This window comes from Lagenorhynchus albirostris, chromosome 2 (genome assembly GCF_949774975.1).
Source record: "Lagenorhynchus albirostris chromosome 2, mLagAlb1.1, whole genome shotgun sequence".
NCBI lineage: Eukaryota > Metazoa > Chordata > Mammalia > Artiodactyla > Delphinidae > Lagenorhynchus > Lagenorhynchus albirostris.
Genome location: NC_083096.1, coordinates 176,952,720 through 177,057,177, shown reverse-complemented (window position 1 = coordinate 177,057,177; position 104,458 = coordinate 176,952,720). Strand labels below are relative to the sequence as shown.

The following is a 104,458-nucleotide window of genomic DNA, read 5'->3' as shown; positions in this document are numbered from 1 at the left end:
GTGGGATCTGAGAAGCAGGTTGGCTCGTGTGGGTGGGGTGGAGGAGGTCAGATTGCAAAACCCATCTTCCCCGGCTAAGGAGAGTTGGACTTAATTTAATTGGAGTCATTCAGGGGGTTTGCATATATATACTAAAGATAAGTTTTTAAAAAAAAATGTTTTAAATTGAAGTATAATTGATTTACAATGTTTCAGGTATATAGCAAAGTGATTCAGTTATATGTATATTCTTTTCCATTATAGGTTACTACAAGATATGGAATATAGTTCCCTGTGCTATACATTAGGTCTTTGTTGCTTATCTATTTTATTTACAGTAGTTGTGTACGTGTTAATCCCAAATCCCTAATTTATCCCTCCCCTCTAAAGATAAGTTTTTGTGTTTAAAAAACCCATGGTGACGGGCTTCCCTGGTGGCACAGTGGTTGAGAGTCCGCCTGCCGATGCAGGGGACATGGGTTTGTGCCCCGGTCTGGGAAGATCCCATATGCCGCGGAGCAGCTAGGCCCGTGAGCCATGGCCGTTGAGCCTGTGCGTCCGGAGCCTGTGCTCCGCAACGGGAGAGGCCACAACAGTGAGAGGCCCGTGTACCGGTAAAAAACAACAACAAAAAAAAAACAAAAAAAACCCATGGTGGGGCCTCCCTGGTGGCGCAGTGGTTGAGAGTCCGCCTGCCGATGCAGGGGACGCAGGTTCGTGTCCCGGTCTGGGAGGATCCCGCATGCCGCGGAGCGGCTGGGCCCGTGAGCCATGACTGCTGGGCCTGCGTGTCCAGAGTCTGTGCTCCGCAACGGGAGAGCCCACAACAGTGAGAGGCCCGCGTACCGCAAAAAAAACCAACATGGTGAATTCAAACAGTGCAAATCTTAATCTCTTTCCCATCTCTCACCCCTGGCTTCCCAGTTCTCCCCAGAAGTGACCATGCCTAATCAGTTTCTTGGGTGTCCTTTCTGAGATGGTCTGTGCTATACGTGTGTGTGTGTGTGTGTGTGTGTCTTAGGGTTGTTTTTCATTGTTAACCTTTTTCTGGTTATAAATGCAATTCATGTCCACCGTGGAAAAGTTCATCAAAATAGAAACAGGTAATGTGGAAAAGATGTCCTGTGAATGCACCGCACCCCTGCCCTGCAGCCCCACGATCACACGACCAGCCAAGCTAGGGGAGCCTTGTTATTGGAGGCCTCACAGCTTGAGGCAGCGCTTCGGAGAGAAAGCAGGGTGCTGGGTGGACGGTCATACTAGAGGCTGGGGATGGATTCCAAGGCTCCTGCAGCAGCCCAGGCAAGTGGCCAACGCCTAGGCCAGAGCTCGCAGGAGGGAACGGACAGGACAGATGTTTGAGGGGGAGAACCTCCAGGCAGAATCTTGCCCTAACTTGGGCAAGATTCTGCGGAAGAAGGGAAATGGAATTCACTTCGTGCCCTTGGAGTATTGACAGCCCCCTTAGGGAGGCCAGGGAGCTTGGAGGAGGAAAACAGACAGCTGCTCTACAAGGCTGCAAGTACAGGCCCCCGTGTGTGCCACATCCAGAGGCCTGGCCACACCCTGAGGCAAGGTCTGAGTGTGGCCTCACAGTCTGGGGTCTGCCTCTTAGGATGCGAGGCTACTAACTCACTTAGCACAGAAAGGGCGGGACAGCTACCTCTGACCAACCTCACTGGGAACTGATAAGCTGGTTGGTCCAGAGGCTAACGATTTGCTTCTTAAGGTGTCCGCAGGCAAGATTCTACCATGGTTATAAAGCAGTGCAGTCCAGTAGGAATAAAGTTGGCCTTCCTTATCCAAATACGTATTTGGACGTGGAGGAGCTGTTCTATGCCATTTTATATAAGGCACCTGAGCACTGAAGGATTTTGGTGTTCCAGGAGGGTCCTGGAACCAATCCCCTGCGGATACCAAGGTACAACTGAATAATGTGAACCATAAATCCTAGTGTAGAGGAAAAACTCTATTGTTTTTCCTTATACTCCACACAATACTCCACTTAATGACACTTCTGGTCACCAAATGTGTCTGGGTTTTTCCCACACCAAGCAGTCCTCCAATTCTGAGTGAAAACAGAAAGGCTGTCTTGGGGATAGCATCAGATCCCATAGGTTAAGGGCTCAGTCCCACAAGACCGTCCCCACTTCAAATGCCAATTGCAATTCCAGGTTGTCACCTGTGCTTCTGATGAACCATTTATAAATTTCAGATTCCCATGAGCCCCTCCTGAACCATTTATAAATTTCAGATTCCCATGAGCCCCTTAATTTAATTTAATTAATCAAATTAAAGTTTGATTAATTTACTAGAGTGGCTCAGAGAACTCAGGGAAACAGTTTACTTAACTAGATTACTAGTTTATTATAAAGGGATACCACTTAGGAACAGCTAGATGGAAGAGATGCAGAGGACAAGGCATGTGGGAAGGAGTGAGGAGTTTCCATGCTCTTTCTTTTCTTTTTTTATAAACTTATTTATTTATTTTTGGCTGCATTGGGTCTTTGTTGCTGCGCGTGGGCTTTCTCCAGTTGCAGCGAGCAGGGGCTACTCTTTGTTGCGGTGCTCAGGCTTCTCATTGCAGTGGCTTCTCTTGTTGCGGAGCACGGGCTCTAGGCGCGCGGGCTTCAGCAGTTGTGGCTCGTGGGCTCTGGAGCGCAGGCTCAGTAGTTGTGGCGCACGGGCTTAGCTGCTCCGCGGCATGTGGGATCTTCCCGGACCAGGGCTCAAACCCATGTCGCTTGCACTGGCAGGCAGATTCTTAACCACTGCGCCACCAGGGAGGCCCGCCATGCTCTTTCTGGGCACGCCACCCTCCCAGCACCTCCACTTGTTTACCAGCCTGGAAGCTCTCTGGACCATAGTTCAGGGCTTTTTATGAGGACTTCATTACATAGGTGTTAAAACAGGCAGGTAGGGCTTCCCTGGTGGTGCAGTGGTTAAGAATCTGCCTGCCAATGCAGTGGACATGGGCTTGAGCCCTGGTCTGGGAAGATCCCACATGCCACGGAGCAACTGAGCCCAAGCACCACAACTACTGAAGCCCATGCCCCTAGAGCCCGTGCTCCACAACAAGAGAAGCCACCGCAATAGAAGCCCACGCACCGCAATGAAGAGTAGCTCCTGCTGGCCACAACTAGTGAAAGCCCACACGCAGCAACGAAGACCCAACGCAGCCAAAAATAAAATTAATTATTTTTTAAAAAATACACCAAAAAACCAGGCAGGTAGCTAGATGTGAGCAGAGAAAGGGGAGCACAGGCCAGATGGCAGGAAACCATGCATCTTGGGGTCCACAGGCAGACAGAGAAAAGCAGGAACCTCCAGACTGACAGGAAAGCACATATCCTGGGGTGGCAGACAAAGAAAGGCGGGAAAAGGTGGGAATCTCCGGTGTCCAGATGTAACCTTTTGCTCATTATGCTCTCATTACAATAAAAATTAGCCTTGCAGATAAGAAATACCCATCATACACTGGCGCCACGACACTTCCAATCAAGGGTTAAATAAAGACAAAAATCCCTCTTCCCCGCGGGAAGGTAGAGCTGGAATGAAAATCAGGGAACACGACCCCCAAGCCTTCCTTCTGCAATGAATATTCCGCCCCACATAACCGACTTGCCAAGAAAACTCGGGGCAGCCACTCACCTGTCTGCCCGCTCTCCCTTTGAGAGAGTACTTTTGCTTAAATAAATACTCAATTTACTTTCTTGACCTCCCTGTCTCATCTCTGAATTCTTTCTGCCATGGACAAGAACCTTTCTTTCACTGAGAATATAGGCATGGTTGATTAAATCATCGGCCATTAGTGATCAAGTCAACCTCCAACTCCTCTCTCAGGAGGTTGAGGGGGTGGTGAGGCTGAAAGTTGCAACCCTCTAATCACGTGGTTGGGTTCCCCTGGCAACCAGCCCCCATCTTTAGGAGTTTTCCAAAAGTTGTCTCATTAACACAAACTCAGGTGTGGTTGAAAGGTGTGAATAACAAAAAGACACTCATTTCGCCTTTATTTGAATAGCTCTGAAGCTGTTTCAGAAACTGAGGACAAAACTAAATATTATGACAAAAGATGCTCCTATGGCTCTTATATAGGTAATTACCAGGGCTTTGGGAGCTCTGCCAGGCACAGTAGACAAAGACCAAATATATAGTTCTTATTATAAACCACAATATCACAGCGAGCCACTTATGTAATTTCAGATTTTTTAGTAGCCACATTTTAAACAGTAAAATGGACAGGTGAAATTCATTTTAGTAATATATATTTTTTAACCCAATTTATCCAAAATACTATCATTTTACAATACAAAAATATCAATGAGATTGTTTACATTCCTTTTCTTACCGAGTCTTACACATCTCAGTTTGCACTGGCCACATTTCAGGAGCTCGTAGCACACATGGCTGGGGGGGTACCATACCTGAGAGCGCAGGCTTGGAGCCTTCCCTGCTGTTGTTGAGGCCATCAGGAGTCTGTTTATTGCGGTGTCCCAATGCCTGGCACATAAGGAGGCCTAGTAAGCTGCTATATGTGAGCTGGGGTAATCTCCCCTCTGAGCCAACTGGGACCGCTGTGAAAGTCAAAACGATGTATGTTAGGTAGCCTGCTCAGGGACTGTTGCTGTTCTTACTTCCTCAAAGTCAATTGAAGGGCGGCAGGCCCAGGCTTGCTTCCTGTCTTACTCTTGAGAGCTCTTGTCTAAAATACCAAACGCAAGCTTGGATTCCAGAGCAGACAGGGTCCTTGGGGTCAGGCTCTGGGGCAACAAACGAAAGAGCGGGAAACTCTAATCTACGCCCTTGGTTTCTTTTCCCCTTGACAGCTCGTGGCCCCGCCCACCCCAGCCCTTACCGGCGCCTGGCGGAACTACAGCCCCCATGATGCAGCGGGAGACCCGAAATTTACGTCATCGGCTTGGGACGCCTGGGCGGTGAAAAAGATCGCTGAGGCGCCTCTCCAGGCGCTGAGCCAGCTGACCCCTGACCCATAAGCGTTAGTAGGGTGGAAGCTGCTGAGCTCGGAGTCCAGCGACTCACTGGGACCAGAACGGCGAACCTGCGGCGGCTGGTGACGCGTGCGTCCTGCCTCCTCCTCCCGCCTGTTCCCGGGGGGCGCGTGTTGGTGACGTCGGGGTTATGATGGCCACCGGGAGGCCGGGAAGGTGAAGGTGAGAGAGCGAGCGCGTCGGGTGGTGGGGCCCGGCCCGGGCCAGCACGGCGAGTCCTGAGTCCCCCGGCGTGGGCCTGTGGGACGCCGGGTTCCCGGGGGCTCAGGATCCGGGCCGGCGGGCGTCCCCACGTTCCGGCCTCGCCGCCGGGCCCTCAGCGGCCCTGACAGGAGGGGGCGGGACGCGGGACTCGGGAGTGGGGTCCCCTAAGGCTTCTTGTCACCCCCGCTTTCTCACCCTTCACCACCACATCCCACCCCTGCCCTTTCCCCATTTTTTCATCCACTTCTCTGTATTTGCCTGCACTTATTCAGCGCGAGAGGTGCCTACGTTCATCACCGTAGGCGCCCTGCTCTGACTTCCCCAAATTTGGGCATTTCTTGCTCTCGCACAGTTGTCTCTTGTTTGGCTTCTCAGTGGATGGTAAGCCTCCTTGAGGGCAGGGACTGTTTTTTATCCATCTCTACCTCTAGCGCCTAGCACACACACACACAGAGGGCAGACAGAAAATGTCGAATAATTAGCTGCTTGGATGCTTGAAGACAGAGCTGCCCATTCCCGTCTGTTTTAATCCTTGATTGCCCTGTTTCTTTAATTTCTCTATTTACTCTCTTTCTCTCCTCCCAGACTGTCACCCTTCCCATCCCCAAGGGTCGGGTGAGGCAGCTTCCCATAATTGAAAATAAGTGAGCTTTACAGTCAACGGGAGGTGATATCTCAGTTCCCAGCTTGGCCGCTTAACTAGCAGCCCATAAATCTCTTAAGTGTTCCAAGCGTCTCTCTGCACCATGGAATTGAGAATTAAGTAAGATATTTTACAACATCTGGTAGATAGAGGCTTTCAGTAAGTTCCACTTCTCTCTCTCAACTCCACCTTCCCGTCTCTAATCCTCAGTGCCACAGCCCTCAAGCCCAGTCCTTGACCTGGTTCTGCCCCCTCCTGTCACCCCTCTGGATGTGCCTTTACCAGGGTCCCTGCTTCTCACCAGCACACGTCTGAACACGTGTTTGTGCACACCCGGGCTTGGCCTCGCACCTGTGTGTTGTGTTTTTCCCCAGGGCACTTCCTCACATACCACCCCCATACCTCAGTGAGTAAGCTTCCCTCGGGGATGAGTTTGTTTGGCTTTTAAACCTGATTAGACTTCTTTGGCATCGTTTTTTTTTCCTGCCCTGTTGACATGTCCCTTTTCCTTTCCAATAACTCAGAATTGGTGGAGTCAACACAATCAGTAGCCAACCTCAACCTGAGACAGGACAGAGGAGAACTCAGATTCTTTTCATCTTTTTGCCTCCAGCCATGTCCATGATGCCCACCCTGTGAAGGTCTCTCACCATCCATAAAGTAAGTGGGGTGGCTGTGACACCTGGCACCCTGGATCTGGGTGGAGTGGAAAGGGGTGTACTCTGCTGGCCATCCAGCAGCAAGTCTCTTGGATGGGGTCATCTCTGCGCAGAGCTGGAGCGTTCCAACCCACGTTGGAAAGAACTGTAGTTCCTTTTACCTTCCATGGAGGAGTTCACTGGTTGCCGAGAGAGCCCGTTTAAAGATTGACTGTTCAGAAAGTGACTGGGATCTCTGGGCTCCCGGAGGAATGAGTCTCTATCTCCCTCGTTTGTTCTCTGCTGTGCTGGCTCCTCCCTCCCCGTCTCTGCCCAGCAGAAGTTGGCCCGTTGGCTCCTTATCACCGCTCTTCTAAGAGTCTGCTCTGCCCCTTTACCCTGCATACTCTTTTGTTTCAGTTTCTCAGCTTTTCCTCTGTTCCAGTTGTGCCAGCAGACAGTCCATGGATCCATTTTATTTTCCCTGCTAGGAGCTGCTCTGCATGAAACTGGGTAAAGAGGTGGTGTGGACTCAGGGACTGTGCCTGGGATCCAGACACACCTTGTGGTGAATTTTGCTGTTGCTATCCCTATACCCAAGGTACTTAATCCTCCTTAACTAACAGCCTAGGTTGAGGCAGAGCTTTTCAGTACCTGGGAGTGCTAATAGCTGTTTAATTTTTTATTTTTTTTGGCTGCATTATGTGAGATCTTAGTTCCCTGACCAGGGATTGAACCCATGCCCCCTGCATTGGGAGCATGGAGTCTTAACCACTGGACCGCCAGGGAAGTCCCTAACAGCAGTTTAGAATTGGGTTTGGTTCTGGTCTTAGGTTAATATCTGTTAATATTGTGCCCCCAGCACTTTTTTGGGGTGGGAGTGGGAAACTACTAGGATGAATGAAGCTTTTCCCAAAGTATGACCCACAGGGTTTTAAAAACTGTGACACAGAAGAAGGGTTTCTGCAGATAAATTTGTGAAATGCTGCGTTAAATACAGTTAAACAGGCCTTCCTTCCCAAAGTCTTTGCTGTGCTCGTGTACTCCAGTGGAGGGGGACTGTAGCATATAGTGTTTTACAGATTGATTCTGCTGTGGGATCATTTTTGTCCACTGCAGTTCTGTGGACCACGCTTTGGGAAATGCTGCTGTAAACTCTCTGAAACCACGACCTCAAGAGCGCTTTGAGGCGGTCACAACAGCTTGAAGCGTGCCACGTAGTGTATAGCTGGTACCGGAGCTCAACTCTGGCCCAGCTGTGCTTGGGGGACTGGCTGTGCCTGCCTGCTGGGAGCGCTGCGGTGAAGTAGGGGCTGTCAGGGCTTTCCAGAGGAGGAACAGGAACCAGCTGTTTCCCCCAGCTCTAGAAGCATAGGAAGCCAGCAGGTGGAACCCCAAGATAGCTGGGCCCTATCTTGGCTTGTGTGTGTGTACTTGCAGCTGTGGTCCGTTTGTGCACGTACGTATGCCCAGCTTGCTCTTTGGAAGGATTACATTCTGGAATCTGAAAGATTTGTTTAACTCTCTTGACTCACTGAACTCCAAATAGTAGGAAACATACTTAGCCAAAGGCTGCTTTTTAAGAAAAAAGTAAATATATGTATTCCAGGATTGGAAGGGTAGGAAGGTAATCCCCTTTAGGGCATTCACTATCTCAAACGCTGTCTCTTACAGTTGTAGAGGAGGAAAGTAGAAATGGAAATAGGTCACTGCTGTGTATTAGAGACTGGCTTTCTAGAAGCTCACAGATTAGACAGGGAGAAAGTATGACGGAAAAAAAAAGCCAAAAGTCTGGTAAGGTTGCACGGCCTCCACAGAGATGTCAAGGAAGGCTTCATGGAGGGGGTGACACGAGCGTTGGGTCTAGAAGGACAGGAGGAGTAGGCCAAATGGGTGAATAAGGAAAGAGGATTCCAGGCTGAAAGCAACATGTGTAACACGAACATGGAATCTCAGCTCAGGCACGAACAGAGGCAGAGAAAGCAGTTTGGAGGGGTTGGCGGTTCGGGACATGCCGCTGCAGGCTGGGTAATGTGAGAGCAGGGCAGCACCTGGATGGGCTGCACTCTGAGCAGACCAGGTAACCTGGAAGCACTAAGCTTTAACTAGTGTGTATGCTTTTAAATCTTGCATTTACTGAACGCTAACGCCTTTGGTGTCATACCCTTTGGACTTGCAAACAATGACCAGAATTTGAAAGCACTTGCTTCTAAAAGCCCAGCTGATCTGAGAACTTGCTGCCTGCAAGCAAGTCACTTCTGGGGTGGGGCACTGCGGAGCCTCACCCCTGAGCTGACCTGTGTCCTTGGTCCCCATGGCAGCCGTCAGGCAGCTGTGGGTGTGCTGGTGGAGGAGTTGCCTCTGCCCTCCCCTGAAGGCTGGCTATTCCAGGGGGAAGTCTTGTGATCTTGCTGGTGGAGTTTATTACTCTTGTTGTTTCATAACATGTAAAACTACCTTTGAGTTTGTGCCATGTCATCTTTAATCTTCTCATGGTCTACGTGATATCATGCTTGTACATGTGACGAATCCAAGCTTCTGAGGTTTAAACAGCCGAGATATTTACAGTCACGATTTGAACCCAGCTCTGTCTGATTCCAGAATCTATCTATAATGCTAGCTACATCATGCCATCCCAGACCCAGTTCTCCTTTCGGTGACTTTCCCCTTCTGCTTACACATATCCCCTGTTTCTCTAAGAGTCTTTCCTGCTGGGCCACAGTAAGCCTGATTTCAATGTACTCTCCTTTTCTGCTTTGGAGGAGCCAGTGGTATTTTCTTCCTAGTTCCCCTTCTCAGAGCTCTGCTGTCTTTCTTATTTCAGCCTTTGACACGTGGGCTCCATGCTTAGAAAATCTCCCAGCTGTGGTGTATTCCTGGGGAGGGGGACACACACTCACTTTCCTCTCTCATCTCCCCAGAAATCAGGAACAGCGCAAAATAATTGGTAGGTTTAGGCAAAACCTGTGGGTCCCCATTTCCCTGTGTGTCTCTCTTTCTGCCCACCCTTTGGGATGGTTAGTTCCTAAGGGCCACTTTTCAGTTATTATGCATTTGTTCCAGATGTTCTTTCTGCTTCTCAGGAACTGGTTCAAATGCTTTGGCAGTTTCTCGTGTATGTTCGCTTGTGGGCAATGCGCTGTCATTTCCCAGCTAGAGCGAGTGCCGGGTCTGGTGGAGAGCGGCGTGATTAGGGTGGCTGGGGGAGAGGGGCCAACAAGAAATTGCTGGGTGTTGAGGAGGGCAGAACCGGGCACACACAGCTGTGCACACTCCCCTCATCCTCAGAAAGGCCTTTTCCCTGTGACTTCCCAGTGTCTGAGGGCTCTACTGAAGAAATGGCACTGTGCGAGCTGGGAACTCTGAGGAACGATCCAGGGATGCCCAGCCACATCTGGGGACCACCTTCTCTGGTCTGTCTCCCTCTTTTGACTTTGAGCAAAGATCTCTAGGGCTTTGGAGTTAAGCCTCATGGCCCCTCGCATGTTATTGCCATGTGAAGAAAAAGAGCCTGCAAAGATGTGCGTGTGATTGAATAAGAGCAGGAGAGCTACCCAGACAAAAACAGACTGATGATAGGCAAATGTTAACAGTGCCTGTCACAGAATGGTGGGGTTGTGGATTTTTTTTTTCCTTTAGTTTCCACATTTTCTACAGTGTACACATTTAAAATGAAAGAGAACAGTAAACGTTTTTAAGTAAATTGTAGAAGTAGACCTCTCTCATTTGAAGATCACCCTTCCTTGCCATCCACTCCTCCACCCCTCCCCAGCAACCAAAAATAAAACCAAACACCAAAAACCTGTTAGGAATTAGGGCCATCAGGACTGGGCAGCAGAGTAGCCAGGGCAGGGTGGTGGGAGGGCCTGACCTTGAGTGTCACTATGCTGTCACTGCTTTCAATATTCAGCGCTTTTTCTCAGGGGGGTGATGTATAGGAAATAAGTGAAATTTCTGTCACTCTTTTCTGCATAACGCTAGGAAGAGGGCTTCTCTGTGTGTTACCTTGTGGTTCCCCTCTGTCTCTCTCTGAAATGGGGAGGGCAGGCCTGTCCCTGTTCACCAGGCAGGGAACAGCCAGCGCTAGACCTGAGCTCAGGGCCCTGGGTGCCCACACTGTGTGACATGGAGACAGGCCCAAGTGGTCCCTTCCTACTCTTGAGGTGCTGGTTCTGATCTTGCTGTCCCTGATCTAGTCCTGGAGGGCCCATGTTCAGGATGGACCCTCGAGCTGGTGCCTGTCCCCCTGCTGCACCCCGCTGCATGCCAGCAGAACGTCCTGAGCTGGGTGTCCCTGGGTTCGCTCACGTGTCTTCTTTCTCTTGCAGCGCAATGTCCCTGCTCTTCTCTCGATGCAACTCCATCATCACAGTCAAGAAGGATAAGAGACACATGGCTGAAGTGAATGCTTCCCCGCTCAAGCACTTTGTCACCGCCAAGAAGAAGATCAATGGCATTTTTGAGCAGCTGGGGGCCTACATCCAGGAGAGCGCCACTTTCCTTGAAGGTGAGACAGGCAACCCACTCAGCCAGGCCCACGCCTGTCAGCCTCAATATTTAGGTGGCAGGATTTGGGGATGGGGAAGTACAGCACTGCTCTTGAGGAGCTCATGACCAGATGGGTTGTCACCTTCAGTGGTGCTCTGCTCTTGGAATCATGGAATTGGACTCCGGGGAGATTGGGCCAGGAAAACAAGGGACCTGTCATTGAAGAATTCTATAAACTCTGTTCCATTTAGTCACGAGGGGTAGGTGAATCGTCTCCTCATCTAAGAGACAAGCAGATTGAGGTTTTGAGAGTTGTTTGATACCTTGGAAGTGACACAGCGGCCTTTACCCGGGTGTCTCTGACTCCAAATCCCAGGTGTTTTCCTTGGCCCGGTCTGGCTGCCAGCAGTCCGGGCACTGTCCGGGTGTTGGTTGTTCCTGACCAGGGTGTTCTCTCACTGATATTTTTAGACAACAGGACTATGAATAAGAAACTTGTGTCACCAGTACCTTTTCCTCTAGTTACTAATCTGAGCCCAACCTCTAATCCCTGCTCTGTCAGCAGAGAAGGACTGGTTCCCAGGGCCCCACTAGTTCTGAGCACCAAGTCCAGCCACGGGCTTCCCAGACTCCCTCTCTAGAAGGCACACCTTGGCTCTAGGTCCTGGGATTGTCAGTGAAGACCCAGTGGCTGAATCTTATCTGTCCTTGGTTTCCTCATTTGTGAAAGAGGGGCTCAGGTGAGACCAGGGGGTTCCAAATTCTAGTCTGCAGAACCCTAAAAGTTCAATGGGAACGCCCCTGGGACACACTGCTCTCCACTGTCTGCTTTCCACTGGAGCACCTTGGCTTCTGGCTGGGTTACATGTCAGGCTGCTACTTTAGCTCCCTTTAAAGAAGGGAAATAGTTCCAGTACTGTGGTGTACATGTTTGTCCCTCCATGTTCACATGTTGGAATCCTGAGGCCCAAAGTGTTGGTGTGAGGATGTAGGGCCTTTGGGAGGGGATTATGTCACGAGGGTGGAGCCCTCATGACTGAGATTAGGGCTCTTATAAAGGAGACCCCACAAAGCTCCCTCGCCCCCTTCCGCCACGTGAGGATACAACAAGAAATCTGCCACCTGGAAGAGGACCCTCACTGACCAAGCTGGCGCCCTGATCCGAGACTTCCAGCCACCAGCACTGTGAGCAATACGTTTCTGTTGTGTCTAAGCCCCCAGTCATGGTGTTCTGTTCGAGCAGCCCGAATGGACTAAGCATGGACTCTATGCCCTGCCCTCAGCGTGGTGCTTGAAGCAGGAGAGGCGTTCCCGAAGTATTTGTTCCATTTAAAAATTCGAATTTCAGGGTTATAAGATCGGTGGTTGCAATTATTCCAGTTTATTATCGTTTGTTTAGCAATAGTTCTGGTGTGCCTGGCCCTGTGCCTGCAGAGATGGGACAGACCAGGCCCCTGTCCCGCCGGAGCCCAGACTAACCCTCTGTGATGCTCGGACTCACTCAGATGGTTCTGTGGACGAACACGTGCTTAATAATGAAGGTGTGTGTGTGATGGCATCAGGAGTGGGTGTTTTGGTTTCTCTTTTTGTGAAAATATGGAGCCTCTCGTATTGGCGGACTAGAAGGGCAAGCACTGGAGCGATCCTGAGATGTATTTGGGATTGTCCTGGCTAGCGAAGGGGATGGCTACTGCCTTGGGACTGTTCTCTAAAGGGCAGGTAACAAGAGCTTGTTGGCCTACTGCCTGTTTCTTTTAAATGTAGCCACAGGCTTAAGAGCCAGCTTCCTCTGGGGCGCAGTCCAAAGGCCACACCCCGGTGCCCACATAAGGGAAGAATGTTGATGGGTCTGAGTAGCGGGTGACCAGTGGATGTGGGGAGGTCTCGTTGGTTTGCTCACTTCCTTTCGTGGCACCAGCTGCGGGGGAAACTCACTGGGCATCTCTGAAACGCGCTCGCCGTGCTCTGGATGCTGTGGCAGTGCTCTGCGTGCTGGGGCCTGTCAGCCCAGTGGTTCACAAGTGCCTTAGTCTGTTTGGGAGGCTGTGACAGAAATACCATAGACTCGGTGGCTTGTAAACAACAAACATTAATTTCTCACAGCTCGGGAGGCTGGGAAGCCCAAGATCAAGGTAGCGGCAGATTTGGTGTCTGGCGAGGACCAGCTTCCTAGACTGCTGTCTTTTCTCTGTATCATCACATGTAACCGCACGGCAGGAGGGGCTGGCTAGCCCTTTGGGTCTCTTTTGTAAGGGCACTAATCCCAGGCATGGGGTCTCCATCTCTATATACAGTTGACTCTCGAATAACATGAGTGTGAACTGCGCGGATCCACTTATATGTGGATTGTTTTCAATAGCAAATACTGTATAGTAGTACAGAATCCATGGGTGAAGCTGTGGATGCAGAACCGTGGATGCGGAGGGCTGACCAAATTACATGCTGAGTTTTGACTGAGTGGAGAGTCGGCGCCCTAACCCCCGTGTTGTTCAGGGGTCAGCTGTACCTTCATACCGTCATCACATGGGGGCACATAAACATTTAGTCCATTGCAGCAAGAGTGTGCTGAGGGGCAAACACCCGTCTGCTGTCCAGCCAGCTCGTGACCTTCCTCGCGCAAGTACTAGATGGGATGGGGTCAGGATCTTGCTCAGTTGCTCCTATCTGTCATCGTACGTTATCCACCTGCCTGTCAAGGGCCCTGGGAAGAAGCAGTGCAGTGATCCTAGTATCTGTTTGCTTAGTGAACATTGTGCACCTGCTGAGCGCTGGGTGCTGGGCAGACAGCTTGGCCTTCACGTGGTAGGTGGTGCAGATAGGTGAGCTAGGCGGCTACCCTGTGGTGAGATAAGGGCTAAGATAGGAGAAGTACAGGGTACTGTGGGAGCATAAACAAGGGGACCAGACTCAGGGGCGGTCAGGGCAGGCTAAGTGGGAAAGAGCCAGGCACCGTGAGGCGGTGCATTAGTTCTTCAGAGTGGGAGAGGGGCGTGGGGAAGCACTGAGCAAAGCCCAGAGCAGTGGCAGGTGTGGGGATGTGGTGAGGCAGCATGCGAGGCAGCGGGTGCCCAAGACCTGGCTGGAGCAGTGAGCGGGTCCAGAGCAGGCAGGGCCTCGTGAAGGTGCACAGGGACCCGGTCCCAATCGCAGCTCTGCCATCTGCTAACTCTGATGGGTACACGCCGTGGATTAAATGAGACCGTATTTGAAAAGTGATCAGGGGCTTCCCTGGTGGCGCAGTGGTTAAGAACCCACCTGCCAATACAGAGGACACAGGTTTGAGCCCTGATGTAGGAAGACCCCGCATACCGCGGAGCAACTAAGCCCCTGAGCCATAACTACTGAGCCCGCGCTCTAGAGCCCACGAGCCACAACTACTGAAGCCTACACGCCTAGAGTTCATGCTCCGCAACAAGAGAAGCCACCGCAATGAGAAGCCCATGCACCACAACAGAGTAGCCCCCACTCGCTGCAACTAGAGAAAGCCCACGTGCAGCAACGAAGACCCGACACAGCCAAAAATAAATAAATAAAAATTAAAAAAAAAAAAAGAAAAGTAGTCAGAACAGTGTCTGGCATATAGTGAGAACTTGGTAAGTATTTGTTAAGTAAAAAACATATAACTTAATTAGGTACCTGCCCCCATTCTTAGCGATTTTGTGTTTTAATCCATTTAATCCTTTCAGTAGTCACATGAAGTAGGTACTGTTGTCATCTGTGTTTTAAGGGTGAGGAAACTAAGACCAGGAAGGTTCATTTGCTTGGGGTCACAAAGAGCCAGGAAGAGGTGAGAACCAGCACTTCTTGCATTGGGATTCAGGCAGACTTGCTCCCAAGCTGTGTTCTTTGTTTTCTGGCTGCACGGCCTGCGGGATCTTAGACCTCCCACCAAGGATCGAACCCACACCCCCTGCAGTGGAAGCTTGGAGTCTTAACCACTGGACCGCCAGGGAAGTCCCCCAAGCCGTGTTCTTCACTGCACTGCGGCCCACAGTAGGGAGTAGCAGGGAGCCATGGTGGTGGACCCTGCCTTCCAGACTTGTGACTGTGGGACTCTGACCGTGGGGTGAGCCATTTTCAATCTCCGCCTCCAGACACCTACAGGAATGCGGAACTGGACCCTGTTACGACAGAAGAACAGGTTCTGGACGTCAGAGGTTACCTGTCCAAAGTGAGGGGCATCAGCGAGGTGCTGGCCCGGCGGCACATGAAAGTGGCTTTTTTTGGCCGGTGAGTCTCAAAGCCCTCATACCTTCTTTCTTCCCAGCGGGGGGCAGGCAGGGAGGCAGGCACTTTGTGTGGGATCACAGCCTGAGGGCCCCAAGGCAGAGAAGCAGCTGGCGTGCTTCAGTGCTCTCCTTCTTATTTATTTTTAACTGTGATTAAATACACATAACGTAACATTTACCATCGTAACTATTCTTAAGTGTATGGTTCAGTTTCGTTAAATACATTCACGTTGTTGTACAACCATCACCACCGTCCATCTCCAGAAATTCTTCCCCTTGGAAAACTGAAACTCTGCCCGTTAAGTAACAACTCCCGTTCCCCTCTCCCCACCCCCCTGGCAACCACCATTCTCCTTCCTGTCTCTATGAGTCTGACTACTCGAGGTGCCTCAGGTAACTGGGATCACACAGTATTTGTCTTTTTGTGACTGGCTTCTTTCACTCAGCATAATGTCCTCTAGAATCATCCATGTTGCAGCAGTTGTCAGAATACCTTCCTTTTTAAGGCTGAGCAATATTCCATTGTGTGTATATACCATATTGTGTTTATCCATTCATCCACGATGGACACTTGTTGCTTCCACTTTTTGGCTATTGTGAATAATGCTGCTATGAACGTGGGCGTACAAATATCTGTTTGAGACCCTGCTTTCAATTCTTTTGGGAATATACCCAGAGGTGGAATTGCTGGACCATATGATCATTCTGTTTAAAATTTTTTTTTCTTTTTGGCCACGCTGCACGGCATGTGGGATCTTAGTTCCCCGATCAGGGATTGAACCCATGCCAACCTGTGCCCCCTGCAGTGGAAGCTCAGAGTCCTAACCACTGGACTGCCAGGGAAATCCCCTGTTTTTAATTTTTTGAGGAACTACCCACCATATTGTTTTCCATAGCGACTGCACCATTTTAATTCCTACCAGCAGTGCACAGGGGTTCCAGTTTTTCCATATCCTCCCAATACTTGTTTTCTGTATTTCTGATAGTAGCCGTCCTAAAGGGTGTGAGGTGGTATCTCTTGTAGTTTCGATTCGCATTTTCCTAGTGATCAGTGATGTTGAGCAGCTTTTCATGTGTTAGTTGACCATTTGTATATCTTCCTTGGAGAAATGTCTATTCAAGTCCTTTGCCCACTTTTAAATTGGGTTGTTTGGGGGTTTTTTTAATGTCGTTTTGGTGTGGTTTTTTTGTTTTTTTGTTTTTAAGTTGTAGGGGTTCTGGATTTAATTCCTTATCAGACATATGATTTGGAAATATTTTCTCTCATTCTATAGGTCGCCTTTTCACTCTGTTAACTGTCCTGTGACGCACAGAAATATTTTATTTTGATATAGTCCAATTTATGTATACTTTTTTGCCTATACTTTTGATGTCATATCTAAGAAATTGCCAAACCCAGTGTCATGAGGCTTTTCCCCTATGTTTTCTTCTAAGTGCTTTATATTTTTAGCCCTCAGATATCCTTCTTGTTATACTTTGTGGTCTGGTAGGCACCTCTGGAACGTCTGCTACAGTACCAAGGACTTCTCCAGTTCTCGGTGGGCACTGACTGGGTGGCCTACACAGTGAACTCAGTTCTGACACGCTGCCTGGAGGTGGCGTCAGATCCCCCAGGTTAAGAGCCCGGTCCCTCAAGATGCCCCCGCTTCAGGTGCCATTCGGAAACCTGGGCGTCTGACCCACTGGCTATAGATCAGAGGTTCCCAGACCTCTTCCTCTTAATTTGCTAGAGCGGCTCACAGAGCTCAGGGAAACATTTACTTACATTTACTAGTTAGTATATAAGTATGGGATACTGTAAGGGATACAGGTGAAGAGGCACACAGGGTGAGGTCTGGGAGGGTCCTGAGCACAGGAGCTTCTGTCCCTGTGGAGCTGAGGTGCACTGCCTTCCACCCTGAAGCTCATCAGTTCTCACTGTTCAAGAGCTTTTGTGGAGCTTAATCCACAGCGCCCTCCTTCCTTTTCCTGGAGGTCAGTGAGTGGGGCTGAAAGTCCCAACCCTCTTATCACTTGGTCTTTCTGGTGACCAGCCCATCCTGAGGCTGCCTGGGGGCCCCACCTGAGTCACCTTACTAGCATAAACAGGTGTGCCCAACAGGGGCTCCTTAAGAGTAACTGCAGACACTCCTGCCACTCAGGAAATTCCAAGGGTTTTAGGAGCTCTGTGCCAGGAACTGGGGACAAAGACCGAACATATTTCGTGTTATACCACAGCACCTTTAAAAAAAGCAAAGCCCAATACAGGAAAAAAAAAAAGACACCCAGACGGTTGGGTGCCGTGCGCACAGTGGTAGCCTGAGGAATTGGCACTCTGCCACCTCTGCCCCTAATCACCTCAGGGGTGGCCCTCAGACCTCTGGGCTGACATTTTGCGTCCTCCCCTCAGAGGTGTGGCCCTGGCTTTGGTGAGCTGAAGAGATGAGTCTGCAGAGTAGAGCTGTTTTCAAGACCCAGAATGTCGGAAAGGGGTGTGATGGGCAAGAATGCTACAGTATCTGCCCTGTAGCAGGCCCTTATCAGCTGGGACTGACAGGTGGGGCTTCATGTTTGGGAGGAGCATGGTGGGAGAAGAGCAGCAAAATTGGCCTTTTGTAGAAAACCAGGGACTTTGGGGTCATTCAGCTGAGGTCACTTAGACTGAGGAAGACACCCTGGGGGTGAGTCAGTGGTTCCAAGTAGAAGAGGAGGCGTGGGTTGTCCCTCGGAGTCAGGTCATCTCCAGAGTGATGCTGAGAGCCTCAAGCTCGATGGTGGGCTCCCTTGAGGGCAGTGAGTGTCTGCGTGCCAGTGCCACACCGGGGGAGCCCCTCGTAGGCTGCTTTGCCGCGATGAACCGGGAGCACATCACAGACACGGGTCACGGCGTTTGTCCAGCATTTTCATAAACACAGAGAGCCCTCCCTCTCTGCCTGTCTGGGCACACGTCTCACTGTGGAGAACAAGACTTTGGACTTCCAGGCTGTAACTTCTTAGTGACAGCCTGAGACGCAGATAGTGGTAGCTTCACTGACAGCCGGGATTTCCTCGTAGGACGAGCAACGGGAAGAGCACTGTGATCAATGCCATGCTCTGGGACAAAGTGCTGCCCTCCGGGATCGGCCACACCACCAACTGCTTCCTGCGGGTGGAGGGCACGGATGGCCACGAGGCCTTCCTCCTCACGGAGGGCTCAGAGGAGAAGAGGAGTGTCAAGGTGAGGGGACAGCGCCGGCCCGACTCTCAGCCCTGGGCGTGCTGGTGGGTTAAATCTGGGCTTAGACCAACCAGCGCATCCACTGTGCCAGGACCGCTGGAAGCTCTAAGGAGAAGGCAGTGCCCTCCACTGCGGTGGAGTCTGGGAGGCCCTGTCCTAGCCTGGCTGCTTGGGAGTTGCGAGAGCTTCAGGGAGGGTCTGAAAGCCGGAGCGCCTGAAGTCGGGATTCACAGTCCTTGTGAATTGCTGGGCAGGCCTTTTCTCTTCGTGATGAAGAGCATATGTGCCTTGTTCTTTGGCGTGTTGCCAGAGAGCGATCCCTGTATTTGCTCTGTGATTCTGACACGTCAGCTCGGGGCTTGCGTGTTTTCATTTTTCTGAGAGCCAGCTGCATTCTTGGTTGGGGCCAGATGCTCATTTTGGTTCATAAAGAATTAATTAATGCAGAAAACCCTCAGTTTTAGGACAACATCCAAGAAAGAAGCTCAAAAGAGGAGTGAAGAATAGTTGGTTCTTATTGACAGCTCCCAGCTCTTGACTTTTTATGTGTGAAATGAAAGAAAAAGGGGTAGCAGATCAGGCAGCAGTCTCAGGCCATCGTGCTGTGGCCACATGGCACTGGAAATCTCCACGCTGGAGGCTCTTCCTCAGCCCTGATCTTTCTTTCCCTTCTCCCCCATCAGACTGTGAACCAGCTGGCCCACGCCCTTCACCAGGACGAGCAGCTGCATGCCGGCAGCCTGGTGAGTGTGATGTGGCCCAACTCCAAGTGTCCGCTTCTCAAAGATGACCTTGTGCTAATGGACAGGTAAGAGGGCAGGTGCCTCCCCAGGAGGTCCAAACTGGGAGGGCACCAGGTTTCCATTTCTGGACCACCCAGGCCAGGATCCCCTAGGTCCTGTTGTTGCTCTGCTTAAGTATTGCTTTTCAAACTGGCTCAACCAAATCTTCCTGCCTCTTGGATTTCCTCCAGGGTCTGGTTACTGTATCCCTGGGCAGATGTCAGGGCCCTGAAGATGTCCCAGTGATGGCCTGTAAAGAGGGATAGGGAGGATGCTCAAAAGTTGGGAAGGTTCTCGGCCTCAGCCCAACATTAGTATGTTTATTGGGGGCGGGGGGGTGGAGCTTGCGGTGGTGAGGTCCATGTTGTATTTTATTTTTCTCAAAGGAACACTTTGCTCCTGCTTTGTGGACAGGCTGTAACTATACCAAGAAGTGGGGTACTAGGGTGCTTGCCAGACTCACATAAATACAGAGCTTCACCTTAATTATATACCCCCAAAGTAAAATTCAGATCATTACGTTTTTATAAAAGTGATAGACGCGTATGGCAAAAACCACATTTTCAGAGTCTGGAAGGATATGAGATGAAAAGTAAAAATCCCTCCAATAAGGGCCAGGCCCAATTTCTCTCCCTTCTATAGCTTTCTCCTCCTTTGCCTGGCTGCCTCAGGTCTGTTCAGAGCAGGAAGAATGGGGCCCATGGTCTGTGTGTCCGATGACAGTTTATCCTTGTCGCCTCTAGCCCTGGCATCGATGTCACCACAGAGCTGGACAGCTGGATTGACAAATTTTGCCTGGACGCCGATGTGTTTGTGCTGGTGGCCAACTCAGAGTCCACCCTGATGCAGACGGTAACCCCTCCTCCGCCTTTTCCCACACTCCGAGGACCCAGCTGAGTGGGCGGGCTGGCAGGGCCTCGGCTGGCACAGCTCCTCCCCCACTGAGGTCTTCCCCCCCATCCAGGAAAAGCAGTTCTTCCACAAGGTGAGCGAGCGCTTGTCCCGCCCTAACATCTTCATCCTGAACAACCGCTGGGACGCGTCCGCCTCGGAGCCTGAGTACATGGAGGAGGTGGGTGCCTCTTTACCCAGCAGTTTGGGGAATGCTACCCCATGTGTCTACCCAGACCCTCTTTATGCTCTCCCAGGCCACATCCCTGAATGAATTTCAGCACCAAAGAAGTCCCGGGTGTTCCTTGGGGTCGCTGATGGCTTTAAAAATACCCCTTCGTGGGAGTTCCCTGGCGGTCCAGTGGTTAGGACTTAGTGCTTTCACTGCTGAGGCCCCAGGTTCAATCCCTGGTCAGGAAACTAAGATCCCACAAGCCGTGCAGTGTGGCAAAAACAAAACCAAACAAAAACAAACTGAAAAAACAAAAACAACTCTTTGGGACTTTCCTGGAGGTCCCGTGGTTAAGAATCTGTGCTTCCAGGGGCTTCCCCAGTGGCGCAGTGGTTGAGAGTCCGCCTGCCGATGCAGGGGACACAGGTTCGTGCCCCGGTCCGGGAAGATCCCACATGCCGCGGAGCGGCTGGGCCCGTGAGCCATGGCCGCTGAGCCTGCGCGTCCGGAGCCTGTGCTCCGCAACGGGAGAGGCCACAACAGTGAGAGGCCCGCATACCGCAAAAAAAAAAAAAAAGAATCCGTGCTTCCACTGCAGGGATCACGGGTTCAATCCCTGGTCCGGGAACTAAGATCCTGCCTGCTGTGTGGTGCGGCAAAAAAAAACAACAGCAACAAAACGCAAACCCTTCACTTCTCCCATTCGCTTTCCCGGACCCCTCTACTCTTCAAAAGGTTTTCTTCCAGGTCTGAGAAGCATCCCTACCACGTTAGCTGCTGCACCCTTGCTTGCTCTCTTTATTTAGTTCATAAAGAATTAATCATTATAGAACAGGCTTAGCTTTAGAAAGACATCCAGGAAAGAAATTTAAAAGAGGAGTGAAGAATAATTGGTTCTTACCAACAGCTCAGAATGCTTTACTTTTTATGCGTGAAATGAAAGAAAAAGGAGTAACAGACAGGTGATATGGGGTGATGATAAAGCATGTAGTCAGCGGGCTGACACTGGGCAGTGTGACTGGTAAATTCCCTAACCCCTCCGGTAAATCCTCACCTGTGAGTTGGATATAATAGAGTTGTTGAGAGGATGAAATCTGTTAACTTTGAGAAAAGGCCTGGCATGTGGCAGGTGTCCACAAGAGGCTGTCATCACTTTTAAGTTCCAGCAGTAGAACCCTAGGGCTTCAGAGCTAGGAGGGATTTTGGGGTGCGGCCACTCATGTAATAAACGAGGCCCAGGGTAGACTCAGCTTGTCAGTACAGAGTCCAGGTGTAGGTTTCTTGACCAATCCCCCCCCCAGGTTCCTTTCCTTCTGGGGCGCCAAAGTGAGACACTCTGTAGGCTCTAACAAGGCAATTTGGGGCACATGTAAGCATTTCATCTTGTTGATGCGCCAGCTGTCTTTGACAGGCTGTACCCGGGGGAACCCCTGTGACGTGGGTTCTGGGGAGCCTGGTGGCTGGAGAACAGATGGTGGGAGATGGTCGCTGCATGTGTGTTTGTACCTTTTGAATCCTGAGCTGTGTTAACAGATTATCTGTGTTTTAGAAAAGAAGCAGTTGGGGACCGCGGGCTCCATCAGGAGGGGCCCACCCGCACCCTGCCTGCTCACGTAACGCCCGTCTGCTTGGGCTCCAGGTACGGCGGCAGCACATGGAGCGCTGTACCAGCTTCCTGGTGGACGAGCTGGGCGTGGTGGATCGAGGCCAGGCTGGAGACCGCATCTTCTTTGTGTCTGCCAAGGAGGTGCTCAACGCCAGGATCCAGAAGGCCCAGGGCATGCCCGAAGGAGGTGACGATGGAACCAGCTTCTTGCTTTTCCCGAACATTTGAGTCTTTGGGTCTCATACTAAGTCAGCCAGTAGAAACAGTTCTGAGAACGAGGTGGTGAGAAGAGCCCTGAGTGAGAAGCTCTCGGCTGCGAGTTATTTCTCGACTAATGTGGTGCAATTCTCCTAGGGGGCGCTCTTGCAGAAGGCTTTCAAGTGAGGATGTTTGAGTTTCAGAATTTTGAGAGGAGATTTGAGGTGAGCACAAGCCTTTGATCCTGGTGTCTGGCGATTCTGTGCCTCCCCGGCTCTTTCCAGCCGTGTCCCTGGCAGTGGATGCCAGAGCCTGGCCCTTGGCCAGTGGCCTCTGCCCCCCTCTGTGCCTCTTGTGTGTTCCAGGAGTGCATCTCCCAGTCGGCTGTGAAGACCAAGTTTGAGCAGCACACGGTCCGGGCCAAGCAGATCGCGGAGGCTGTTCGCCTCATCATGGACTCTCTGCACATTGCGGCGCAGGAGCAGCGGTAAGAGCCCCGGAGGTAACAGGAGGGAGCGTGGCAGTGACCGCCTCACCGCGGCCTGGACCCGGCCCAGGGCCAGAGCCTGGCCGCCAGATCGGAGTCTCAGGGCTCCCTCCAGGCCCCGTTCGAGCCACGAGGAGCAGCCTGGTGAGGAGGCCGTGGGGCGTCTGTCCGTCCCACCTGGCCTGTGCAGCGAGGCTCCCCACGAGCCCACGTTGGCGGCCTGGGGCCAGTGCTGCGCCGAGCACAGCAGCCGTTCTCAGAGTTGAAGCAGGACATACTTCTTAAAAATACCCTTTTTTTGGAGAAATTAAAATATAGGAAAGTACAGAGAATAGCATACCGTGCTTCCATTGCACAGAATTGACAATATTTGCTATATTTTTAAGTTAAAATAAAAGACATACGGCAGAAACTAACACAACATTGTATAGCAATTATACTCCAATAAAGATGTTAAAAAAAAACCACAACAACAACACAGAAAAAAATGTTGAATACCCTTTGATTCTTCAGCCCCTGTCCCAGTGTCCCTCTGCCCACTCCTCAGAGGCAACTGCAATCATGAATTTGGTGTGTAGTCCTGTCATTCATTAAGCAGTACTTTTTATGTAAGTTCTGAAGAATACATAATGTTGCTCTGCAAGTGCTTTAAATGTGCAGGTACGGGATCATGCTGCACCTGGCTTCTCTTTCCACTCAGCATCGTTTTTACCCTTTGTCCTTGTTGATACCTGTAGATGGAGTTTAGGACTGTTAGCTGCTGTAGAGTAGTCCGTTGTGAATGTACCTCATTTTCCCGTAGATTGATTTTTAGATTTCATTATTTTGCTATTGCAAACCCTGCTGCAGTGGATGCCAGTCTGTGTGTCCACTTGTGCACATCTGCAAGAGTCTAGCATTAATTCCTGGAGGTGGAAGGTTTCCTCTTAGGGTATATGCATTTCAGTTTTACTCAGTTTTACTTGTGGCTTTCTGAAACATCTGAACCCGTCCAAGGTCCCACCAGCAGTGTATGCTGGAACTCCCATTTCCCTGACCCCATCAGTAATTCAGACTTGGGGAATTTGGCCAGGCTTCTGGGTAGTGTAGTACCTCTTTTTTCTTTTTCTTGATTATCCTAGTGATTTTTTTCTATATTAATTGGCAGAACTTGTTCTAAAGCCCCTGAAAGCACCCTCCCCTGTCGGTCACCACCACATCTTCCAAATTTGGAAAACTGGAGTGAGTTGTCGGCGCCATCTCTCCCTCATACCTGGGAAGGGGAAGAGCAGGCGTCCGGGGATGTGCGTGGAACTGCCAGGATCACCGCTGGGGCCCACACAGGCTTCCCCGCGTCACCTCTTGCTTCTCTGCTTAGTTGTGTGGGGACCTGCGTCGCGTAACCAGAGCTCTTCCTTTCAGGGTTTACTGCCTGGAAATGCGTGAAGAGCGGCAGGAGCGGCTGCGATTTATTGACAAGCAGCTGGAGCTCTTGGCGCAAGACTACAAACTGCGAATTAAGCAGATTACGGAGGAAGTTGAGAGGCAGGTGAGAGGCGGGAGAGGAAGCACACTGGGGAGATGTGGACTCCGAGTAGAGGCTGGGGAGCTAGAAAAGTGAAAACACAGACGTCCTATTCCTTGGGGGCTCCTCAGCCTTCCAGGAGGAAGTCGTGGCCCTGATTCAAGAACGTGGCGCCTCCCTGGGTTTGCTCTTCCATCGTGTGACCCTGGGCAAGTCCCCCCTCCTCTGGGCCTTCTCCTCCATATCTTACAGGAGTGTTTGGTCAGCCAGTCTCTCTACCTCAAAAACTTTTAATTCCGTAGATCAGCTGAGGACACTGCATGGGTGAGGGGAAAGATATCCAGTGTGTTAGAGTCTGTTAGACTCTCTCCTGGTGCTGCGGAATTGAACCACGTTCCTCCTTGACGCTTACCAGCACGCTGCTTCTGCTGTAGGTGTCCACCGCGATGGCTGAGGAGATCCGGCGCCTCTCTGTGCTGGTGGACGAGTACCAGATGGACTTCCACCCTTCCCCAGTGGTCCTCAAGGTTTATAAGAATGTGAGTCGTTAAGTGGCAGGTGCTCTGGGCAGGGGCTCCCCTTATTCCCTGTTGGTTACTGGAAGGGATCACCAAGCAGACGGCGATTCAGCCCTGCTGCTCTGAGTCAGGGCCCCTCAGCCGGGGACACGAGCCCCGGGCTCCCATGCGGCCTGCCTGCCGCTGTCGCCTGGTGGGCCTGGGCTGACCAGCCTCGGATTTCCCTGTCCCTGGACTCCCCAAAGGGAACCTCTGGCAGAGGGCGCCGCTTCCCTTCACCTCTCTTCTGGCTGCAGGAACTGCACCGCCATATAGAGGAAGGACTGGGCCGAAATATGTCGGACCGCTGCTCCACGGCCATCACCAGCTCCCTGCAGACCATGCAGCAGGAGATGATAGGTCAGTGCTGCGGGGGCCTCGGGACCTGGTCCCTGGGCTGCCCAAAGATCAGTTTCAGGCCAGTCTACAGAAGTAACGGCCTTTCCTTGTCTGTCACCTTTTATGATGAGTCAGCTCCACACCTTGGGGTTCTGGGCATGTGTCATGAGTTCATTCCACACATAGACGTGGGGGGTTGGTCGTGGGGGGAGGGCGTCCTTTTTTTATTTTTTAAATAAATTTATTTATTTATTTTTGGCTGCGTTGGGTCTTTGTTGCTGCACGCGGGCTTTCTCTAGTTGCGGCGAGCGGGGGCCACTCCTTGCTGTGGTACGTGTGCTCCTCATTGCAGTGGCTTCTCCCGCTGTGGAGCACGGGCTCTAGGCATGCAGGCTTCAGTAGTTGTGGCGTGTGGGCTCAGTAGTTGTGGCTCACGGGCTCTAGAATGCAGGCTCAGCAGTTGTGGCGCATGGGCTTAGCTGCTCCACGGCACGTGGGATCTTCCCAGAGCAGGGCTCGAACCCGTGTCCCCTGCACTGGCAGGCAGATTCTTAACCACTGCGCCACCAGGGAGGTCCCCGTGGGGTGTGTTGTGTTACCACCTGGAACTAGCAGAGGCTGAGAGCTCGGCCTGCTCCTTAAATCCGCACGTTAGCTGGTGTGGAGCCTTGGCCTGCATCCCCTCGCCCACTGGCCCGCTCTTCCAGGCCTGGTTTCTGGGCCTCACCGTCAGCGTCCTGGGCCGCAGCGAGTGTTCTGAGGCTCAGCCCTGGCGTGGCACGGGGCTGAGCTGCTGTGCTTTCTCCGCATTTCTGTTCCTGACAGATGGCTTGAAACCCCTCCTTCCTGTGTCTATGCGGAGTCAGATAGACTTGCTGGTCCCTCGGCAGTGCTTCTCCCTCAGCTACGACCTGAACTGCGACAAGCTGTGCGCTGACTTTCAGGAGGACATCGAGTTTCATTTTTCTCTCGGGTGGACCATGCTGGTGAACAGGTTCCTGGGCCCCAAGAACAGCCGCCGGGCCTTGATGGGCTACAACGACCAGGCAAGCGAAGTCCCGCACCCTCGGGCATCAAGGGAGGTCAGTCTGCACCCCAGGCACACAAACTGTTCTGAAAGGGGTGCCCTGAGGTCACAGCCGTGGCATGTGGGCCACCACCACGGTCAGGTTTTTGCCACAAATCAACCTAGCTTTATCCTAAGCACTAATATTTGTGAAATTACAAATGCAAGCTGCATTTTTTTTTCTATTACATGTTAAAGTGAGCATGTAACTATTAAATATAGATGACCTACCTGTCCACATACCACCATTTTCACGTTTGGATGTTGAACCCCCCATCTCTGTACCATTGGAGTTACTGCCCGGGCTGCTCTCGGGCCACGTCCCACACCTGGGGACCTGTGCTGAAGCGTTCCAGGGCAGCCACTGCTCCCGTTCTGTGGTACCCCACGGTGCTCACCTTTGGGCCAGCAGGTCTGTTAGGAGCTTAAATTCTCTGCTACATGTGAAGCTCATTTTCCTTTTTGGGAAATTGAAGAGCCACTCCCCGTGCCCCTGTTCTGGACCCTAGAATGAGAGACTGGCCGGTATCTTCTTAGCCCTGCCTCGTTTCTCTCTGCAGGTGCAGCGGCCCATGCCCCTGACCCCGGCCAACCCCAGCATGCCCCCACTGCCCCAGGGCTCCCTCACCCAGGAGGAGCTCATGGTTTCCATGGTCACCGGCCTGGCCTCCCTGACCTCTAGGACCTCCATGGGCATTCTCGTCGTTGGAGGAGTGGTCAGTGACAAGCCCTGCTCGGGAAGGGGGGTGGCAGGTGTGTGGGGACCGAGAGGCACAGTCTGGTGGGTGTCCCCGCATCGGCCCTGCACTTCACATCCGTGATGACTTTTTGCTGTGATCTCAGGAGCCGTGTAGCCTTAGCCCTTTAACATACATTTATTGACTTATTTAAGTCTCACTCAACTAACGTGACATTTAGGTTCCCGTTTTACAGAAGAACATCTGCAGTTGGCTTGCCAAGTACACACAGCTAGGATTTGAACTCTGGCCCCATCTGACTCCAGGACCATATTCTTTCCCCTGTAGGGCCAGTAGGGTAGGGAAGTGACCTGAGAAATTGACGGACCTGGGTTCTAGAGAGGTGGGTATGACCAGGAGTTTCTCACTGGTATGTGAGTAAACCGAGAGCAAAACTTGCAAGGGCTTGAGACAGAAAGAGGCCAGGCTGGGCCTTGAACCCTTGTCTCTCCAGCTGCAGTTTTATTGCCCTTTCTTTCTGCCCCAAGGCCTGAGATCACAGGCTGCCTTCTTGATTACTGGGGTACTCCTATGTCTTGATCCAAGACACACTGCAGCTAGAGTTATTTATGCCTTGAATTTTCTTGATGATGTGGGAAAGTTCTCTTTGTCATGGTCATTTGAGTTGTGGAGTGGTGGCAGAACGTAACTGTAACAAAACTGCCAGGAATTCCATTCTCAGCCTGTAAGACTAGGGCGGGCTGGAGCTGAGGTCCCCTCCCTCCTGGCCTGTAGATGGTACATGCTCTGGTTTTTTTTTCACAGATGGTGACCTGGCAGAGGGTCATGATCTGAGAAGCTGACACTTGACGGTTATGTAACCCTTTTTACAGTCAGTGTCTCATTTTACCCAAACAACCCTGAGAATTGGGTGGGGGCCGTTATTCCTATTTTGGGAGGAAACAGGTGTAAACAAACTTGCCCAAGGTCACACAGCCAAGGAAGGGCTTCACACTAGAGCCTCGATTTCTGGCTCCAAGTCCAGTGCTTTTTGACTGTAACTACACTGCCTCCAACCAAAGTGTTACAAACCAGACCAAAAGAAGCCATCTACTGAGGACCGATGTGCAGAATTCTGCTTGTCAGTGTCACCAGAATGGAAGGTCCCTTCAGAGTACTCCAACGTTTATCTTTAAGATTTTTCTGTGCCTGGATCTGTGCTTCTGGTGCTCACAACCACAGAGGTGGACTTCGCACAAGTCATGTTGTGTGGCCCACACTAAGTTTCCCTCGTCTCCAAACTAGACAAGGTCCCTGCCCTTCTGGCCTCAGTGAGACCAAGGAAGACATTGAAAGGAGTGTTCTGAGTAGAAGCACAGAGGCTCTTGGGAAAGTCCTGGCTGAGAGGATGGGCGGTGGGATGGCAGAGGGACTGTGCCCGCTGACCACTGTGCCTCTGCAGGTGTGGAAGGCTGTGGGCTGGCGGCTCATCGCCCTCTCCCTTGGCCTCTATGGACTCTTGTACGTCTACGAGCGTCTGACCTGGACCGCCAAGGCCAAGGAGAGGGCCTTCAAGCGCCAGTTTGTAGAGTACGCCAGCGAGAAGCTGCAGCTCATCATCAGCTATACCGGCTCCAATTGCAGCCACCAAGTCCAGCAGTGAGTGGCCCCGTCAGCCCCGAGGGGCCGGTGCCGGCTCCCGTGGTTCAGGACTGCCCTCTAGGTTTCCTCCTAACCTGACCTGGAAACCACTGGGCCCTGAGCGCTGTCTGACTCTGGCCTTCAGCTGTGCAGCCAGCGTGGAGGCTAGGGATCGGGGAGGGGTCTCCAAGGACACCTTACGTCCTGGGCTGGGACCAAGTGCGCCTCTGGTCTCCCAAGGAAGGAAGACATGGGAAGACGAGGGGTGTTACCTGTAGCCATCTTTTAAAGGTTACCTCGAAGGGCTTGGGTTGTGGGCGTAGCTTTGATGTTCTGAGCCACAGCCCATTCTTCATGGCGTATCTTAGGGCAGGTGGGAATGGATGGCTTGATCTGGGTGGTGGTCAGGAAGGTGCTGGCTGCCTGCCTTTTATTGCTATGTGGCAGGCCCTCTGCTAGGCATTTTGCACCTAACTCTTCAATTTCTCCCCGAGCCCTTTGAGGTAGACGTTTTTATTGGCACCTTGTTTTTCAAAATGAGGAAGTTGAGATGAGAAGAGGAGTCATGTGTCTCCTGCACTCGGCTGATTAGCAGCGGGGCCGCGATCTGCATCCTGGTCTCTCGTGCCCAAGCCGGGGCGCCTTGCTCTGTGCTCCGGGTTCTTGCTCTGTGCTGACGCTAGTGCGTGTGGTGGCTGTGATGTCCGCGGCCTCAGCAGCGGGCAGGGACGATTCTGACAGACCAGGACAGGCGCAGGGGACAGATGGGCTGGCTGCTTCACCACCGACGTGGCCTGCTTGATCCTGACTCTCCCCCTCAGGGAACTGTCTGGGACCTTTGCTCATCTGTGCCAGCAAGTTGATGTCACCCGGGAGAACCTGGAGCAGGAAATTGCCGCCATGAACAAGAAAATTGAGGTTCTTGATTCACTGCAGAGCAAAGCCAAACTGCTCAGGTGAGGTTGGCCATGTGGCAGCAGAGGAGGTCTGGTCCCTGGGGTTACAGCTCACAGGCACGTCCTTAACCGCGGTGTCTCAGGCACTTGACACGTGCTATCCCATCTTCAGTGTCCCTTTAGGGACGTATCATCACCTTCACTTTATAAAATGGAAGATCGAGGCCTAGAGAGGTTAAGTAACTTATCTGGGATCCCACAGTAAGTGGTCAAGCCAGGAGGAGAAGAATCCAGGCATGCTAGGCTCCAGCACTCTCTGACACTCCACACATTGATTGTCCTTTACCGTCGGCGGGAACAGTGGGCTACACCTGGCCCCCGCTTTCCGCCATTTCACGGTGTGGCACAGCAGCATGCGTGTCCACAGGGGAGCCGGCCAGGTAGCCGGTGACCGGCAGAACCCGGAGCAGAACCCAGGTCTGCGTAGGGTCTCTGTTGAAAGTCAGAGCTTCCAGCAGCAGGTTGCTGGGGAGAGGATGGGTCTCAGGAGTCAGGAGTCCTGGCTTCTGGTCCTGGCACCCCCATTTGGGCAAATCGCTGAGCTTTCCTATGTCTCATTGCTTTCATCTCTGAAATGGAGTAAGGTTTCATGACACAGTCACAGAGCTGAGTGTGCGAGTGCTCTGCAGAAGCCCTCGGCCCACTCAGGCCGGGATAACATCAGCACACGGGGACTCTGTTCTTCCTGCCCCCGCCCTGCCGTCAGCACAGAGGGGAGCTGCATCAGAGGGCGTTGGTGGGCCTTGCCCTCCCCGCCCACTGCCCTGGGACAGCTGTGTTCTAGAGACACGCTGCTCATCCCCGGGGAAACCTCACGCGGCGTGTGGCTTCGGGGTGGCGGTGTCTCTGCTGCTTGTCACCTGCAGCGACAGGGTGAACCTGAAAAGGGCTGCGTGTGAGCAGCCCAGCCTCCTGCTGACAGGCAGGAAGACTGTTCCCAACAGTCCAGGGACTTACCCGTGGTCCCGGCATGAAGCAAACACAGAGCTTGAGGGTCAGAAAAACCTGATTTTATTTCCACCGCTGATTGGTCGCGTGACCGTAGGAAGTTATTGAACCTCTCTGGGCCTCATTTTTCTCATCGGTGAAGTGGAGGATATTGGAGGGATAATGAGTAAATGAGTCTGTACAAGTCAAGTGTCCGGTAGAGCAGCACTTGGCCTTGGCACATAGTGCTCTTACTTGTTATCAGCTGTTACTGCTACAAGGTAACCGTTTCTCTGCAGGAATAAAGCTGGTTGGTTGGACAGCGAACTCAACATGTTCACGCACCAGTACCTGCAGCCCAGCAGATAGTGGGCAGCCCGGAGCCGGAGCCTGCGTAGGGAGGGGCAGCGCTGCCAGCCGCGAGGGGCCTCCCACCAGGGCCACGTGCAGCTCCTGTCCGTTGCCGCCACCGTGAGAATGAAAGCACCCACTGTCTCCCACCGTTTTGAGCCCTGAGACGCTAGTTATTTTCCCCCTCCTTTGCCTGCTGTTGCAGGAAGATATTCCGGCTCATACCCCTAAAGGACACTTGTTTTTTTCAATGATGACCAGACAGCATGATACTGAGGAGTTAAGTCGAGTCTATTCTCGGTTTTGTCAGGCTCTGTTGATTGAGAATCATGATTGCTTGATGAGGTCTTGGGATCAGCCAGCATTGCAGAAGGCCTGGTTGGGCCTTTAAGGATATCAGGCAAGACACCCCCTCCTCCAGCCAACGCTAACACTGACCCACGCGCACCTGCCTACCACGCACCCCAGCACACCCACAGAGAAAGGCCACCTTAGGGGGTGGTTGCATTTTCTTCCCGGATTGCGCTGGGAACAGTTCCAGGAAGGCCAAGGCCGTCCCAGGATGGCTGTGGCTTACGTGTCAGTTTGGTCCTTCGGCTTTCATACCTCATCCCATCTGCAGAGGCTTCCAGACCAGCCCTTCAGTCTTGGTGGCGGGGCTGAGAGTGCAGAGGTAGCTGGAACGCTGAGTGGCATGTGTGGAGGGCGTGTCCCAGTGCCCCTGCCGTCACAGGCGGCCAGGGCCATGATGGGGGGAGACTTGCCTCCTTCTCCTCATTCTGTCTCTTGTTCTGGTTTCGGTCCTTAGCCTATCAGTCTGGCTTCTTATTTATGAAAGATAGGTTGGTGCAGATAGTTAAAGGATGTAGTAGAAGGAAAGATGGCGGAAGGAGGGAACCTTGGCGGCAGGCTGAGAGGAGTGGGCCCCTCCCAGGACAGCTAGAGAATCTGGAGTTGATGCAGAACAGGACCTTGCATTTGACCTTGCTCTGTGAGGGGTTCGTGGGGTCTGAGAGCCCACTCTACTAGCTTGATGCTCTATAAGAGACATGTTCCCACCCCTCACCCCACCTCAGCCCAAGCTGCCCTTGGCCACCAGACCTCTGGATGAAGTCTCCTGTGCCAGCGATGCTGCACGTGGCCAAGAGACAGTGCGGGGAACCCAGCACCCAGCCTCCCACCCTCCCTGATCCCAGAGCCTCCAGGTGACACATGGGGCCTCGTGTTGATTTTGAGAAGTGTTTCCTGTTGTTGAGTTTGGGGATTGTTACCGGTCAAAGTGGGGGCAGGTTCCTGTCTCCAAGGTGTTAACTGTCTGGGGCAAACAGCCTTCGGGTGACAGCCTTTGCAGGGCAGGTCAGAGAACTTCCTAGAAGCCAGCAGCACGTCTCTCCCAGAAAGAGGCTCAGGCAGAGAGGTGGGGCTTGTCCTGCTCTCTTGAATCCACCCGCCCTCCGACTTTGGGGAAATGACTTGGTGGCCTCTGCTCACTGGCGGGTGGCATGCAGGTGGCGAGCTCCCCAGGTGCCCGCTTGTCCTTCAAACCCTCAGTCTACCCTGGTGCGTGGAACAAAGCGCTGGACTTGGCCGAGGCCGCCGTGCGGCGGGAGGACGCTCTGAGCTTTTTGCCAGCCTGGATGGTGGTTACCTCCCAGTGTGTCTGGAGAAATCAGTGTCACACAATTCCAATGAATCTTGTGCTTTTGGGGGGGGGTTATTTAGAATAACTAAACATGAATTTTTTTTGAATGTAGCCTCTGGGCAGTGAATGAGATTTTGAGCTTCTTATACAATAAGTAAAATTGAAATTACACCACTGAGGGCGAGACTCTGAAAGAACTGTGGCAAAAAGCACTTTAATTTCATGCTGCTGACTTCGTCCTCTGCTTTTATGTTCATTTGCTGGAGTTCAGGATGTGCTTGATATGGTGGGTTTTTTCTCTGATGTATTTAAGGTGATATATTTGCCTGAATTATTCCTGTATCATTGCTGATAATATTGAACACTAAAATAAAACCTAGTTGGAAACCATTTGTGTTTTGTGTGTCTCCTCAGCTTACTGTTCCTATGCAAACTCTCTTTGACGTGACAAAGTCTGCAGGCTGTATTTTGAAATGACCTTAACTTCGTTTAGGGGAAGTTCCCACTGTAATCTGCCTGTGGGTTCCTCCTGACTCTTGGAAGGAATCTGATACTCTCAGAGGAGCAAAAGGCGTAACTGATCTTTGAGAACCAGGAAATCTAGAGTGATTTCTTTACAGATTTCACCATAACTCTAAACCATTCATTTTTCACTTAAAAAGTAATGACTCAGACTGGTTCACCCTAGTTTGTCTTCTGAGAAATTGGTTGTGACCTTTTCTTTCTTTTTTTTTTTTTTAAAGGGCCCTCAGCAGTGGCTCGGGCGTGACTAGTCAGTTTCGCTGACCCTGCACACCTGTCCCCTGGGCTCTGCACTGCCCACTGCCTGCGCTGCTTATCCATTTCAGAGGCCTCCACACCTCAGCGGATGGCATCCTCGTCCCTCCAGATTCCCAGGTCACAAACTTGGGGCGTGATCTGGACTCCCCTGTCACACATGCTGCGTCCAACCTGTCAGTTTCTGTCTTAAAAATACACCTCGCCCCTGACCATTTCATCCACTCCATTCACAGTCACGGCTCTGACCCGTGTTACTACCTCTAACTCAGCCCCTCCTCCCACCCTGGCCCTCTCACACTTGTTTCAAAGCAGCAGCCAGAGTGACCTTGACGTAGGCTGGAAGTAGAACTCAGCTCGTGTTACTCCTTTGCTCAAAATACAGCTCTGGCTCCCTGTCCCACCCAGAGTCGAGACCCAAGTCCTTGTGGTGGCCTTTCAGGATCCACTGCCCCTGATTGCCCCTCCCTCTTCGGCTCCCTCTGTTTTGACCACACTGGTCCTTGCTCTCCCTTGAAACTGCTGCCCACACTCTACCGTACGGCCTTTGCCTGGCTGACCCTCTGCCCGTGGTCCAGAATGCACCACAGCTGACTAACTCCTTTACCTCCAGGTCTGCTGAGACGTCACCTCATTGAGGTCCATGCACACCCTTCCCTGTTAAGATCCCTCTCTCCCCTCGTCCCTGGCACTTCTGAGTACCCTTCTGAGTACCCTCCTACCTAGTCATCTGAGCAATATTGTCTGTGTCTGCACCCGCTAGAGCATAAGCTCTAAGAACATAAGCAAAACATGAGATTTTTACATGTTTTGTTCATTGGTAAAGCGCCCAGGGTCTAGACCAGTGCCTGGCACAGAATCAGAACTCAGTAAATACTTGCTGAATTAACAGATCCTGCCCTGATAACACAGTCGCACCATTTATCAACCCTCTAGCGCCGGGGGACAGAAGTAACAAATGCTACTGGAAACTTCCGATAGGTAGGCATGGCGCCTAGGGGCTTTCAAGTGTGTTGTATGTTTAGTAATTAACATTTTCCACTCCACTGTGGAAACTGAGGCTCAGAGAGGTTGGGACTAGTTCAGACATCAGCAGCTGGAGGGTGATGGAGGCTGGATTGGAGCCCAAGTCCAAATTCCCCAAAGCCCAGTGGCTTTTGAACATTTTTTTACCCTGACCCATTATTAGAAATGCATCACGATTGAGTACACACATATATGTGCGAGTGAAACCAAAAAAAAGTCAATCATTACCCCTTTTCTGCAATACACAGGTATTTTCTCATGAAGAAGCTGCTGTTTGCAACCCACTAAATTGCTCACCAGCCACTCCTGGGTCGTGACCAGTCGTTTGAAAAACGGTGTTCTACCCTCTTTGCCTCACTCAACACCTCCTAGTTCTTTATTCCCAGTCAAGGCCAGACTCATTCCTGTGGCTCCTCAGACTACCTCATCTGCCCACTGAGAGTTCTGGGGAATCAAGAGCCTGAGATTTTGGGCCCTTCAGTAACAGTGTCGCAATTTAATCACAGAATATGTAGCCGGGAATGTACCTCCCTGTTCCAAGCGCTGGGTCCTGCTCACAGATGTCAGCTAGGTTCACTCTGACCTCCAGGCCAGGGTTTTCTGTCTCTGAGCCAGACTCAGAGATGAGAACAGGCAACTTTTGTAGAGGGCTTGGCTTGTGTCAGACATGTATACGCGTGACTGCCAATCCTCTCAAAAACCTAGTGATCGATTTTCCCCTTTGTACAAACGATGAAGTTTATTCATCAAAATATTTGAGTGCCTGCTGTGTGCCGAGCATGGTTCTGGGCATTGGAGACGCAGCAGTGAATAAGGTGGAAAAAAATCCCTGCCTTTATGGCGCTTACATACTTGTGGGGGAAGGCAGACAGCAGGCAAAACCACTGAGTTAAAGAGTATGTCAGAAGATAAGGGCTATGGGGGAAAATGGGGCAGGGAAGGTCAGGGAGGGGGTAACAAGAGTGTGGCTGGGGTAGGCCTGGCTGAGAAGATGATGTTTGAAGAAAGAGCCGAATGAATTCGGTAGGGAATGAAGCCCTGTGGACGTCTGGGGCGGGGCATTCCAGGCAGAGCCACATGTGTAAAGGCCCTGAGGTACGAGCATGCCAGTATCTTCAAGGAACAAAATGAGACTAGCATGGCTGGAGCAGAGCAAGGGAGGTGGAGAGCAGTTGGACTTCAGTTGCGAAAGGAACCAGGGGAGACTGGGGTCTTGCCGGCCACTGTGAGGACCTTGGCTTCACCGTGAGCGAGGTAGATGCCATGGAGAGTTCCGAGCCAAGGAGTGGCGTGAGCTGACTTACTTACACTCGAGCGGTCCTGGGTCCTGCTATAGGGAGAGTAGACAAGAGAGTAAGGATGGAAGCAGGGGGGACCAGTCAGGAGGCAAGTGCAATATTCCAGGGAGGAGAGGATGGTGCCTTGCACCAGGCGGTTCTGATGGAGGCTGTGAAAAGTGGTCAGTTCTGGAGACCTTTTGAAGACAGAAACAATGCAATGTGCTGATGGACTGGATGAGTCACAGCTGACTCGGGTTTTGTCCTGGGTCGGTGGCAGGATGGGGAGGCTTCCTGGTGGAGCAGGTGTGGGAGAGAAGATCGGGAGTTCTGTTTTGGACGTGTTGAACTTAGGGTCCCTCTTCCATAGTTGGATATGTGAACCCGGAGTTCAGGTGATGTCTGGTGCAGAGACGCACACTGGGGAGTCAGCATGTGACAGTGGCAATCACAGCTTAGGGTTCTCGGAATGCAGAGCCTAAAGCAGAAGGCTTGTGCGCCCTCGTTTTAATCGGCAGAACGACCCCAGAGAAACGCAGTGAGGGCGGGGGGGCGGTCAGAAGGAGGGAGAGCCAGCAGGAGTGTGCGTGGTGGAGTTGGCCGCCACCAAATGTGACCCTGAGGAGGCATGGAATGAGTCTCGGCGCCCTTTCCTGGTGGAGAGGAAGGGGGCAGAATTTATTCACCGTCTCCCTCTTCCAGCTGGTGAAGATTTGCCCCATGGGACATTGACTCTGTGCATTTCTGGGCTACATATTGAAATGCTTGAGCACCAAGTGGGGCCCGCGGTGGGTGGTGGAGGTGAGAGGGCCAGGACTCAGGCAGGGGGTGTGGCCAGGCGAGTTGCGTTTGCATCAGACCGCTCAGCTGAGGCAGAGCCAGAACAAAAGGCGGGTAAGGCCAAGAGGGTCTGAAGCGTTCACCCGTCCTATCACTCAGATCTGCTCTTGCCTCCCCGCCCTTCTTCCCCGAGAGGGGAGGTCTAAGTCGCATTGAACCGAGTCCCCTTCGAGGTGATACGGTCGGTCCCTCGTCCACCCCCATTCCATGGCCAAAGCTGCAGCTAGTCTGATTATTTCCTGGTGGGGTCATCCAGATCTTCATCCCCGAGGGACCTGAGCCCTTGGCTGTTTGCCCTGGGTGGGCTGTGATTGCCGCAATTGCCACTTACTATTTTCAGTGGGTGTGGAAATACCGAGAGACACCAGAGGAGGTTCTGGAAAACCCTCTGCCTCATTTTGTACACGCTGTCCTGACTCCTCATGGGGATGGGAATCTATTACCCCCAGCAGTACAGTAATTCTCTTTGCCTGCTGGTCCACCAGCAGAGAGGCCCGAAGACCAGGTGATGGTCATGTCTTCAAGTTCATTGGGACTGTGGGACCCTATCGTGTCCCCTGGCAGAAGTTTCCCAGCCCCGGGCACTGGCACTTCCAACGGGGCAGAGCCAATGTTTGCAGGGATAGGAAACGCAAGTTCCACAAGTGCTTCACTGCGAGCAGTAGGGAGAGGGTCCACCCTCTGCTTCCCGTCCCCATGTAATCTAGCCTCAGGGGACACAGCTGCATATGTCAACTTCCTGGAGAACACAGCTATAGCGTATGGTCCCTGAGCTATGTCTTTAGCAGGCCATGCCACTCGGGTGTTGGGGTCCCTGGTAAGATCAGTGGATCCTTTAGTCAGATGCCCATTTTCCCACCTGTTCTGCAAAAACATGGGTCCCTTGGTGTGAGACAATGTGGTGTGGCATACCACGTCACTACATCAGGCAGCCTTAAGCCCTCAGGTGGTGGTGCGGGCAATAGTCCTGAAGGCAGGTCAGGCGAACCCTTACATGGAGTAGCATCAATTTCAATAAGTACAAACCGCTCTCTTTAGGGTCAAAGGGGACCTGATGTAATTGATCTGCCACCAGATCAATGGCTGGCTGGTCTCTTGGAGATGTCATATCAAGGACTCAGCTTTGGTCCTGCAGACTAGGGGTTCAGCAGCAGCAGGACTGAGCCTTTAGGAAAGGAGCCCAGGCTACTTCACCCCGTCATCTTGGCTGCTCTGTCCCTGGGCCCCTCGCACCTGCACTGGGGTGGCTGAGCAGAGAGGGGGGCTGATATTTACCAGCTGCATCGTCCGTTCCAGCTGGTCGTGGGCCGTCTCCCAGGCAGCAGATGTCCTCTGGTGGATTTGAAACATGAGACACCAAGATGTGATCCCGTGCGCCCCCATGTACCGGACATCATTGGTTCATCTTCCCCCTTTCCCCAGTTCTTGGCGCTAGTCTTCTGATCTCTTTCTCCTGAGCTCTGACCTCCAGTCACACCATTTGCCACCACCCAGGAGATTGTGTATCATCTCTTCCTTAGACTGTTCATCCCTCCTCATGAATGGATGACCAAGTGTACAGCTCACAGCTCTGACCACCAGGAGGATTAACCTTCATCCCTGAGGCGGCATCATGGCATAAGAGTGGAAATGGTCCATTTCCAGTGAGGGCAAACATACTGCGCCCAGCTAGGCCAAGTTCTTTATTGTTTGCTTACTTGCTTCATACCTTTTAATAGCTTTATTGAGATATAGTTAACATACAATAACTGCCCATGTTTTTTTTGTTTTTTTTTTTTTTTGCGGTATGCGGGCCTCTCACTGCCGCAGCCTCTCCCATTGCGGAGCACAGGCTCCGGACGCGCAGGCTCAGCGGCCAGGGCTCACGGGCCCAGCCGCTCCACGGCATGTGGGATCTTCCCGGACCGGGGCACGAACCTGCGTCCCCTGCATCGGCAGGCGGACTCTCAACCACTGCGCCACCAGGGAAGCCCTGCCCATGTTTAAAGTGTACAATTTGATAAGTTTGGGCAGATGTATGCACCTATGAAAGCATCATCACAATCAGGACAGTGAACAAACCCATCATGCCCCAGTTTCCTCGTGCCCCATCATCATCCCTCCCGCCCACCCCATCTCCAAGCAACCCCTCATCTTTCTGTCACTATAGATGAGTTTACATCTTCTCAAGTTTTATATAGACTGAAGATTCAGTGTGTACTCTTTTCCCACTCAGCAAAACTTTGTTTTTTTACTTTTTTTTTTTTGGCCGCGCAGCTTGCGGGATCCTAGTTCCCTCACCATGGATTCAACCCACACCCTCAGCAGTAAAAGTGCAGAGTCCTAACCGCTGGACCGCCAGGGAATTCCCAGCATAATTATTTTGAGATGCATCCGTATTGTGTGTGGACAAGTAGTTTGTTCATTTTTATTGCTGAGTAGTATCCATTGTATGGATGGATGTACCACAATTTGTTTAGCCATTCCCCCCTTGATGGACATTTGGATTTACAATATAGCTGCTATGAACATTCATATACAAGTCTTCATATAGATTATATTTTTTCCCTTAGATAAATGCTTAGAAGTAGAACAAATGGGTCACGTGTGTTTAACTTTAAAAAAAAAACAGCTTTACTGAGGTACAATATATGTATCATAAAATTCACTCTTTTTGTTTGTGTTTTGTTTTGTTTTGTTTTTGCGGTACGCGGGACTCTCACTGTTGTGGCCTTTCCCGTTGCAGAGCACAGGCTCCAGACGCGCAGGCTCAGCGGGCACGGCTCACGCTCCGCGGCATGTGGGATCCTCCCGGACCAGGGCACAAACCCGTGTCCCCTGCATCGGCAGGCGGACTCTCAACAACTGCGCCACCAGGGAAGCCCCTAAATTCACTGTTTTTAAATGTACAATTCAATCATTTCAGCAAATTTACAAAGTTCTGCAGCCCTCATCACCACAATCCAATTTTAGGATATTTTCATTACCTCACAATGATCCCTCCTGCCCATTTGCAGTAAATCTCTGTTCCCACCCAGACACATGGAACCACTAATCTTATTTTCTGTCTCCATAGATTTGCCTTTTCTGGACATTTCATATAATTGGAGTCATCAATATGTGGTCTTTTTTGTATGGCTTCTTTCACTTAACATTGATGAGGTTCGTCCATGTTGTAGCACGTGTCAGTACTTCATTTCTTTTTATTGCCATTTTCTATTGTATGGATACCACATTTAGTTTGTCCATTTATGAGTTGATGGACATTTGGATTATTTCCCCTTTTTTGTGGCTATAATGAATAATGCTGCCAGGAACATTCTTGTACAAGTCTTTGCGTGGACATGTTTTCATTTCTCTTGGGTAGACACCTAGCCCTGGAATTTCTGGGTCATATGGTAAATTTATATTTAACTTTTTAAGATACTGTCAAACTGTTTTCTGAAGTGATTGTACAATTTTACATTCCCACCAGCAGAGCACATGGGTTCCAGTTTTTCCCTGTCCTCGCCAATACTGGTACAGTGAGTCTTTGATTTTACATGCCATCATTCTAGACATAGAAATAGTTATGCGGTGGTGTCTCATTCTGGCTTTATTTTACATTTGCCTAGCAAATGGAGCCTAGAGCAAGAGAAGACTCTAGAAAGACAGATTGGGATAAAAGCTGCTGCTAGGTGTATTAATGGTGGGTAAGGATGCTGAGCTGAGTCTCTGACCAGCCTCAACAGGAGAGTTCTGTGACGTGGAGCATCTTTTTGTGCTTATTCACCATCTGTATGTATCTCTTCTTTGGTGTTCAATTCTTTTAATCATTTAAAAAATTGGGTTGTTTGTTAGCCAAGACATGGAAGCAACCTAGGTATCCATCAACAGATGAATGGATGCCAATGAGGAAAGCAAGCATCCTGTCTTACCCCTGTTCTAGCCCCAGAGCCTGTAATGGTGAATCCGCTGGAGCTAACTGGGAGAGAGGATGAGAACTTGTTCCATAAGGAACTGTCTAAGATACAGCAAATGTCTGTGGATAGCATTTGCTTGGCTTTTCTTGGCCATTCATAGCGAGAATAGTTTTGGCTATTTTAGATACTTGGCTAATTACATGATGTTCTCATTCTGCAGCAGCTTGTTCCTTGCTCCTGTATCACTCCTGGAAAGCCTCCCGAGTTAAAAGGTACCATTGCCACTTACCTGCTTGTTCACCCAAAGGTCCAGCCCCTTGTCTGGAGCCTGAGAATGATTTCAGGGGAAAGGAGTAAGCCATATTTCTGCTCAACTCCAGTCTGAAGTTAAGAGGTCTGAAGAAAGAACAAAGCACACATAATGGAACCCAATTCTTGGAAGACATCAAAAATGGAACATTCTTGGGAATTCCCTGGTGGTCCAGTGGTTAGGACTCTGTGCTTTCACAGCTGAGGCCTGGGTTCAATCCCTGGTCAGGGAACTAGGATCCCACAAGCCGTGAGGTGCAGCCTGAAAAAAAAAAAAAAAAGGAACTTTCTTATACAACCTAGCTGTTCAAATTAGCATACAATCATTTCAGCCTTTCTAAATAAAAGTTTTGTTTTTTTAACCTTAAAACAAACAAAAAAACAGATGAATGGATAAAGAATATGTGATATATATATATACACAATGGAATATTACTCAGCCATTAAAAGAATGAAATATTGCCATTTGCAGCAACATGGATGGATCTAGAGGATATCATACTAAGTGAAGTAAGGCAGACAGAGAAAGACAAACATTATATGTGGAATCTAAAAAATAATACAAATGGACTTATTCACAAAACAGAAACAGACTCAGAGACATAGAAAACAAACTTATGATTCGGGGGGAGGGATAAATTAGAGTATGGGATTAACAGATATACACTACTACATATAAAATAGATAAACAACAAGGATTTACTGTATAGGGAACTATAGTCAATATCTTGTAATAACCTATAATGGAAAATAATATGAAAAATATTTAACTAAATCACTTTGCTATACACCTGAAAATAACACAATATTATAAATAAACTATACTTCAATAAAAAAAATTGGGTTGTTTTCTTGTGAGTTGGGAGAGTTATTTATATAATCTGGATACAAATTCTTTATTAGACATGTGATCTGCAATTATTTTCTCCAATCTTGTGGCTTATATTTCCACTCTCTTAACAACGTCTTTCAAAGAGCAGAAGTTATTAATTTTGACAAAGTCCAATTTATCCATTCTTCTTTTAGAGATTGTACTTTTGGTGTCGTATCTAAGAAATTTCTGCTTAATGCAAGGTCACAAAGATTTTATTCTCGGTTTTCTTCTAGAAGTTTTATAGTTTTAGGTTTTACAATTAGGTCTATGATACATCTTGAGTTAATTTTTACATACGGTACAGATATGGTACAGATAGAGGGTTTTAAAATTTTTGTTTTGTTTTGTGGTGTGTGTGTCTTTAGCATATGAACATCCAATTGTTCTTGTACCATTTGCTGAAAAGGCTGTCCTTTCTCCACTGAGTTGCCTCTGCATCTTTGTCAAAAATTAATTGATCATGTATGTGAGAGACAATTTCTGGACCTTCTATTTTATTCCATTCATTTATTTGTCTACCTTGATGCCAATACTACACTCTCTTGATTACTGTAGCTTTTTTTAAAAATTTATTTATTTATTTATTTATTTTTGGCTGTGTTGGGTCTTCGTGTCTGTGCGAGGGCTTTCTCTAGTTGCGGCAAGTGGGGGCCACTCTTCATCACGGTGCGCGGGCCTCTCACTATCGCGGCCTCTCTTGTTGCGGAGCACAGGCTTCAGATGCGCAGGCTCAGTAGTTGTGGCTCACAGGCCTAGTTGCTCCGCGGCATGTGGGATCTTCCCAGACCAGGGCTTGAACCCGTGTCCCCTGCATTGGCAGGCAGATTCTCAACCACTGTGCCACCAGGGAAGCCCGATTACTATAGCTTTATAATAAATCTTAAAGCAGGTAGCGTAGGTCATCTGAATTTGTTCTTTGTTTTCAAAATTGTTTTGGCTCTCTAAGTCCTTTGCACTTCCATATGAATTTTAGAAATTGTCAGTTTATACAAAGAAACTTACTGGGATTTTATTTGGGATTGTATTGAGTCTATAGGTCAATTTGGGGAGAATTGATATCTTAAAAATTTGAATTTTTCAAGCCATGAACACAGTATATCTCTCCAATTATTTAATCTCCTTTAATTTCTCTCAACACTGTTTTATAACTTTAATATATAGGTCTCGTATTTTGGGGGTCAGATTTATCCTTAAGTATTTAATTTTTATATTTCTTGATGTATTTTAAATGGTTTTTTTAAAAAATTTCAGTTTCTGATTGTTTATTGCTAATATATAGAAATACGACTGATTTTTGTATATTGATCTTGTATCTTGCAACTGCAAAACCCATTAACGATTCTAGTAGCTTTTTTGTAGAGTCCATGAGATTTTCTGTTATCATGCTGTCTGTGAATAAAGAGTTTTACTTCTTCCTCTCCGTTCCAGATGTCTTTGATTTTTCTTATTGCACTGGCTAGAACTCTAGTGTAATATTGAATTGAACTGGTGATAGCAGACATCCTTAACTTTTCCTAATTGTAGGGAGAAAGCATTCAGTCTTTTATTATGAAATATGCTGTTAAATGTAGGTGTTTCATAGATGCCTTTTATCAAGATGAGAAAGTTCCCTTCCAGTCCTAGTTTGCTGCAAGATTTTTTTTTTAATTTTTATAAATTTATTTATTTTTGGCTGCGTTGGGTCTTCGTTGCTGTGTGCAGGCTTTCTCTAGTTGTGGTGAGCGGACGCCACTCTTCGTTGCGGTGCGCGGGCTTCTCATTGCGGTGACTTCTCTTGTTGCAGAGCACGGGCTCTAGGTGCATGGGCTTCAGTAGTTGTGGCACATGGGCTCAGTAGTTGTGGCTCGTGGGCTCTAGAGTGCAGGCTCAGTAGTTGTGGCACATGGATTCAGTTGCTCCAAGGCATGTGGGATCCTCCCGGACCAGGGCTCGAACCTGTGTCCCCTGCATTGGCTGGTGGACTCTTAACCACTGCGCCACCAGGGAAGCCCCAAGATTTTTATTTTTAAAGATTTTTATTAATTTAGTTAAACTAAAAAAAACCCCATTTCACCCATTTCTCCTACTCCCTGCCTCTTGCAGCCACCAATCTCTTTTCTGTATCTATGAGCTTGCTTTTTGTTTTTTTAGATTCCACATATAAGAGAGAAATATTGTATTTGTCTTTCTCTATCTGACTTATTTCACTTAGCATAATGCCTGCAAGTTCCATCCGTGTTATTGAAAATGGCAAGATCTCCTCTTTTTTTTTTTTTTTTTTGCGGTATGCGGGCCTCTCACAGTTGTGGCCTCTCCTGTTGCGGAGCACAGGCTCTGGACGCGCAGGCTCAGCGGCCATGGCTCACGGGCCCAGCCGCTCCGCGGCAGGTGGGATCTTCCCGGACCGGGGCACGAACCCGTGTCCCCTGCATCGGCAGGCGGACTCTCAACCACTGCACCACCAGGGAAGCCCAGATCTCCCCTTTTTTACGGCTGAATCATAGTCCATTATAGATATATACCACACTTTCTGTATCCACTCATCCATTGCTGGACACTTCGGTTGTTTCCATATATTGGCTATCATAAATAATGCTGCAATGAACATGGGGGTGCATCTAGCTTTTAAAATCAGTGTTTTTGCTTTCTTCAGATAAATACCCAAAAGTGGAATTGCTGGATAATAAGGTAGTTCTATTTTTAAATTCTGAGGAAATCTCAAACCTCCATACTCTTTTCCATAGTGGTTGCACCGATTTACATTCCCACCAACAGTGCACAAATGTTCCCTTTTCTCCACATCCTTGCCAACACTTGTTATTTCTTGCCTTTTTAGTAATAGTCATTCTAACACATGTGAGGTGATAATTCATTGTGGTTTTGATTTGCATTTCCCTGATAGTTATTGATATTGAGCATCTTTTCAGGTACCTATTGGCCATCTGTCTTCTTTGGGAAAATGTCTGTTCAGATCCTCTGCCCATTTTTAAGTTGGATTGTTTGGGGTCTTTTTTGCTATTGAGTTGTATGAAGCTGGAAGATTTTTTTAAAAAATCAGAAATGAGTGTTGGATTTTGTCAAATGCCGGAACATCTCTTTAAAAGATTGTGGCACTCCAACTGCAGCTACTAAGAAAAAGGGACAGTGCTTGGTGGATTTTTCTGTATCTATTGAGATGGCTTTTCTTTCTTTCCTTTCGTCTGTTAATTTGGGAATTATACTGACTGCCTCTAAAAGGTTCTGGTCAAGTCCTTCATCTCTCATGACCTGGTTTTTTGCTTTGTCTGTAAAACGGGACAATAATATTCATCTTAAAGCACATTTATGAGGCCGGCATGCATTGGCATATGGAAAATACATGGCGCAAAGTAGGCACTCCATATAAACTTGCCCATATTTTACAGACTGGATCACAGCTACCTGTGTTCAAATCTTACCCGCTGCCTCTCCCCCTCCTCCAGGAAAGGACCCATCTTAATTCTTTCCTGCCTCCCAACGCTTAGTACAGTGCCTCTTGGCACAAAATAGGCCTAAGTACTCGAATGAAAGTATGAAAGCATGGGTCACTGGCCACCGCCTACCCACAGCTGCATCCTTTGGCTCTGCGGAAGCATCAGGTCCGGACTCTGACACTGCCGTCACCAAACGTGAAATAGCCGCGGCCTTGTCCTGGCCAATCGGAGCCCGCCTTCTGGGGTCCCGCCCCATTCGACTATCAACGGCTAGACCTGGGAAGTTGACCAATCAGATGTTGAGCACCGTCGTTATCCCCGCCTCAGTGTTGAAAAGGCAGCTTCTGAAGGCGAAGTAAAGCGCGCAAGAGCGCCCCGGCTCCGCCCCACATCTGACCAATCAGGGCTCCCGGATCAGGCCCCGCCCCCGGCCGCTGAGGCGTAGGGTGGCTTGGGCGGAACTCCCGGCAGCTGAGGCGGTGGTGGGCTGCGCGGCTCCGGGGCTTCCTAGAGGTGAGTGAGGCAGTGGCGGGGCCGGGTATGGAGAGGAAGGGCTCGACGGGTTGCCTCACGTACGCCCCCACGGAGGGTCCGTGGCCCGCGAAGGGAAAGAAGAGGGAGGCGGAGTCTCCCTTTCCCGGGGGTCCCGCCCTTTTGTTCCGCGGCTGGTACTCTTGCTGCCCCAGTTTCTCTTTTGAACGTCGCCTTCCCGTTACCTTGGTGCAGCTTTAGCTTTCCAGAGCGCCGCGGGAGCCGGAGGTGTTCTCTTTAACACCGTACGAAAACGGAGATCCTCGAACTATAGGTCTGGCCCAGAGTCAGATAAGGACGGGGGCCGGGAGTCCCTGTCCTGCGGATGAGGCTTTTTACCCCGCTTGTCTGCACCACCCCCCGCACAGTCTGTACTCGCATCTCCGCTGCCCCCCTTCCCTGCATGGGTATATGTGGGGACGGCTCCAGGGTAGCCTGGCTTCTCTCTGCTTTAGCCACTGCAACCGGGCCCTGAGGAGGGGGCCCGGGTGTGGGCGGTCCACACGTGAGGAGTGTTGGTGGGACGGCTGGGGTTCTGAGAGTAGGGTGTCTGTCTGGACGCAGTGTTAGAAAGGGATCGTGTGTACTGGGGGAGACTTAGTTTCTGGTTGGAGGCATCTGGGCTTGGGACTCTGAGGGAAGAAGAAGCCTCTTCCCCTAGTCTGCAGAAATCCCTTCCAGCAGCATCAGTGTGTCCCTGAGTCTGGATCCCTTGGGGGCCAAAGGCTGGGAGAAGGAGGAGGCAGCTTCCCAGGCTCCCCTCCACACTGTTTGGGGAAAGGCTGGCATAACCGTGTACCCTGGAGCCCGGTTTGGGTTCAAATCCTGGCTTTGCCACCTACAAGCTGTGTGACTTGGGGCTAGTAGCTTAACTTCTCTGAACTTTGGTTTTTTCATTTGTAAAAGGGAAGAAGGAGGGAGGGCAGGAGAGAGGGAGGAGTCCCTTCACAAATCTGATTTGTGTTGAATTTGAAAGTTATCATGCTTTAAATCTGTGGACTTGCCCTAGTTGTCTTCTACAAATTAATCTAGTAATTTCACAGTTAAGGTTGTTAAAGAGGGATTTTTTTAAGATGTTGGGGGTAGGAGTTTATTAATTTATTCATTTATTTTTGCTGTGTTGGGTCTTCGTTTCTGTGCAAGTGCTTTCTCTAGTTGTGGCAAGTGGGGGCCACTCTTCATCGCGGTGCGCGGGCCTCTCACTATCGTGGCCTCTCTTGTTGCGGAGCACAGACTCCAGACGCGCAGGCTTAGTAGTTGTGGCTCACGGGCCTAGTTGCTCCACGGCATGTGGGATCTTCCCAGACCAGGGCTCGAACCCGTGTCCCCTGCATTAGCAGGCAGACTCCCGACCACTGCGCCACCAGGGAAGCCCATTAAAGAGGGATTGATCTCTTTTGACATGTTAGGAAACACGCTGTGGCCAGTGTAATAATAATAGGCATTTACTGAGTGCTTACTGTGTGTGCCAGGCACTGTACTAATATTTAATATACATGATCTCCTTTAATCCTTACAACAGTCTTATGAGGTCAATGCTGTTATCATCTGTTCGGCAGATGAGGAAACTGAGGCACAGAGAGGTTAAATAACTTGTCTGAGGCTGCACAGTTAGGGAGTATCAAAGTGGGGATTTGAACCCCGGCCTCTGGGTCTGCAGGGCAGCCTCCTCAGCGCTATGTCGTGCTGTCTGTCTTGGCTTCAGATAGGAGAACTTGGCCGTGAGGGCACTCTGTGGCCCGGGAGTCGGTGACACCTGTCGTGGGAAGGCAGTGGGTGCGCCTGGGATGGTGGAGACCAGAGGTCTGGCACAGCTACGGCAGCTCAACCTGGAGCTCCTGAGGCAGCTGTGGGTCGGACAGGATGCCGTGCGGTGGTCCGTGGCCAAGGCAGCCTCAGAGGTGAGCGCCTTGGCCAAGTCCCGGGAGTGAGGGAGGGGCTGCCTAACCCTCAGGCCAGAATCCAGGGCTTCCGGGTCCTCTCGTGCAGCATGCCCATTTTACTGATGATGAGAAAACTGAGTGAGGCCCAGAGTGGGAAGGGACTGGCCTGGGACATGCAGAGGCTGGAGCAAGGGTGAGGACCAGGCCTTCATGCCCAGTGCAGGCCAGCTGGGTAGATGGCTGGGTGAACTGGCCTCTCTGTTCCAGTCAAGCCTGGACTCCAGCAGCAGCTACAACTCAGAGATGCCGTCATCCCAAGAGACGTCCTCAGTGGCCTCAAGAGCCTCCTGCCCACAGGATGCCCACCGAGGTGACCCCTGTGATAGGGACGGGGCCAGCTCCGGGGTGGTCTCTCTCCCACCTGCCAGGTGCCTCCACCAGGAGCCCCCGGGCCCACTGAGGCCCCGCTCGGCTCCCCTGCTGGCCACCTCAGACTCGAGCGACCCAGAGCCTTCAGCAGAGCTGGACAGTCTAGACACCCAGGAGGCACAGGCCCTGAAGTCCCTCCTGGCTCAACGGAGCAAGCTGTCCGAGGTAATGCGGGCGAGTGGAGCATCCACTGACGGGCACGTCCTTGAGCCTCAGTTTCCCCCCGGACAGATGCACTCATGGGCAGCCTCCCTTCCAGGGTGAGGCTCCTGGGAGGTACCGTGAGTCAAGTCCAGCTCAGCCTAAGTGCTGGATAAGTTGTGGCCATTAGTTTCTCAGACAGCACTTTGGGAAGAAGGTGACCAGCCCCATTATGCAGATGGGAAGACGGGCGTTCAGAGGACAGACTTGTTCAAAGTCACACATGGAGGCGGGTGGGGGCCAAACTCTTGTCCTCCAGCCCCCAAGCCCTCGGCTGAGCCCTGGGGCCCCTGTCAGTGTATGAGTTAAGACACAACCCTTTTCCTCCCTGCAAGGTGGGGCCTCCTTTGGGCCAGGCCTGCTGGCCTAGCCCTTGCCCGTCTTTGCCTCCCTCCTCAGCCGCGAGTGACCAACAAGGAGTCTCCAGTGCCTGAGAAGAGCTGGCGCCTCAGACCGTGCCTGGGCTGCGACTGGCTTGCAGGTGTGACTAGCCCCCGTGCCCGGGGCGCGGGTGGAGGCCCCCGCTTGCTTCTGCGCCTGCCTGCGCCCCCAGCGGGCACTGCTGCTCTTTTTCCGACTGTTCCACCCCCCTCGGGGAGCACCTTCAGTACCGCGTCTCCTGTCTCGGCCCTTGGCACAGTGACAGGCACAGAGATGGTGCTCACTGAGTGTTTGTTGAATGAATGAACAAATCAGAGCTGCCGTATTTTCGTGGCATTTATTGTGTGCCAGGCCCCTGTGAAACTCTGTATGCGTGTCATCTCTTTATGTTTTACTGCCCATCCCCCCACTCCCCCAGCACTCAGTGGCTTCCTGGCTGGTCTCCCTCTGGCCTCTTTCACCCCCATTATCACCCATTTTCGGCACAGCAGCCAGAACTAATGTTTAAACACGGGAATCAGATCACGTCACTCAGAGTACTTAGCACTTAGAGTAAAATCTGAAATCCTTATCTGAAGTTTTGAGGTGTGATCTGGCTTCTGCTTGGCCCCGTGACATGGCCTCTTAACCATCTACCTTCTGACTCCTCACGCCGGCCTCCTTGCTGGTCCTTGAACCTGCCATGCTCACGGCCACCTCGGGGCCTTTGCACTTGCTGTGCCCTTTGCTTTGAACGCACCTCCCCAGGTTCACACCTGCTGGTTCCTTTTCGTCACTGAGTGTTCAGCTCAAATGGTAGGCCTTCCACGAGCACAACGTTGTAGGGCCACCACACCTGCATCCTTGCTTGTTGCATCAGCCGTTTGTATGTTCCTTGTATCATTCATTCATTCTCAGAAGTCATCTTGTTTGCTTGTTTCTTGTCTGACGTCTCCGGTGGACTATAAGCTCTGTTGGAGCAGGGGCCTGGCCGTCTTTTTTGTTGCTGTGCTCCCCGAGTCTGAGCCTAGAATGGTGCCTGGCACGTAGTAGGCCCTCAGCCAACGCTGGCTGAGTGAGTGAGTGGGCGGCCCTAGGAGGTTGGTGCTATCGGACCCCCACTTCCACAAAGGAGGAAACTGGTGTACTGAGAAGTTGAGTTGCTGCCCCAAGGCAGGTGCTCTGGGGGACTGCTGAGACCCTGCGGTGGTGGGGACACAGGCCCCATCCCAAGGACTTCCCTGACTGCCAGCTCACTGCTTTGCTTCCTGTCTCTAGGAAAGTAGAGGTGGCTGCCCCCTGCCTGCCCTGTGTGTGTGTGTGTGTGTGTGTGTGCACGTGTGTGTGCGCACGCCTCTCTCCCCCCTTTCCAAGCCCCTTCCTGTCCCTGCATTTGTGTGCTTAGGCCCCATCCCTTCTTGGCTCCCAGAAGTTTTTTTTTTTAATTAATTAATTTATTTTTGGCCGCGTTGGGTCTTCGTTGCTGCACATGCGCTTTCTCTAGTTGCGGCGAGCGGACGCTACTCTTCGTTGCGGTGCGCAGACTTCTCACTGCAGTGGCTTCTCTTGTTGCGGAGCGCGGGCTGTAGGGGCATGGGCTTCAGTAGTTGTGGCACGCGGGCTCAGTAGTTGTGGCGCATGGCTTAGTTGCTCCATGGCATGCGCGATGTTCCCGGACCAGGGCTCAAAACCGTGTCCCCTGCATTGACAGGCGGATTCTTAACCACTGCGCCACCAGGGAAGTCCCTCCCAGAGGGTTTTTTCCCTGTAATTCTCTCCTCTCCTTCCTCCACCATCACTCTGCCCCGTCAGTATATGAACGCCAGGGAATATTAATGACAATTGATTTCAGTGAGTGCTTATTATGTGCCGGGCCCTGTGCCAAGAGCTTTCCTCTGCTTCGCTCCCATTCACTCCTTAACTTCTCACAATGATCTGATTAGGTGGATGCTGTTACTGTCCCCACTGGCAGATGAGAAGGCTGAGGCATCAAGAGACTGAAAACCTTAGCAAAGTCTCACATGTGGTCAGGGGTAAAGCTGCAGTCTGTGATTTCCCGTCCTGAGGAAGCATCGCTCCCTTTATATCCTGCCTTTGCTTCTAGTTACTGCCCGTGTTCTCTGCTTTTCTTTATAACAAAACTCCTCAAAAGGGCCATCTAGACTCGCTGTCTCCAGTTTCTCTCCCTGACTTTTTCTTAAACTGGACTTCAGCCCCTGACACCCTCTGACGCTGTCTTCGGCCGGGTCAGCAGTGACCTCTGCATTGCCAGCTCCCAGCTCAGTGCTCAGTCCAGAGCTTTCTTGGCCCCTGGGTAGCGTGGACACAGCGGCCACTCCCTCCTCCCCGAAGCTCTTTCTTCTTCTGACTTCCAGGCCCGGCCCCCCGCACTGGCTCTTCCCCACTTCCCTGGCTGCTCTGTCCAGTCTCTGCTGGATCCACTTCCTTGTTCCACATTCCAGAGGCTCCCCCTCAGTGCCGAGGCTCTCCATGCTCTCTTCTCCCTGACTTTATCTCTACCCGTGCTGCTCCTCTGAATTCCAGACTTGTATATCTGGCTTTCTTCTCTGCAGAGCTCATTAGGTGTGTTAGACTAATCTCAGGTCCAAAATCAAGGTCCAGATTTCCACCCCACCTGGTCCTCCTGCAGTCTGTTCTATCTCTGTTAGTGGCAACTCCATTTATGGAGCTAATGGCCATAATCTTGAGATCAGCCTTGATATTTTCCTCTCCTTTTCACACACTGTGCATCCTGGTAGTCCTGCCTTCCACGTATTTCTAGAATTTTACTGTTTGTCTCCACCAGGATGCCTGCAGTAGCCTCCTAACTGGTGCCCCTGCTTCCCCTCACCTTGCAGCAGCCAGAAGGGGGGTCCTATAAAAGTACGTGGCTGATCTGATTGCGTCACTCCTTGTCCCCAAACCCACCGCTGGCTTCCCAGCCTCATCTCCTCCACCCTCACCCCTACACCTATTTTTACCTCCTGGGTGTTCCTCAAACATACCAACCACAGCTGCCCCAGGGCCTTTGCATTTGCTCTTCTGTCTGCCTGGGATGTCCCCACGGCTCCCTCCCTCCCTTCGTCAGGTCTCTGCTCAGGTGTCACCTCCTCAGGGAAACTTCCTCTGGCTCCCCTGCCCTACCAAGTTCAGTTTTCTGACTCTCTTTTATTTATTTATTTATTATTTTGGGCTGCGTCGGGTCTTAGTTGTGGCACGTGGGCTCTTCATTGCGGTGCACAGGCTTCTCTCTCTCTAGTTGTGGCGTGCAGGCTCAGTAGTTGCAGCACGTGGGCTTAGTTGCCCCGTGGCTTGTGGGATCTTAGTTCCCTGACCAGGGATCAAACCCGCGTCCCTTGCGTTGGAAGGCAGATTCTCAACCACTCGACCACCAGAGAAGTCCCTCCTGACTCTTTTATTTCCTGGCAGGTGTCACCCCTCAATGTTGTATTACAGGTTTCTTTGGTGACTAGCTCGTCTGTTGCCACATTAGAAAGTAAGCCTCACGAGGGCAGGGGCTTTGTCCAGGTAGCTGTTCTTTCCCCAGCACATAAAACAGTGTCTGGCCCGTAGTAGGGGCTCTATAAATATTTTTTGCATGGACGATTGGATATGCATGAGGGTAGACAGACACGAGACAAAACCAACAGTCACATGAGTGGAGGGTCCCCTCCAGGTCTGTACGAGGTAAGGTGGGGTCAAAGCAGGTGGCCTGGGGCGCCAGTGCCCAGCTTCCCCTGAGTCTTGGCCACATAGCAGCTCCTTTGTGTGTTGCCCGCTCCAGGGTCTCCGGACAACAGCTCTCCTGTCACCAGCAAGCCCGAGGCCTTCTTCTCGAAGCTGCAGAAGTTCCGGGAAGCCAACAAGGAGGAGTGTATTTGCAGTGACCCTGAGTGAGCAGCGGCAGGCGCGGGGCGGGCAGGGCGGCGGGCTCAGGGCCTGTGTCACCCTGGCCTGCTCACCCTCTCGCCCTCACAGATCCCAGTTCCTAGGCCTGCAGGAGAGTAGTGCTGCGGTGGGGGACCACGAATGTGAGTGTAAACGCTCGGCGGCCGCCCCGTAGCCCAGCTAAGGCCTGGGGGCCTGGGGAGGCAGCTGGGGACGGCGGGGAGGGAGGCCTGGGGTCCAGGCAGGGGGGCCACGAGCCTGGGGTGAGCTGAGGCCTGGCCTCAGGGGGAACAGGGCCTGCCCTGTGCTATCCACCTCGCCCCTCGCCCGCGCCTTCCGTTTTCTCCCAGTTGCCTCATTTTCCCATGTGTCCCCACTCCCTCCACCTCCTCTCCACACAGGGGTCGTCTGGGTGGGCAGCGGCGGGGGGGACGTTCCAGCTCAGTCATGTGGGCACCCAAGTCTTTGCTGTGGGTTTGCACGAGCAGCATACAGTGTATACATGTGTGTACATATGTGTGTGAGGCGTGTTCCTATGGATGTACGTGTGTGTGCACCCTGTGTGTGTGATTACAAGTGTAGGCACGTTCATGTGTGTCCACAGATATGACTGTATGAAGCTGTGCTTTGTGTTTGCACGGATGACATTTGCACATGTGAAGTGGCTGGCATGTGCACGTGTGTGTCACGCTTGAGTAGAAGGCGGTGCTCAGTGTTGTTGCATGTGAGCACGTGTGCGTGTGCATGCTCTGTCTGTGTACACGTGGGTGAGCCTGTGTGGTTGGGGTCCAGGGACCTAGGTTCCCTGGCTGAGGGGGGCTTCTGCTTCTCATGGATCTCACAGGTGTGTATTGTTACTGTGTCAACCGGCGCCTGTTTCTGGTGCCTTCGGACCCCGGCACCCCCTGCTGCCTATGCCGGACACCACGGGGCCAGCGGGGTCCAGAGACCCTGGCAGAGCCAGCGCAGGTCAGGTGAGTGGCCAGAGTAGGCAGGACACCGGGGGGAGCTGTAGGGGCAGCCGCAGCTGAGGACGAGAGCAGAGCCTGGGGCCTGTGGTTTTGAGGGAGGGCAGGATGGGCCACAGCGGCCTGGAGGCACCTGCAGCAGTGCCCCCACTATTACCCCCACCAGGGTGAGCATCCCGCTGTCTGTCCTGGACCCCCCGCACCGGTACCGCATCCACCGGCGGAAGAGCTTCGACGCCTCCGACACGCTGGCGCTGCCCCGGGTGAGGATGGCCTTGGGGCGGTCCCCTGTCTGGCTCAGGTCTCTGGACGTGTCCTGAGGCCCAGAGGGCCAGGGACTGCCCCAAGGCCAATAGCAAGGCTGGGCTGAAGGACCGAAGTCTCTGGGGTTAGGGCTGGGCCACCCATGTCATGTGTACCGTGCTTGTTCCCTGAGGGAGGCTGGGGTCCCCACCCAGCCCCTGGCTTCCAGGAGGACTGTCTGCCCGTGCAGTGCATTGGCCTAGTGCACACGGGCCCCATTTCTTGCGCTCTTGTGGCCACATGCACAGTCCTTAGGGCGATGATCTCGTGGAGCCACAGCAACTGAGAGTGCAGGCACTACTGTTATCCCACGTTACAGATGAGGAGACTGAGGCAGAGGGGAGGTGACTTGTCCAAGGTCAGCGGGATGGAAGAGCTGGGATTTCAACCTAGGTCCTTTGTGTCTCCTGGGTAGGACAGGGGTCACTGGGGACCCCACTCATTCCCAGTGGAGTCCGGAGGTGCTGGGGTTGCGGGGAGGAGAAGGGGTACTGAGGAAAGTCAGTTTGCTCATCTGTAAAATGGGTACAACATACTATCCTCAGGCTCATGGGGTGGACAAGGGGCAGGTCAGTGAGTCAATACCTGTCGGGGGCTTGGGGCAGAACTTGGTACACAGGACGTGCTCCATCAGCGTCCGCGGCCTTCCCTCCACCCATCTGTGGTCGGGGCCCAGGGCCTGGGTCAGCAGGGTTAGGAAAGGGAGGCCTGGGGTAACAGTGGTGGATAAGACCCCTGCCCTTGGGGAGCCTCAGTCCGTGGGGGACACTGTGATTGGGAGGCCCCTTCACCCTCATGGGGAACACAGCCCTGTCCTAGAGGATGCTGCCAGTCCAAGGGGAGAGGTACAGCCCCTCCCTGGGGTGTGCCCAGTCAGTGGGGAGCCCCGCTCCAGGCCAGGCACCTTAACCCTTTGCTCTCCACAGCACTGCCTGCTGGGCTGGGACATTCTTCCTCCGAAGTCTGAGAAAAGCTCAGCCCCCAAGAGCCTGGACCTCTGGTCCAGTGTCTCTTCTGAGGCCCAACGTCGGAAGCTGTCAGCCACCAGCCCTTCTCACCGGGTACGGTCCAGGGAGCCCTGGGAGAGACAGACGCCTTGGAGCAGCCTGGGGACCGCAGAGTCCTGGGGGGCAGGATTGGGGTAGGAGTGCAGAGCCTGGAAACGTCCCTCTGTGGGGTTCCCTGGCCCTAGCCCTGGCCCTGACCCACGGCACCTCTCCAGGCACCACTGCTGCCTGCTGGCTACCCCACCCCACCCTGGAAGGTGACCCCAACTCTGAGATCCAGAAGGGGATGAGGCTGCCCCCAAAGAGGCCCCCCTGACACCCTTCCCTTCACTCTCCAGGCCGTGCCAACGCGGGTCCCAGCCCCCACCCCGATCTGGTCAGAACCCTCCGTGCCCCAGCCCCGTGCCGCCCGACCGAAGCCCTGAGGACTGGCCACTGGGAGGTGGACAGTGCCCCTACCGTCATTTCAGCCTCTCTCCTCCGGCAGGGGCGCCCACGAGAGGGGAGCTTTGCCCAGCCTCAGCTGGAGGTGGACTCTGGCCCCACCTTCCTAGGCCGGGCCGGTGGGTGGCCTCAGGCCTGTCTCCTTCCTGGGGACAGAGGAGACCCTGGGGTTGGGAAGAGGGGCTTCCGTGACACGTTCGTAAATAAAGCTCGGCACTCCCGCAGCTCCAGGTTCCCACGTGTGCCGGCTCTGTCCTGCTGAGGCCCCCAGAGCCCTAGAGGTGCCCTGGCCTTGGCCTGCCCCCCTCACTTGCCGGCTCTGTCCTGCTGAGGCTCCCAGAGCCCTAGAGGTGCCCTGGCCTCGGCCTGCCCCCCTCACTTGCCGGCTCTGTCCTGCTGAGGCTCCCAGAGCCCTAGAGGTGCCCTGGCCTCGGCCTGCCCCCCTCACTTGCCGGCTCTGTCCTGCTGAGGCTCCCAGAGCCCTAGAGGTGCCCTGGCCTCGGCCTGCCCCCCTCACTTGCAGAAGGACACCTCTGACAACCTGTGCTGGCAGGGTGGATCCAGCAGCTTCTCACTCCGGGCAGGTGGCCTCCCCACCAGACAGGTGGGGGTGAGGCTCCCCAGAGTAAGGCTGAGGCCAAGGTCAGCGTTAAAAATCCATCTCAGCAAGGGGCTTGGGGTCTCAGGCTGTTCCTTGTGGATGAGGCTGGAGCTGTGACAGTGGGGAATGAGTGAGCTCTCCCCTTATTCTTGGCCCCTGACACTGGGGTCCAGTGATGGAGGGACTCTCTTGAAGTCCCTGGGCCAGGTGGCTCCTTCACTCCCATCTCTAGCCCAGCCCTAGAAGCCACGGGTGATCTAGAACCCCGTCAGGGACACATGGGGAAACAGGGCCAGGAGGGTTGGAGTCAGAGGCAAGGTTGGCCGAGAGCCCAGATCTGCCCTCCTGGATTAGTAAGCAGCGCCTGTCTTTATACTCCCATAGGTTGAACAATATGAAATTCCTGATTTTTAGGTACAAATGGAATAGCTGGGGAACCTAAGCCCAGGGAAAGCATGTACTTTTTCTGAGGTTTCTGGCTTAGAGCCGTGAACTATGGCTGTGGTCCGTGGCTCCCACCTGGAGCTTGTGAAGCTGAGAAAACCTTTCCCCATCCAGCACAGCACATATATTAGTCAGGATAAGCGAGGTTATGCCACGGTAACAAATTAACCCCCAAATCCCAGTGGTTTGACATAAAGGCCTATTTCTTGCTGACTTGCTCATACTACCTGTCTGTCATGGGTCACATGGGGCCTCTGTTTTGACATCGTCTTTTGGGGACCCAGGCCAGTGGAGGCTCCACTGTGGGGGGATATCACCAGTTGCTTGAGCCCAGAAATGACACACAGGTCACTTCTGCTCATGGTTCATTGGCCAGAACTAGTCACAAGGAGTTGGGACATGGAGGGGGCTCATGGGGTATTGGGTGAGTGTTACTGTCCTCCACATCTGGACTTCACCAGCTCTGTTCCCGCAAGGCAGGCCTCCTGCGCGGCAGAGGCCATTCACAAAAAAACCAGACACTACGAGCTCTCGCCTAAACGTCTTCCCTTGCTCCATCTGGGGTTCCAGCCTCCAACGCCTTCAGTAGCCAGGCAAGTAAGGTGACTGGGAGTGGGGGACCCAGGGCCACCTGGCAAGCGTGCATCCCCTCCAGAGGCTTTCAAGTTCAAATGCCTCTGATCCAAAGTACGTGTCTGGGCAGATTTCAGCAGCAGGTCACGGTTTGCCACTTGATTCTAGCACCTGAAGAAACAAAGTCTCTTCCACATGTAATTTTTTAAATTATTTTTTAAAAATTTATTTTCGGTAATGTAAAACATAACAAAATTTACCACTTTTTTATGTGCGGTTCAGTGGCCCTAAGTCCGTTTACATTGTTGTGCAACCATCACCACCAACCATCCCCAGAATTTTTTTCTTCTTGCAAAACTGGAACGCAATACAGATTAAGCACTAACTCCCTATCTTCCCCTCCCAGCTTCTGGCAACCACCATTCTACTTCATGAATGTGACTACTCTAGGGACCTCATACAACTGGAATCATGCACTATGTCTTTTGTTTCTTATTCAGCTTCTTTCATTTAGCATAATGCCCTCAGGGTTTATGTTGTAAAGTGCCAGAATTTCCTTCCTTTTTAAGACTGGAAAGTATTTCAGGGCTTCCCTGGTGGCACAGTGGTTAAGAATCCGCCTGCCAATGCAGGGGACATGGGTTCGAGTCTTGGTCCGGGAAGATCCCACATGCCGCGGAGCAACTAAGCCCGTGCGCCACAACTACTGAGCCTGCGCTCTAGAGCCTGCGTGCCAAAACTACTGAAGCCCGCGCGCCTAGAGCCCATGCTCCCAGCAAGAGAAGCCACCACAGTGAGAAGCCCGCACACCACAATGAAGAGTAGCCCCTGCTCTCCGCAACTAAAGAAAGCCCGGACGCAGCAACAAAGACCCAACGCAGCCAAAAAAATAAATAATTTATTTTAAAAAAATTTCCTTGTATGGATCTACTGCATCTTGTTTATCCATTCATCTGCCGATGGACCTTTGGATCACTTCCACCTTTTGTTATTGTACATAATGTATACATATATCCCCTCCCTCTTGGACCTCCCTCCATTCCCCCCATCCCCGCAGCTAGGTCATCACAGAGCACCGAGCTGAGCTCCCTGTGCTATACAGCAGGTTCCCACTAGCTATCCATTTTACACGTGGTAGTGTATTTATGTCAGTCTAATCTCCCAATTCATCCCACCCTCCCCTAACCCCGCCCTGTGTCCACACGTCCGTTCTCTACATCTGTGTCTCTATTCCTGCCCTGAAAATAGGTTCATCTGTACTATTTTTCTAGATCCCACATATATGTGTTAATGTATGATATTTGTTTTTCTCTTTCTGACTTACTTCACTCTGTATGACAGGCTCTAGGTCCATCCACATCTCTACAGATGACCCAAGTTCATTCCTTTTTATGACTGAGTAATGTTCCATTGCATATATGTACCACATCTTTTTCCATTCATCTGTCGATGGACATTTAGGTTGTTTCTGTGACCTGGCTATTGTAAGTAGTGCTGCAATGAACATTGGGGTACATCTGTCTTTTTGAATTATGCTTTTCTCAGGGTATCTGCCCAATAGTGGGATTGCTTGGTCATATGGTAGTTCTATTTTTTGCTTTTTATGGAACCTCCATACTGTTCTCCACAGTGGCTGTATCAGTTTACATTCCCACCAACAGTGCAAGAGGGTTCCCTTTTTTCCACACCCTCTCCAGCATTTATTGTTTGTAGATTTTTCGATGATGGCCATTCTGACTGTTGTGAGGTGATCCCTCATTGCAGTTTTGATTTGCATTTCTCTAATAATTAGTGATGTTGAGCGTCTTTTCATGTGCCACTTGGCCACCTGTATGTCTTTTTTGGAGAAATGTCTATTTAGGTTTTCCACCCATTTTTTGATTGGGTTTGTTTTTTTGACATTGAGCTGCATGAGCTATTTGTATATTTTGGAGATTAATCCTTTGTCCATTGCTTCCTTTGCAAATACTTTCTCCCATTCTGAGGGTTGTCTTTTCATCTTATGGTTTCCTTTGCTGTGCAAAAGCTTTTAAGTTTCATTAGGTCCCATTTGTTTGTTTTTATTTTCATTACTCTACTTGGTGGGTCAAGAAGATCTTGCTGTGATTTATGTCAAAGTGTGTTCTTCTTATGTTTTCCTCTAAGAGTTTTATAGTGTCCAGTCTTACATTTAGGTCTTTAATCCATTTTGAGTTTATTTTTGTGTATGGTGTTTAGGTAGTGTTCTATTTTCATTCTTTTACGTGTAGCTGTCCACTTTTCCCAGCACCACTTATTGAAGAGGCTGTCTTTCCTCCATTGTATATTCTTGCCTCCTTTGTCATAGATTAGGTGACCCTAGGTGCGTGGGTTTATCTCTGGGCTTTCTGTCCTGTTCCATTGATCTGTATTTCTGTTTTTGTGCCAGTACCATACTGTCTTGATTACTGTAGCTTTGTAGTATAGTCTGAAGTCAGGGTCCCTGATGCCTCCAGCTCTGTTTTGGTTTCTCAAGATTGCTTTGGCTATTTGGGGTCTTTTGTGTTTCCATACAAATTGTAAAATTTTTTTCTAATTCTGTGAAAAATGCCATTGGTAATTTGGTAGGGATTGCACTGAATCTGTAGATTGCTTTGGGAAGTATAGTCATTTTCACAATATTGATTTTTCTAATCCAAGAACATGGTATATCTCTCCATCAGTTTGTGTCATCTTTGATTTCTTTCATCAGTTTCTTACAGTTTTCTGAGTACAGGTCTTTTACTTCCTTAGGTAGGTTTATTTCTAGGTATTTTATTCTTTTGTTGCAATTGTAAATGGGATTGTTTCCTTAATCTCTCTTTCTGATCTTTCGTTGTTAGTGTATGGGAATGCAAGAGATTTCTGTGCATTAATTTTGTATCCTGAAACTACCAAATTCATTGATTAGCTCTAGTAGTTTTCTGGTGGCATCTTTAGGATTCTTTATGTATAGTATCATGTCATCTGCAAACAGTGACAGTTTTACTTCTTCTTTTCCAATTTGTGTTCCTTTTATTTCTTTTTCTTCTCTGATTGCTGTGGTCAGGACTTCCAAAACTATGTTGAATAATAGTGGTGAGAGTGGACATCCTTGTCTTTTTCCTGATCTTAGAGGAAATGCCTTCAGTTTTTTACCATTGGGAATGATGTTTGTTGTGGGTTTTGTCACATACGGCCTTTATTATGTTGAGGTAGGTTCCCTCTATGCCCACTTTCTGGAGAGGTTTTATCATAAATGGGTGTTTAATTTTGTCAAAAGCTTTTTCTGCATCTGTTGAGATGATCATATGGTTTTTATTCTTCAATTTGTTAATATGGTTTATCACATTGATTGATTTGCCTATATTGAAGAATCCTTGCATCCCTGGGATGAATCCCACTTGATCATGGTGTATGATCCTTTTAATGTGTTGTTGGATTCTGTTTGTTAGTATTTTGTTGAGGATTTTTGCATCTATGTTGGTCAGTAATATTGGTTTGTAATTTTCTTTTCTTGTGTGATTTCTTTGTCTGGTTTTGGTATCAGGGTGATGGTGGCCTCGTCGAATGAGTTTGGGAGTGTTCCTCCCTCAGCAATTTTTTGGAAGAGTTTGAGAAAGATAGGTGTTAGCTCTTCTCTAAATGTTTGATGGAATTCACCTGTGAAGCCATCTGGTCTTGGACTTTTGTTAGAAGATTTTTAATTACAGTTTCAATTTCATTACTTGTGATTGGTCTGTTTATATTTTCTAATTCTTCCTGGTTCAGTCTTGGAAAGTTGCACCTTTCCAAGAATTTGTCCATTTCTTCCAGCTTGTCCATTTTATTGGCATGTAGTTGCTTGTAGTTGTCTCTTAAGATCCTTTGTATTTCTGCAGTGTCAGTTGTAATCTATCCTTTTTCAATTCTAACTTTATTGATTTTGAGTCCTCTCCCTTTTTTTCTTGATGAGTCTGGCTAAAGGTTTATCAATTTTATCTTCTCAAAGAACCAACTTTTAGTTTTATTGATTTTTGCTATTGTTTTCTTTATTTCTATTGGATTTATTTCTGCTCTGACCTTTATGATTTATTTCCTTGTACTAACTTTGGGTTTTCTTTGTTCTTCTTTCTCTAGTTGTTTTAGGTATAAGGTTAGATTGTTTATTTGAGATTTTTCTTGAGGTGAGATTGAATTGCTATAAACTTCCCTCTTAGAACTGCTTTTGCTTCCTCCCCATAGGTTTGGGTCATTGTGTTTTTGTTGTCATTTGTTTCTACGTATTTTTTAATTTCCTCTTTGATTTCTTCAGTGATCTCTTGGTTATTTAGCAGTGCAACATTTAGCCTCCATGTGTTTGTATTTTTTACAGTTTTTTTTTTAATTTTTATTTATTTATTTATTTTTGGCTGTGTTGGGTCTTTGTTGCTGCATGTGGGCTTTCTCTAGTTGTGGCGAGTGGGGGCTTTGTTGCAGTGCGTGGGCTTCTCATAGCAGTGGCTTCTCTCATTGTGGAGCATGGGCTCTAGGCACACGGGCTTCAGTAGTTGTGGCATGTGGGCTCAGTAGTTGTGGCTCACAGGCTCTAGAGCACAGGCTCAGTAGTTGTGGCACATGGGCTTAGTTGCTTTGCGGCATGTGGGATCTTCCCAGACCAGGGATCAAACCCATGTCCCCTGCATTGGCAGGCGGATTCTCCATGACTGCGCCACCAGGGAAACCCCCATTTTTTTTCTTGTAATTGAGTTCTAATCTCAAAACGTTTTGGTCAGAAAAGATGCTTGATACGATTTCAGTTTTCTTAAGTTTTCTGAGGGGTGTACAAATATCTGTTTGAACCCCTGCTTTCAATTCTTTGGGGTATAAACCTAGAAGAGGAATTGCTGGATCATATGGTCATTCTACGTTTAATCTTTTGAAGACCCACCCTCCTGTTTTCCATAGGAGCTGCTGCACCATTTTATGTTCCTACCAGCAATGCACAAAGGTTCCAATTTCACCACATCCTCATCAACATTTATTTCCTGCTTTTTTTGATAATAGCCATCCTAATGGGTGTGACGTGGTATCTTATTTATTGTAGGTTTTTTTTTTTTTTTTTTTTTTTTGGCAGTACGCGGGCCTCTCACTGTTGTGGCCTCTCCCGCTGTGGAGCACAGGCTCTGGACGCGCAGTCTTAGCGGCCATGGCTCACAGGCCCAGCCGCTCTGCAGCATGTGGGATCCTCCCGGACCGGGGCACGAACCCGTGTCCTCTGCATCGGCAGGCGGGCTCTCAACCACTGTGCCACCAGGGAAGCCCTTTATTGTAGTTTTGATTGCATTTCCCTGATGATGGTTAGTGATGTTGCGCATCTTTTCACATGCTCATAGGCCCCATTTGTATATCTTCTTTGGAGAAATGTCTATTCAACTCCTTTGCCCATTTTTGAGTCGGATTGTTTTGTTTTCTGTTGTTGTTCCACATGTGATTTTAAGTCAGAAAGCCTGTGGGAATCAGCGTTTCGTTAGAAATTCTTTGGCCAGAAGGAGAAGAGAATCTGGAAGGCTTCTGTCAAACAAAATGATGAAATTTACAGCTGAGATCACCTTCTAAGTTTAGCTGACCCAGAAGAGCAGCAGCTTGAATGAGATAGAAATGTCTCTTTCCCACAAAAGTGTAGACTGCAGTGCTGGGTCCCTTAAATCATCGGGGCAAGTGGTTTCTCTGGAAGGACCCATTCTTTTGAAAATTTAGAAGGTTTCCAGCTTCTGTCTTGCCCATGCTGCCTCTCCAGGGCCACTCCGAACGAATAGGCTCTTTGGGGAATAGGCTTTTTCAAACCTGAGGGGCCCCGAGAATGAAGGTCATGGGCAGAGAGGCCCCTGCACAGAGCTTCCAGTCTCCAGCCCTGTCTCACTCACCTGTACGCTCCCCACTGTTCCAGGGTTGTCACCGCTGTCCTCCCAAGGTACCTGCAAGCCATTCATAGTTCTTCCCGGCCTTCCCTCTCTCACTTGGGGCTGCCCAGATCTCTTCTTGTCCCCCACCTTCACCCCTTCCAGATACACATCTCAGCTGGAGGGTCTCTTCTTCCAAGAGGGCCTTCCCTGAACCCCTGGGCCCCTCAGATGCACCCACCCCCTCGCACACTGCACTTCCCTGCAGTCCTCCATCCCAGCCCTCGTGTGTTATTAAATTACTAACCGTGAGGCTCATTGCTTTAGCGTCTCCCTATCCCCTGCCAGAATTTAAGCAGAGGCGGCATTTTTCTCTTAGTTGGATTTTTTTTTTTTCCTCCTGTTTTCTCAAAAGTAGTGACCAAACTGTATTTCAGGACCTGGCTTTTCCCTCTAGCCTGATTTCCCACCTGCATCAGGAAGGTGATGGGAAGGATGCTTTAATTTCTCTGAACCCAAGGACCCCTGTGGTTGGGTACCTTACATGCTTAATAATAGTGCTGTTTTTTGTTTGTTAGCAGACGTCCCAAAGGAAAAAGAGCAAGATTCGCTTACATCTGACAAAATCGATATGCCCGTCATTTAGAAACAGGAACAGAGGGTCTGACTCTGTCACTTGTTTCACAGCAGAGACACAGACCCACACAGGTCGTTCATTCATTCGTTCTCTCATTCATTCATTCACCGCATATGCATTGGGCTCCTCCTCTGCCAGCCTCTGTGCCAGGCTCTGCGGGCGCAGTGGTAAATCACACAATGGCAACAACAGGAACAGTCCCCACGAGCCCCCGCTGCCTGCGCTGGGGCTGAGATGAGCCTGCACATGTAAATGCGGCAGGAAGTGCCAGGAAGGACACCGGGGCAGGGCCTGACCTCTGCTTCCGTCTTCCCAGTCTCACCTCCTGCACCCCTCCCAGGTGAAGCTCCAGCCCTGCTGAAGCTTTTCTCTGGCTTTTTTTTTTTTTTACATCTTTATTGGAATATCATTGCTTTACAATGGTGTGTTGGTTTCTGCTTTATAACAAAGTGAATCAGTTATACATATACATATGTTCCCATATCTCTTCCCTCTTGCGTCTCCCTCCCTCCCACCCTCCCTATCCCACCCCTCTAGGTGGTCACAAAGCACTGAGCTGATCTCCCTGTGCTATGCGGCTGCTTCCCACTAGCTCTCTATTTTACGTTTGGTAGTGTATATATGTCCATGCCACTCTCTCATTTCGTCCCAGTTTACCCTTCCCCCTCCCCGTGTCCTCAAGTCCATTCTCTAGTAGGTCTGTGTCTTTATTCCTGTTGGTTCTCCCTGGGTCTTCATCCACCCTCTTCCCTCTGCCCAAAGCTCTCTCTGTCCCCTTAACTCCTACTCAGTCCTCAGCTTCCATGTCTGCTTCTCAGAGGCCTTCCCTGATCCCACAGGACTGGCTGAGGCACCTGAGTCACAGGTCCCACCTCTGCACCCCCATCCTATCCCATTATGTTCAACTGTAATGTTTCTTGAGGGCAGGAACAAGGCCTGCCTTGTCCTCGGCTCTGTTCTAGCATGGCATGTGGCATTTGACGGGTGCGCAGTAAATAGATGTTGGATGAACAAGTAAATGAGCTCCCAGGTCTTGGGAAGATACAGGCCACACAGCTCAGGGACCTGAAGTGAGCGTGTCCCAGGAATGTGACACCGGGGGTGCACGGTAGCTGCTGCAGCTGTTCCTGGTTTTCAGGACATCATGTTGTCCTATGTCTCAGGCAGATCGTCATGGGTCTTGCTCAGTACCAGCACCCCCTGGGGCGTCTGGCCTTCTGGGATGGGAGGTGGGGAGTGACTGGGGACAGCTGTGACAACTCCCTCACCCAACAGCAGCCATGGGTTCCAGGCCCTTGCTGAGCAGACTGGGGAGTCTGTGAAGACAAACGAACCCCAGCTGGCTTCCCAAGGGACCCTTCCAGCTTCCCACAGAACAGAATCATCTCCTGATTGCCATCGAGGAGGTGGTTCTCCCTGGAGGGGGTGAGAGACCATTCAACTCCTGCTTCTATGACCTCATGGAGGTGGACCGTGCATGGCCCAGGAAACACAAAGCACAGGATTTTCCAGAATCATTTCCCCAGGTGCCTTTTGAACATAGCATCCTGATTTCTGAGGATGTACATTTTGTTGCAACAAAAGTTCCTGCTGGGCTTGCCCCAGCCTTGCCAATCCAACGGGTCCAAATGGGGAGCCACACTGAAAGCCTGACCTGGGAGAGGGGCTCAGAACATGGCTTCAAAGAGACTGGAGTTCAGACCCCCTCCCCACCCTCTGCCCCGTTTGGGGCATCTAAACTGGAAGGGAAGAAGTAAAACTCTATTTGCAGGTTATATGATATGTATAGAAAACCCTAAAGCCCTCACAAAAATGCTGTTAGAACGATAAACGAATTCATTAAAGTTGCAGGATAGAAAATCCTGCTTCCTGACTATGTGACCTTGGGCACGTCACCTCACCCCTCTAGCTCAGTGACATCACCTGTGCAGGGTGATAGTGCCAGGGAGAGAGAGGTGCAGGAGATCAGACAGGCGGAGGGCTCCCGTGGGCTGGTGCGAGAAGAGGGCGATAAGACACCATGATTGTCATCAGCTCGTCCTGTCCCCCCACCCCACCCCGTCATGACACCAATGTCACCCTATCAGGCACAGGGGCCTGCCCTCTCTGAATTCACTTGGTTGAGCTCACACCTTCCCTGGGGAGATAAAAGGGCACCAGAAATAACGTATCGAGTCATTTGCTTTCAAGTCTGGCTCTCCCTGCTCCTCCTTCCTTCTGGGCTAAGAGCAAGTGTGGCAGAGAAGCCAGCGGTCAGCTCACGGGGTTTAGGGCTTTGCCCACCAGGAGGCAGAGAGGTTGAGGCAGCCGATGGGGCTGTGGCGACCAGCACCCTGCCTGTGGCCAGCGCCCCAGGTGGTTAGGGTGGCCGGCCGGGGCTGTGTAGGTAGTTGGGAGGAGAAACCTGGGCCCTGTGGGACCATGCTGTGGCATGAGGTTGGGCCCCAGTGATGACTAGGTGACTGACGGTGGCTTAGATGGCCTTTGGGGACATCCCCCTGTCGTGGCACCGGGCTGAGTCCTGACCACACGGTGTTCTCCCTCAGGCCCTCTTTGTCTGTGGCCACAAGCCATGAGGCTTCTCCCTCCGTCCCCAGGAGCCCCTCCCAACAGCCCCTGAAATTCAACAGAGACCCCCAAGCCCCATGTTGGGCAGGGCGCCAGAAGGACCCAGGCGCGCTAGGCTCCAGCTCCCAAAGTGAAGAGACTGTTCTCAGATGGCCAGGGCTCAGGAGCTGTGGCGTCTCAGCAGAGAGGGAAGGCGAGGCGGGGGCTTTGAGAATTTTCCAGGTCCCAGATCTGGTGCAGGGGACCCTTCCTGCACCAAAAGGATCAGAAGACCCCAGCCCAGACGGAGGCCCAGCTGCCCATCCTTCCCACTCCCCCAAAACTCTGACAAACTTCCCCTGGTTCCTCTCACCCAAGAGCCAGGAGCATGAAAGAACGCCCTCCTGGATCTGTCTGGGGCCGGTGCCAGCTGTGTGAACAGAGCACTGCATCTGGAGCTGAGGCCTGGGGTTGAGGGCAAGCCAGTGGGCCTCTCTGAACCTCGGTTTCCTCATCTGTACGGTGGAGGTTATAATGCTACCTACAGTATTGTATGGGTATTTTGAGGAGTAAATGAGACAATCAGGTAATGAAATGCTTAGAGCAGTAACTGGCACTTAGTAAGTGCTTAATAAATGCTTAATAAATATGAGATATTATTATTTGAACACAAGGGCTCATGTGCATATTGCAGGATGGGGATCCTGTTTTGGGGGCAGTCTACCTCATCTGGCCTGAAACACAGGAATGAGAGAGGGTGAAGGGAAAAGTTCTAGGTAGTTTCTCCAGTAAATGATTGATAAAGGACTCTGGCTCCGTGTCCCTGCTGGGCTGGGCCCCCGTAGGCCTGCAGGTGTGGGAGAGTTGGGTGGGTGAGAATAATTCTGTTGGGCTGAGGTGGAAGGGTCAGAGGCCTGGAAACCACTAAGGCCCTTCCAGAAATCCTTGGGTTCAAAGTCTGGGGGCGTGGGACGGTGTGTGACACAGCCTGGAAGACGGCAGCTGTGGGCATGGAGGTTACATAAGCCTCCATCTGTCCCCCCCCTTCGGGGACTATTGCCCAAACTTGTCCTTGGCCTCCCTGTCCAACCCAGACACTTCCCGACACCCGTCACCCAGCCCAGGCTGCAGCCTGGATCTCAGACTTCCAGTCCCCAGCACTGTGAGACAACACAGTTCTGTGGTCCAAGCTGCTTGGTTTGTAGGGCTTTGTCATGGCAGCCCGAGCAGACCCAGACACCCTTCGTGCTGGGAGGTTCCTCGTGGGGCTTAAGGAGGTGGAAGGGAGCTGGGGGAACACGTACAGCCCCTGCCCGTGAGCCCTGCACCCCAGAGCTGCCCTGGCCTGAGCCTTGTTTTCTCTGCCTGGAAATTCAGTCACCCTCCCAGGCAAACCAGCGTCTTTCGGACGATGCGTGGAGGAGAGGAGATCTGGGGCAGATGGCGGAGGTTTGGCGGGTGAGCAGCAGACAGGCCTGGGGACAAGGTGCCTCACCACACCTGCCTCTGCCCCGGTCACCACCACGCTGGGACTCAGCCTGGCTGCTCTTGGTGTCCTGTCATTCCAGCATGTGATGCATTTTGGGATTTTTATAAACCCGGGATTCACCTGTCCCGGGAGCTCATTGCTATATTAACAAGGAAGATTTATGCAGCGCTTGTTACATGCCAGGTGCTGCTCTAAGAGCTCTGCATCTCTTAACCCTTCGAGTCCTCAAAACCACCCTACGAGGTAAAGTTATTATCCCCATTTATAGGTGGAGACTTTGAGGCACAGAGAGGTTAAGTGACGTACAGAAGGCCACACAGCTAGCCCATGACCAAGTCAGAATTTGAACTCAGACCACCATGAACTCCAGAGTTCATGTGTCTAACCTGCACCACACACCCACAGGTACAACCGTCCTGGTATGTCTTGCCTCGGGGGGCTGGCTTGGGGTTGGACTCCAGTTTTCCTTGGGAGGCAGCTCAGCAAGGAGCCGTGGCAAAACCTGGGTCATGAGTGTGGTCCCCAGGCCGGGGAACACTGGCAGGTGACCTTGCTGCCCTGTGCTTCACCTTCCTCTCCAGCTGATGGGGGCGTCTCTGCCTGGGCCGCTGTGCAGCCGGGGAGGGTCCTGGATGCTCTGCTGGCCGCACGGCCTCACACGTGTGCGTGCACACGGGCTCCCTCTCACACACGCACCCTGTGTCTACACACTTCGTGCATCCATGGGCACACACATAATCTTTTTCTGGATCATATGATCCCCCTATTTTTAATTTTTTGAAGGGTCTCCATACTGCTTTCCATAGTGGCCACACCAATTCACACTCCCACCAACGGTGCACAAGGGTTTCCTTTCGTCCACATCCTACCCGACACTTGTTACCTCTTGTCATTTTTTTTTAATTAAAAATTTTTTAATTTTTATACAATTTTTAAAGGTTACTTTCCATTTACAGTTACTACAAAATATTGGCCATATTCCCGGTGTTGTACAGTACAACCCTATAGCCTATCTTAGACCCCCTTGACTGCACCTCTCACTCTCGCCCCCATATCGCCCCTCCACCCCACTGGTAATCGCTAGTTTGTTCTCTGTACCTGTGCACACGTAATCTTTAGGGTACACGCCCTCTCACCCTTGTGGACACACAGCCTCACGCACACACCCTCACACTCACCCTTACACACACACGTGCCACAGGAGGCCCCGTCCCTGTCACTGTGGCCCCAGCACTTAGTCATTTAACAACCCGCTGGGCCGCATCCTTTCATGGAAGCCGACATTTGGCTTTTCTTTTGCTGAGATCTTCTCACTCAGTTTCTCTCAGTCTCACTTTTCACTCTGACTGGGAAGGATTTTTTTCTTTTTCAATCTCTCTTGTGGGTTTTTTTTTTTAATTAATTTATTTTATTTTTGGCTGTGTTGGGTCTTCGTTGCTGCGCACGGGCTTCCTCTACGTGTGGCGAGCAAGGCTACTCTTCGTTGCAGTGCATGGGCTCCAGGCGTGCGGGCTTCAGTAGTTGTGGCACGTGGGCTCTAGAGCGTAGGCTTGGTAGTTGTGGCTCACGGGCAATCGAAATTTTCAGACCCCAAGTCCCATGACTCCCTTTTCCTTTGGAGTTATTTGGAGTTGGGGGGGAGGGGCAGGGAGAAGTGTGCTATTCACTTGAATAGCTGGAAATTGCGCTTGTATCTTTTTTCCTGATGTGTTGTTGGACATTCACCTCTCAACTCAATTTCATATCTATAAATTAACTATTATAATGCCTACCTTGTGGGACACAAGGGAGAATAAATGTGCTCATGCAGGGAAGCATGACTGAGTTATGTTCCCCAAAAATTCACATGTTGAAGCTCTAACTCCCCGTGTGACTGTATTTGGAGCCAGGCCTTTTAAAGAGGTAAATTAAGGTTAAATGAGGTCATAAGGGTGGGGCCCATATTCAGTAGGACAGTAGGTGTCCTTAAAAGAAGAGGAAAGGGGGGAGTTCTCTGGTGGCCTAGTGGTTAGGATTCCCGGCTTTCACTGCCATGGCCTGGGTTCAATCCCTGGTCGGGGAACTAAGATCCCACAAGCTGCGTGGCGTGGCCAAAAAAAAAAAAAGAGGAAAGGACCCCATGGATGTGCACACACAGAGAAAAGGCCATGTGAGGACACGGCAAGAAGGTGGCTGACTGCAAGCCAAGGAGAGAGGCCTCAGGAGAAGCCAAAGCTGCTGACACCTTGGTCTTGGTCTTCCAGCTTTCAGAACTGTTAGCAATAAATTCCTGTTGTTTAAGTCACCCAGTCTGTGGTATCTTGTGGCAGCAGCAGCAGCAAACTAATCCAAGGGCCAGTATGGTGAGCTCTGGCAAGTACATAGTAACCGCTCAGTAAATGGTAGTCAATATGATTGTTGAGAGATAATTCTCCCTGGTGTTCCTACACATCTTATGTCATCTTTTGGCCTGGACAGTCTTTTCAAGGACGTTTGCACAGAGATAGTGTCTCCCAGCAGACGTCCTGAGATGCCAGGGGCAGATGCTCCAGTGTTCCAGCCCAGGGGACCCGGGAGGCCTGTGGAAAGCATGGCGGCCCTTTCTGTTCATGTGGTTGGGGCCTGACTAGGTGGCCGCATATTTAGAAGAGATCCTTGTCTTTGTAGTAGTTGGGCAATGAGTATTCGAGAGCTTCCTGTGTGCCCAGCTCTGTGCTAAGATTTATCATCTCCTTTAATCTTTGCACAACCCTGTGAAGTGGGTGAAACAGAGGCCCCTGGAGGTTAACCAACTTGTTCCAAGTTGCTCAGTTGTGGCAGCGACAGAGGTGGGATTTGTCTGACTTTTTCAAATGCTTAAAAACAAACAAACAAACAAACATCTGAGTACATCCAATTGCATTTTATTTGTACAAGTTTTTCTTTTTCAAAGAAATGTGAAGCACTGATGGTCTGAAAAAGGTTTTCTGTGTGCGCTTCATTTAGTCTGAGCCCTGAGGACGGTGATGTGGACCCAACTCCTGCAAGAAGAGCTGCCTTACCGCCTGGGCTTTTGCAGGGGTGAGCTCCCGGCAAGGGGGGCCCTGGGGGCTGAGCTCTGCCTGACCTGGTCATTCTGAAATCAGAGGCCCCACCCGGGAAGGATGCAGGCTGGGGAGAGCTGCAGAGCAGGCTCAAAACGGGGCTTGAGATGACTCATTTGCGGCTATTTATCACCCATTTCCATTTCTCGGTCTGATTGCGCTGCTCAAGGGCCAAGCCTCCTTCCTTCTGGGTGCTGAGTAAGCAGCCCGGCCAGTCCTGCCCACCTCTGGCCTCGCCCTCAGCCCTCAGAAGCACTCAGGCCCCTTGGGGCTGCTGGAAGTTCCCCCTAACTGCCCTCATTGAGGTCTTCCCAGCAGCCCTACTCTGCTGGTTCTCGTCCTTTCTCCCCAGCCCGTTCATTCTTCCTTCAGGTCGCAGCTTAAATGTCACCTCCTCTGGCAAGCCCTCTCTGACCACCACCCCCACCACGTCACAGTCTAGTAAGGTGGTCTTGCCATGTGCTTCTGCAGCACTCGCTCTCCCTCCTAACGGTCACCAGTGGGTGACTGATTAATTATCCCCTTCTCCCATCTCAGCCGAAGGCAACTCCATCCTTCCAGTTTCCCGGGTTCCCTTGAGTCGTCCTCAATGTCTCTGTCAGCCAATCCTGTCCATTCTCCCTTGAGAATCTGGCCCCTTTTCACCTCCCCCATTGCTCCCTCCTGGTCCAAGCCTCTATCACCTCTCCCCTGAAGGCTCTAGTCGGCCTCCTACCTGGCCTTCCTGCTTCAATTCCTCCACCCCACCCCCCAGCCCTATTTCCGACATGGCAGCTGGAGTGACCCCGGAAAAACCCAAGTCAGGTCATGCTTCTCCACTGCTCAAAGCTCCTCAGTGGCCCCCATCTGAGTGAGGGTAAAAGCCAAAGTTCTTACAGCGACCACAGGCCCTGCGCAACCCTGCATCGCTCCTCTGACCTCACCCCCTGCCAGCCCCCCGTGCTGGCTCACGCCCACCTCAGGGCCTTTGCACTGGCTGCTCTGTGCTCCCTCACTCTCAATCTTTCTTCATGTCTTTGCTCAAAAGTCACTTTCTCTGTGAGGCCTTTCTTGATCACTTTATTTAAATGTGTACTCCTCCGCCCCAGCATACCTGCTTTTTATCCTTTCCCCTTATTTTTCTCTACAGCACTTCTCCCCTTCAAAAATCCCATGTGCTTTACTCATTTATTTTATGTGTTGTCTGTCTTCCCCTCACTAGAATGGAAACTCTTCAAAGGCAGGGCGTTTTGACTGTGTTCACTACTGTATCCTCAGCACCTAGCCCAGGGGCCTGCTACCCACACCCCTGTAGTGTTTGTTGAATGAATAAATGACAATTCCCGCCACTCACCCCCTCAAACAAGTGGCAATGTGTTCCTCTCATCCAAACATTTTTGTTCCTGCAGGCGGTTTAAACCCGCGGCATTGGTCGGTCCCATGGGATGCGGGCCTGGCCGAGTTCCAGGTCTTGGCGGGCACCCAGCTCTCCTTGACATGCCACACAGGCCTGGATGGCCACGCTCTGGCCCCTGTAGCACAACAGGGAAGGGGCCTCAGGGGCTGGGGACACAGTGACGGCCACCACTACCTGTAGGTACTGACAGTTTCTTTATGTGGCTTAGTTCAGTGGCTCTTACAGAGCTTAAAGGCTGTGGCTCAGAAAGGCCCCTGGTCCATCGAGCAGGGTCCCTCCCAGCAAGGGCAGTAGCTGCTGTAACTGCTGTCAAGCACAAGGGTGGGGTGCCGGCGAGTGGCTGTGGCCTTTAGGCCTCGAAGAGCACAGGACAGGCTGCTTCCGCTGGGTTACTGCAGCCAACTGTGGGCGTTTGCAATGCAGTGTCAGCCCACCAGCACACAGATCCCCGGGAGGTGGGCACGGGGCAGACGACACACCCATTTCTTACTCTCGGTGCGGTGCCTATTTCCCCAGTATCTCTCTGGACAGACACCAGGACCACTTCCAGGTGGCGGATGGATCAGCTGTCCCGGGTGTTTGGGATGGCGTGGGTGGGTGCGCGGGGCATTTGTGCCGGCAGCGTTCAAACAGGCCGACCACCCCGCAACCCCTGACATTCCATCGGTCTCTGCAGTCATCCGGCTCCCTGCCTGCCTCCCTCGCCAGGGTCTGAAACCCTGGGGTCACAAGCCTTTGCTCCCCTGACGGCAGGCCTGGAGAAGGCAGACGCTCCAAAGCAGCAAAGAAACACGATGAAGCAGGTGGCGGCGAAGGTGGGAGTGTCGGCGGCCTGGATCTGGGGGCTGTCCCTGCACTAACTTGCTGCATGACCTCGGCCTCAGGGTCAGTGTGAAGAGGTGAGGGAGGGACTCTTACTCTCCAGATCCCCTCGGCTCTCACGCTCTGGACCACCTTCTTATGCAAACCAGAAACTAGTGGCTCACGAGCAGCTGGGGTTGTGGATGACAACTGTTGGTTTTCCATAGCCCAGACCATGTCCCAGGCTCCAGCAGGAGCCCCATGAGTTCCGGACCTAACTGAGGCCACAGTGGGACCATGCCTTAGTTTCCCCAGATCTCCAGGATTTCTCGGCTGGTGAGCTCCAGGCCTCCCCAGACCTCAAGGCCTCATGGCTCCTATCTGGAGAGAGAGAAGGGCCTGGGTGCGGGGCCTACCCTCCCCCAGTGGCGTGGCGGGACTGATGAGGAAAACCCCAGAGGGAACAGGGTCCCTCCTGCCGGGAGCGCGTGTGGCCCGCTGCCCTCCTGCGGTGACCATGTGGATGATGGCTCGGAAGCGCGGGCAGAGGCTCCGTTTGGGTTTCACTCTCAGAGCAGAGGCTGTCCTTCTCAGCCTCCAGGCCGCACAGCTGCAGGGAAGCCAGAGAGGCAGGGCTGATGTCCGCCATCCTCCCAGGGCCCCTGGCCTTGGTCATTCAGTCCTCCAGAAAATATGCATTAAGCTAAGCCCCCATTTGCATCAGATAGTCCCTGAGCCCGTGAGCTCCCATCCTAGGGGGAATATCAGGCTACTGGCAGATACACAGTTTCAGATGGTGGTGTGATGTGTCGTCCCTTGAAGGGAATAAACAGGGCGAGGTGACACAGAGTGGTAATATCAGCTTGGGTGGTCAGGAAAGTCTTCTTTGAAGAGGTTTCATCTAAGCCAGGACCTGAAAGATGAGAAGGGGCTGCCTAAATATATATATATATATATATATATATATATATAAAACAGCTTTATTAAGGTGTAATTGACATATGATAAACTTCACCTATTTCAAGTGTACAATTTGATACATTTTGGCATCTGTATTCATCCAGCACCAAACCAAGATAATGAACATATCCATCAACCCGAAAGTTTCCTGGGAGGGGCAAAGAGCTGGGAGAAGAGGGTTTTAGGCAGAGGGACGGGCAAGTGCAAAGGCCCAGTGACAGGGGCAAACTTGGTGGCCCCAGGAGCAGAAAGGAGGCCAGTGGGGAATGTGACAGGGGATAAGGTCAGGGGGGCAGGAGCCCTACCTGGGGCCCTTTTTGGCCGAGCTGAGAAGCTGGGGTCTGAATCTGAGCATCCCTCAGATTGGTGAGAGAGCAGCACGTTACACTTGGCCATCAGACCCTCTGGCCCCGTTCTCCTCCCAGGCTCTTCTGAGAAACCAGCCCATGTGGGGCAGTGACACCCGCTAATGACTTACCAAGTGGTTTCCTCCAGAAATGATTTACATTTTAACTGGGGCCTTCAAGACCTCGGCCCAAAGAAGTGAGTAATGGTGGAATTTCAGGCTGAGGGGCAGGCAGTAGATGGAGCCTTGATCGATCCCTCCTTAGGTCTCTAAGTTCTCAGCCTTCAGGAAAGTGAAACTGGCTTCTGGAACATTCTGTGTTGTAAGTCTTGATTTGAGGATGGGGTACTTTTGACCCCCTCAAATCCTCCAGAGCTGGCCCTTGGGAGTCTTCCTCAGCCTGACTGCCAGAGACCTGGCCCGTGTGGGGAAGGAGTGGGGTGACAAGGAACCCAAGGCCAATTTCTGCATAGCAAATCCCTTTACCACAGACACCGCTGGGAGCCACGAGCAGGTTCCAGGGCGACCAGGGGGTGCGGGCTGCCCCTCGGCCTTCAGGACAACAGGAGGCGGGGGCACAGTTACAGCAAGGAAAACCACCACCCTAGAGAGGGGAGAGGCCCACCCTTGAGTCACAGACTTGGGCCTGCATCATAGCTCTAGAACTTACTAACTGTGTGGCTTGAGCAACTGACTTCTCCAAGCGTCTCTTTTCGCATGAAATTTTTTTCAATTGTCCCTTTGCAGGGCCATTGTGCCGGGTATCTTGTAAGCACCTCTGCTTCATTCTGCCTTTTGTGCTGATGCCAGGCACTGAACATGATGGGCAAAATCCCTGCCCTGGGTGATGCTTTTCCTCCCAAGATGCCAGCAGACCCTGGCCTCAATTTTTCCTTCTATAGGGTGGGGACAGTGCTTCTGAAGAGAGTAACGGCTCATTGGGATAAGAAGGGCCCTGTGAGGAGAGGCCCTCTCCTCCCTGGGGTTCAACCCCAGGCCTTCCCATCAGGGCACATGGGACCGGGGACCTCCCTGTGGGACACACCCATGAGGACACACTCCTCGGCTGCACCTCCGGCTGAGTTGTCGCTGCCATCCGTTGCTTCTGTTTCCTTTGTGCACCCGATGCCTCTGATTCCGTGATTAATATTGGACTGGGTTTGGTTTCCTGAGAGTCTAAATGACTCACCCCCATTCACAACGGCCCTGCTGAGCAGGAAGTTCTGTTGGAGATGGGGACTCCATGACGGAGAGTCTTGGCCCAGGGAGTCATCCCCGCCATGCTGTGGGCCTTGGCCAAGTCTCTTTCCCTCTCTGGTCTTACCTTCCACCTGTGTCTCTCTGGAAGGTGGAAAGAAATGATGGGACACAGCGGTTGTCCCAGGACTGGGACATCCTGGACAGTGGCTGGACTGGTGTCCCCAGCCACCAGTCCCAGGAGTTCATGGATGGGGCGAGAGGTGCCTGAGCCTGGAGGCTAGGCTGTCGCTGAGGACAGATGCCCTTCCTGGGGCTGGGGCTGGGAGAGAGAGCTTCCCTGTGTTGTCATTCGCCTTAACCTGTTTAATCCTCACTGCAACACCTTACGGTAGACATCATCATTCCCATATTATCGATGAAGACATTGAGGCTCGGAGAGGATGAGAAACTTGGCCACATCTACACGGTTAGTAAGTGGCAGAGATGGGATTTGACCAGGCTGTCTCGTTCCAAGGTCTAGGCCAGCCCAGAACAGAGCTGGAAGCATCCTCCAGGAGCCCCCAGGCCCAGATGTGGTTCCAGGCCTCCTATCTCTCTCACTCTCCCTGGAGCCTCAGAGCAGATCATCAAATCCCAGCCCCTCATTTCACAGACCACAGTGCAGAGGCCCCCGGGGGGAGAAGTCACAGGGCTGGAGGCCAAGCCGGCCCTCAGGCTGGGCTCTTCACTCTCTGTGTGGTCTTCCCACACTAGAACTGCTGCCTCTCAAGCTGGAGCCATGGCTGAGGCCAGACCTGGGTGCCCGAGGCCCGAGGAAGAGTCCCCACAGTGGCTGTGTGACCCGCTGGCTCGATGCGCTGAGGCACCCACCTGGCGTCACCTGAGGGGTGGGGAAAGACCTCTGATCCCCAAGGGCCTTGCCTGTGGGCCTCTGCGTGAGTCACCTCTTGGCTGGAATGGTGAATGCATGGTCAACGCACCCGTTGGGAAGGGGAACACCAGGCCATGGGCATTTCAGCTGTGGTCCTGAATGGAAAGGTCTGGTGCCTTAACCGGGGCCTGGGTATCTGGTGGGCTTAGGACAAAGGACAGCGAAGCCCCTTACATTGATTTCTTTCCTCTAACCCAAAGAGATTTATATGTCCATTGTTTTATTCAGGGCTCCTTGCAACCCTCAGAAGGTTGCCGGGTAGCGCTAAAATCCACATCTGGCAGAGAAGGAAACATGCCCAGATGATCCCCACCTGCCTCCTGGTACCCTACACCTGTGCAGTCCCCACTTACCTTGAGGAGAGCCAGCCTGTGCAACCAATGGAACATCGTGGAAATGAGGAATTGTGATCTCTGAGCCCAGATCATAAAAGACAATGTGGCTTCCACCTTGCTCTCTGCGACCACTTGCTCTGGAGGAAGCCCACTGCCATGTTGTGAGGACACTCAAGCAGTCCTGTGCAGCTGAGGCCTCCTGCCCACAGCCATGTGAGTGGTTCATTTTGGAAGCCTCAGTCAAGCCTTTCAGAGATGACTGCAGCCCCAGCTGACCCTTGACTGTAACGTTACTAGAAAATCACCCTGTCCAGTCTTTCCCAAATTGCTGGCCCACAGAAACAGTGTGCTACAATGTTTGTTATTTTAAGCTGCTAAGGTTGGAGGTACACAGCAATAGATAACTAATACACTCAGAGAAAAGAAATGACTTGCCCACAGTCGCACGGCCAGACTAGGACTCCCATACCAGCGTTGTTTCTCCTGGGGAAAGCAAGGGCATCAGGGGCCTAGAGAGGGAAGAGAAGGCAGCTGAGGCTTGAAATTTAGAGTGGATTGGAGCCAAATCCCAGCCCTGCCACTCTCAAGCTGTGTGACCTCAGGCAAGTTACTTAACTACTCTGAGTTTGTTCATCTATGAAGTGGAGATAGAAATATTGAGTTGAATAAAATCTTGTTGCCAGGCTTAAATGTCTGGCCAAGGGCCTGGGTATCCGGCTTGCCGGTGTGCATTGCTGGGGTCCCCCCAGTCACCTGAGAGCCCCTCATATTTTCTCCCAATGCCGAGGCCCGAACTCCACCATTTCTTACCACCCCTCCAAGGGGCCAGAGCTGAGTGACCAGGGTCTAGCTAGTCCTGGGCCTTGAGGAGGCGAGAGCTCTGGGGGCTTGGGTTCAAGCAAGGCAGCCTGACATGTAGGTCCCACCAGAGAAGCCCCCACATGAAGTCCCACTTCCATCAAGGTTCTCAAGAAAGGGACTCAGAGAAGTACCTGTGCCAACCAGAGAAGAAAGGTCCAGGCTTTCCCCCTCCGGCTCTCAGCCTCCTACCCGCCTGCTGCTGCCTGCGGCAGAAAGAATCCCTTTATCTGCTGAGGGTATTTTGGGGCCATTTGGGGCTGGGGTTCCAGCTGTTGGGGAAGTCCCTGAATTTCCTGAACCAGGTCGGAACCTTGTGTCTTGCTCAGCATCCCTTTGGTGACACAGGTTCCCAGTCCCCTGCAGAGAGCTTCTCGCTGCACCTGCTTTCCGCCCCCTTCCTCCGAGATGAGATGGTCCGGGCAGTGCCGTTCACCTTCCTGCCTCCTGCAGGCCTGGGGGCCTGGCTTCCACAGCTCGCTCTGCTGGGGCCCCCCCCGCGGTCCCACAACAGGACCCGCTGCCGTGCCTCGCTCAGGCCCTCGGGACTCCCCCTCCGGCTCTTCAAAGCACTTTCACATGCGTTCAGGGGTGGCGAAGCACCTGAAACCTGCAGAAGACAGAGACTCGCTCTGGCCAACGCCTGCTCTTTAGAATCCCCCGAGCATCCGTCTTTCTTGGCTGCTGCAATTTCTCCGGTAGAGGCTGACGTCCCCCAACCCCGGCCCCCAACCCCTCCTGGGACCCAGCTTGTTCCCTGGCCACAGAATGTGCCCTTCTCTGGGCTGGCTGGTCACTGGCTCGAAGCCCTGGGCTAGGCTGTGTATCAGGCTCCCCAGGACAGCCTGGTGCTCCAGGAACCCACAGTTTCCTGGGCCAGATGGATACATGAATCAGTCATTACAGTCATGACACAGTGAGATCAGTTCTAGAATTGAGCTACCAAAAACACGAGAGAAACCACTTTTCTGACTGGGAGGATGGCTGGGGGAGGGGAGGGAACAGTGCCAGGAAAACTGCCAAGAGGAGATGGCGCTGGAGCAGTTCTGAGGACAAACGAGAATTGGAGGCGTGTTCTGAGTGGAGGACCCGTGTGCAGAGGCGTGGGGCGGGGGGTGTGTGGCCTGAGAGGCTGGAGCGCTGGGGGGTGGCAGGGAGGAGGAGAGGCACAGGTAAAGCTGGAGACGTGGGACCAAGCCAGGCGGGGAAGGGCCTTGAGCACCATTGGCTCTGGGGACCCCAGGCTTTGTGGATTCACTGCTCTTGCCTCAGAGGTGCTCACCTGCGGAACGGGCACACGAATTGGATCTCCTTCATGGAGTTTCCCTGAGGACTCGAGGAACCAAGGCCTGAAAACTCTTAGCACAAAATAAGCGCTCAAAGGCAGCTACTATTATTTCAATAAGTAAAGGATGCAATTCGCCAGGTGATGAGAACCCCGACAGAGCAGGCTGGGCAAAGGGTTCCTTTCTGCCCAAGGAGGGGAAGGACGGGAGGGAGAGACAGATTTCCACTGCATCACTATAATAATCATTTTTGATGGATGTGTAGTATTCCATTAAACGGGTATACCACAGTTTCCTCAACCATTCCTTGCTTTTGTGATTATTAGGGTATTTCCGAAATTTATAAATAATGTTTCAGGAAACGTGACTGTGTTTATAGTTTTCTTTTTTCTTTTTCCAGTTCAACTATGTTCTTAGTTTTTCTTTACTAGGGTGAAATTACTGAGCCACACGTTATAAGCTTTTTGTTTTTTTTGGTGGGGGGGCGTGTTTGTTAAGAACTGCTTTCTGAAAAGGGTTGTAACATTTACTAGCAGAGTATGAATGTGTATTCTGGTTTCACCACAACTTTGGGATTGGATTTTACCAAAGTTGTTTTTATAAAGAAAAAAAAACCCTGATGACCTAATAAGTCTAAAAATGTATCAAAATTTGCTTTAATTTGCTTTGATTTGCATCTCTTCAATTGCTAGAAAGGTGGAATTTTCATGCTTGTAATTAATGTTAATTTGTATCTCCCTTTGCATCAGCTGTTTTGATACTGTTATCTGGTTGTGTGCAGGTGTGTGTTTAACAAGTATTTATTTATTCAGAGCACCAGCTCTTCTACAGTAGAAAGCTCTGGACTGGGAAGCAGGCATCCTGGGTTGCTCCTGCCCCTGCCTGCTTCTGTGAATGCTGTGGCGGTCACTTCCATAATCTCTTAATTGTTTAACCACAATCCCAGCTCAAACATCCCAGGATGCTGGGCCTGGCGCATCCGGGGAGAGCCCAGAAGTGGGTCTCCAGGGAGGGCGCACAATATGGGCACCTTTCAGGTGGAATCCAGGAGTTCAAGGAGGGTTGTGGAGACTTTGTTGGGAGGGTCCTGATGGGAGACAACTGCTAGCGGCCCAAGGAGATGGAGGTATTTCTGAAAGATGGGGGCCTTACGCCTTGCAAGACAGACTGAAGTGCAGAATCCTGAGGGTCCTTGGGCCAATCTGGATGGTCCTTGGTCCTTGGATGTCCTCTGGCCATCTTTAGTCAGAGCACCTAGGACCAGCTGCCTGTCTCTGAGCCTTGGTTTCCACTTCTGAAAAAAACAAACACGAGACAAGCAAATGAACCCTGGGCCTGCGGCATACTCAGCGGATGTGCAACATGTATGAAATGTAGATAGAATCAAAGGAGCCGAGAACCCATGGGATGGAGAAACACTGGAAGGGAAAATCATCTGCTGCAAGTGAGGACTTAGTTCGAATGAGGCTTGTACGTTTTCTTTCTTTTAGGGAAGAGTGCTAGGCTCCTCCTCTAGGCAGAAAACTCACAGGAGGCAGGAAAACACCTGTGGATTGATAACCAATGTCTATTCTTTTCTCCATCAGTCCCTCCAATAGTCAGTCCATCTGCCTAGCCACCCACCCACCCACCCACCCACCTATCATCCGTCTACTGATTCATTTTACAGCAAATATTTATGAATGGGAGTGAATTGTTGATGGTGCCTCTCTCTGCAGTCTCCTGACTCCAGCGGTCCTTTGCAAAGAATCTCCAGGTCAGGAGAGAAGGTCTGGGTCGATTAGAGTGCCAGGATCAGGAACGTACTCAGGTATCACCATTTTTAGGGTTGGGGTGGGATGGTTGAGACCCACTGGAGCCTCCCAATCTCCTGTGAGTACCCGCCCCCCTTCCCCCATCCAGGGGCGGGAGCTGCTCTCCCCGCCCCTCAACCCAGGGGGGCTGGTCAACACCCCGCCCCCCCTGCCCCCACCCCAAAGCAGCAGAACCCGGTTCTGTCAAGTCCGGGGCAGCCCATTCAAACAGCAAAAGGGGAGTGTAGCTTTCCTGAGTCATCTCTGCACGTGTTTGCTCCCTTTTTGTCTTGAGTGCTAGTAGCCGCGTTCCTGGAAACAGTCTGGGGTACCTAGTGCGCCTCGGGTGGTGGTGGAAGGGAAGGCTTAAGGCTGAACCTTCAGAGAAGGAGCGTCCACTTCGGAAGTGACTTCACAGCGTGCGGCTGGGTGCCTGCGAGGTGCGCCGCGGCAGGTCTGCGGGCCCTTGCGCGGCTCCTGGCAGCTGGCACCGCACGTGGGCGAGCGTGCTCCCCAGGCTGCGCAGGTGGCGTGGGCTACGAGCCCAGTCCTCCCCCCGACCCCCCGGCCGGGATGCGCGCGCTCCGCGCTGTGTCGGGACTGTTGCTCCTGGGGGTGCTTCGAGCCTTACCGCAGGTAAGGGGGACGACAGGATCCTAGGGACGCGCCAACGAGCCAGAGCCCCCTTCTTGCCGTCATTGCCCTGAGCCCGGGACAGTGCAGGGCCGGTGGGACGAAGGGGAGAACAGGGGTGCTCCACAGCTAGTTCCCTGCCCAGCTGGGGTGAGGGGGCACAGGTGACAAGCAGGGGGACCGGAATCGCAAGTATTCACAGGTGGGCGGTTGGCTGACAGACTAGTAGGGGCGCCTTCTCCCGCCCTCTCAGGGTGCGGGGATGATTCATTCATTCATTCATTTAATATAAATGAGCAGAGGGGACTGCCTGCAGCAGATGGGCTGTTTGTGGCTGGGGGTCCTGGGCAGATCAGGTGAGGCCCATGGGGGTCTGGGCAGGACAGGTGGGGTCTCCCTTGGCCAGAAGAGGTTGGTATTCAGGCTCTCCCAGGGTCTAGGGAGGGAGGGGGAGTTAGGTGTGGGTGAGAAGCAGGGGTGAGCCAGCCAGATCAGAGAGATTAGCTTCCCCCACCCCGTTCAGCCAACCAACGTGTAGATTTCGTGCCCTAGAGCACGTGGTGGGTGTCCACCCCTGGAAAAAGGTCAGCGGTGGGGCAAACATATGTTGTGGGAAGCCCCAGAACCGAATCTGGGTACTGCTTTAGGAAAACTGAGCACTTACCAGTGGCCCAGACCGAGCTAGGCACGGGGTGTGGGGAGAACTCAGGTTAATCAGATGTGGTCTACTGCCTAAGCACTGAGCGCAGGGTCTGAAGAGGAGACAGAGGTCCTGGTGGACCCCTGCATAGAACACAGTAGGTGTTGGTGAGTGCCTGCTGCCTATGGGTGCAGAAGGCAAAGGTGGGAACAATGACATTCTGTTGGGGGAGGGGCAGGGCCCTCCCACCCCACTTTAATCCTACGGGAAGAGGGGGGCCCCAAAATGGAGTTCAGTCCAATTCATCCAACCTTAGGGCAGTGGGAGGAGGGAAGTGGAGTGGGCATCAGGCTGAAGGAGGGAAAGTGCACAAGCACCTGCTCCCCTTCCATCTTCAACAGGGTGATGTGAGACACCCCGCGCCCCCACCACACACACAACAGAGGGCAAAGGGGGGCAGCTGACAGCGTTGCACGTTACACGACAGAGGCCCTGGCTAGAGAACCCCCTGCTGGCCCTCCAAGCCCTCTGCTGATAACCTGGGGGAGGGGGAGAGTTTGGGGTGCCAAGCCTTGGGGAGATAAAGGGAAGGGAGGACTGTGAGAAGGGCTGTGACAGTTGCTAGCATTTGGTGGCTGGCGCTCATGTGCTTCCTTTCAATAGCGTGAAATCGCTTTCTAAATTAAAAAAATAATAGGTGTTTAATTACACAAGGAAAAAATGAATATATCCCCAATGCAAAAAGAAAAGAAGAAAATTGAAACCCTACAGATAAAACTAAATCGTTGGGTATCTTATCCTTATTCCTACGACGATGTAGCCACCATTATCGCTTTGGTGTTTCCTCTGCAGACCTTTATAAATGCACGTCCATATTTATATCTGTTTTGTAAAAATACATAGGGTTTTCCATATCCTATACTACATGGAACATACAGCTCTTTATTCACGTGGCTTTTCCAATGTCTGCAGTGTGTCTTGGGGAGCTTTCCACATGGATACGTACAGATGTCCCACTGACCTTTTAAAATGCTACCTAGTATTCTACCAAACGGGGGGTTCCATCGTCTATTAACTCGTGTCCCTGACGGGTGGGCGGTAAGGTTCCTATCATTCTTCTTTGCTTGCTTGCGGGCTCGCAACATGAGGCTCTTGCAACATACAGCCTCACATGGATGCTTTGGGGAAAGTGTGTGCTTCCTTCTCAGAGAAGAAGCGGAGGAGAGTCTATCGAAGTGAACATGCATTCAAATTAAAAGATGCCACAGAATTGCCTCCCAGGGTGACTAGAGGCTTTTCTCTCCCACCAGCAGGGCATGAGTATAGAGCAGTGACTTCCCCACATCCCAGCCGGCTTTTGGTCTTATCAAAGTTTTTATTTTTGTCAATGTGACCGGTGAAGAGGGCCATATCCTTGTTGTGTTCATTTGCATTTCCTCCCTACTGGAGAGGCTGATCCTCCCTTGTCCCCTGTGGGCCCAGACATGGGTCATTTCTGGGCAGGAATTGGGGCGCCGGCGAGGGAGGGGCTGTCTGCCCATCTCGGTACTCCGCTGCCCCCTTCAAGCCTTCTTCCACCTCTATGGTTCCAGTAAGAACTTGGAAGTTTCATTATTAAAAAGAAAAAACAACCCCTCCCCCTGCCCCACCAAATGAGGGCTTGAATTTTAAATCCTTTCTTCTTCGCCATCCGATTTCACATGACGCCATCAGTTTGTGGTGGGCTTTCTGAGGCAAGAATGCTCTCTCACTGTGTGTCACCTTCTGAGAAAGAGATTTAGCCTCTGATGCCTCTTCCTACAGTCTCCCCTCGAACGCTTTTGTAATGTGATCCAGGATTACTCTGGTGCAAATCCTGAGGGAAAAATTCATTGTCCGAGTGCCTCCTTCACTTCTCCATCCTTTTATCCAGGCTCCCTGGGGTGGAGGTGGCCGGACAGGGAGGCCCAAGACCTTTCCAGGAGTTCTGCAGATGCAGAGCTCCCCTATCATCCTCCTCCAGGCCAGCCTCCCTCCCACATCCACAGCCCCATTCCAGCTCCATTTTCCTCCCGCCAGATGTGGACCTCTGCCCTGAGTTAGCCATCCTGCTGAGGGAGGTTCTCAGGCATGTGGAGCTCCTCCCACCGGGGTTTCCAGAGCTCAGCTCCCAGGACCCCATAGAGTGGAGTGCTGACCTACGGATATGCCCGCAGGAGGGCAGGAAAGACTTTCTGGTTTTGTCTTGGAAAGGGCGGTCCCAATCCTGCCTGCGGGCAGAATCCCACTCTACATGAGAACGAGGGGACCCGGAGAGGGGGCCCCTGATGTGAAGATGTGGAAGGAGATGTGGGCTGGTCTGAAGCGAGGCCTCGCCTTCCTTAGAGGGAAGCCAGGGCTGCCAGGAGACGATGGGGGAGCATTACTCAGCTTGAGAGCTGTCAGTGCTGGGAGAAGGGCAGCGTTTACTGTAAGTTTCTGCCTCTGCTCCCACTCATATCTGCCCTAGACTTGTTTGTTGAGCTGTGATTCATCCTTAGGCTCGTACACACCTTCCTCAACCCTCCCTTCACCTCAAGGAGCATCATTGTAAGGAAAATGAAGCTGAGGGACGTCTGGGTCTGGGGACACTGGAAGGCTTGGGGGGGTGCGGTGTCCTAGGCACAGGTGGTTAGTTTAGTTCAGCCTGGACCACACGTAGCCTTGTTGGGCCCGTGGTGCCCTGACACCACGTGGGGGTGCCTTATCTGGCATCGTGGTCCTCATTTTCCAAACAAGGATGTGGAGGCTCAGAGGTGGAGGGGGGTCTTGCCCACAGTCCCAGGACTGGTCAGGGGCAGAGCAGGACCAGACCCCCAGACCCGATGGACAGACTGTCCAAAAAGGCAGCTCCGGGCAAAGCTGGTCCTCCAGCTTCGTTCTCTCTTCCCTCTCCTGCCAGAGGCTGTTGGGGTGAGGGTAGGAAGACTCCATGCCAGAATCTTTGCTGCCTAGGGCTGAAAAGCACTGGGCATCCTCGGTGGCCTTGCTGGTGGGGAGTGGTGACTTAAACAAATACATATGCACACGTGAGTGTTGCAAGTTAAGTTTTATCTGGGGCAAAATGAGGACCGCAGCCCGGGAGACAACGCTTCAGATAACTCTGAGAAACTGCCCCGATATATAGGAGTTTTGCAACGAAGGGCAGGTAATCGGAACGTCAAAAGATTATTGTCAAATAAAGAAAACCAGATATCTTAAGTTAGGAATTTAGCGCTTTTCTATGTATGGGAAGGTGCAAGATTCTGGGCTTCCTGAAATCATTCCTCTGATATGCACCTTAGCTATCTGGGGCCTGTATTTTCACATCTTGAGTTTCCTCAGGGCTCACCAGCTCCCATTGGAGGGCTACAATCATTGGTGACTGCGACATCCTTTGTTTATTGATATGGCAGGAAATATTCCACTTATAAATAATCCATTCCATTTATAAATACTCAATTTATCAGGAGGGACTTTTAATATGCCAATCAGTTACTCATTGAGTGCCTAACTCTTCAGGTCCATTCATCCAAGTATTCATTCATTCATTCATAAAAATCTTAAAGGAGCAGCTGCTCTGTGCCAGACGTGGCTCCAGGGCTTTCATCCCAGGCTGTTCCTGGCAATTACTCAGCCTCTTGTAGGCCTCTGGGGACAGGCGTCCCTTGCGTCCTGCCCAGGCAGCCCATGCCATCCTGGGTTACTCTGACATCTAGAAGGTCTTTAGGATGTGCTGAAATCTATCTCCTCGCAGCATCTACCCTTTGGTCCTGGTTCTGGAAACTGCGGCTATGTAAGCAAGATGTGTCCACCTTCCTCAGAAATGCCTCCCAGTGAGGTGAAGACAGAGACCCCTGAGGGGCCCCCCCGAGGTCTCCCAGTCCGTCTCCCAGACCACCCAGGGCCTCCAACGTTTATTCCTCATGTGCCATGGGCGTCAAGCCTGCTCGCAATGTCACTGGGTGGACGTGTGTTGTAACAAAATAGCTTCAACCGAGGAGGTCAACGGAAGGCCCGGACCAGCAATCTCAGCTAACGATAGTCAGCAAAGAATTGCAAACTACCATGTTAAGCTTAAGCACAAAGCAAAGTTTATTTAAGCATAGGTACACTCTCTGAGAGGGAGGGAGAGAGAGAGAGAGAGAGAGAGAGAGAGAGCGCTTGGGCTGTTTCTGAGAGCGGGCTGTTTCTGCGAATTGAAAGCAGCATTCCTATACAGGCTTAAGGGCTCTTTTAAGGAGCACTTTGCAGGGAGGCGGGGGTGAGGGACAGGGAATCACTATTTGATTGACAGTCCCAAGCTCTGCAACGAGTTTACTGCTGTGCATGCTCTCACCACTGAATCGCTAAGAAACACCCACTTGGGGGCAAAACCACAGTGTAGATTTTATTATAATTATGATATAATGAGTTTGGGTTTACTATAGGTTATACGTCTGTCTAGTCTGGGCATGCACAGCCTGGGGACCTCCTCTTGTGTTACGGTACCCCTCTTTATCAGGATAAGCTGCCCACCACATGGCCATAGTTTCACCTGTTCTGGGTGGGGGTCAAGGGAGAGTCCCCAGAGGGCTGGGTGCGTGACTCGATTTCTTCTTGTTTTTCTCTCCATTGTCACCTCCTTGCTGCTAATGTCTGACTAACTACCTAACATTACCGGTTCATCCATTCCACAAATGTTTATCAAGCACCTACTGTGTGCCAGGGAGTGTTCTGGAGGCTTCAGGTGCCTCCAGGCCAGCACACCAGGTCTCTGCCTCATGGAGCTGACATTCCTCCAGGTTGACAGACAGTGAATGGACGGTGCTCCTTGCAGTGGAGAAGATTCTAACCAGGTAGTGTGAGAGGGCCTCAGGTACCCTAGGTGGGGAAAACAGGACAGCCTCTCCCTGGGAGGTGGGGACAACACAGGAGTGAGAACTGGAGGAACAGGATGGAGGCCAGTGTGGTGAGTGGCATGAGAGGGTGGCGGGGAAGCAGGGAATAACACGGACTTCTGTCTGTGGTTGGAGGGTTTTGCCGGGGGAGCGGCATCTGTCTGTCTGCTGGGGATGGGGCAGGACGGGAGCCGGAGGCCCCGCTGTTGCTGTGGTCCAGGGGAGGGGTGGGTGGAGACGTGAAAACAGGAGAGTACTTTGGAGCTAGAATCGATAGGACCTGAGTATGGATTGGGCGTGAGTGCAGAGGGCAAGATGGGAATGGGGGATCCTGTCCAGATTTGAGGGCTCCGCACCTGGCTGAATGGTGGTGTCGTTTAAGGTGGGAAAACTGGGTATGGGACAGAAAGGTGTTTTGGAGAAAAGCACGAGTTCTGTTTTGCACATGTCCAGTGTCAGTGTGGGGTTGAGTGTTGGAGTGGGGAGCTCTCTGCAGAGCTTGGGCCCCTGATGTGGTGCTGCCTGGTGGGGTGGGGTGGGGTGGGGTGGGGATGGGGGAGGGAGCATCAACCCTCCCTCAATGGAGCCACCTTGCTTCTACTGATGTGGGCCAAGACCCCACATCTTTTGGGGGACACTATGTTTTCCTGTTGATTCATTCCAACCCAACGGTAGGATCTTCCATTCATCCTGGTTACATTTTTTTTTTTTTTTGGCTATGCCGCATGGCATGGGGATCTTAGTTCCTCAACCAGGATCGAACCTGTGCCCCCCCCAGTGGAAACTCGGAGTCTTAACGGCTGGACCGCCAGGGAATTCCATCTCATCCTGGTTACATTTGATATTCGTTTTCTCTTGCTGATGTAACAATCACAAATTCGGTGGTTTACAACAGCACAAATTTATTACCTTATAGCTCTGAAGGTCAAAAGTCTAAATAAAACAGGTCACAGCAGGGCTGCATTTCTTCCGGATACATTAGGGGGAAATCTGTTTCCTCGCCTTTTCCAGCTCCCAGAGGCTGCCTGTACTCCTTAGCTCATGGACCCCAATCACTCTGGCCTCTGCTTTCATTGTTCCAGTTCCTTCTCTGACTCCGCCCCTCCTGCCTCCCTCTTATAAGGACCCCTGTGATTACATAGGGGCCACCAGGATGATCCAGAATGATCTCTGCATCTCAAGACCCTAAACTTAGTCACGTCAGCGTAGCCCCTTTTGCTGTATAAGTTAACATATTCACAAATTGCAGGAATTAGGACGCGGACGTTTTTAAAAATAAACATTTGTATTTATTACAGAAAAAGTAGAAAATAAACATACAGAGAAGAAAATTAAAAGCACCTATAAGCTCACTTAGTGTGTATCCTTTTTTTTTTAATTTTTATTTTATATTGGAGTATAGTTGATTTACAGTGTTGTGTTAGTTTCAGGTGTACAGCAAAGTGATTCATTTAAACATATACATATATCTATTCTTTTTCAGATTATTCTCCCATATAGGTTATTACAGAATATTGAGTAGAGTTCCCTGTGCTATACACACAGGGAACTCTTGTTGATTATCTATTTTATATATAGTAGTGTGTGCATGTTAATCCCAAACTCCTGATTTATCCCTCCCTGCCACCTTTCCCCTTTGGTAACAGTAAGTTTGTTTTTTATGTCTATGAATCTCTTTCTGTTTTGTAAATAAGTTCATTTGTATAATTTTTTTAGATTCCACATATAAGTGATATGATATTTGTCTCTGTCTGACTTACTTTACTTAGTATGATAATCTCTAGGTCCATCCATGTTGCTGCAAATGGCATTATTTCATTCTTTTTTATGGCTGAGTATTATTCCATTGTATATATGTACCACATCTTCTTTATCCATTCATCTCGTGATGGACATTTATGTTGTTTCCATAGGTTGTGGACATTTTTTTTTTTTTTTTGCGGTACGCGGGCCTCTCACTGCTGTGGCCTCTCCCGTTGCGGAGCACAGGCTCCGGACGCGCAGGCTCAGCGGCCATGGCTCACGGGCCCAGCCGCTCCGCGGCATGTGGGATCCTCCCGGACCGGGGCACGAACCCGTGTCCCCTGCATCGGCAGGCGGACTCTCAACCACTGCGCCACCAGGGAAGCCCGGTTGTGGACATTTTTGAGGACCATTATTCCACCTACCACATACTTCATGTCATCTTTTTTAAAAAGTCTTTCTTAAAATTGAAGTATAGTTGACATACAATATTTTATTAGTTTCAGATATACAGCATAGTGATGCGACATTTATTGATATGTACTTTACGAATTGATCATCACAATAAGTCCAGTAACCATCTGTCACCACACATATTACAATGTTAGTGACAATATATTCCCTATGCTGTACATTACATCCACATGACTTAATTAATTTTATAACTGGAAGTTTATACCTTTTAATCCCCTTCATCTATTTTGCCCCCACTCCGCAACCCTGTCAAATCTTTTTTTTGGAGACAGTAGAACATCATGGTTAAGGGTCAGCCTGCCAAGTTTACACCCTGCCTCTGACACTTACCATATGGTGCTCTTGGGCAGGTTAAGTCACTTCTCTGGGCCTCAGTTTCCCCATCCATAGAATGGGGATACTCATAGTAGCTAACTTGTAGGGCTGATGGAAGGATTATATGGGATCATAGATGAAAAGTGCTGAGAACAGCTCCTGGCATGTGGTGAGGGCTGTGTGGAGGTAAGCCATTATTAAGTGCCTGTTGTATGCTAGGCATCGTGGATGCAGGATGCAGGTGAACCAGTTACAGTCCCTGCCCTCCAGGGCGGCAGCATGGGAAGTGGAACATGGAAGGCAGTGTAATCAGTACTGTGTGGAGAACTGTCCCAGGCCTGCGGGAGCCCACAAGTGCCTGTCCTCACCTCTGCCTGGGTTGGAGGGGAAAAGCTCCTGGAGGGAAGGAGGAGGTGGCCAGCCTATATAGTTTGGGATGACAGGCTCTGTGCCATGGATACTGCCAACGTCCTCACCAACATCCAGGTCACATGGACCATCAGCAAGGGCGTCTGGGGCGGGCCCGGGGCTTGCTCTGGAAGCTCCGTCAGCAGGTTTCACATGAGGGGCTCTGCACCTCCAGGGGGCTGAGAACTCCCAGAGGCATCGTCCATGGCCTCATTTCATTGCCTGACGTGAGCCCCACATTATTCCCATGCTCGGGGAGGGCATGGTCCCCTGAAATGGTTCCAACCGTCCAGGACCATGAAACTCCTAAACCAAACCTTCACCTTCCCACCCAGGACACATGCTCTCTCTGTCCCGACAGTCCGGGGGTGGGGCTGGGCCCAGCTTCCCGCCCCCCCGTGCAGGCTGGGAGGACAGAGATGGTCCCTGCCGATGCCATCTGGGCAGGTGGGCTGACGCTGGGGAAGGCATCCCAGGCACCTCCAAGAGGGCTTGGAAAGCCGAAGTACCACTGGGGAGCTGACTCTCCGCCCATCCTTACTCTTTGACACCATCAAGTTTTCATTGGCGTTGCTAGTGTCCCTGGGTGGCTGGCTCTACAGGGGACTGTTATTCCAGGAAGGGGGTGGACTTTACCACGTCTGAGGTATAGCTGAGTGTGCATTTCGGACACTTGCTGTGGCCCCAGGACCTCCAGGAAGGCTATTATCTGAACAACAGGCTCACATGGCTGGCTTGGGGTTTCTCCTGGGTAGGAGGGGCGTCAGTGGGAAGCGAGGAGTAAGAAGTTGCAGAATTTGGGCTCCGAGGCCAGACCTTGGTTTTGTTACTCACCTCCATCCTGTCCAACCCCTCACATATTAGCTGCTCTACAACCCTTAGTGGCTCCCTACTGCCAAAGGCAGTATTTCCCAAAGTCACTTCCAGGGAATCGTAGTTCCAGGAGGAAAGGGCTCTACAGCCAGCTAAGTTTGGGAAACAGTTTGTCTCTCTACTCCCATTTCCCCACCCCGAACCTTTCCTTGGAGAATCAGGCAGCAAGTAAGCAGATAAAAGGCTCTGAGAAACCGCTCAAATGGAACCCAGGGATTCTTTGTGTTTCCTTTCTTGTTTTGCTTGTCACCTGCTGACACCAGTGTTTGCTGGAACGCAGGGTGGGAAACAAGAGTTCAGTCAGTGCAGACTGAGGCCCTGAGTCCTGGGCCTCCTGTCCTGCTTTCACTGTCCAGCCCATCAAGACACTGAATGCCCCACAGCTCTATTCTTGCCGGCCTCTGTACCTTTGCCTCTGCGGAGCTTTCAGTCTGAGATTCCCTCCCCTCAAGAATCCTTCAACAAAACAAAGCAAAACAAAACAAACCCCCAAACGGAAGTTCTCCTCCAAGAACCATCATGAATCCCCCGTTAGTTCTTTTTCTCTGTTTATCTCATGAGTCTTATGTTATTCCACTTTGTGCTAGTGATTCGTGTATTTTCCTGATCCCATCTATGAGGGTCCCCTTCATCATTCATTCCGTGGATTGTTATTTAGTGTCTCCCATGTGCCTGTCCTGGGAGCTGTCTTCACGAAACATCACTGTCTGGAGTTGGCCTCTGTGTCGTCCCCAGCACATAGCACAGGGCCTGGTTCCTGCTGGGCCTTCAGTGAATGAGTGGTAGAGGGGACTCAGGGTTACTCTTTGTCTTCTCAGGAGGGGCCCTGTTTTCTTTTTTAAACCCCACATTGGTTTATTTATTTATTTTTGGCTGTGTTGGGTCTTCGTTTCTGCGCGAGGGCTTTCTCTAGTTGTGGCAAGCGGAGGCCACTCTTCATCGTAGTGCGCGGGCCTCTCACTATCGCGGCCTCTCTTGTTGCGGAGCATAGGCTCTAGACGCAGAGGCTCAGTAGTTGTGGCTCACGGGCCTAGTTGCTCTGCGGCATGTGGGGTCCTCCCAGACCAGGGCTCGAACCCATGTCCCCTGCATTAGCAGGCAGATTCTCAACCACTGCGCCACCAGGGAAGCCCTTATTTTCTTATTGTGACTGTCATTACTACAAAATCAGTGGCTTGAAACAACACAGATTATTATCTTTCAGGTCTGTAGTTCTTAAGTCCGAAACGGTTGTCCCTGGGCTGGAATCAAGGTGTAGGCGGGGCTGTGCTCCTCTCTGGAGGCTCCAGGGGAGAATCCAGTCCCTTGTCTTTCTGGCTGCCAGAGGCCACCTGCACTCCTTGGCTTGTGGCCCCTTCCTCCGTCTTCACTCCAGCTGCATAGCATCTGTCTGACGCTGCAGCCGTCCTGTCTCCTTCTCTGACACTCTGACTCTGACTCTTCAGCCTCCCTCTTTGCACTTTTAAGGACCTTGTGGTTACATTGTGCCCCCTATAATCCAGGATCATCACCCCTTCTCAAGGTCACCAATTAGCAATTTTAATTCCATCTGCCACCTTAATTCCCCATTGCCATTTAAGGTGACATAGGTTCTGGGGATTAGGGCGTGGACATCTTTGGAGGGGGACTATTCCGCTGACCACAGACTCCTTCCTTTTTTTTTTTGAATTGGTACAATTCTTTTTTTAAAAAATTAATTAATTAATGTTTGGCTGCACTGGGTCTTCGTTTCTGCACGCAGGCTTTCTCTAGTTGTGGCGAGCGGAGGCTACTCTTTGTTACCGTGCGTGGGCGTCTCATTGCGGTGGCTCCTCTTGTTGCGGAGCACGGGCTCTAGGCGCGTGGGCTTCAACAGTTGTGGCACATGGTCTCAGTAGTTGTGGCGCACGGGCTTAGTTGCTCCGCGGCATGTGGGATCTTCCTGGACCAGGACTCGAACCCGTGTCCCCTGCATCGGCAGGTGGATTCTTAACCACTGCGCCTCCAGGGAAGTCCCACACAGACCTCTTCTCATCTTCCTGCATCCCACATGGAAGATACTCAGTGAGGATAACTCATCAACTCTCATAAACTTCATCTCAGAGGAGGTGCTTACATGTTTCTCCTGCCAGGGGCTCCAGGCTCCTTCCTCTTCCTTCCAGGCTCTTTCTGTGTCTACTGTCTTTGGGTTTTATCTCCAGCTGTGAGGCCAGGCTGCATGGAGCCATACACAGTCCCCCTCAGCTTCCTGGAGACCAGAGGTAGGAACTGGATCCCGAACATAGGTGTGATGGCCGTGAGGGATACGGCCAGGACAGGGACACGCTGTGTGTCATGGGTGTGTTTAAAGTCAGGGAGGAGGATGACTTCAGTTTCATGTGGTCTCTTGGTCCGGAGCTCAGGTGAACCCTCAGGGTGGAGGGAGGGTTCAGATCCCCCAGGACTAGGAGATGACAAAGCCCAGCCTGTTGGCAGAATAGCCTAGTGGTTACTTACTAGGTTTCTGGGGCCAGAAACCCGTGAACATGTCACCTTATACGGCAATGAGAATTTTGGAGCTGTGATTAAGGGTACAGACCTTGAGATGGGGAGATTAGCCTGGATTATCCAGGTGGGCCCAATGTCCTCACACGAGTCCTTAAAAGCAGAGAAACTTTCCTGGCTGCATTAAAGAGAGATGACACAAAAGAAGAGGGAGATGTGATAGGAGAAGGACTCTCCCCACTGTTGTGTGCTTTACAGATGGAGGAAGGGGGCCACAAGCCAAGGAATGCGGCAGCCTCTAGAAGCTGGAACGACTTTAGTTGACAGCAAAGAGATGGGACCTCAGTCTTAACCACAAGGAAATGGATTTTACCCTAGAGCCTCCAGCAAGGACAGAGCCTTGTCCACATCTTGATTTTCGCCTGCTGAGACCTGACCTGGATGGGGGTGATCAGGGAGTGGGGGGCGTGCCTGGGGAAGAGGAATGCATGAATGAGATCTGAAGGATGAGTTGGGATGTGCTGGACCTGGTGGATGGGATGCTCAGGGGAACAGTGTGTACAAGGCTGCTGGAGGTTGCACGTGGGAATGGGAAGAAGGCTGGTGGGAGAGGGCGCCTGAGTTTGCACAGGCCAGATGGGCCAGGGCTGGCCCGGCAGGGTCTCTTGGGCCACTGTCAGGACTTTGGCCTTTATCCATAGTTCGGTTGGAAGCCATCTCCTCATCTTCAACAGGGTGGAGGGGAGGAGGCCAGATCTGTGTTTTGAAAAGATCGCTCTGGCGTCTGCACTGTAAGTGGGATGCGGGGGATGGGTGGATGTGAGGAGACCCTGGCTGGCCATTCTCAAGCCCAGAGGCGGGGAGGTGAGGAAGAGCTGGTGGGTTTAAGAGTAGAGCTGGAGGTTAAACAGACGGGACGAGGGAAGCAGAGCCTGATGGATAAGAGCCTGAGCCACACGGCTAAGGCCAAATCCTGTCTCTAACACTGCCTAGCTGTGGGACTTGAGGCAAGTTTCTTAACACCGCCGTGCCTCAGTTTCCCCATCTGTAAAATGGGATAGATGGTAGGTCTAGGTGAGGCCTGGGATTCTGCATTTCTAGCAAGTTCCCAAGTGGTACCAATGCCACTGGGCTCCGGCACCTCACTGTGAGTAATAGAGGTGCGGGTGGGGTGCGCCTCCCAGCTCTGCCCAGCTCCGGCCCTTGTGGGTATTTTGCATCTGACCTGACTCCTCCATCTCCCGCCCCAGCGCCTCGCCCTCAGCTCTAGGCTCTCGGCTTCTACAGGTGTGGCCTTGCTCCTGTGTCTCTGCAGCTGTGGCCAGGTGGGGCTTTTTTTTTTTTTTTTTTTGCGGTACGCAGGCCTCTCACTGTTGTGGCCTCTCCCGTTGCGGAGCACAGGCTCCGGACGCGCAGGCTCAGCGGCCATGGCTCACGGGCCCAGCCGCTCCGCGGCATGTGGGATCTTCCCAGACCGGGGCACGAACCTGTGTCCCCTGCATCGGCAGGCGGACTCTCAACCACTGCGCCACCAGGGAAGCCCCAGGTGGGGCTTTTTGAAAGTGAAATTTACCAGGTTTTGTAGGGAAAACCAAATCAACCTGAAAATAAGTCTAGAAATGGGAAGGTTTCAGGCCACTCCGTCTTTATCTTGATGCCACTAAGCTTGGGCCACAGGCCTCTGGTTACATAGCTCATCACCCTGTGGACAACTGGCTCTGCCTCAAACCTGCCGGGGAACCCCATCCAAAAGCCCCCCCTCCCAGGCCTCGGACTTCCCCCTCCCACTCTCCCCTTTCTGACCCCCCCTTCCCTCCCAGGCTGGGGTCAGAGGGTGGCCCAGCTGTCTCTCCCCCTTCCCCAGGGGCAGCAGGAGTTGATGGGCCATCCAGGGTCTAGGCCCACGGCCAGCGGAAACTGGCAGGGCCCTCACAATTCAGAGACTGCTGTAGACGCCGAGGCTGCTGCTTTCTCTGCCAGGAGCTGCTATGGGTGAAGGGCCCATGTGAGTGTGTAGTAGGAGACCAAGGGGGGTGGAGGCAGTGGGGCAGATGGGGAGATGGCAGAGGGAGGGCAATGCATGGGGCCGGGGGTGAGGGCTGAGCCCGGGTGGGGGCCAGCTTTGGGAGACCACGGACAACGCTGCTAAGGCAAAGCTCAGGGCCCCGGTTCCACCCCTCTCTAGTTTCCGGGCTGGGAACACCCTGGGAAGATGGGGTTGCCTCCCCGACTGGAGTGCCGGCCCTGGACGGAGTTCTGGGACCCGTCAGCTCTCCAGCACACAGTAGGTGTTTGGTGTAGCCCTGGAGTGGTCAGGTCAGCTGACTGGACTCAGAGCCTGACCCTCCACAAGGTGTGTGCTCTTGGGCAGACTCTTAACCTCTCCCAGACAGATTTCTGTGCTAATAGGGTCTCACAGGGCCCTTGGGCTCAGTAAGTGCTGTTGTTACTTCTGCAACGTGTGTGCATTGCATTGACCCATTTTCTGGGCGCTTGTAAAGCCATGACATCATAGTCAAAGAAAAGTCCCCAGTGTCTTTTCCAGAGAAGGCCAGTCACAGGGCCCTGGGGATGTCTGGGATGAGTGCTAGGGGATGGGGTGAGCTATACCCCAGCCTGGACCCCACCTACATCTCTGGGAATGGCTGGGGGGAGCCGGGGTCGGCCCCTCCATGGGGTCGGGGGGGCCAGCCCTTCTCCCATAAGCCCCACCCGGGAACGGAGGCCCCCAAGTTCTCTACTCCCTTCTTGGGGCTCTGGTGGTCTTCAGCTGGACATCCTGGCTGAAATCCCACTGTCCCTGGGGACGGTGAGAAGATCGCGCCCCCTGGTGGCAAACTACGGATTTACACAGATTTATTGTTGAAAAGAGCTGCCCTCTCCTTCCTGAGCACTTAGAATCCTAGGGGGTGCTACTATTCACACATGCGGTTTTGTACAATTGCTTTATTTCGCTCTCTCTCTTTATGTATACACTTTATTCTTATCATCTTTTACTGAACCTTTGGCTAGTTAGTTGCAGACATTTTGATCCTTCACCCCTGCATATTTTAGCATGTTTCTTCTACAAAAAGGACATCTCTTACATAAACAAGTTTTCAGGCATTCAGCTTGATAGAACATAATCAAACGTAAAGCCCATATTCAAATCTCACCAGTTATCTCAATATTCTCCTTTATAGCATATCCCCCTTCCCAGCCTGATTCAGGATCCAATCCAGACATTGCATTCAGTTCTCCAGTCGTTAGCCTCCTTTATACTGGAACATTCCACAGCTCTTCCTCATCTTTCATGCAGTGGCATTTTTAGAGTCCAGGCCAGTTGTTTTGTAGAACACCCCTCAGTTTGGGTTTATCTGATGTTTCCTCATGATTTGATTCAGATTGTGGACTTTTGGTAGGAAGACCACTGATGTGATGTGGTGTCCTTCTCAGCACATTGGACCTTTCTCATTTTCATGATGGGCAGCCTGTGGCCCAGAAAGGGAGAGAGAACTGGGGACACGGTGAAGCTCAAAATCTCCTGTCTGCACTTAGTTGCTGTGTGACCTTGGGTGGGTAACTGCACCTCTCTGAGCTGCAGTTTCCTCATCTGTAATATGGGGTGGTGATCTGGCCCCAAAGGGCTGGGGGTGGCCTAAAGGAGGTGATGTGTGACTCATGGTTGGTGGCGGGGGAGTGATAGGTAATACCATGGGTTCCCTCTTCTTCTCTGCCCCTCCCAGCCCTCCACTGACCCAGGGTGAGGTGGCAGGAGATGAAGGATAAGCATTTGGGCTCCCCTCAGCTGTCCCCTCAGGCCCTGGGAGAGTGATCAGGGCCACGTCCCCGTCAGAGCCCACAGCTATCAGTGAGAGGAGCAGGCAGGCCAGGAGGGGAAAACCCAGGCCAAGGGCCCAGAATTTCCCACACAATCAGTAGGCCTAGCAGGGCTGAACCCTCACGCCACCTGCCCCCCAGTCCACCCCAGCCATAGGCTTCCGAGCTCGCATGGTGAGATGCTGCGGGTCAGGGAGAAGCTTGGGTTGTCCTGGCAGGTCTCTGCCCCTAGGCAGGCTCTGTTTACTTGAGAAGAATGAGATTCCGCTGGAGGGGATGGCTGGGCGCCATTGGCAAACAGACTGTCCTCAAGGCCCCGGGCTCTGGATTACATGAGACGCATAAGTGCTGTGTGACTGGTGTCTGCAAATGTAGGTTATGTTTATCATTTCGAATTTATGTGGCAACATTTCAGATGTGCAGACAAAGAAGAATGAAGAATGTAGTTGACACTCCACGTGTCCACCTTCCAGCCATGCTGGCCTCCTTGCTGCTCTCTGCCCATAGCAGACGTATTCGTTTATTATTTTCACAGTTCCCTCGGGTGGAGAAAAGACTAGGGAATCCCCTTGGGCCGGCCAGGCCTCTCCCCAGCAGGTAAAGGGCTTCTGCTTTCCTCCCCCAAACCAAGAAAGCCCCTACCTCATTCATCCCATGAGTGGCCACCTCCTGTCTGCCAGGCATCATCTCGGATGCTGAAGACACAGAGGTGGGACACAGCTCCCTCCTCCCCTGTCTCCCCCACTCCCTCCCACTCTCCCTTCCTGGAGCTCCCTGTTATGGGTCTTCCCAGAAACCTGCTTCATGCTCCCCTCTCATTCAGCAGGAAGGACAAAGTTCCTTCCCCCAAACTCAGCAGAGGCTCTCCTCTCATGAACCAGCCCCTAACAGAGGGGCTTAGCTTTCAAGGAGCCCTGGGAACACTGGGGAGCTTGTTAAAAATGCCTATTCCTTAAAAACAATGAGTCTTGACTCTATTTCACACCAGACACCAAAATGAAATCTGAATAGGAAAGGTTAAGTAACACCATCTAGAAGACAATGTAGGAGAATATCTAAATGCATTGGGTGGGCAAATATTGGACATTAAATAGAACATTAACTGTAAAAGTAAAGATGGATACATTAATTGCACTTCATTAGAACTAAGAACCCTGTTCACCACAAGACTCCAGTAAGAAAGTGGAAAGGCAAACCGTAAGATGGGAGATGAGGTTTGCAGTGCATATATTCAAAAAGAACTTGTATCCAGAATATATAAAGAATTCCCACGTATCAGGAAGGAAAGTCGGACAATCTAATTTTTTAAAAAATGGACAAAAGACTTGAATATGCATCTTACAAGAGAGAATATCCAAACAGCTGATAAACATGTGAAAAAGTCCCCAACATCATCACTCATCAGAGAAATGCAAATAAAAGACGCAATGAAATTCCACTATATGCTCACCCAAATGGCTAAAATTAAAAAAACTGACTATACTAAGTGTTAGCAAAGATGTGGAGCAACTGGAACACACACCCAGCAGTGAAATGTCAATTAGTACAATTTAGAAAACTGTATGGAGAATGAATCAAAGCCAAGCGTACACATACTTTGACCCTACAATTCCACTCCTAGGTATACATCCAATGGAAATGTGTGCATATGTGCACCAAAACACAGGTACAAGAAGGTTCCTAGTGGGATTATTCATAATGATCAAAGAAGTGGAAACAATCCAAAGGTCCATCAGGAGCAGAGTAGAGGGGCTTCCCTGGTGGCGCAGTGGTTGAGAATCTGCCTGCTAATGCAGGGGACATGGGTTCGAGCCCTGGTCTGGGAGGATCCCACATGCCGCGGAGCAACTGGGCCCGTGAGCCACAACTACTGAGCCTGCGCATCTGGAGCCTGTGCTCCGCAACAAGAGAGGCCGCAAGAGTGAGAGGCCCGTGCACCGCGATGAAGAGTGGCCCCCGCTCGTTGCAACTAGAGAAAGCCCTCGCACAGAAACGAAGACCCAACACGGCAAAAATAAGTGAATAAATTAATAAACTCCAACCCCCAACATCTTCAAAAAAAAAAAGTGTAGAGTAGATAAATTGTACATATTCATGGGATGCAATACTGCAAGGCAGTGAACTTGAATGAATGGTTGCTGTTTGCAACGATGTGTGTGATTCTCACAATAGAATTTTGAGTTAAAAAAGCCAGTTGCCAGGGTGTACGTTTCTATCTAGGTAAAGTTCTAAAGTGGACAAAACAAATCTCTGGTGTAGAAGTCAGGTTAGCGGGGGGGACTTTCGTGGCAGGAAGGGGCAGGAGGTGGGACTTTCGTGGCGGGAAGGGGCAGGAGGTGGCTGCTGGGTACTAGTATCTTGTTTCTGGATCTGGGTGCTGGTGGCAGGATGTGTTTATGCTGTAAAAATTCAGTGTGTATATACTTGAGATCTGTGTGCTTTTCTGCATGAGTGCTAGACATCAACAGACAAGTTTACCAGAGCTTCTTATTGCTGGGCCCATGCTGGAAGCCAAGTAGGAAGCAACTGAATTATTCCCAGGGAGAGAGGCTGGGGGCTGGGACCAGGTGGAGGAGGTGGGGATGTTGGTCCGAAGGGGCTGAGAGAATTTGCTGATGGGCTGGGTGTGAGTACTGGAGGAGAGCGTCAAGGAAGATTTCAAGGTTTGGGGCTTGAGTTATGGAAGGCTGGGGTTGCCTCCACCTCCGCTGGGAAGACCAAAGGTGGAGCGGGTTCCAGGAAGTTTCTGTCCTGGCTTCTATAACGTGAGGCTCCACCTCAGGCCTGGCCTGATAGCAAGTGGAGACCAGGCCTCCTGGGACCTGAGGGGCAGGATGGAGGGTGGGTGTCTGGGACCCTCCTGGTCTCACCAGTGTGTTTCACCCTCCAGGGTCGAGTCTCCGAGGATGCCTGTGGAGGGGACTCCAGCCGCTACTACAACGAGGCTGCCGGGAAGTGCTGCTACCGCTGCCCCGAGTGTGAGTAGGGGTGTTGGGAATGGGGACGAGAGGGGAGTTTTGTCCTCAGGTTACAACACTCCTGGGAGATTGGTGAGTGGGAAAGACCTGAGCCAACATCATCATTGCCATTGGCTATAGGTTTTAATGAACAGCTGCTCCTTGTTGAATACTCCCGGCATATACACTAGTCTGAGGCCTCCCGCGCATTGCGTCCTCCCATAGGATCTTCACCATCATCCTTGGTCATTGCCATTTTGCAGATGAGACTTTTAGGGGTGCTGCAAGGTTAAGCAAGTTGCCCAAGGTCACAGAGCTGGGAAATGGGAGAGCCAACTGGTGCTGGAGCCCAGGGTTCTATGACCCCAGAGCCTGGGCTATTGACACCCCCTGACCGCCGCTCATTTCCGGACCTACGAGCAGTTGGCAAGCCTCAGCTTTCCTGCCCTGGGAACTCGTTTTTCCCAGGGCTGCCAGGACTATAGCTCACTTGGGGACCAGTCTCCGTGCCCAGAGCTCACTTCCTGGAAGGCTCACCTGCCCCCAGCACAATGATGGGCCCCATGAGTAGATGAAGGGCACCAACAGGAAATCCTTCCAGAACAGGCATGGGTCTTGTTCTCCCCACTTTGCAGATGAGGCTCAGGGTCACAAGGTCATGAAGCATCCCCATCCCCTGTGGTTGTTATCAAAGTCCCAAGGCACATCCAGTGGCCTTAGCTGCATGGGGCTCAGCTGTGGTCTCTGACCTCCGGGAACAGGGACTCATGCGGGAGGAAAGACATTAGTTATGCCAGCAGAGGGTGTGAGGGAGGACTGCACCTATGGGCTCATCATAACTGCCTCTCGCTTTGAGGACAGCAAGTCACTGGAAGTGGGCAAGGGTCTTCAGGACAGGTGGAGGGCCCAGCATTGCTCTCTGGAGGATGGCGACAGGCCGCAATGCACAAGATCGCCAAGGGTATGTGGCCCGAGCTGGGCAGCAACCCTGGTCAGTCTGTTCCTAGACCTGCAGCCTCTTTGCTCCACCATGAGCGCAGACCCAGCCCATGCTCAGGCCACCAAGGACCAAGAGAAATATTTTGGGAGAGAATTTGATACTTTTTATTTCCAAAAATGATTGTAAGAAGTCATTGTAGGGGAAAAAGTAGAACTTCATTGGACTGCCTCGCTTTTATTTTCTGGTTTAGTGTTGGACTTGACGTATGTAACAGGTGGGTTCCCCTGCTTTTTTAGTGCTTGGGACTTTAGTGCCTTAAGGGCCGGCCACCCACATACCCACCCACCCACGTACCTGCCTGTCTACCTAGCTGTTCTTTCACTCACTCACTAACCTGTCCATCTCTCCCTCCTCCTGCCTCCCATCCCCCTTCCCTTTCTTTCTGCCACCCATCCCCCATACATCTACCCATCTGTCTCAGTCTGCTCAGGCTGCCATAACAAAATACCGCAATGCCGCAGACTGGGGGCTTAAACAACACCGCATCTCCCCAGGAGAGCAGCGGTCAGGGTTCCTGAGTGGTGTGGCCCACAGGGCTCTGTGACTTTCCATAGGACCTGCAATCCCAGCCGCAGGGAGAAAGACAGGCACTTCCTTCCCATGCCCCCCAGCCCCCCTTGATGCCTGCCTGGCAGGGCTTGATGGGGAGTGGGTGGGGAGAGAGAGGGTGACATCTCAGTCTCAGGCTCCCTCCACTTAGATGCTGTAACTTGGGAAAAGGGGGCTCCCTTCCCCCACATGTTCCGTCTCCAAGGCCCAGTGACCGGGGGTGGCTGAGCGCCCCATGCTGGTGTGGTGGGCGGGGCATTTTGCTGGAGTTTTATTGACCCTGTGCTTCCGGGCATGCAAGAAAGGAAAAATGAAAAACCCACAAAAACCCCTTCCTTTGTCTCTCGGGGAAATTTCTGACATTTTGCCCGCTGTCTGCAATCAGCACTCAGCTGTGTACCGGGGCTGGTTGGTAGAGGAAGGAAACGGGGAGACCTTTGAGATTGAGAAATGAAGATGTCATCAGATCCCTCCTCCCACCCAGGCCTGTTATGCCCTTTCTAACATCCTCAACAGTTGATCCCCAGCCCTCTGCTTACACACCCCCCAGTGACGGGGAGCTCACTTACTGACTCATAACAACAGCAATGGTTATCATTGGTGGAGCATGTGCCACGCCAGCCACAGTGCTGAGCCCTGTAACTCTCTTAGCTCATTGAACCCTGATAGGAACCCCAAAGAGGAAACTTGCACACGGCGGGGATCAGGGATTTGCCCATGGTCACATGCTAGCAAGTGGCTCAGGCGGGGCTCAAACATGGCTGTCTAACTAGAGTCCTGAGCCCTTCGCTCTTATTTGGTGCTGACCCCGAGGCATTGCATTTGGAGAGGCAGCAGGACATACCAGTGAAGAGCCTGCGTGCGGGCTACACCCCCTTCCTATTCTGCACCCTCCTTCCTGGATCACCCTACCTTTTGTGCCCACACTCACCCCCCATAGGAGGGGTCTCCCCCGCAGGCGTGGGGGGATGATGTGAAGCCAGGCCTGGTATTAGGCAGAGAGCACAGTTTGTTTGGGGCCAGGCGGGTGTACCCCATCTTGTCCTGGCGGAGCTGAGGGTTTCTCCAAGGAGGAAGCAGAGGCCTCCCCTGCCCTCCCTGCTCTGGCTGAGCTCGGCTGGTCCACAGTTCCCTCCCCATTTGCACTCCTTCTTCAGGGCAACAGGGGGGACACTCGACAAATGTCTTTCAGCCCCAATTCCAAAGCACAAGAAGAAAGCATCTGATGGCTCTGAAAAGTCCAGAAGTCCACCTCTGCTCTGGTTCCCCAAGGCGAGGGCTGCCCTGGACCACTGCTAGTGGGGCGGGGGCAGGGGAATGAGGGCAGTTCTCCAAGAAGGGCAGCCTGTGGGCTGAAAAGTCCTTCCAAAATATGTCTGCTGCAACAGGCAGTTAGCATCTGGGAACCATGAGAACACACTTCTGGGGGACCTGACCTTGTTGGAAAATGCAGGGGGGACTTCCTTGAGGAGGTGGCATCCAAAGGCATCCTGAGGACAAGCAGGGGTTGGCCAGGCCAAGGTGGGGAGGAGGTGTGCTCTGGTTAGAGGACACAGAATATGCCAAGGCCTGGAGTGGGCAAGGATGGGCATTCAAGACCTGGGAGGGGCTCCATTTGGCGGAAGCAAAAGGGGTGAAGGGGGTTGGGGAAAGGCAGGGCGGAGGGGCTGGCGGCCCAGACTCAACGAAGAGCAGTTCTGCCCGTGGGAGTTTCGGGGGCCAAAGCAGCTGGCGCCGGCCTGCCTAATGCTGAGGCAGAGGTGAGAGGTAGTGACCGGAAAGTGAGGACAAACTGTGAGAACATCTGGAGTCAGAAAGGCGCTGAGCGGAGACTGGGAGGATTAGGACAGAGGGACACTTGGGAACCAGTTCTCAGAACCAGCACAACCCCTGAGGCTTTCTTAACCATTTCGTTTCTGATTCTGAAAGTGGTGCTCAGGGGAGAAGATCTACGTGAAAGATGGGAAAAGAAGAAACTAGCAGTCAATAAACACTCATCATTTTTCTGCTCCCTCTACTCCAGGGCCCATGTCCTCTGCACAAGCCACGCCTTTTCCTCCCCTAGGGCCTTTGCACTGGCCATTACCTCTGCCTGGAATGCTCCCAGCCCACCCCCGCCCCGGCCCCTGCACAGCTGCATCCTTCAGTCCTTTGGGACTCAGTAGGCCCCCCCCATCCCCTGCTGTCTCACTCTGTCACTCCACTCTCCACTGCTTTCCTCTCCCTGAGCTCCTGCTGTATGTTCTTTGGAGTCTGTCTCTGAAGTCTGAACCCACTTGCTAATTTCTTTTTTTTTAATATTTATTTATTTGTCTGCGTTGGATCTTAGTTGCCGCACGCAGGATCTGTTTTTAGTTGCGGCATGCGAACTCTTAGTTGCAGCATGTGGGATCTAGTTCCCTGACCAGGGATCGAACCCCGGGCCGCCTGCATTGGGAGCACGGACTCTTAGTCACTGGACCACCAGGGAAGTCCCGCTAATTTCTTTCTTTACGTGCTGTCTCTTTCCCAGGCTAGAGTGTCAGTTCCATGAGGGCAGGGACCTCCACCTTCAATCTCTTAAATCAGTGCTTGGGGGCTTCCCTGGTGGTCCAGTGGTTAGGACACCGCACTTTCACTGCAGGGGGCATGGGTTCGGTCCTTGGTCAGGGAACTAAGATCCCACATGCTGCAGCATGGCCAAATAAATAAATAAAAATAAATCAGTCCCTGGCGCGAAGTTGGTGGTCAGTAAGTGTGAGTCTAGTGAGTCAGACTGACCCCCAACTCAGTTACTCTGAACCTGTGAGTGTGTATCCTGCAACAGAGGGTTTTCTAAAGTTCACGCCAGAACAGCCCCTGGTGCTGAGAGGCGATTTTAAAGGGACCCAGGAGGGGAATCTGGAAAGGATCAGGTGATCAGGAAAGGTCCATGGTGGGGGGGTGGTTTCAGCCGGACCTGGCTAGATACGAAGGGTTCCCTGGGGTGGAAATGGAGATGGAGGGGGTATCTCTCATATCAGTTTCCTGGGCTGCCGTTAACAAAGTACCACAAACTGAGCGGCTTCAACACCAGCAATTCATTTTCTCACAGTTCTGGAGGCTAGAAGTCCAGGACCAATGTGTTGGCAGGGCTGTGCTTCCTCTGAAGGCTGCAGGCAAGGCTCTGACCTCTCTCCCAGCTTCTGGTGGTTCCCTGGCTTGTGGCAGCCTACCTCCACTCTTCATGTGGGCATCTTCCTGTGTGCATATCTGTCTCTGTATCTAAACTTTCCCCCTTTTTCTAAGGACACCAGTCATACGGAATGAGGGCCCACCCTAACGACTTCATGTTAACTTGATGACCTCTGTAGGGGCCCTGTCTTCAGATAAGATCACATTCTGAGATACTGGAGGGTTAGGACTTCACTTTTTGGGGGGGGGGCATAATTCAACCCATAACAACATTCCAGGACATCTGAGGAGTGCTAGAGAAAAGATGGGAGAGGCCCAGGCTGGCTGGGGTACAGAGTACATGAAGCAAATGAGGTACAATGACGCCAGACCAGGAGTCCGCAGACAAGACTGAGGCCTGGGCGTGCTGGGCTGAGGAGTCTGTATTGCTTAGGTTGTCAGAACATGTATTGATCAAATATGCGCCAGCCCCTGTGACGGGGGACTCACTGGTGAGCAGACACGGAAAGATCCATCCTTGAGGAGCTGACACTCATGTGGGAAATCCAGACACTAAGTTTATCCTCTAAATAAATATGGAATTACAACAGAGTTAGGTGTAAGAGAGCAAGGTATGTGGGTCTCTGACGGTTTATAACAGGGGTCCTGTCCAAGTTGCTGAGGAAGTGATGCCTTGACTATGATGTGAAGGCTGAGTGGGAGTTTACTAGGGGAAAGAGTCCTGGCAGAGGAACAGCTTGTGCAAAGGCCCTGGGGCAGAAGGGAGCATGGCCACCTTGGGGAACAGGGAGACTCCAGTGTGGCTAGAGAATAGAGCCGGGGTATATGAGTGGGCATTGACCATGGT

General features: G+C 51.7%; 2 protein-coding genes and 1 non-coding gene across 6 annotated transcripts; all 3 read left to right on the top strand.

Annotated features, from left to right (window-relative positions):
* Positions 1–4,988: 4,988 nt before the first annotated feature.
* Positions 4,989–32,572, top strand: MFN2 (mitofusin 2). Of its 3 annotated transcripts, XM_060141408.1 has the most exons (19): positions 4,991–5,150; positions 6,360–6,495; positions 10,802–10,980; positions 15,056–15,191; positions 18,224–18,386; positions 19,070–19,194; positions 19,912–20,020; positions 20,133–20,240; positions 21,871–22,024; positions 22,192–22,259; positions 22,401–22,522; positions 23,924–24,050; positions 24,461–24,565; positions 24,841–24,943; positions 25,748–25,968; positions 26,549–26,704; positions 28,128–28,324; positions 29,128–29,262; positions 30,489–32,572. In XM_060141408.1, exons 3-19 carry the CDS (start codon positions 10,806–10,808, stop codon positions 30,556–30,558), a joined length of 2,274 nt encoding a protein of 757 aa, XP_059997391.1. In that variant the 5' UTR covers positions 4,991–5,150; positions 6,360–6,495; positions 10,802–10,805; the 3' UTR covers positions 30,559–32,572. The 3 variants fall into 3 exon arrangements, with proteins under 3 accessions (XP_059997389.1, XP_059997391.1, XP_059997390.1); XM_060141406.1 differs by lacking the exons at positions 26,549–26,704; positions 28,128–28,324; positions 29,128–29,262; positions 30,489–32,572 and adding an exon at positions 6,965–7,074 and having other exon boundaries at positions 4,989–5,150; positions 25,748–26,545; XM_060141407.1 differs by lacking the exons at positions 4,991–5,150; positions 6,360–6,495; positions 26,549–26,704; ... (1 more) ...; positions 29,128–29,262; positions 30,489–32,572 and adding an exon at positions 7,593–7,690 and having other exon boundaries at positions 25,748–26,545.
* Positions 32,573–39,966: 7,394 nt separating this feature from the next.
* LOC132516555 (small nucleolar RNA SNORD22) lies at positions 39,967–40,093 on the top strand. The gene has a single exon (XR_009539381.1). It is a non-coding gene; the product is annotated as a small nucleolar RNA SNORD22 (small nucleolar RNA).
* A 4,915-nt stretch (positions 40,094–45,008) lies between these two features.
* On the top strand, positions 45,009–54,835 carry MIIP (migration and invasion inhibitory protein). Of its 2 annotated transcripts, none has more exons than XM_060141405.1 (10): positions 45,009–45,110; positions 46,834–47,029; positions 47,279–47,605; positions 48,041–48,122; positions 51,786–51,894; positions 51,980–52,032; positions 52,734–52,863; positions 53,024–53,120; positions 54,087–54,221; positions 54,506–54,835. In XM_060141405.1, the coding sequence occupies exons 2-10, from the start codon at positions 46,916–46,918 to the stop codon at positions 54,590–54,592; spliced, it is 1,134 nt and encodes a 377-aa protein (XP_059997388.1). In that variant the 5' UTR covers positions 45,009–45,110; positions 46,834–46,915; the 3' UTR covers positions 54,593–54,835. The 2 variants fall into 2 exon arrangements, with proteins under 2 accessions (XP_059997388.1, XP_059997387.1); XM_060141404.1 differs by having other exon boundaries at positions 47,279–47,614.
* The last annotated feature ends 49,623 nt before the right edge of the window (positions 54,836–104,458 follow it).

What these genes read in the sequence shown, in the direction of transcription:
- MFN2 (XM_060141408.1), top strand. Translation starts at nt 10,806, where the DNA reads ATGTCCCTGCTCTTCTCTCGATGCAACTCCATCATCACAGTCAAGAAG. An exon ending in AGGAGAAGAGGAGTGTCAAG is followed by an intron (nt 18,387 to 19,069) that starts GTGAGGGGACAG and finishes CTCCCCCATCAG; the next exon opens with ACTGTGAACCAGCTGGCCCA. An exon ending in ATTGCGGCGCAGGAGCAGCG is followed by an intron (nt 22,523 to 23,923) that starts GTAAGAGCCCCG and finishes TCTTCCTTTCAG; the next exon opens with GGTTTACTGCCTGGAAATGC.
- MIIP (XM_060141404.1), top strand. Translation starts at nt 46,916, where the DNA reads ATGGTGGAGACCAGAGGTCTGGCACAGCTACGGCAGCTCAACCTGGAG. An exon ending in GGGCTGCGACTGGCTTGCAG is followed by an intron (nt 48,123 to 51,785) that starts GTGTGACTAGCC and finishes TGCCCGCTCCAG; the next exon opens with GGTCTCCGGACAACAGCTCT. An exon ending in TGTATTTGCAGTGACCCTGA is followed by an intron (nt 51,895 to 51,979) that starts GTGAGCAGCGGC and finishes TCGCCCTCACAG; the next exon opens with ATCCCAGTTCCTAGGCCTGC.